This window comes from Carassius carassius, chromosome 41, assembly GCF_963082965.1.
Source record: "Carassius carassius chromosome 41, fCarCar2.1, whole genome shotgun sequence".
Taxonomy (NCBI): Eukaryota; Metazoa; Chordata; class Actinopteri; order Cypriniformes; family Cyprinidae; genus Carassius; species Carassius carassius.
Genome location: NC_081795.1, coordinates 19,317,569 through 19,461,747, shown reverse-complemented (window position 1 = coordinate 19,461,747; position 144,179 = coordinate 19,317,569). Strand labels below are relative to the sequence as shown.

The 144,179-nt window shown below is 37.7% G+C and overlaps 3 protein-coding genes across 4 annotated transcripts; 2 read left to right on the top strand and 1 right to left on the bottom strand.

Annotated features, from left to right (window-relative positions):
• The first annotated feature begins 25,736 nt into the window (after positions 1 to 25,736).
• On the top strand, positions 25,737 to 44,246 carry rab4b (RAB4B, member RAS oncogene family). The gene is made up of 8 exons (XM_059533450.1): positions 25,737 to 25,920; positions 34,185 to 34,265; positions 35,285 to 35,399; positions 35,490 to 35,552; positions 41,701 to 41,855; positions 42,204 to 42,299; positions 42,845 to 43,022; positions 43,735 to 44,246. Exons 1-7 carry the CDS (start codon positions 25,905 to 25,907, stop codon positions 42,958 to 42,960), a joined length of 642 nt encoding a protein of 213 aa, XP_059389433.1. The 5' UTR covers positions 25,737 to 25,904; the 3' UTR covers positions 42,961 to 43,022; positions 43,735 to 44,246.
• Positions 44,247 to 51,057: 6,811 nt separating this feature from the next.
• ap2s1 (adaptor related protein complex 2 subunit sigma 1) lies at positions 51,058 to 56,525 on the bottom strand. The gene is made up of 5 exons (XM_059533448.1): positions 56,364 to 56,525; positions 55,715 to 55,864; positions 55,362 to 55,475; positions 53,119 to 53,178; positions 51,058 to 51,579 (listed from the first exon to the last, which is right to left on the bottom strand). The coding sequence occupies exons 1-5, from the start codon at positions 56,364 to 56,366 to the stop codon at positions 51,478 to 51,480; spliced, it is 429 nt and encodes a 142-aa protein (XP_059389431.1). The 5' UTR covers positions 56,367 to 56,525; the 3' UTR covers positions 51,058 to 51,477.
• A 2,385-nt stretch (positions 56,526 to 58,910) lies between these two features.
• arhgap35a (Rho GTPase activating protein 35a) lies at positions 58,911 to 142,487 on the top strand. 2 transcript variants are annotated; one of them, XM_059533441.1, is made up of 7 exons: positions 58,911 to 59,761; positions 114,905 to 119,034; positions 121,335 to 121,479; positions 130,380 to 130,457; positions 137,015 to 137,146; positions 140,473 to 140,578; positions 140,669 to 142,487. In XM_059533441.1, the coding sequence occupies exons 2-7, from the start codon at positions 115,300 to 115,302 to the stop codon at positions 141,102 to 141,104; spliced, it is 4,632 nt and encodes a 1,543-aa protein (XP_059389424.1). In that variant the 5' UTR covers positions 58,911 to 59,761; positions 114,905 to 115,299; the 3' UTR covers positions 141,105 to 142,487. The 2 variants fall into 2 exon arrangements, with proteins under 2 accessions (XP_059389424.1, XP_059389425.1); XM_059533442.1 differs by having other exon boundaries at positions 58,912 to 59,761; positions 121,338 to 121,479.
• Positions 142,488 to 144,179: the final 1,692 nt, after the last annotated feature.

Genomic DNA, 144,179 nt, shown 5'->3' with positions numbered 1-144,179 from the left:
ACGTTTTACTCTTTCTGAGGTGTCTTTCTTGGACTGTTTAACAAGTTAATTCTGAAATTACTGACACTCTGTAAATTCTGTCGTGTTGCCTTTCTTAATTTGCAAATGCACATAATGAAAGCGTCCATTGAACTCAAGCTGGCAGAAACATAATTGAGACTTTATGTTTTGTAATGTAAGTTTAAATCGTGCAACTTGCAATTGCTTAGCTTTCTCATATCTGCAACTTTGTAACACACAGTGTTACTTCATATTTTGATTATATCTATTATTATTAATATTATTTTCATGTATTTATTTGTCCTTTTGGGAGTTTGGGAGGTGGTAGAAGTGATTTCATATGAAAAAGATCGGCATGAACATTATTCAAAAAATTTTTTTAGTTCCTTGCAAAAGTAAAAGCATAATTGTATATATATATATATATATATATATATATATATATATATATAGCTGTACAGTGCATTCAGCAGTACACTTTAGCAAAAATTAAAGACAATATAATTAATTAATTAATTGCATATAAAGATGCACTTAAGTCCTGAGTCAAAAAATAATGTAAAGCAAGGGGATCCAGAGAAGATACTTTCATTTTGTGTGAACTATTCCTTTAAATTGTAAGATTAGAAAGAAAGAAAAATAGCTAATGATAGATAATGACATTTAATGATGTTTAAAGTCTAATCCTAACCATATACCAAATGTATGTTTTTGCTTTCTCCTTAAAATACAAACTCAAGCACAGAATATATGATTATAAGTGCCACTTTGTTCTTGGATGTTCACATCAAAGACTGAACTTGAAGTCACAAGTAATGAGAAAAACACTTGCTGCCTAATGAGCTCATAGCAGACGGTATTGAAAACATACTTAAAAGGAAAAAGACCAAATCCTGACATCATGGATGTGTGAACAGAGGAGGAATATTCGCCCCTCATTCAGCTTGATAATTGAGCTCATTAGTGAAGAACTTCCTTATGCGAGCACGTCTGGTGACCTTGGCCTCTGAAATGTAGAACAGAGCCCTCTTATGAACAACCGGCCCCTCAGTCAGGAATCGTGCGCTAGTGTGCATCTCTACGTAAGTATGCACACGAGTGGGCTCACCGATACTCCACATGACGTCAAACAAAAACAATTGCTAAGTGGCCACCTCACCTCCCTCCGAAAAATGTCAAATCTCAGGTCATCATCAGGCCTGAGCGATTTGACACAAAAGCTGCCGTTTTTAAGATCTAAAGCATTTGAAGTTCAAGTACAGCAGGCATTAAGTCAAATGAAAATGGCGGTGTCCTGACAGCAGCTGCTGTTAAAAAGATTCAGGGTGGCCTGATTTCTCCTCCTGCTGCTGCTGAGATCTCCAGCTGTCTGTATCTGTCCCTTTGTTTTCTGTACAGATTACAGTAGATTACAATAGAGCTGCAACTTTTGCCCCTTATTTTTTTATTTGTTTTGCAGTATACATATATATATATATACTGTATATACAAAACAATTTAGCATACTTAAAAGTTTGTTTGTAAAAGTTTGGTTTCACATTTATTTTTACTGTTTCGATATAAAGTTTGACATGCTGAATAATCAAATCATATAACTTTTTGTGCATCATTGACAGTGCTAATGAAAACTATGTTGATAACTTATACAATCTAATCTGCTATTACTCTTTGTACATGCATAATACTGAGCTAACAAAAAGTTAGTTAGTCAATACCAGCCATTGGTATTGAGGGTGGAAGAGAGCGCTGTTCATTCACTCCCCCACACCTACAACGCCTGCTGGCACCGAGACTCGAACTGGCGACCTTCGGGTAACTAGTTCGGCTCTCTAACCATTAGGCCACAGCTGCCCCATTTAAACTGAACTGAGATGATGACATCACTGAATTCAATGATGAACTGCCTTTAACTATCATTTTACATTATTGACACACTGTTTTCCTAATGAATGTTGTTCAGTTGCTTTAACACAATCGGTTTTGTTTAAAGCGCTATATAAATAAAGGTTACTTGACTTGACATGACTTGATGTATTATATTTATGATCTACAGTTTTTTAGACGGATGCTTTTGTCCACTTACAAATTTGAAAATTGTCATGCAAGTTATCATAAAGAAGCCAATAATATCAAAAGTGCATACAATACAATACAATTGTAATTTCTTTTTTTTTCTTCTTTTTTTTACAAACATAGGGGTGAGTCAAATTTATCGGTTGAGGAATCTCCAAAATAAATATTCAAAATCTAGTTCAGCGTGAAAATGGAGGTGGATTATGCATGTCACAGCCTGACTGCACCAAATCTTAACCCTGTGTTATTTCAATATGGTTCCTGTTGCATAACAGATCATGAGCCTCTACCTGCACACATGATCTATGATAGAGTCAATATAATGTGCGTAAAAGCTTAAGCAAAGCATTCACATCTTATTCATTCTTGTGGTTGCTCCATCTGTGGCGATCTGGTTTTGTCTCCCGGGTCTAATTTTGGTAGAGATTTTGCCCAGTTACTGAGTACTTAAGCAGATGTCATGGACAACCTATATTTAAATATCTTTTCTTTCTTTTGAAATGGCTGTATCTATGTGCCAAAATAGCTTATCTTATAATAGAGGCACTTGTGAGACACCGCTGTACATTTTACAGCATATATTTAACAGTCTGTTGTTCTCCCTTCTGAAATAGCTCTGTTGTCAGTATACATTTATTCAATACTCAATGAGACATCTGATGCCATAGTCGTTAAGCAAAAAAACACTTTTTATGGTTAAAGACCAACATGAGCGCCTAAGCCAATATTAAATGTAATAAAATCAATGTAATCAATAGCTCTTTGTGGTGCATGTAATGCTTCCAAAATAATACTGTGAAAGTTTGTATGAGAACCAACTCATAATTTCAATTCTGATTAAACAAATGTAAAACATGCCATGACCTACTGCCAAATCGCTGGCTTCAGATCAGTTATACATGCAGTTATACAAGAGGTTTCAGGGATGTTATTTAGAAATAAAAAAAGTGACAGGGAGGATACAGAAACCTCTGTGACTGTGAATGAGGCCCATTGATGGAAGAGAAGAAAAAGGGTCTATGTTGGACAATGCAAATTTCTCTATGGCATGCTGAAAAATCTTCCACGTTATTTAAACACCTACACAGGCATACTAAAGACCTACATATACTTAATGAGGCCCAAGTATTTGGACATTTAAGCCACACTTTAATCAATCAGTGATGCGCGGGTCAATGTATAAACAACCCGCTACCCGACCAATGTTTTCAACTAATCCACCCGCAACTCGGACCGCAAAAAAAGAAAAAGATAAAAGTAGTAAATGCGTCGCCCCTTTATATTAATTTAATCAGGGGCGCAGATGGGATTTTTTTTACCTGGGGGGGACCAAGCTGCTCAGTAAAAAAAATTCAGTCCAGAAAAATCACCAGCTCAGTCATAGACAACAGTACAGTATCAAAAAATTTGAGTATCATAGAAAAGGTCTTGTAACTTAATTCAAAAAAGCAAACTTTCTTGTATTCTAGATTCATTGCACACAAACTGAAATATTTCAATATTTTTTTGTTTAAATTCTGATGGTTACGACTTACAGCTTAAGAAAATAAAAAAAATTCTGTATCTCAAAAATGTTAATATTCTATTTTGAGCTTGAATGGTTTGATTAATTTTGAGTATAAATACAGGGTACCTCCTGGGCTAGTTCAGAACATGCAACCACAATTATGGGAAAGACTACTGACTTGACAGTTGTCCAGAAGACAATCATCAACACCGTCCACAAGGAGGTTAAGCCACAGAAGGTCATTGCTGAAAGGGCTGGCTGTTCACAGAGTGCTGTATCAAAATATATTCATAGACAGTTGATTAAAAGGAAAAGGTGTGTTAGGAAAAGAGGCACAAGTAACAGGGATGACCACAGCCTTGAGAAGATTATCAGGAAAAGCCGATTCAAGAACTTGGAAGAGTATCACAAGGAGTGGACTGAAGCTAGGGTCAGCGCATCAAGAGTCACTACACTCAGATGTTTTCAGGAAAAGGGCTACAGCTGTCACATTCCTAGAACCATGCAACTCTTGAACCAGAAAAAACATCAGAAGCATTTCACCTGGGGTAAGGAGAAAATGAACTGGACAACTGTGGTTATACAAATGGTAATCAATACTCAAAAAAAATTTAGCATTTGCAGCTTGTTTTTGTATTTCGTTGTGTTGCGAGTATTTGCAGCACGTGTGCTGTCAAACTGATGAAGATGTCCAAGAGTAGGCGGTCCATTCGCTATTAAAAGTGCATCTTCTCTTTTTCGTGGCCACACTGTCTATGGCTGCTTAACCTGACCGTATAGCGCGTGCGCGCTCTTCAATTTGAGATTCTTGAGAAAGCGTTTGTGCACCAGTCAACAGTTTGATTGACGTACGAGTCAGCCTATCGACTAACGCTTTTATTGCTCTCCTCTGAACTATCGGACCTAGTTAACAGTACGCCTATGGACGTATCCGCGTATTTATTAGGCAGGGTCGAATGAAAAAGCGGGACAGCTCAATCTGAATGAGGCGGGACAAAGGGTAAAATTGCTGTACAACAATGCGGGACAGGTGGTCACTCTATTCGCGCCAGTTATTCAGCCAATAAAGTGTAGGCCTATGTATTTCTTAATTGTGTCTAGTACTATATAAATTACAAAAGTATTTCAAACGACCCGACCGACCGCGATAAAAAATATTTTTGACTCGTAACCGCAGGTAACCGCTCATTTCGGATCAACCCGCGCATAACTGAAATCTATAAATGTCATTACATTAGCAAAATATGAAAACAAGCCACAACAAGTCAATGGCTACCATCAACTGTTTGGTTACCAACACTCCCCTTAAAATATTTTATTTTGTGCTCAACAGAAGAAGTAAACTCATACAGGTTTGGAACTTGAGGGTGAGTAAATTATGACATAATTTTCATTTTTGGGTGACCTATCTCTATACGCAAGCTTTGGATGTGTCTGCGAGGGCACATAGCCTAATATAGCATGTGGAGCGCGCGAGTACCAAATGGCTTAAAATACTTAAAAGGTGTGCAAATTATAAATTTTTGTGACAATGCAACAATTACCCGATTAGTCAAGTCAAGTGACAGTTCTGTCAGCTGTCCCGATCGAAATGCGAGTGAGTCTTCGCAGCTTGCAGCGCTGATGTGAAGCGCGCTCCGAAAGAGTTTATATGTTTTCGAATGACTGATTGAATCTTGTTTGTGTGGATTTATTTTATTATTCAAACCTACAAGCTATGTTGAATAAATTCAGGGATTTACCTCATTATAAACTTGAAAGCTGCGAGAATTATTAAAACCACATAAATGTAGGACCTGAGTAAATATAAATGTAATTTTATTAATAAGATTCGGGAGGAGCGCGTCAGATACTTAGCCTAATCAACACAGGTGGACCATAATCAAGTAATCAATCCCATAGTATAAATATCGCTGACTTACCTCTATCCACTGACGGTTTATCAGCATCCCTCCTCCACCCCATCTCCTCACTTCAAGTTCACTTTATAAATAGACGGGGAAGGGGGGGGTACTCTAGGTTCGGGCCATTCCCGAGCTCGGAGCCCTTCCCCGGACAGCACGCCAAATACGCATTCCATACCTCAGCTAATTATATGTAAGCGTGAACTATTGAATTATTACACAGAGATTTGAAAAATAAAATTCCACAACTTTTTCAAAACGTTTTTAGGCCTGGAAATTGTTGTTTTAAAATCGTATGGCATTTTCATGACCTTACAGACCCTAAATGCAACTGATGCACGCTCTTAAAATCACTTAAACTGGTCCAGCAATGTGATTGCGCGAATGTTCCGTTACCTCTCCCTCCTGTAATCACATGCTGGATCCGTTACCCCGCTTTGTTCCGGGACCTCGCAATTTACAAATTAAGCACTGATAGTTAGCACTAAGCTTGTAAAACCAGTGCTAAAATGGATAGTTAACAAAACTCATTCGCCTAAAGAAATCAAAAAATTTATTTGTTGTCATTTTCTCACCCTCATGCCATTCCAAAACTACATGTATGAACACAAACAGAGATGTAGAATGTCCAAGGTGCTCTTTCCAGTGAAAGTATGAAGTGCCCAGATGCTGCCAAGTTCCTAAAATGACACAAAAACAGTATAAAAGTATAAAATTTGTAGTCAATGTTTCTTATACACTAAATATTTTGAAGCAATATAATGCATTTATGTGATGTATTTTAACATTTTAATTATTAAGGGTACATTTGTTTTTAGCTCCACTATGAGGCCAATTCTGTTAAAGTTAAATGTTAAGGTATTAGCTGCTGAAACTTGATTGGCTGCTGGCAGCAATACTTGTTGAATTGTACAATTGATATTCAAAGTGTATGTTAGGATTTTGGTGGAAGAGGTTTTAGTTGTCACAATCCCTACAGGCAAAATATGAATAAATATGGTATATGTCTATGGAAGGTCTATTTGTATTTGCTTTATTATTAATTGCCTTCATTTGTTCAATCAAAAATATTTCTGACAACATTTATTTTGTTACAAGTGTTTCCTGATTCAAAGTAGAAGAACAATTTACAAATGGATATGAAAATGCAGCTCTTAAATCTGTTAAGTTTCATTCTCACATTCCTCTTAGTCTTACTCTTCTTCTCTACTAATAGCTGAGACTGTTGCAGACAGGACAGCACTGTACAGAACGGAGCAGATGTTTCTTTATGACCTCTTGACTCATGGACCCCATCGGCAGCCAGCTGAGTAGTGATGTCATTCAGGGATCTAGGCCCTGTTGATGGAAACCTCCTTTTTCCTTGGACACTTTGCCGAGCTTGGGATTTGGGGGAAGGAAAGTCTTGAGCCACTAAAACAGATACATGCCATAAAGACAATCTTTCAGGCTTTGTGATAAAGATCTCTGTTCCAGAATCAGCACACGGAACTTTGAAGCACTAGCTGTGTGGAGAAAGGAAGGTGGAAGAGGGAAGCGAAAGGGCGGGATATAGAATTGGTTTTGACAAAGAGCTCTTCATCAGCTGATAGCCTTCACTTTGCCCCATCAAGCGGCCTATCAATCAGTTGGCTTCAAATAGCAACAGTACCATTTTTATGGCCTGTTGTGGGAGTGGAGGCCTTGGACTTCAACCACCTTGATTGCAGGAGGCTTTTGCAGTCCACTGCGGTTTGGTTTCCAGTGATAAGAGGTTGTGCATTATTCCAACTGCCGCAGTTTACAAAGAAGTTTCTATTTTTGTTCACATGTAATCGTGCTGTTCAAAGTTCTTTCATTATAACTATAAGGAACAAAGACTTTCAAGAGGAGTTCCACTGCAAAACACTTGCGTTATGAGTTGTGTAATTTTTGCACTCACTGTTCAATGCAGACAAATTCAGCTGAATGGGTGTGTTTCCAACACTCATCTCTTGGCCAATTTGTATGTATTTTACGAGGCTAATTTTTACAAACTTGTATGACCCTACTCATACGATTTAGTATGATTTCTGTGACAGTTCAGTTTAGGGGCGGGGTTAGGTGTGGTCCTTCGTACAGTATCCTTCGAATTTGCCACCTCGTAAAATGCATGCAATTTTTCACTAATCTTATGAATTCTTACAAGTGAGGTCATACGAATTTGTATGAATTAGCCACCTTGTCAAATATTTGCAAATTGTCGTGAGTTCGGTTTAGCATTTCCCAAAACTATGGTCTATGTTCACAAGTTCCATCATTACCAATAGAGTTCAATGGAACTTGTGACCATAACGATGCTTTTGGGAAATGCACACCAGGTCTTGATTTGTCCTCAGACTACCACATGCAAACCTCATAAACATAAGGGAGATGAGTGTGTGACCGAAAAGTGTAGTGGTGTAGTGTGTGTAAAAGGTGTAGTGGTGGGAAAAGAGGGGTGAGGTGCCACAAAACTGGTGTGAGTGTAAACATTGCACTTCAGCACTTGTTCTCTTGGTGGGAGACCAAGCTCTTTCCTTACTTCACAGCAGAGTTGTTACTATTATAAGTGGTGCATACTAAAGCAATCATCTCTGTTACTATTTCTCCTACAATTCAAATCTCAAAGTGTTCAACTTCAGCATGCAAAACTTGTACTATGGAAATTAATGATACCTCAAATTGAGTGACTTGTTGAGGAGATTTTTGACTGGTAGATAAAGTGTCCAGTAGACTTAGACTGAAAGAATGACCTGAGCCATATTTAGGAACAAGAATATCATAGAGACTTGAAGGTGGACTATTTTGAGGCCAGTAAGCAACCAACAAAAACCCAAAGGGCACCCTGCCAACCACATTTGCAAACAAAGAAGATAAAAGTATATCTCAAGAGTGATTTTTTTTACCTGTTTAAATATATATATATATATATATATATATATATATATATATATATATATATATATATATATATATAAATATATATATATATATATATATATATATATATATATATATATATATATATATATATATATATATGCCTATTACATGATCGACCAAAACAATATCCTTTTACCAATAGTAAGTTCTGATCTGAGGTCAGAGTTGTTTTTGGCAGATCACTGAAGCTCTCAGATTTCAGTAGGACATCTGCTGCCTCACACACCATTAGAGACCCCTAACCTCTTGTACAGTAAACCCTCCTGAACCCTAAGCCTCTAACCTTCTGAGATTATCTGAAGTTGCTCTTTGCGCCAGACTGGAACCAGTTTCACACTTTGTTTTAGTATACGTCCGATCACCCAGAGACATATTGAATATGATCTCTGACAACCATATACTTGATGGAGCATCATCAAGTGTTGACATTTCCCAACATCACAGCAGTAATGACTTTTTATGAACTACTTTACTTCTAAAATCGATACTATTAAAGATAAATTTGTAACCACTCAGATTGCTTAGTTGGGGACACTTCATCTACAGCGATATCGTTGACTTGATTGCAAATAAATTCAGACACTATTTAACTGAACAGAGATGACATCACTGAATTCAATGATGAACTGCCTTTAACTGTCACTGTCATGTTAAAGTGCACTAGCCAGATGAGATTTCAACTTTTGCCAGCTGAAATCATAACTTTGGTTTGAAGGGGACAAAATGCACAATATTCTGTTACCAGTTCTGATTTTAACACAAAACCACAGCATTCAGCGTAGTTTTGCAGCTATCAGAGCAGAAATAAAAAAAAGGCTGCTCTCCATATCCTTTTATGTTGTCTCCTTTCAAATTTTTATGTAAGTTGCACAAGCTTATTTTGCAATATTTGATCGAAAGATCAAAAAAGGCGCATACATACATGCAACCGCCCTTAGAAAGTCCCTTCAAAGAAATCAGGAAAGTGGCCAAAAGTGATGGATTAAAACAACAGTTGTGAACAGGAATGTTTCTCCATTGTTACTTGTGATCAAATCAACCAAAACGCATCTTAATACCATGTGTAAACAGGGACAAACAGTTGGGTTAAAAAAAAAAAAACATAATATGATGTGTAATATGAATGCATTGTTGTTTTGTATAAAATAATCTGCATGTAAACTCTGTGCAACTTATTGAGCAGATGTGCTAATATGTTTCACCTGGAGGATAATAACAATGGTGGAAAAATCCTAAAGCCTTATTTAAATATGGACCAAGCCATATCAAAAATATCATAGAGGTCTGATGGTTGGCTGTTATGACTTGAACCACCTAGCAATGACCTAGCAATGGTATTGTAACCACTCAGAACACTTTAGCAACTGCAAAGCAATGCCATAACAACCAGTCACAACACCTTATTGCACTGTCACTGGACAACGATGAAATACCCAAATCGTGTTTTAGTATGTAAAAAAAAAACTGCAGTAAAAGTGTCTTTCTACTACCCTGGGTAAGACAGAATCTCACGCTGGAGTTGTCTATAGACAGAAACCTTCCCCTTCTCACTTCACTCCCATGTCAATTAATCAACAGCTTTCCACTGTAGGCACATACACACGTATAGACACAAAAGCATATACAAACTCATTCCTGGGTTTCTATGAATGGTACACACTGAATCTGCTGTCTGTCCCTCTCTCTTTGAAGTGTGTGTTGAACTGAGCAGGTAAGTGGGGCTGGGTAACCTGATCTCCCCTCATCTCTCCCAGGGGCTTTTTTTACCGCACCCACACACGGCTTCCATTGTTCGACAGCATGAATATTTCCACATCCCACTGTTTCCTGGACCCCTCCGTTACCTGCCGGCACATTCCTGCATCCTGCCGTTAGCTTTCCCAGGCATCTCAGCATCTGATGAGATCACAAACATGGACTGCTTCTATTGTTTACATGCAGACAAATATCTAAACATGTTTGGGGAACTTTATGTTAGTAGGCCTCAATGTCATGACATTTTGTGAAAGATACATTACATCAGGATCATCCAAAGCAACTTTGCATGAAAAGTATAATTTGCAGTCTTGCATTTCCTGGGAATGAAACCCATGACTTAACAAACCCATGAGGTAGAGGATTGCTTATTATTGGACATGTCAAAATGGACATGTACCAGTGTCTAATCTCACAAAAACTTTGGAGTATAAACACCATGATACATAATATGATAATACCATGATATCTGATACCATAACTGTTCCATGGGACTGCCACATTGCTGAGTCTTAATGTCTCTGTTAAAGAGTTTAAGAGGGTGTAAATCTCCTTTTATAAACAGCAAAACCTACCATGGGAACTAATTTGTGCACCTGTAACTACATAACCCCAGAAGTTACAGCTCAGCTGAAGTGGAAGTTTCAGGTAATGGAAATTAAGTGGCAGAAATCATGGGCTGAAATCCGGCATTTTCATTAGGGCTCTTGTCAAGCTGTGAAAAACCCCTGTGAGCATTATATGGCAGGTGATAAAGAGAGATTTAGAGGTGGACAGCCAACATTTACACTTTATTCTTAATCCATGGAACTCATTCCAGAAATCATGCTACACTCAAAAATTCTTGATCTATTATTATAATAATGCATTTTTTATTTCATTTTGCAGTTATACCTTTTAAAAATCTACCGTTAACTATAGTAAAATAAAACTTAGATCACACAGTATAACCGGCATCAGGGTTGCCAGGTCCAAGTAAATTTCCGAGCCCAAAGTTGACTCAAAAAAGCACTGAAACGTACATTGGCCCACAAAGGGAATTAAAGTTTTAAATTATATTTGGTATGCATTATGAAAAGGAGTCCATTTTTTTTAAATGTCCACAAAAAAACATGGCAACCATGGTACATTATAAAAATACCCATAAAACGCAATCCGCAATGTAATATTTTTCAGATTGCTGACTGTACTTGACCGGAACAAAATGCATTCGCTCTATATGATTTCCAGTTCCAGTAGCGTTTACTTTCCACTGAATGAATTGTAGCTGGTGGTTGCTAAAGTTTGGGTTCACCCCACTCTGACACACCTAACCTGATCTACCCACAGCCATGTAAAAGGGCCCCTCTGTAAGGGAAGTAGGGACAGATGTCAGCATTTAGAGTCTGACTGCTCCTCCAACAGCATTTCATGAAGCTGGTGAGATCAATTACTCTGGAAAAGCCCTTGCTCACATCCACCGATCCCACAATACTGTCTACCCCCGAAATAGGTCTGTTCAGCCCTGCACTGCTGATAAAGTCCCTCCCTAATGCTGGAGGAGGGGTGAAGCTCCCCAGGGGCATCCCCTTATGCCAGGCAGGGTGGTCCTGTTTAGCCTAACCTCTTTGGGGCTCTAAGGTCAAAGGTTCTGGCAGCGCTGTGTGGGAAACGTGCAGCGATGGTGGTTGTAGGAGGGGAGCCGACCTCTCGACTTCCCCCATGCAACCCTTAGTATGTTGGACTGAATGATTGCTGGAGCTTTCAGCGAGGATAGACTGAGATATGCATCGGTTAGTGCTGTGGTTAGTGGTTTGGTGCCGGTCTAGCTGGTGTACCAGCATAGCAATACTATTCACCAGCAAAAAATAAGTTAGTAAAACTGGTAAACCGGCATTGCATTTTTAAGGAAGGTGGTTGATCATAGAAGGCCTGCTGGTTAAGCATTCTGTACTGTATATAACCTTGAATGAGCAGGTACCCCACATGGGTCACCTCAGACCAAAACTATATTTTCACCACTTTTCTTGTAGCTTAAAAAGTTGAGTTATGCATTATTGATGCCAATGTCATGGGTCTGATTCCCAGGGAATGCACTGATGTACACCTTGAATGCAATGTAAGTTACCTTGGACAATAGTGTCTACCAAATGCATAAACATGAACTACAAGTACCAATTAAAGTATCTGTATTTCACACATACACTAATGACCTATGAGTTAGGTCAACCATTATTTTTGACCTTATGCATCATTTATGACCTTATGTCATGCTCATTCATGGAGACTTTCATTTGAAAAATTGCAGTTATGGTTAACCTTGGGTTAAAGATTTTATTTTCACAGCACAGCACAAAACTCTTCTGGAACAGAGCAACTGGTTATTTAACTGGTGCTACCTAACTTTAGATATCTTTGACCACTATGCCACAACACTTAGAGATATTGACAGCTATGGGCAGGTCCTCTGATGTTTGGAAGGTGAGGTAGATTTCCCAAGGCATCTTTTGTCGCATGTACAGACAGCTTCCAATGGGGCCAAGGTTAAGTCCTGAACAATCAGAGGCACAATTTATGTGGACTTGTAGTTTCTGTAATGTACTATGGATTGATTCACATGTGTCTGTGAATCCACAAGATGCTGGCTGTCCTATTTGTCATTTTGTGATTCAAAGGAAGCTCATGCACATCCCTTTGTAGACTCAAGTGGATTACTACCCAGTAGTTCTGGAGTTCTCAACTCTGGCCCTCGAGGTCCACTTTCCTGTAGAGTTCAGCTCCAGCCATACTCAAACACACATGAACAAGCTTACCAAGTTCTTCAGGATCACTAAAAAGTTACAGGCAGGTGAGTTTGATCAAGGTTGGAGCTAAACTCTGTAGGAGAGTTGTTGAGAACCCTTGTAGTGGTGTATGTGGCATTATGTCACACAAGTTTTGACTTAAGTGTTGAAGGTGGCATTTGGGACAGGCCAAAAGATTACAGGTCTTTAATGGCCTATTAGGGACTCTTCTAATGCTGTAATGTCAGTCCAGTTTTTCAATGTTTCATTGTTTTACTGTTATCAAAGAATGCTGGGCAAGGGATTTTCCATTTTCCAAAGTTAGGACACAATGTGTATGTGCTTGTTGGCAACCACTCATGTTGTTTTGTTTGTGGGTTCGAGGAGCCAGATGAACAGGTGAGTAAGCTCTTTGTTCTTGAGTTGTTAAAAATTTCTACACATGTTGTAGTACTCCTCTTCTGCCTTGGGCAAGAAGTTTATGAACTGAAAATGAAGGCACAGCAGATGTTCCAGGCCTCCCTTGCTCTCCGTAGTTTGAGTTGGTCTGTTTACATCAAACAAATCCCTAAAATTAATTATTGACAGCTCTTGAGAATTTCAGAGCAGGTTTCAAAGAAGAAACATAACATTGACCATTGACAGAGCTTTGTAATTTTGGTAGATGGTTGTTGGTATACGTATATGATTCACATTTTTTTGCGTTTAAACCCTCCAGAATGTCTTGCCCCATGGGCCTCCGTTGTAAAATACATTACATTAAATGTGTTGTTTTGTATTTTGAATTTTCTTATGTGGTAGTTGACAGCATGACATAAGCTGTGGAGCTCTTAGCCTTGTGTCCAGCGCTGAAACGTTGTCTGATTACACTCTGGGCGACCTGATTTCAAGTCCTGGCTAGTGAGGCTTTTCAGATCATGTCCCCCTCTCTCACCCACTTAACATCCTGTCCTGTCCCAGTAAAATAATCTTAAAAAGATGGAAAAGTTAAATGATTTTAACCTCAGATTAAAGCATTAAACAAAAATATCAATTTTGTCACCAGTTTCTTGTATTGTCATAATGTACCAAATGCATCATTGTAGCATTGAGTAATTATAGAATAATTAAACAAACCTTTTTCAAATTGAGCACACATGGTGACATTAGAATTAGAGAAGAAAAAAGATTGTCTCATGTGAGTCTGAAAGGATTTGCTTCACTTCCAAATCACTTAAGACCGAAGACAAACAGATTATTGCAAAACACACACAGAGCAATAACAAAAGAGAGCCGATACATGGCACGTGATGACACAGGAAAACACTTTATTGCCTTGTTATCAAGGAACAAACTTCCATGACCTCCCACTTTGATCTCAATGATGGGGGAAAAAGCAGTTTGGCATAGGAGTGAGTTTCCCAGTGCTGATATTGAACAGATGAAGAAGGTATATTATGGAAAATGGAACATTGTGTACATGTTATCAATTGTTTAAACGGGTAAAGACAGTCATGAAGGATCGTTGAAATGAAGATGATTGCTGGGCTTATTTCTCACACGCGCGCGCACACACACACACACACACACACACACACACACATACACACACACGCGCGCACACACACACACACATACACACACACACACACACACACACACACACACACACACACACACACACACACGCGCACACACACACACACACATACACACACACACGCGCACACACACACACACACACACACACACAAAACCCCTTGAAAAATAATCTAGGTGTTGTACTTTGCAAAATATCAAAGTCACAATTTTTTTTACAGATTTTCTTAACGTATTTATTACATTAAAAGAGCTTCTATGGCCTGAGGGATAAGCACCAACTGAGATGTATGAATTTAGACATTCCACTGCTAAGACTCAATCTGCTGTGGTTCAGACATGCTGAGGAGGCAACATATATCACATGATGTCAAAATTAATGGGGGATCCTTTTAAGTGGGGAGGATACACATGATACACAACACAGAGCTAGTTGTGCTGAATACAACATGTTCAGTTCAGTTCTTGCAGACTGATCTGATGAGAAAACTTGTGGAGGAATTATTTGTCTCCCTAGCATTAGCCAAACTAATGTTAGCATCACCTAGCACATTTGCACCCTTAAATGGAAGTTGTTAGTATAATTGAAATCTAAATGCTGACCAAGTATATGGACATTTTGGGGATTCAACATGAATAGTTTGTTGTGAAAACCTCTCTATATCTTTTATTATTTTGTTAATAGCTTTGAACTTGGGTGTGAACTAAATCTTTTATATTCTGGTACTTATTTTTGGCCCCACATTTGCATACCTTTTTATCTAAACCATTTGTATTACATTTTATCAGCTCTTGCATTCCTTGGGAATCAAACCTTGACCATGACCTTGGTGTTGTTGCCATTCTCTACTGTTTGAACTACAGGAACACAGTAGGCATAGCCTAAATGGATTTTTCAGTTTATTGTTTGCAAGACCACAAGTCCAAAAGCTTAGCAAACTAATAGGACATCTGAATAGCATGCAATTTTAAGGTCTCCTCACAAATTATGTAACCTCTTAATATGAATAGTGATTGTATTAGCAAGCATCACTATTTACTGTTGACTATTTAATGGAGAAGAGCATAGAGCCATCTGTTGACACTCCAGATGGAGAGGTATATGTCAACAGGGGAGTAATGCATTACACATTTCTTTGCATTGTATTGTGCATGTGCCTCTAGGGTCACCATGAGGGTTCATCATGCTCTGCATGGGGTTATTAGTCTACTTTTTTCCAGCCATTGTGTCTGGTGTGAATGTGTTGCAGACAATAGGAGATACTATATCCAAGTGTGTGAAACAGTCAGGGAGTAACTGTGGTCGTAATCTGAGCTAGCATGTGTGCATCTTACAAATTCCGTTCATTTATTTTCCTGCTCTCCTCATTAGTCTGTGCTGACTCACTGTTCATTGAATATGTGTAATTACAGTGCCGCCTAATAGGCGACTGAGGCAGTTCCTTTTATTTGAACTGGCACTAATAGAGATGTAGCAGTGGGTCAGGTTTGCAGTTTAAAGGGTGTGGACATACACACCTAGCTTAGCCAAGGAGGGTCAGGCGGCAGCTAATCCAGCTTGTGCTCCTAATGATAGGCCTTTGATTTCCATTGTGTCCCCATCATCACCGAAGCCCTCAGGGAGGGAAAACAAATCTAATCCTAAAGCATTTAGCTTTATTAAATTAAGACTTTCAGGTTAATTTGTCAACTCAAAAGCACAGAGCCTCAAAACCAATTCATAGAGGGAAAAATTCAGCTTTTAATTGATTTTAAGATTACAGTGTTAAATGGAAATGTCAGGATTCAAGTTATGCTAATATTTGTTTGGGAGCCCTTGTGTCGCAAAGGGAAACTTTTTAGGGATAAACAGCCAATTGAGCATTTTTAAACAGTGTAATGTTCATGTGTCTAAGTAAACACAATACAAAATAAAAAAAAATTTCAAAGTAAATAATTTTCAGTTAACCTGACAAGCGAACTGATTCCAATCGAGTTAGCATGTTGCTAAGCTAACTAGCCTACGCAGTAACAATAAACATACATAACACGTGGCCCTTGGATAAAATAATCCATTCCTCTTCAGGAACTTGAGCTGAGTCTGAGGATGCTTTGGGAACGCCCTTCAGCGTGACCAGCTCTGAACCACATGTGTAATTAGTCCAGTGGATGGGCGAGACGTCATAGGCGGATGACGTCAGAGACCAGGAAGCTTAAAAGCACGTGCGGCGAGGCCGGCATTTAGCTTCTCTCATTCAGCAAGTGCTCTGTGTCAGTTGCTATCCATTTGTGAGTCTTATTTAGTGTTGTTTGTCCACTGATAAGCTCCGTTATGTCAAAACTTCAGTCAAGAGAAGTTTTTTGGGTAAGACCAGGCAGCGTTCAGGCTGTGTGTTTTTCCCTGTCCATGAAAGAAAAAGATATTGTGGTAGGGACACATGCAGCTTGTGTGTTGTCTGCTGTGCTTGCGGTTTTTGCTTTTGTATCCAGTGGAAGGAGTGTAGACGAGCAAGTCCCTATCTTCTTCCTCAACCACCAGATCCAGCTCACTTTTCCTTATCATAGGAAGCTCTTGAGGTTTGCTTTTGGGGGCAAAAGCCTACCAATACTGGTTCTTCCTCTGGCCTTGCACTCTCACCCCACACTTTCATGACTCAACTACATTGACGATTGGTTGATATTAGCTTTATCAGAGTAGATGGCGGTTCAGCATCGAGGTGTTGTTTTCACTTACACGAAAGACCTGGGTTTAAGACTTAATGCCAAGAAAAGTGTGCTTTCTCCAGTACAGGGAACCACTTATCTGGGCGTGGTGTGGGATTCGACCATGATGCAGGCACATATCACATATTCCCATTCAAGGGAACGAGACGCTGTGTCTCAGGGCCATACTTCAGCATCCCTGCCGGCGCTTGCTTCATTCCTGAGGCTAAATGTCGGCCTCGCCGCACATGCTTTTAAGCTTCCTGCTCACCCATCCATTGGACTAATTACACACGTAGTTGTCACGCTGAAGGGCATTCCCAAAGTGTTCTCCGACGCAGCATCTCATTCCTTCGAGGAACCATAGTTACATGCCTAACCTGAGATGCTTTTAATTAGACTGACATATTTTGTTTTTCAGAAATATTCAAATAAAGGACATTTGTAACTTTATGCTGTCTCAAGCCAAGTTGGGCATTCATTATTATGGCATGTCACGTTGAAAACATAACACAGAAGTAACCTTAACTAAAAATTTATTTTGTGAACAACCTAAATAATTAATTCATAATTCAAAATGATGAAATGTATTCATTTCTATGACTTATTTACATAGCACAAAACTATTAACTATTAACATCAACAACAAAACCATTGATCACAAATCACTGCAGACTTTCTGCTCATTGATCTCTATATTATATGACTATCTATATTGTAGCTCAATATTTCCACAGTGTTAGCATTAGCAATATCCCTATTCATTCACCATTCCTGTGCTCGTAATTTATAATGACTTTCACAATGAGACGTCCTATAGCATTATAATGCTCACTGTAATGTTTATCTGCCATCTTGGATTTTTAACAGCTTTTATTGTCACAATTTATTTTGGGACTGGCTGTCCAGCAACAGACACGTATGCGATTTGAAATGGCCAAAGGAAAGTATAGGAAGTATTACGAGTAACAAAGAGCAGAGGGGGTCAGTTAAAAAACGTTGGTACATGAAGAACTCACACAACTCTTATTTAGGCAAAATAATAGGGCCAGCACAATAACACATCCGCAGTTGCTATTTTGTCTAATAACAGCAACACCACTGAGGCATAAACACACCAGTTATTGCCCAAAGGAGAAAAAAAGGAGAAAAAGAAAGATTTGGAGAGTGAGACAGGGAGGAACCACCAGGTAGACAATGTTCACGTGTCTTTGAATGGATGATGGGATGGAAAGAATAAATGCCCAGTCAGAGGGGGTTGGAAGGGGAAGGGGGACTACAAACACCACTCAGATTAAGAATAAAGTGACTGTACTGCTGCAGGTGTGCTGCACCTGGTATTATGTCATCAGTATTGTGTAGACTCAGGCCTCAGGACCTGTGAAACCTATTTGTGACACAAACCTTTCTTTCATCAGCCAGAAACTAAAGGGACATTCAGGAAGAGGTCAATAGTAGATTGTTGCTGCATCATAAAGGTGTGTGCTCATACAATGTATTATGTAGTTGTCTTATACAGGAATATTATCATATATATATATATATATATATATATATTTTTTTTTTTTTTTTTTTTTTTTTTTTTTTATAAATATGGATACCACAAAGGAAACTTTTATTTTTGATTTATAAAAAAAAAAAACTATTTTTAATTAAAAATATTATTATTATTATTATCATCATTATTATTATTATTATTTTAAAGTATGAGAATGTTGAGAAATATCAGAGATATTACATCAGTTTTTTTTCCTTGCATGTTTTGTACCTTTTTAGTTTTATCATTTTATTTAATTTTTTAATTTTGTTTTATTTTTGTATTAATTTTTTTTGTGTGTGTGTGAGACTGGTGTTGTGCAAATAATAATTTAAAAAAATGTAAGGCGGTTGAGATATATAAAATTGTTATATGCATGTTTTTATGATAAGTTTTTTTTTTCAACGGTTTAGTAATTTTTACTTTGTTTTATTTTATTTTAAGTTTGACATTCTTTAGAACTACGGGAAATATCATTGTCTGGAAATGTTCTATCTTGTTTTATTTTGTCATATATTATTTTGATTTATGTTTAGAAATATCATAAATATGCTGCAAAAAAAATCTTTTTCTGTATAATTTGATCCTTTTATCACTTATGTTACATTCTTTACGTTATGTTTTGCTTTTTGTTCTTTGTGTGAAACTGGTGTTGCACATATCCTTACAAGTATAGTACAACCTGAAATTACCCACATGGTGGGAGACAACGGAGAAAAAGAAATAATAAAACAACATAGTATAAAAAATATATAAATCTTTATACTAAATAATGTGTCAGTTAATTGCAAAACCATTACTAAGAGAATTCATTTTCAAGTTAAAGAGAGAAAATATCATTTTGACAGAAGTCAAAAGAAGAGTCCCACCATGATAGAAGTACAAATGTGTGTGTCTGGTGTGTAAGTGTGTGGAAGTGCAGGTGTGTAATGTCTGTATGGATTAATGGACAGCATCATTCCTCACAGTCACTGACATCATCCTGACATCACTGAAGGCTATACTGTTTCCATTTGTCCTGATTCATGCTGGAACAAGCTGCAGTGGAGATCTGTGAGTGGTGTCTATGCTACTGAGTTTAAACCCAAGCATTAATGACCCAGGTGCATACTAACAAACATAAACTACATTACATCCAACCGTCCTTCCAGCAAGGATTAGCATCAACAAACGATGGTGGTCTAGAGAGGATTTTCAACTTTTCCTGTATTTTCTGTCAAAAACACCCCCTCTACTTCCCCAATTACTCTTTAGGGTACATGCAGTTTGCGGCGCAGCTGTCAGAGCGGTTGAGCAATGCGTTGAGAGATGTCTTACATTAGATTCCACATCACTGTCCACATGTGCCAGACAATAAATGTTAGAAATGAAAGAAATGGGCTATAAAGTGAACTCAGACATGAATGTTAAACCTGTTTGCTGTCAGCACTCTGTTTTGATAGATACTTTAATTTGGAGAACTTGCAACACGATCTCTTTCTCTCGCATGAATTCCAAACATTTCCCTGTGACATCACTCACAGATTCCTCGACATGTTGTGTCTAGTCGACTTTTTGTACCGCCAAAAGTTCATGTTGCAGAACTCTTGGCAATATTCATTGCTAATTTGCATTGTTTCCAGAGACTATGACAATTTCCACAATCTTGAAACCTTTCTTATGTGTTTTGGAAATGAATATGCTTGGGTATAAATCACTTGGCTTCCTTATAATTTGCAGTTGTTTTATGTTGTGCTCACGTTCTTCTGGGTATTGTTGACTCGTGGAGAGGGCTGGACTGATAAGAGAAATGCACTGTCATCAGTTTTATGGCCCTTCCTTTAGTCACTCTCTTCCTCTTCTTTTGTGTTCTCAAGCATCGGTTGTTTTCAGAGCCTTTTTTGGCACAAAACACAATGGAAGAAAAGGCATTTCTGTCATTTCCTTATTTTGGTCCAGGGTGTTTTAAAAATAAGTATTCTGTCATCTACTCCTCCTCATGTTTCTAAAAACAAAGTTTTATTTGGTTTGGAATATCACACACATCATTATTTTATTTTTATTTTATTTTTTTGACAGCAAATCATTTCAATTTGCAGTTCACTGTTTTCATTGTAATGAGAGTTGAGACCTAGAAAAGTGAATGCAAAGCTGCGAAGTTCAATGAAAACATGTAATGTGCAAATTAAGGTTGCACTGTTACTTTTAATTTGCATGTTTAATTTTTTTTTTTATTATTATAATTTACACTGCTGCTCAAAAATCAGAAGGATTTACTCAAATTAATAAAATGGTGCATTAGATTGATCAAAAGAGACATTTATAATGTTACTAAAGATTTCCATCTCAAATTATATTCTTTTAACGTTCTATTCAACAAAGAAAAATGTATCATTGTACACATTGAAAATAATAAGAAATGTTTCTTGATCAGAAAATCTGACTATATAGATCATGTGACACTGAAGACTGGAGTAATGATGCTGAAAATTAACATAGAAATCAGTTATTTTAAATGGTAATATTTCACAATATTACTGTTTTAACTGTAATTGTATAAATGCTGTTTTCTTTCCAACCCCAAACTTTCGAGCGGATTATTGAATACAGTATACAATACTTACTTTTAGCATTTTAAATTTTTAATTAATGGCCTATACCTGGCTATAACCCTTTCTGATTCTGAAAATAAATAAAAAAAAAATAAAAATAAAAATAAATAAATGATTCATAATTATTTTTTCCATTCAAATTCATCTGAAAAGCATGTAATAGCCTGTTGCCATGAGTTTGGCTGGTTGCAATGATGTTCCTGGATCAACTTCTTTTGATGATCCTTGATCAACATTATTGTCCAAAAATATAAATTTAGCCCAATCCCTACCCCTAAACCTAACCCTACCCATATTATATTTCTTAAATCAGTGGGAAATGGTAGCTGATTAACAAGACTGTAGAAGCACCTAACCCTGATTGTAAGCCTAAAACAGATATTTGCTGAAAAATTATCTCTCAATTCTGATTGGTTGATTTGAATGTTGTTCCAGGATCAACAAGGATGTTTATCCAGGAACATGTTGTACTTGGTGAAATAACACTCACCATAATAGCCTTGTTCTTCTCTATTTCAATCTCTTCACCTAATTATTGTATGTACACTTCTTCTCTTCACCTTGGCTCCTTTTACTTTTACTAACTCAGGAAATCCATGTGAAATAACTTGGCAACTTGGCGGCGTGTTTGCAAAGCACTAGAAAAAACAGTAACCAGCTATAGCCAAAACATCTCCCAGGATGTATCTTTATATCCGCTCTCCCACTCTTGCTTCCCAAGGCAGTGGAGCATGCTCGCAGCAGACAGATAGCAGAGAGAAGTGTGTGTGTGTGTGTGTGTGTGTTTGGGGCTCTAGAGGTTGCACTCCTTCCAGCCATTAGCTCAATGCTGCTCGCAGAAGGTCAGATAAAGATCAGAAGCTGGCAGGAGGTCAAAGTGCTCTTTCCAGGACAAGACTCGACTCGTCCCCCGGTCCTGACCGAGCATCCCAGCACCTCCAGGGCCCAGTTCACCCTTGTTGGCTTCTCAACACATAACCGTTTGTTCAGCCTGTTTCAGTTTGTTGAAGCTGGGACCCCTGAAGCTTGGCCGTTGGGCGTTTGGACATCTGGAGCAATCCATTCGAAACAAATTAGCTTCTTGTCAAAGTGAATCAGTGAGTAGTTAACAGATAACACTCCATTCTTAAACCCAAACAGGCACATTACCAAGGTTTAACTGACTTCCAGTGTCGGCCTGTCAGAGCAGACAAAGGAAACAGAGCGTCCTAAATATGTATTTAAATAAGGTCATAAATTTATACATACATGGCTCAAGTCGAAACTAAATAATTGCAACAACTAAAGCATGAAAATGAACTGTTTAATTAAATCTACCTTTTGCAAATTCATATAAATATGCATAGCATATGTGCCACCATCACCAAAGCTGCTTGTGATGAACTTTCATCACTTCATCATTTATTCATCTTCGGCTTATAATTAATAATACAAATCGGATTTTAGTATTACAGTATTTTGGTTATATATACATTATATAAATGAATACAGTATGCAAGTTTTAACATGTAATTTTAGGTTTAATCTGTAAGATTTGAATTAAGATTTTTTTTTTTACTAATATTTTTTATAGTGTTGATTTATAGTGTGCAACATTTTAGCACATTTTTGGGTAATTTCAGTTAAAACACTCCATAGACTCGATATTAAAAACTTGCAAAAGATTGTCTGATATGATTAACGTTCATTTTTCTGCTACTTCATTTTTAACACAACTATCCTACTGTTATATCATGTTTTTGTGTTATTTAAGCCCTAAGGCCTGAAAGGCCTTGATAAGACAAATGCCTTGAATAGATTTCAAATATACTACATTATCTATGTTCTTGTCCTTGTCCTTGAAATACAATAGATCAAATGTGTTCGTGCTATTTTTGCAAGAGAAAACAATTGAATGAAGTGCTTGCGTCAGTCTCCACTGTATTGAAATTGTCCCTTCAAATGCACGCTTGTCTCTAAGGACTGACAAGTCTCTGAAAACTACCCACAGAAGGGTTAAAAAACACACACACAATGCTTTAAGCTTGATTTATAAATGCATCTGCACTCCATGTTTATTTTAACCCTTCTCATTCTTCTATACTGAATAAAAAAGAGGATATTGAAGAGAATACTTTGCATTTCACTTCACTTCTCCCTCTCAAAACCTGCTTAGTTTAGTCTTATTTATTTGCTAGCCATATAGAGGGAGCTAGTACAGCAAAAGCACTCAGGAAAAAAAAGAGACCATGTTTCTCTACTATGCTATAGCGTAGTATGCAGAGACAGCTATGATTAAGCCATTTAGCTGGACTGGTAAACTCTGTGGAGCTTTCAATACAGGAGTTTGAGGTGGTTATGTTTGGCCGTCCAATGGCAGATGACGAAGTGTTCTCAAAACAGAGAGCTTTAATTAAGTGAGCCTTTAATATCTCCATCCAAACCTATCGTGCTCATGTAGAGAGAATTTGCTAAACAAAGAGTCCTTGTAACTTGACCCTAGAAGGTGACTCATTATTATGTGGGAAAGTTTTGTGTTTTCAGACCCTCATGTGTGCACTGCAGCACTGACTCATGTGTTTATCATTAAAGAGTTCACTAGTTCTGCAGTCATGTTATTTTTCCTGGGACACGTTCATTAAAAGGAGAAAGCAAGAGATTTATTTTATACAGGACTGAACTCTGCCCCCTAATGGCTGAGCCTTCACTAGACGTTGAACTGATTTGGCCACGCCCACAGAACTAAAGGGATACTCCACACCAAAATGCTAATTTTGTCATTAATCACTTACCCCCATGTCATTCCAAACCTGCTTTGTTCGTCTTCGGAACACAATTTAAGATACTTTGGATGAAAACCCGGGAGGCTTGTGAATGTCCCATTAACTGCAAAAGTAAATTACACTGTCAAAATACAGAAAAGTATTAAAGACATCGTCAGAATAGTCAGATTCTGTCATCAGTGGTTCATCACATGTTATGAAGCACGACAATACTTTTTAATTTAATTTAAATTTTGTGTGCAAATAAAACAAAAATAACGACTTTATTCAACAATTTGTCTCCTCTATGTCACTCCATTTTGGAGAATATGAGCCTTTATGAGCATATTTATGAGCCTTTATGAGCCAATATGAAAATATTTCTTTTCCCGAATACCAAAATACTTATAACAACCAACCTAATAAAAATTCTGAGAAAATTTAACTAGCTAACTAGCTTTATGCACGACTCTCTGAATATTTCACACAATTTGAAACATAATAAAAACAGCCTAGTGCGAAAACGGCAGCGCCTTCAGACCGTGAAGCATGGGGTATGAAGAAACACCCTCTTTTTCTGCCTCTTTCACTCAAAGTTTAGACCGTATCAAGAAAACATCCGTGCTCCATACGGCAGGTTCTCCCCACTCCCTTTAATCTCTGCATGGCAGAAAAAAAACTTTCAAAAAATGTGCTGGGAATCTGTCTTGGGAGAACAAAGGCAGGGAGGAAATGATGTAGATAGTGGCAGAGGGATCTGTATTTTATCACCTGTGAGCCATGGGCTTTGAAGATGTGTGCACTGGGCCCCTCAGAGTGTGCATGAAGGAATGTGTGGACAGAAGAGAATGAAGATGACAATATCTCACACTTCAAAAAGAATGGAATCAGCAGTGCTAAAGACTTGCAATTAACACTTACAAGCATATTCTTGGCTGATCAATGTCTTGTAAAATTAACGTATATGCATAAATTAAATGAATAATATTAATAATAACAATAATAATTTAATAAAGTGAATATTTTAAACTGTGATCACAATTCTTTTTCACCATTTCTAATCACATCTGAGCTTTTTTGCAGTTTCATTAAAAAGCCTGCTGAATATTTCTGCATGTATAAAAATATGCAGGATTTAGATGCATGGAGTTTGACTGCCACCGCGTGTTCAGACTGTAAACTATCGGGTATATAGGTTTCTAAATAGCCTACTAAGCAAGAATATGTCTAAATAAGTTGTGTAACGAATATAAGATATTTTATATATGCTAATGTATCTTTAAAAGACATTGACTGTTTTCAAAAACATTGTTTATGTTTAACATCTTTAGGTGAAGTACACGCGCGCGCGCGCGTGTGTGTGAAACATAAAAATATAAAAATATTGTTCATATAAAAATGAAGCCTATTTATGTCCAGAGTTTACGCGTAATATATTTTCATCTATTAGTTTTGATTATTAGTTTATTCGATTTCTATTAGTAAAAATTGGTTTTCATTATAAAATAATCGTGCTTGCTCACCTGAAAATGATTGTCAATTTCTCATTTCTAAAACAATTTTTTATTTCTTTACTTTGATCCTTTGAATCGTGACCGGTTTCGTAAAATTAACCCATGTGGCAGATTTGCGTCATGACATCAGTTCGGTGTTCGTTGTGCACGCGCAGGTTTACGTTGTAAAACAGGAAACTGTGAGAGGCATTAGCAGCATTTAGCCTGTTGGCTACCAGCACTGCACACAGAAGCGAAATCAGAGTAAAGCGTTTATCTGAAGAAGGGAATAAAGAGTATCGTCTGGCCGGTTGATTGGTTTCATCGGTGGAACCGTCATGTCAGAGACGTACGGTAAAGACAGCTCATTTGTGTTGAGTGCTGGCGCGTGCCGTATCAACAGCATCATCAGGCAGACGATTTCAGACTCCAAACCTTTATTTTTTACACGAATAGCCATTAGTACACAATATTGAAACAATATACCCTTAGAGCCACTACTGTAATTCTTGCCTGATTAGGCTGTGTTTAAATATGTATTTAGTTGGTTAATTTCAACACTCTCAGATGGGCCTGTCAGATCAGATGCCCGCTCGAGGTTTTTGCACAGGTGGTGATGATGATGATGATGATGATGATCTCTAAAATAATATAACATTACAATGTAAAATAATAAAGTGTACGTAAATATGTATGTGTTTACTAGACACGAGCTGATAAACTGATTTGATAATTGATAATAATTCCATAAACCAATATGTGCACGCTGTAAAACTCATTTCCTGTCTAACTTAGAACTGCTGTGCGGGTTTTGGGGGGGGGGGGGGGTTCTTGTAGCATACACAAATAGTGTCCTACTACCCGACAGGTAGGTGTCCCGAGGAATCTCACGTGTGTTTGACAGTTCTAGTCTCTGTAAACGGTTAACAGTAAAGGTGAGGGGCGTGGTCTGCTCTGTTTTAGCCAATCAAAAACGTTCTCTACCTGTTTCTCAATTTAAGGTGAATTCTAACTTTTTTTTTCAGAATTGCGAGTATATACGGTGTCTTTTGATTCTGACTTCATAACAACTGCAAGTTATAAACCCAGAAGAGATATAAACTTGCAATTTTCAAGAAAGTTGTTGAGTTGAAATCTCACAATTTTCAAGAAAGTTGTTGAGTTGAAATCTCACAATTCTGATTTCTTTTCTCAGAATTGTGAGATTTAAACTCAACAACTTTCTAAATCTAAAAGATCTAAAACGCATCTCCGAGAAATCAAGTCAGAACGGTATAAACTCATAATTCTTCTAAGACTTTTTTTCTCAAAGTTGCAAGTTTGTACACCAAAATCAAAAAAACAAAAAAAAAACCAAATCAGATTTGGGAGATGTGAACTTCGCTAATTATTTCTTTTTAGCAAAAAGTCGCAATTACCTTTTTATATAATATATATTCAGTGGCCGGAAAAATACTTCCATAGTCTGTCGACTTTTTCTGCAATATTAGGTAAAATTACTTACTTATTCACTAAATGGATTCATTTAAAGTACTGAGTTGACTGAAACAAGTCATATATATTCAAATATGTTTTGTCATAAATCTCTAAAGCACTTTGTTACAGATGACGACGATTCAGTTTGTTCATGAATAAGTTGTTTTGTTCGGAGGTCGGATGGATGGGTTTTTAAAGAGTGTGTCGTTGGGAGGATGATTCTGGTGAAAGTTTGCTAACATAACTTACGGCAACTTTAATAGAAACTGGACACCTGTGGTTTATGGATAGTTTGACTTTAAACATGTGACCTCCGTCATCAACATCACGCATCACTGCTCTCTGCGTGAACCGTGTCTAGCTCGGTTTCAGTTTTACACACTGAGAGAAAATCACTTCTTCACAAGCACCACTCGTCCTCGCTGTGGTGAGCTCCGATCATTTGAAAAGGAAATGTTCACAGGAAGAGGTACTGCATTGTTCTTCTCAGATGTTAGTGTAATTCCACTACTACAATTTATCACTGATATGAAAGATTTTATGAATGTTTTGCAGTGCAGTATATTATGCAATCAGAATAAAAGAGTCAACAGATAATCAAATTTGACTATTTACATTCCTAATATACTTAATATATTTTACTTTAAGAAGTCTCACATTTGGGGATGGAAACTTTTTGTAATAAATGTATTTAATACATTTTTGATTATCATTTACTTATTATTATTTTGCTTATGAATCTACTTCTATCCCTATAAAAACAGGAAAAACGTAATATAAATTTTCATTGCACCCCTAAAGTTTTAATGTTTTAATTATTATTATTATTATTATTATTATTCTGTGGCAAATAAAATAAGATATCTTGAGAAATGTCTCAGTATTTTTTGGCAATACGGTTAGATTGTTAGTTGATGGGCTCAAGTGTTTTTTATTTTTATTATTAGTGATTTTAGTCAATTTAATAATTCATTGGGTGTTCTTCAAAAGAAGATAAATGTTTGTCTTCATAATCACGGGGTAATATGTTCAGTCTCTAAAGCTTTGCTTTTAGGTTGACGTCACCAAGCCTGTCACAGAACAGCACTTTTCTTCATCCAACCAATTACTGATGGGTAAAAAAAAGGGCCGCCATTCATTTGTTTTCATTAAATAGTCTCACTCTCATTATACTAAAGGCAAATGGGTTTTGAAAGTGGTTTGATGTTGTCTTTTCAGAGCCCTAAAGTTTGAGTTTTAAATGGCATTGATACTGATGTATTTGTGCTGTTAAAATATTCATGTAGTTAATGTGGATAGTAGTTTCATGTTGCAGAATCCCGCCCCTCACTCTCATCTCTCCTTTCTCTCCTCCAACCCCCATCAATCCCCCGAGAAACTGAGTCGGTCTCATTGCACTTGGCCAACAAATCACCTTTCCATGCCAATATAGAAAGATCGACCATCTTGCCCTGGCACTGTAATTGCTCTTTTATGCTGTATTGATATCCTAGGCCAATCTCCAGGGACACACTAAACGACAATCCATCCCTCGTTCAGGACACAGCACACTGCGATCCCTACGAGAATGCTGATCGTCGTCTTAACATGACTTCATCGTAGCATTTGTCATGAGTGACATACAGTATGATTCATCTGTCCCACTAAAACAGATGACACTGAAATCATCTTTTATACTTTATTGAATATTGCTCCCCCCCCCCCCTAAATACTGCATATAATTTTTTTAGATAGCATCTGGCATGGTTTGTGTTACACAACAATAAACATGCCAAAAAGTGGGCCTGTAAAATCGATTAATCGCGATTAATCGCTTCCTAAACAAAAGTATGTTTACATAATATATGTGTGTACTGTGTATATTCATACATTACTATAAAAACACTTGCGTACATGTATAGATTTTAAAAATATATGTGGTATATGCACACGTAAATTATATAAACACAAACTTTTGTTTTGGAAGCGATTATTCGCTATTAATTTCACAGTCCTACCAAAAAGTAGTATTAAACTCACTAATTTGCATGTTTAATTGTTGTTAATTACAAAAAAAAAAATCTAAAATGACTAAATCAAAACAAAAACTCCTACAAATATGGGAAGCAGGTTAGCGCATGTTGCTATGACAAATTCATATTAAAGCAGTAGACATTGCTAACATTAATAGCACAGTGCCGTGCTTTACCCTTAAACACGCAGTGCATAAATTTATTTACATCACACCCTTTGCTTTGATAATCTCACTATAATCCATATCTCAATTCCAGTTTTATTTAGTTTTATAGACTAATTGTTGCAGTCCTATGGTGGATATGATATTTCATTATTTCAACATGGACTGTTATAGGAAGTGAAATTGAAAAGTCGTTTTTTTATCACATGATCTTTTGACTGATATTTCTGCTGAGTACGGACATTACTATTGTTTGGAAGTACTTTGGCCTGACTGTGTTACTCGTGGTGTTGTGCATCTAAACCAGCAGTTACATTAGTAAACTTAGGCCTGAAATTCAGTCCTTTTTAATATTTTGCAACACTTTTCAACACCCTTCTACTTCCCTTTAAAGTTATCATCATTATAGGGAACTGATGCATCTTGCACATGTCATATACAAGTAATTAAATCTGAAACATTAAATTGTGTACAAAAACTGATGTTTAAGGTGCTAGTATCTGTACAGACTGGCTGTAAACATTTAGCCACCAACTGCTTTTGCCTGAAGATGCTCGAGGTCATGTTGTCCACACACTCACACCAGAAATAGCACCCATTAGCTGACTGTCTGAGTCTGGACCACTTCATTTAATATGATTTATTATCCCTAAATGTCATGTTGGAGTGATTGCAGAAGTCATTTATCCATTGAAGCTCCCTACCGTTTTTACCTTCTTCCATTATGACTGAGTATTTATAATAGATCTGTCCTAAAACCTAGTCGTCTCTAAACTAAACTTTAAACCATTTGTTTTCTCTCTCTTTCAGTGTTTTTTCTACCATTGCATAAATTAAATAGTCAAAGGGTGCTTTTTACTATTTTGTCTTGCTTTAAAAAAAATACAAAATTAAAAACTACAATTTAAACATTTAACATTGAGTATTTTTTAAACATTCCACAAGCTAAAACGCCAACAATGTAACATAAAATAATTAAATGAAAATTAGTCATTAGCTGACTGCGGAGAGAATGTAACATACTCTGTACAACTTCTAAAAAAAAAAGGGCATTGAAAAGAGTGCAAAAAAGTGGATAAACCCACAAAATAAGTGTCCTAGACAAAAGCCCATTTCAAGGTGCTGAGGGTGTTGCAGCAGCCCCCGATGACAGCTGTTTCCACATTTGTTCATAAAACTACTCTAAAGATTATTTCATTGTATTTGATGTTGAATGTGGTTTGTGACTTCTGGATCACAGATGGAGTGGGTGTGCTGGGACTGGGAACAGGAAATCTCCCTTTCGCTGCTGCTGCCGTCACAATATCTTTTTCGTTCTCTCTGTGTCTTGATTAAACTTGTTGTGCTTTGCGTTTTTGCAGATGAACATTTTAGCAGAACAGTGTCTGCAAACAGCCATTTTTGCATCTTTCACAGACACTTTAAAATGTTTCCACACTGCCGACATGTTTTCTGCATTTAAACCCTACTTGAAACCCTCCTCTGTTCCAGCCGTTATGGCTGAGTGCATGTCATACCCACACATGCAAATGTTCTTACTCTGTCCTCTTCCAACACAAAGAGCTTTTGGGATGCTCTTGTCTCAAGCTGCGGCTTCTGAGCTATGACATCCTGCTTCATGTCATTGTGCCTTTAGTAAGGATGCATTTCACATGCATTTACTATTTTATTGACATGGTATTGCATTGATTAATGGCTTATAAAACTCTATAACATAATGTTGAAAGTGATGATGAGATTAGATATGGAGCATTAGTGCCGAGGAGAAGTGGTCAACCAGTAGTTTAGTGGTTATTTAACTTACATTACCATTTTATTAATGTTTTGACTGTGTTTTTGATCAAATAAATGCAGTCTTTTCCAGAAACTTCTGATATTCCTGCTGGATTCATCTTTGGCAGAATCAGGCCTACCACACAATAGAAAATATGAGCAATCTGCAGTTTCAATCAAAGTCAAAGTCACCTTTATTTATATAGCGCTTTAAACTAAATACATTGCGTCAAAGCAACTGAACAACATTCATTAGGAAAACAGTGTCAATAATGCAAAATGATAGTTAAAGGCAGTTCATCATTGGATTCAGTTATGTCATCTCTGTTCAGTTAAATAGTGTCTGTGCATTTATTTGCAATCAAGTCAATGATATCGCTGTAGATGAAGTTACCCCAACTAAGCAAGCCAGAGGCGACAGCGGCAAGGAACCGAAACTCCATCGGTGACAGAATGGAGAAAAAAACCTTGGGAGAAACCAGGCTCAGTTGGGGGGCCAGTTCTCCTCTGACCAGACGAAACCAGTAGTTCAATTCCAGGCTGCAGCAAAGTCAGATTGTGCAGAAGAATCATCTGTTTCCTGTGGTCTTGTCCTGGTGGTCCTCTGAGACAAGGTCTTTACAGGAGATCTGTATCTGGGGCTCTAGTTGTCCTGGTCTCCGCTGTCTTTCAGGGATGTAGAGGTCCTTTCTAGGTGCTGATCCAGCATCTGGTCTGGATACATACTGGATCCGGGTGACTGCAGTGACCCTCTGATCTGGATACAGACTGGATCTGGTGGCTACGGTGACCTCGGAACAAGAGAGAAACAGACTAATATTAGCGTAGATGCCATTCTTCTAATGATGTAGCAAGTACATAGGGTGTTATGTGCAGTGTTCCCGGTTCCGGTTTACCTAATTAATGCAGCCTAAAAATCCTTTAACGGATTTGGATATTAAAAGTATTTTAGTATGTTATGTGTATGCCAGGTTAAAGAGATGGGTCTTTAATCTAGATTTAAACTGCAAGAGTGTATCTGCTTCCCGAACAATGTTAGGTAGGTTATTCCAGAGCCAAATAGGAAAAGGATCTGCCGCCTGCAGTTGATTTGATATTCTAGGTATTATCAAATTGCCTGAGTTTTGAGAACGTAGCGGACGTAGAGGATTATAATGTAAAAGGAGCTCATTCAAATACTGAGGTGCTAAACCATTCAGGGCTTTATGAGTAATAAGCAATATTTTAAAATCTATACGATGCTTGATAGGGAGCCAGTGCAGTGTTGACAGGACCGGGCTAATATGGTCATACTTCCTGGTTCTAGTAAGAACTCTTGCTGCTGCATTCTGGACTAGCTGTAGTTTGTTTACTAAGCGTGCAGAACAACCACCCAATAAAGCATTACAATAATCTAACCTTGAGGTCATAAATGCATGGATTAACATTTCTGCATTTGACATTGAGAGCATAGGCCGTAATTTAGATATATTTTTGAGATGGAAAAATGCAGTTTTACAAATGTTAGAAACGTGGCTTTCTAAGGAAAGATTGCGATCAAATAGCACACCTAGGTTCCAAACTGATGACGAAGAATTGACAGAGCAACCATCAAGTCTTAGACAGTGTTCTAGGTTATTACAAGCAGAGTTTTTAGGTCCTATAATTAACACCTCTGTTTTTTTCAGAATTTAGCAGTAAGAAATTACTCGTCATCCAGTTTTTTATATCGACTATGCAATCCATTAGTTTTTCAAATTGGTGTGTTTCACCGGGCCGCGAAGAAATATAGAGCTGAGTATCATCAGCATAACAGTGAAAGCTAACACCATGTTTCCTGATGATATCTCCCAAGGGTAACATAATCATGCATGTTTAGTCGGTTACTTGGCAACTCTTCTTAGAAGAACATTGCATTTTAGTTTTCAATTTCAGATGGGTTTAATTGTTCAAAGAAATCACTCTTCAATCTGACGCTCATAAGAACGCAGATCTGTCATATAGATGGAATTTAAAGGTCACGTTTTTCGTGTTTTTTTTTTTGAAGCTTTGATTGTGTTTACAGTTTACTGTGCAATATAACATGTTGATGTTTCGCGTGTAAAAAGACACAGTATTTTTCACACAATTCACCTATCTGTATACCGCTGTTTTCACTGTCATAAAAACAGGCTGATGACTTCCTTGTTCTATAAAGTCCCTCCTTCAGAAATACGTAATGAGTTCTGATTGTGCCAGTGGTTACTGTGTTGTGATTCGACAGTAGCTGAGCGCACGCTGCCCTCCTGGAAACGCGATTGGGCTAGTTTTGAGAAGCAAGTGGGCAGGAGCCTGTGCTGGAGATGTACTTATAATCACAGGAGCGTTTTTACTGATGAGATGCGCATGAAAATCGCATTCGTTTTTTTGCACAGCCCTAACATCTAGTTAACAGAGCTAAACAGCGTTGCTCTTTGAGTAATAAGTTACAGAAACTGTTAAACGCACCAACTTAAATAATAAAATACACTTACCGGTTGTGGTCCATAAACAACGCCTTCTCCAGACAAAGAGGGAACTGCTCCATCTTTCAAGAATAATCTTTGTGGGAATCCGGCATTAAACTGGTTGAGATTGAGGAAGCTGTCCTCAGCAAAATGTGCTGCTCATAGTTTTACATGTGGATTATAATTTCCGGGAACCGAGTTAAAGATAAATTGTAACCATTGATCTCTAAGTACAGTGTCCCTGGGAAGCCCAAACAAAGATGATTGGACTCCGAGATGAAAATAACAGCGTTTCAACGACATGGCGACAAACACAAATGCAGCTCTTCCTCTTCTCTGTCAGAGCACAACAAGACCACGCCCCCTGTTTGTGAATTTATGTGGGCGGAGGTTAGTCAAAAAACTGTTTTAGTGACGTCATTACTGCAGGAACTAGAGGGATGTAGTCCACACGTGTCATTTTTTGTAGGGGAATTCTGTTAAATAAAATATCTCGCTTGACATTGAAACTTTGAGCTTTAGAATTTTACAGATATTATTTATACTCTAACAACAACATTACACACTAACTAAAGTTTAAAACATGGGATCACGAAGAACGGGACCTTTAAGTGTAATTAGGTGGCCAAGTGCTCTGAGCAACAACCAAGCAGCTGTTAAACATGTTCTCTGTGCAGTGCAACAGCGATATTGATTCTCTTTCTTTTTTCTCTCCCTCTTGGTTTTAGATTTCCTGTTTAAGTTCCTGGTGATTGGCAGCGCTGGGACTGGGAAATCATGCCTCCTTCATCAGTTCATAGAGAACAAGTGTAAGCCCATTTTCTTTTATTTATTTTCTTTATTATTGAAAAAGTTACAAAATAAAATATAAATATGAAAACTTTAATAAACTGATGTATATTTTAATAATGTTTTTAAAGAATTGCATGGGGAAAAAAAAGAGAAAAGAGAAACTGAACGTTTAAGTTAACTTTAACTGTCACCCTGTCCAGTATACGGGACGCCTACATTTACTTCACTATATTACAATTAAATCTAATCTTGACAAACTATATATCGACTCCCAAATATATATTTTATCAATGTTTTTTGTAAAAAATTATGTAGGAAAAGTAAAAGATTAATTTATGACAGGAGTGCACCCTCAAAAATCTATATTATAACAGGAGTTTTGACCTTCGTTTAAAAAAAGAATTTTTCGTTGTCTCTTTTTTTTGTCTGTCACATTTTTAGAAATCATCAAAAAATTATATCACTTCAAAACATAAAATCTCAAAATTCATCCTTTGAAACCTATTTTAAAATCAGACATTGCATTACCATGTAAATGGTACACCAAGGTCATGTTACAAAATGTTTTCATTCATGAATTTTAAAAATGTAAGTTTCAATCGTGCACTATAAAGTATATGTTCAAAAACGTGAGTGACAGTTAAGGGGTTAACTACTAAAACTAACTAATTTACTTTAAGAAAAAATATATATTTAATGTATTTAGGTTGATTTAGTGATGATGATGTTTTTTGATTTGAATAAAACCAATTAATTGTGATTGTTACCTTTTTGTTTCAGTATAAAACTGAACTTTAACTAAAGCTGAAATACAAATACAAATAAATTAAATCAAAACCATAATCTTTAAATGAACAAAAATTGATCATAAAGAGAAAATCACATTATAAAATGTTACTCAAAATAGAAAAATACATTCTAATTTATAATTTTATTTTTAAATAATAGAAAAACAACACATATGGCATCAAACTTTAATGAAATGGCCTCTTCTAACAGTTTGTCAGCTCTTCTAACCAGCCATTGTCTGTCACAGTCAAACAGGACTCCAACCACACCATCGGCGTTGAGTTTGGCTCCAGGGTTGTCAATGTTGCCGGCAAAACGGTCAAACTGCAGATCTGGGACACGGCTGGGCAGGAGCGCTTTAGGTACCTCTCTGTGATTGGCTCGTCAGGACATCCTCGCTGTTCTGTGCTGACTCTGATTGGTTGAGGTCATTCTCCGCTTGTGTCTTACAGGTCGGTGACCCGCAGTTACTATCGTGGAGCAGCAGGGGCTCTTCTCGTGTATGACATCACAAGGTAAGGCCACAGTTAAAAGATAAAGTTTGAAGTGGAATGAAAAAAATGATTCATTAAGCTGCAGGAAATGAACTAAAACAGAGGCACATAGAGAGAATGAGTGTGGCGTTGAATTGAATGAGCTGCAGGTTGGCATGCAGCTGTCTTGGTAATAGAGACGAAGACACTGGAGTAATAAAGACTGACAGCGCTGTAATAAAATGTCATCTTCTGGCGAGCGGCAGCCCTCGGTCCATTAGACGGGGTGTGAGACAGTGAGAGAGAAACCTGAACAGAGTGATGGATTGTGTGTGTTCGATGAGGATCGTCTTTCAGCACTGAACTGCTGCAGACCGTTTTCACTGCTTTACACTAAAACACATTTACCACGCTCCTTTTCGTCTGTTGCTGTGGCCACAGGCTGATGGTAACTCTGGAGACCACAGCGCACACACAGTAAGGAAACGCGAAGGACGGCATCTTGAGTCATGTATTGTAGCACTCGGAGGTCGTCACAGACATTGGCTTCTGAGAAGCTGTAGTAACAGTGAAGTATGTTAAGTGTTCGCTGTTATTCACTCACAAAGGCAGTTTCTCTGGGACTGATAATAAATGGTGGAAATCAGGGTAAATATATTGACTCAGAAAATTACACTTGGCCATTCTCTCAAAGTCAAGATATAACATAAAAAAGGTTAATTTCCTGGTATCACTCTGTACAGTTTATCTGTGTAGGGTAACCCTCTACATTGTGAGTAAATCACTTGCATATGCGACTGAATCTTTACTCTGGGTGACTAAATGATCCCTAATATTAGCCAGTGGGTTATAAATTCCAAGATTTTACTTGCCAGTGTGTGAGTTGGAGACTAATTATAAGTTTAGCTCAGAAATATTTTCACTCACCAAACTCTGACTGAGTGCTTCAGAGTTTCAAGCTCCATCAAGAGATATGTGCCTTTTTTTTTTTTTTTTTCTCAAATATTGTTCTCAAATCTGTCTAAATCTGTGTTAGTGAGCACTTCTCCTTTGCCGAGATAATCCATCCATCTCACATGTGTGGCATATCAAGATGCTGATTAGACAGCATGATTATTGCACAGGCGTGCCTTAGGCTGGCCACAATAAAAGGCCACTCTAAAATGTGCAGTTTTATCACACAGCACAATGCCACAGATGTCCCAAGTTTTGAGGGAGCATGCAGTTGACATGCTGACTGCAGGAATGTCCACCAGAGCTGTTGCCCGTTCATCGTTTCATTTCTCTACGTAAACCATCTCCAAAGGCTTTTCAGAGAATTTGGCAGTACATCAAACTGTAGAGGTCAGATGGCAGACAGCTTGTATGGCATCGTGTGGGTGAGAGATTTGCTGATGTCAATGTTGTGGATCGAGTGGCCCATGGTGGCGGTTTGGTTATGGTATGGGCAGGTGTTTCTTATGGACAACGAACACAGGTGCATTTTATTGATGGCCGTTTGAATGCACAGAGATACCGTGATGAGATCCTGAGAGCCATCATTGGGCCATTCATCCACAACCATCACCTCATGTTGCAGCATGATAATGCACGACCCCATGTTGCAAGGATCTGTACACTAGTGCTGCAACTAATGATTACTTTTTCTGTCGACTAATCTAACGATTATTTTTCGATTAGTCGACTACTCTAACGATTATTTTTATTACAATAAATAATTAATCTAATGTTCTTTTTTGATTAGCTATAATAAATCCTTTGGATAACTTTACAAAAAAATATAAGTACAACTTCTATTATAATATTTCAACCTTTATTCATTTTCAACCAATGTGATTGAAGTTTGTACAGTATATAAAAAAATAAAGAGGCAAAGAAAATTATTTTACTATGGTACATATGAGTTTACGATAGCGCTTCTAATTAAACCACAGTAGCCACAAATTTACAGTTGTCTGAGACGTCATGAATTGTTCTTTAGCATCACAAACCATAAAATGAAGTCAGGATTCTGCTATGGTTTAGCATGATTTCCAGAGATCTGGAGCTGATTCTGGGTAGCTCGGTGGTCTGTGACTGTTGTCTCGCGGCGCGCTGTCTTGTAAGGGGCCGTTCACATATTGCGTCTTTTGTGCGCTCAAGTTCGTTATTTCCAATGTAGGTGTGCGGTATGCGCGCTCATAATGGAAGCGACGCGCACGCGAAGACAGGCGCGTCCGAACGCATCGAGTTAAAAACATCTCAACTTTTCAGAATGCCGCAAGCGCACCGCGGGTCATGTGACAAGAACTAAACAATCAGTTTCATCCTTTCCCGTAACAACGTTGAAAGCTCAGCTAAGATGAGGGAACAGCTGATCGTAGCTGTATATGGATTGCCATTTTGAAATAAATGTAGTAGCAGAGCTACTGCAAGCGATTTTTAGTGCTGCAAATCCATTTATTCTTTGCTGCAATTTCCGCGTCTTCATGGAGAGAGCACGTCATGGTTGCTTAACAACCACAGACATCCCAGGGGTGCAACTGCCCGAGCGCTTTGGAAAGGAGAAAGTGGCACGACTAGCGTTTTACACGCGTTTTTAGGCGTGATATGTGAACGGCCCCTAACGGGTGTTCGAAACCCGCGCCAACACAGACTTACTTAATTTTTTATTTTATCCTTACTTCAGCCGCTACGGGTGATCATACCAATAACTTGTAATCTTTACAAGAATATCAGAATCATGCAATGAGCAAGTCTGCGTTTATTAGACACTTAATAATATTACATCAGTTTGTACTTTTAGAATCGCCTTTAGAAGTGCATAGCTATTTAGTAGTATAGTGTTTAGTAGTGTTGTACAACTAGGTTGTAGTGTAGAAAACAGAGTCTTTCAGCATTCTGCCCTGTAAGCCTGCTTCGTTTGTTTTCATAAATGGCTCCCACTTCACTGAAGACTCGTTCACTGGGCACCCGAAGACGGTGGGGGGCAAAGGAACTTTCTTGACAGACGAGCAAGAATGGGGAACCTTTTCTCATTTTGTTTCCCCCATTCAAGTGGCTTGCCCATCCTCCTATCAATCACTGATTCTGAAAGGTACTGCTGAAGCTCTCTTTCAAGGCTAGACCCACCAACTTCAGAACTAGTAGCACCAAGCAGAGTATCATACATCTCATCAATCAGTTTCTTCTGGGTTTCTTCTGTACGGGGCCTTTTTGAAACTGTGCTGGAATCATCTGACTGTGTTCCTTCAAGCCAAACTTTTGCATCCAACAGTGTGGTGTCAGATGAAAAGGCATGTGCCTTGTACCTTGAATCCAGAAGACAGGCAAGGACTGCACATTTCACCTCCTCCACTTTTGCAAACCGTGGGGTGAGACTCTACAGCATCTCCTGTCTCATTGTTTTAATCCCATGAGAGGAGGGACCTTGACTGCTAAGCAACATCTTCAGAACTTTGACAGATGGGATGATGCATGATGCTGAACTCTCATAGTGGCTCATCTCAAGAGTGACCTCCTCCACTGGAGAAAGTGTCTCAATAAGATTGCTGACAATACTCCACTGATCAGCACTCAGGCTAGTGAACCCATTATGCTCACTGGCATATATGTTCAGAGCTCTTCTCTGCTCTTGCATCCTGACCAGCATGTGCAGGGTGGAATTCCATCGGGTCGGGACAGCCTGAATGATGGCATGTGCAGGTAGCCCAAGATCCTGCTGGATCACTGCTAAACGCTGTTTATGATCCCATCATTGCTTTTGTGTTTAGAATTACTTGTCTGCGAATCCACTGATCATCAATGAAATGGCATGTGAAGCTCATTAGGGATTCAGTTGTACCGGACCAGCAGTCTGTAGTAAAAGTCAAGTTATAACCTGCGTTATCAGGCTTAAGCAGTGCTTTAACCTTCTCAACAATACTGTTGTGAATACTGGGGAACATCTCTGTGCGATAGAACTTCTCACTCTTCAGAGTATATCTTGGTTCTCCAGTTGCCATGAGTCTCTGGAAGCCTTTATTTTGAACCATGGTGAAAGGCTGATTGTCTGTAGCTATCATTTCTGTAGTCATCCTGTCCAGTGTTTTTGAGCGGACATCAGGCGTCTTCCACCATACACCATTGCATTTTCCATCTAGTGTTATTAATTATTATGTTTTGTCGGTCTAGATCATGAAATGCTTTGACAAAGTGCTGTAACTTATCTATGCATTTACACAAAACTATAAATTGGGCTACTCAACCGCGATCGCGCGTGGAGATAATAAATAATTTCCACAGAGCTGCATTTATTTAGATTTGTATTAACTAAATAATGGTTATGTAGTAAATCAAATGATTATATAATTTAGGGGGTTTAAACGAGATAATCTTGTCAAAAATTTCATGCAGTGGCCGTGCTTGAGGCTTCCTGATCATCAACCCATTCAGGTGCTGAGCAATATGAACAAGCTTTTTTTTCCGAGACTATATAAAGTTAAACAGCACTTGTCAGTTGGCATTTTATGATCTAGATTCAATCTAACGTTAGATCATGAAATGCCTACTGACAAAGTGCTGTTTGACTATAACTTAATCAACTGCGATCGCGCGTGGAGATAATAAATAATTAATTTCCACAAAGCGGTATATTTATATGTGTATTAGCGAAATAATTATGTAGTAAATGATAATATAATCTAGGGTGTTGAAACAAGATAATCTTGTCAAAAGTTTCATTCAGTGGCCGTGCTTAAGCCTCCTGATCATCCGTCAGTTGCTAAGCAATATGAATGAACTTTTTCTTCTAGACTAATGGTGAGCAAATACAACAGATAGAGAATTAAATTCAGCGCTTTTATTTTCAACATGCACTCATTCATGTCTGTTTTATTTAATTCATATAAAGTTACGTCTTTATTGGGGCAGGACATGACGAATTACACTGTGACTCAATGAGTTCATCTCAATTGTTTAGAAACAAGCTGCATAAATTAACTATATCAGGAATTTATGTCTCGGATCTCATTTGTGCATGTCTGTTATGTTAAATAAAGTTGATTAAAGCAAACCAAGTAGAACATATACTTTACCTGTGCACTGAGTTGTTGTTGACTGATCTCCTCAGACGCCCGGGCTGCAGTGGCGGAAATCTCAAAGCGGCCACAAGGTGGCGCCGTAAATCGGCGAATCCGATATTACAAAACCGATACCCGATTATGGAAAAATGCTTAAATATCGGTAAACAGATACAGGTTTTCAGTGAAAACATCCCAGTTCTTGCATGGCCAGCATAGGACATGTCACCCATTGAGCATGTTTGGGATGCTCTGGATCGGCGTATAAAAACAGCGTGTTCCAGTTCCTGCCAACATCCAGCAACTTCACACAGCCATTAAAGAGGAGTGGACCAACATTTCACAGGCCACAATCAACAACCTGATGTAAAGGAGATGTGTTGCACTGACTGTGGCAAATGGTCACACCAGATACTGACTGGCTTTCAGACCCCCCAACTCCCGAACCAATACAGTAAAACATGTTAAAGTGGCCTTTTATTGTAGCCAGCATAAGGCACATCTTTGAGGTGGATGGATTATCTCTGGCAAAGTGAATTATACAACTACTAAAAGCATATTTTGATCTTACCAGATACACATAGTACACTTAGTTAACAGTACATGTTATATATCAAATCTCAACTGATTGATTTGTGAGTGTCAAAAATGTGACCTAATGTGTTCGCAGAGCGATTATATTAAAAGTTGGATACATTATTCACAATACATTCACGCAACGTGATATACAATAGCTTTATAATATTTATATATACAACTTTACCAGTACACACAGATTATACTCGCATACAGCATTATTGTGACTTTATTTTATCGTAAAATATGTATTATTGGAAAGCTGTTTTTATAAAGTTGTATTATGTTTCTGCATACATACATTATAATTGCATAGGACAATATATACTGTGTAGCAAACCTCTGCTGCTTGATTTTATTATTATTTTTTTTTTTTTGCAAAATGTGAACTATATTATTGCATGGTTCTTATCTGCTAAATGCAACTATAAAGCATGAAGATATGAAGATAATTTTTAGCATTAACATCATGATTTTCCATAAAGCTGCTTTGAAACTTTGTTTTGTGAAAAAGAACAAAAAAAAAAACACATTATCCAAATGAATTTGACTTTGTCTTTATGTCTGTCCTCTAGTCGGGAGACCTACAATACTCTGACTAACTGGCTGACAGATGCACGGACACTGGCCAGCCCCAACATCGCCATCATCCTGTGCGGGAATAAGAGGGATCTGGATGCGGACCGTGAGGTCACCTTCCTAGAGGCGTCTCGCTTTGCCCAGGAGAACGGTTAGAGCTGCTCTCTACCCGTTTCTACCTAATAGTGTGACACAACATCAATTTTCTCTTGCTTCTGGCACCTGTTTGTCATATATCTAGCGATATCTTTTTTGTATTCATAAATCATAAGTGTCCAAACAGCTGTTGTTAGACCAGCAGGATTTTTATCAGCGGCTCATTTACGAGCACTTCTGTGTTGATCACAGGTGTGCTGTAGACATGGCTAAAGACCATAAGTTGGTTCCTGCTGCTGATGCTCTTCACACTAAAGCACCCTCATGTAACTGACACTTAGCGTTTGCAGCATCATCAGATGGTTGATTTTGATGTGTAAGCCTGACTCTGTCCTCCTCTCAGAGCTGATGTTTTTGGAGACGAGTGCTTTAACCGGGGAGAACGTAGAGGAAGCCTTTCTCAAATGTGCTCGTACCATCCTCAATAAGATTGAGTCGGGTAAGTGAAAACTGCACTGCCAAGACATTGCGGTGTAAATGTAGCAAATGTAGCCTAAATGCTTTTGTAAAGCTTCAGCCCAGCCATCATAATGAAGCAAATAAAGTTTAACACTGTAAAGCCTGAGTAATAGTAATAGTTTATTGAACCTTGAAAACAAAAATGCTTGCTTGTATTTTTTGTTGAGTATCATATTTGATACATTTGGTTTTTATGGCTCATATAGAAGAATATATGGCCAAAATCAATAAAGACTATATAAATAAAAAATACATATTAATATCAATTGTCACTCTTCATCTTGTCTTAGTAAGATGATGTTTAAATGCTTAGTTTTATGATCAAATCTAGTTTAAAGTAGGTTTTATTGGGGGGGGGGGGGCATTGCAATACAATGATGATTGAGAGATTAAGGAAATGTTCCCAAATAGCCTAATGTATCGTATTTGATATTCACGGTCTAAAAACCTTAGAAATGTGTTTATTGAGTATAATACAGTAGACTTTACAGAGTTGAGCAGTGTGTTCTCTGTGTGCTCCTGCAGGTGAGTTGGATCCGGAGCGGATGGGTTCTGGGATCCAGTACGGCGACGCGTCCCTGCGGCAGCTCAGACAGCCCCGGGGCTCTGCTGCACAGGTCAAGCAGCAGTGTAACTGTTAGGGGCCCGGACACCCTGACCGCTGCCCGACATCAGACCATACACACACAACCTCCCCCCTCGGGTCAGTTCAACACTTTCATATGACTGGGTTATACCAGGGTTACTTTCTATCAAAGACTAAAAGGAACATTCTGGGATTACAGCAAAGAACAACTAACATTCTCAGACATAAAATAAAAAAACTGTTACAGTATGTTCAATAAATAGTGCACTTTATTCTGATGTTTGATCAAGGGTGCCCAAACTTGGATCTAAACTCTGCAGGGCACCAGCCCTCCAGGACCGAGTTTGGTCACCCCTGCATTAGACGTTCTGCTGACTCTACATAACTTATTCGGCTAACTCAAGTCTATCCTAACGGTCTACCCTAATTAGTGTTAGGCGCATTACTTATAGTCAACATTTCTAAAGGGGACCATCAAAATCAAGTGTAACTTGAAAGTCTATGGCTCAATACATTACACCAGGATAAGTGTAAAAATACATACCGTTATCAAAGTATAATAACAAGATCTAAGCATTATATGTGTTCAAGTTCATTCTCTTTACAGTTAAAAGGATTATTATAAATAATTATATTGTGCTCACCGAGGCTACATTTATTTGATCATAACTACAGTAAAAACAGGAATATTGTGAAAAAGGGTACGATTTAAAATATGTGTTTACTATTTGAAGTGAAATGGTAATCATCTGTTCCTCACAGATGGAGCTTAAGATTTAGTTGGAATGAATAAAACCGTTTTTAAATGTTCTTTATCTTTTTCTTTCAGCTCCGGGTGTCTGTGGGTCTCTCCCGAAGAGGCACGGGATGTAGAGGTGAATCACGTCCCAACTGAGAGACTGTGCGTGTTTTTAACTTCTCCTGTGATTCTTACACATACGGTTCCTTCTTTTAAAGTAAATCTAGACTTACTAGACTGGGATAAAACCATTCAACCATTTAGCTCTTAAACTAAATCATTTTATACATTGTGACATATCAGAACTTTGTTGGTATTAAACTGAATGCCCCTTGATTATGTTTTGAAAAAAATATGACCAGACAGCCAAATTACAGCTATTAAAACCCCTTACACACTCAGAGATTTACCTTGTTGCATTGGTCATGCATTTAAAGAGCTTCTGAAAGCACAAAGGAGGTGAAGGGGAGAAAGACGCATCCGTTCAGATCTTGACATTCGGTCGGCGCTATCTGCTGCATATCAGATGTTTACCGCCATCTCAGTCTGGCTTGGGTTAGAGGTTATCGTCTAACTTAACCTCACCCGTCTTTCTGCACAGACCTCCAGAAAATCTATCTAGAAATATAAAATAACACATTTGTTTAGAGATTGGTGGTTTCAAAATGTATTTCACGAAATGCCCCAAAAATGTATGGATAAAAATAATAGATTGAATTGAAACGTTGAGTCTGAATGGGTGAATCTCCCAAAAACTTATGTTAAAGTCATATTTCAGCCTGAATTTAAAATAATTATACTTAACATGTTTCCAAAAGAAAATAAAGGTTACTTTAGGGCAATTAAGATTTTGGAAATTTTGACTTTGACAATTAAGCACATTTCCTCCCAAATCTTTATTTACTATAATGTCAAAAAATATCAAAAATAAATTGTGCTGATTTTAAAATATTTTATTCTTAGATTATAGAAATGCTAATGGGATTTTAAATGCATTAATTTTGGATAAAAAAAATGTCACAATGCATAAAATCAGTTTATGATAGCAAAATTTCATGATTTTTGGGGGTGAAACTGCCCCCAGACATTTCTTTTTCTTTCTTTTTTTGAGATTCAGCCCTGATTTTATTGTTGAAGTCACATACAAAGTGTACACAACAGGTTATATTGTATATGGAAGAATATTTCCGTGCAGCAACCAGCTCAGACCCATCATACTGCAACATGATTCATGGTACACTGTAGCTGTGGTGTTGTGGCGTACATACTGTGGGTTGATTTGTTCATTGTTTGCTCTGGTTACCCATGACAGGGAGATCTAGAGGTGATGAGTGGCACAGTGCCCCCTTCCTCAGTGACATCATCATTATGCACCACAGACAGACCTGTTTTGTTCTGTGTTTTAAATACTGTCTATGTGATGTGTTTGTTTTTCCCTCTGCAAGTGCACTTTTTTTGACTGTTTATATACTGTACCTATAGAATTGTAAAATGTATAATTTAACTATATTAAATGAGAGTATATAGTTTGAGGAGTGATCATTCCTTACTAAAGAACAACTGAGACTACATCGCCACATCTCTTCTAGTTCAAGCACATCCTTAATTGACTAACCACATGATTGATCTGCATCATTCAAGAGGCTGCCTCATGCTCTCATAATCCTCTGAGCTCTTAAAATGCACTTATACTGTTACATTTCCTTCCCCCTTTTTTTTTGCTCTACTGTGATCACTTTTACAAAATGTTGTGTCTAACTTATTTAAAGTGCCCCTATTATGGGTTATGAAAGGTTCATATTTTGGTTTTGGGAGTCACCAAACAACAGGTTGAGATGCTTGTAAGGTCAAAAAACACTTTCATTGTCTTATAATATGCATTTATTTTTACCTTTATTTGGTCAACGACTCCCAAACGATTCACTCAATGATTATTTTTTCCAAACCCCTCCTTTGTATGACGCTAATCTGCAGTGATTGGTCCGCATCATGCCTGATAAAGCAGTGTTTGTGAGCGCAGTGCTGCTTTGTGTACAGCATTACCGCTATTTTTTCCCCTCCAATAGAAGCAGCACCTAGTGGCAAAGAATGAATGTTTTCCCAAGTCTGCTTGCGCAACAATGGAGCGGGAAATATGCTAATGTTTCATGTTGACGTCAACATTAAGCGGCTTGGGATTCGTTTTAAAACGACTCTTTTCAGTGATTCAGAGTAGACTCTTTCTTTTGTTTTTTGTTTTACTTTGATTTTTTACTTTGTAGGATGTTTTCATTCGCTTAGAGCTGTGTTTACACACTGGATGAAAGGTCATTTTCAAAAATCAATAATGGGGGTACTTTAAACTATTTTTATCCAACAAAATTGACACTCAAAGGAATATTCCAGGGTAAGTAGATGTTGCAATATAAGATGTTGCCACTAAACTTGGAGCAAGCTAAATTTCTATTGATATTGTATCATTCGTAATATGGTATCACACTGTGCACAATCTGCAAAAACGTAATTTAAAATATACAACGAAAAAATATGCAATCTATTCCATTTTGCTCCAGTGCAGATTTAAAGTAGTTTTTTCTTATAATTCAGCTAAGAGGTCACAATCAAACTTGAATTCTGAATGCCGTGAAAATTCACGGTGATTAATAGTTTAAATGTAAAGTTACTCCAGATTTCTCCTGGCAGATTTCGCAACTGATTCCAGTTGTTTATGTGGATTTGTCACATTGACAAGCCGAAAGCTTCTTGGTTAAAAAGTGTTTTCTGTATGAGCTGTGCTTTCTACTTGCTAATGTGACCACATCTTCATTAATGGAAGTCAATGGAATGAAAAGTGTAGTCTGACCAATTACCTTAATAAATTACCTTTATTTCAATAGTAATTTGTGTGATTGAGTTTTTCCGAAAAAGGCGAAAAGTTTCCCCAAGCACATTTTGCTCATGTTCAAATTAGTTCCATGAAATTTGGCAAAAATCGGCCCATTTTCGACTTCCTGATTGTGACTGCACCTTTACAGTGTAACTCTGTGGGCCAAGTGTTGTTTGAGCCCATTGAGCTCAACGTCTTTGACCTAAAATAAAAAATAAATTTATGCATTTAGCAGACGCTTTTATCCAAAGCGACTTACAGTGCATTCAGGCTATCATTTTTTACATATCATGTGTTCCCGGGGAATCGAATCCCCAAACTTGATAGCGCAGTGCTCTACCAATTGAGCTACAGGAACACTAGACTTGTTCTCGAATATTCCTTATGGTACCGATATTATTGAGTTTGATGCTGTGCCTTGTATGGTCCCATTAAAAAATGGTACATGGTGTTAAGAAGGGCGATAACAAGTATCATTTCTTGGCAAAATTTTATTGAGCGAAATCCAGCCTTTTCAATAGAAATATGTGTGATTATGGAGTTAAAGTGAAAAAAAAAAGTGAAGTGACATTCAGCCAAGTATGGTGACCCATACTCAGAATTTGTGCTCTGCATTTAACCCATCCGAAATGCACACACACAGAGCAGTGAACACACACACACACACTGTGAGCACACACCCGGAGCAGTGGGCAGCCATTTATGCTGCGGCACCCGGGGAGCAGTTGGGGGTTTGATGCCTTGCTCAAGGGCACCTAAGTCGTGGTATTGAAGGTGGAGAGAGAACTGTACATGCCGGCCCGGGACTCGAACTCACAACCTTTCGATTGGGAGTCCGACTCTCTAACCATTAGGCCACGACTTCCCACTTTGTGGGGACTTTGTGTAAGGGCACAAAAAGTTCCTTCACAGATTTTGTGGTATTGACATCCATCAGTGTTTCTTTTTTGCCCACAAAATTTGGCTAATGTGACAGGCCTTTAGAACAGCTCCACTTCCTGAGCCAGATGAAATTCAGTGGCTGTTGTAGTGGAGTTTGGTAGCAGTTCATAACCAAATATCAATATGGAGTGTGTTTGAAGAGTAGTTCAAAAGTACTGCATAAAACCAGTTGTTGCTTAGTAAGCAGTGTGATTGGTTCATTCATAAATACTGTATATCTGAATCATCTATGCTGTAAATAAGATTGAATATGTTTATCGGAGTGTTTGGGGGAGGGGTGCTTGTTCATTTTAAAGATTAAGGTTATAATTAAAGTTTGCTTGTTTTTTATGTTATGAGAATGTCGTTTTTCCTAGTCTCTGTTTTTGTGTGTCACCTTTTTGTTCTTTAAAAAATTATTTAAATTAGAATCCAATTATCTCTAGGTGGCAGATGCATAAAACGCGACAGTTACAAGAAATTAAAATATCCCTAACCCTGTCTCATGAGAAAGTCTAGCTATTTTAAGATGTGGTGATATAATTTGATTTGGATGGAAACATGATTTCGGAATGAAAGAAAGCAAGCATGACGGTCATTAGGCCTTGTGCAAATTCTATCAAAACATAATATTTCATACAAATTAGCCACCAAAACATAACAGTTACTAATTGCTTTGTGAATGTTATACTGGTATAGAGCATTAAAGACTAGTTGAAGGTCTGGTCTACAATCTACTTAATCTGGTTTTGAGAAGATTTAAGATAAAAGCGTAAAATAAAATAAAAAATGGTAGTAATTCTTATTTTTGATTATTATTAAGTAATACAGCCTTAAATGTAATAAAGAAGTTTGTTTGTGAAATGTTTCTATATTTTAATAATACATTTTAGTTTTAAAATATTTCTGTCACTAGTTAAAAACTAATTATCGTAATCTTACATTTTTACATAATTATACCATTGCACATTTAAAATTCAGGTCTTCCATTTTAAAGAGCGAGTTTGATCATAACACTTTTTTTTTTTTTTTTGCAGTCAGTGTAGACACGACTTAAGGTGTACATTTTCCTACAATAAAAAGACCTATAGAATGTCTAATTGATGGTGTTAAATGTTAAAACTGTTTAATAAATCTTTAGTTTGTAATTGGCATTTTTTATAAATCTCACAAACTACCTGTATTTTATAGTGACATTTAAAAATTAATTTTATTGCTTTAACATTTTAGTGAATTAAACAGTTCAACAACAATGTAACCATTTAAAAACATTTATTTAAACTGTTGTGTTTTAATTATTAAATTGACAACTTGTTCCTTAATTAAATTTGCGTCGCTCCTGCTAAACGAGGTTGAGGTTATTAGAAAATGTTATTTTTTTAATTTATATATATTTTCCACACTGTGCACTTCTCCCATTCTTCACAATCTCCTCTTCTCACCTGCAGATGTCAGCGGGATTGATTGTATTTACTATCACAACAAATTAGAATATGGTGACATGCCAATCAGCTAATCAACTCAGAACACCTGAAAAGGTTTCCTGAGTCTTCAAAATGGTCTCTCAGTTTGGTTCACTAGGCTACACAATCATGGGGAAGACTGCTGATCTGACAGTTTTCCAGAAGACAATCATTGACACCCTTCATAAGGACGGTAAGCCACAAACATTCATTGCCAAAGAAGCTGGCTGTTCACAGAGTGCTGTATCTAATAGAAAGTTGAGTGGAAGGAAAAAGTGTGGAAGAAGATGATTCACAACCAACTGAGAAAACCACAGCCTTATGAGGATTGTCAAGCAAAATCGATTCAAGAATTTTGTTGAACTTCACAAGGAATGGACTGAGGCTTGAGTCAAGGCACACAGAAGTGTCAAGGAATTTGGCTACAGTTGTCGTATTCCTCGTTAAGCCACTTCTGAACCACAGACAAGATCAGAGGCATCTTACCTGGGCTAAGGAGAAGAAGAACTGGACGGTTACCCAGTTGTCCAAAGTCCTCTTTTCAGATGAGAGCAAGTTTTGTATTTAATTTGGATACGAAGGTCCTAGAGTCTGGAGGAACGGTGAAGCTCATAACCCAAGTTGCTTGAAGTCCAGTGTTAAGTTTGTGATGATGTGGGGTGCAATGTCATCTGCTGGTGTTGGTCCATTGTGTTTTTTGGAAACCAAAGTCACTGCAGCCGTTTACCAAGAAATTTTGGAGCACTTCATGCATCCTTCTGCTGACCAGCTTTATGAAGATGATGATTTCATTTTCCAGCAGGATTTGGCCATGACCCTGATGTTGGTGTGCTTGACTGGCCAGCAAACTCATCAGACCTGAACCCCAGAGAGAATCTATGGGGTATTGTCATGAGGAAGATGAGAAATAAGAGACCAAACAATGCAGATGAGCTGAAGGCCACTGTAAAAGAAACCTGGGCTTCCATACCACCTCAGCAGTGCCAAAAACTGATCACCTTCATGCCACGCTGAATTGAGCCAGTAATTAAAGCAAAAGGAGCCCCTACCAAGTATTGAGTACATGTACAGTAAATGAACACACTCTCCAGAAGGCCAACAATTCACTTTTTTTTTAGGTCTCATGAAGAATTGTTGTGAATTGGTGGGTTTTTGGTAAATGTGAGCCAAGTTTCACAATTTGAGTAGAATTACTGAAATAAACTTTTCCATGCCATTCTAATTTATTGAGAGGCACCTGTAATGGTAACTCGTCATTGTGCTGTTTGTATGTGCCTTAACTTAGTTTATTAAACTATCGGCACATATTAATGAATTTATTTAATGTGCGTTTTACATTCGCTCGTTCCCTTTATAATCAGAGGCTAAAATACATTACTGGTAACTAATTACTTCGTCAAATATTTGCATACTCGTCAGTCTCCGATAGATGGCAGTATAGCACATCAAAAAAATAATAATCTCAGAACACTCAATTGTTCTCAATTGCTCAACGCAATATGCTTATATGAAATACAGTTTTAATTTTCTTTATTTCACCTGTATGGATATATACACTGACAGCAACACACACGTGACAGTAACACAACTTACATCAACTTTTACTCCGGAATCTCTCAGGGACAAATAGGCAGATCTAGAATAATTTGGACTAAAGGCAGAATAGAAAATAAAAGACAATATAAAACATACACATACAAAATAAAGACTGATTCTCATAGCAACTCATGAATGAAACTGCAGTGGAGCGTTTCAAGGCTGAGCAGTTGCCATAGAGCTCTTGGCGCGAGGGAACCGCCGCCACAAAAGGGGAAATTAAAGGTAGACCATCTTTTGTCACCCCCCCCCCCCCATTCTTCCACTCAGCCTTGTTCTCTAAAACGCTCGCTAATCACTGGCTCGAGTTCTCCATAAAACCAACAGACTTGAAACAAGCAGAAACAGAGTGCTTAGATGCCTGGAATGACTGGTTAGTTCATAACATTTACTATAAAATAGATGCATAATGTACACAATACAAAACAATCTTCACAGGTTTTGACTGGATATAGTTAACATTTGATTTGAATGTTTCATTAAATTAGCTGGACATGTTTGGGGAGGATTTTGATAAAATCAAGTTATTTATATATATACATATATATATATATATATATATATATACACAGTAGTGCCGCCCATGGATTTTGAATTTACAGGACCGAAACTTCTGAGCCACGGCGGATTTTGGCCAAAGTGATGCTATTATCTGTGTTAGTGTTAATGAACGGACTTGGAAAGGTTGCTATTCCGAGACATTGAAGTCTAATGTACTATAAAATCGCTGAAGTATTCAATTCTGGCTATGCCAATGAATAAATAGGTCAATAACCGGGGAGGTTTAATAAACATAGCAATTTGAACAGAATAACAACATCCTTCAACGTGGACATGGAGTTTAAAGAAAGGGTGAAATGTTGGTGGATGTATTACAGCAAGACTTCCATTCACGCGAATAATATGGCTTGGCTGCAGCAGGGTGGGCGGAGCCTGTGGAGATGGGTGGAGCCTGCAGCATAGGTGGCTGATTGATTGACAGGCTCGTTATTCCAAAGACTGCAGCATGAGGAGCTGCTTGAGCACCTTCGTCTGGCTGGTCTCTCTGATCTCTCCTGCCAGAAACATCTCGTCCACCACTGTGTACACCTGAAACACACCCATGATCAAAACTGCCTCGTTACTGATACTCAAATATTCTTAGTAATATTTCAAGATAACCTCAGGACTGAATCATCTTAAGTTCACTTGATTATCCATATATATACATGAATATACATTAAAATGTATCATGCTTATTTGTAAATCTCTCAATTATTTTATTTAACTGTATTACAAGTTTTGCTCCCGCAATAAAAACAACGGAGCATTGATCAGAAACGAAATATTTCAATATCTTACTGTAATAAAATAGCAGTTATTTACTAGAAATGATATTTATGTGCATTTTATGCAAGTCGTCTTGTTATACCATTATAAAGATCTCGCTCATTTAAATGACAAGCAATAAGAATTTCATACTTTTTGGCCATATTAATATCCGCAACTGCACTAAACAGCATATTTCTCCTCAGTTTGGGCCTCTGAATAAAAACGTGCTTTTTATCCTACTCCGATATCAGCTTCATATTCTCCTTTAAGCCATAAAAGCCTGAGGTCTCAAAAATGTTTGACCATGTGTAAATCTTCAATAAATTGTTGTATTTCAAATGAGATCTTTCCGACTATTATTTCACATAGCAGGCTTTACAGGGTTAACAAAATTGAAATCGGATCAGCGTGTGGGCCAAACCGTTCATGCAGTAGGCGGAATCAGAAATACATCAGGTAATTAGCGGAGGAGAAATCAAATGCAATTAACTGTGGCAACTCTTTTTTCTATAATTGCTCATGGTTTTCCTTCAGCGGCAGACGGTGGATGTTCTTAATTGTATGACTGTTGTAATTATGTATAAAATACCTGTTGCCATGGAGCTGATTTGCTGCTGAATCAGAGCTAATTACATCTTTTTCTCTCACTAGTTTTGAGCCTTTTTTCTAAATGTTCCTTTTGCTGAAACACTCCACGGATAGATGCAACCTAGCATTTAACTAAACAATAAGGCCTCTTGATTGTTTAAGGTAAATCACGTCAGTTATTTTTGTATTTATTTTTTTGAAATGTGTATATCTCTCTCTCTCAAGGATGCATTAAATTGATCAAACGTAACAAAGAAATGTATAATGTTACAACAAAAATAAATGCTTTCAAACTTTAGATTCATCAAATAATCCTGAAAAAGTATCATGGTTTCCACAAAAATATTAAGCAGAACAACGGTTTTCAATATGGATAATAATTTTTTTTTTTTCTTGAGCAGCAAAAAAACATGTTAGAATGATTTCTGAAGGATCATGTGACACTGAAGACTGGAGGAATTATGCTGGAAATTCAGCTTTGATCAGAGGAATAAATTACATTTTAAAAAATATTGAAATAGAAACATGTATTTTAGATTACTATCATTTTCCACATTTCTTAGCTTTATTTTCAACCAAATAAAATGTAGATTTTGTGAGTATAAGCACCTTGAAAATCTTAAGAACATAAAAAAAAAAAAACTTTTAATACTAATAACTCTATATAGATAACAGATGCATATACACGTGCTTTTTTACAGAAATGTGTTGGGTTAGTTCTACACTTACTTTGTAGAAATTGAAGACCAGGTCTAATTCACACACATTGTGGAAATACTCATTCAAAACCTGTGAAAAAAAGAAAAATAAACACAGATCGCTTCCAATCGATTCATAGCAACATTTGCTCAGGATACACTTAACCACAACAGTCTATCGTTCACCTCAATAAGAAGCAGCACAATCAGGGACAGCTGTTAGCTGTTGACCATTTTAGGCTTGTGACCCAGGCCTTTGTTTGTTATTCAGCAGAGTGGGCTGCTTCGGGCTGGGGTGATGTGGGATATGACGGGGGGTTGTTTACAGTGAGGGTCAGAGGAAGTCCTCGGATCCATGTCACAATGTTCTTGAACTCCTGGCTGCTGGTTTCCCACATTCCAGTAGTCTCTCACCCACGTGGAAAATAACGCTAACAGAAGTGATGCTCCTTCGCTCCTTTACTTACCTGATGAGATGTCTCACTAAAGCTCATTTTATAATAATCTGTGTTAACTGGAAATGTTTAGGAGAAGACACTCATATTTATTAAGAACAATTTATTCATCGAGCATGTTTACATGACATTATTAATAAATCAGGTTATTTCCCTGTAGTGATTTCAAAACAATCATTTGCACATCTGACTACGAGTGTTGCATATGTTTTCACTGATGTTAAATAAGCTCATGCATTATCCTCTCATGGAGCGTTTTGACTGAACCAGCTCTACTTCTGCTGCATGAGATGAGAACACATTTTCATCATTTTTTGGGTTTGTGATATTTTTCCTTCTTTCTTCACTGCAAACACTCGCTCAGTCTGGATGCGCTGCACTTATGATCCCTTCCTGTCACATATCACACATGCGCACTTCAACAAGCCGACAGAAAGCAATTAAATAATGCCAGAGATTTTAATGCACTTCTTTAATTTAGTCATTTAGTTCCCTAAACCTGTGGCAGTGGTTCAGTTTTGTGCTTGCTCATTTGCCAAATATGTCTGATTTAAATATCAATAGCCAAAATGATCCAAGCTGGAAAATCTGATTCATTTCAAATGATTCGGGTCGCCGAAAAATGCTTTAAAATCTTTAAATGCTTTAAAATCTTCTTTTAAATAATATACACGTAAATATTGCTGAGTTTATGATGTACTGGGACACAAAAATAAAATGATTCTCACTTGATTCCATTTAGTAGAAATGAAAGCGTGGAAGACATACTTGATTGGTCTGAACATACTTTACTGCTTGCGTTAAACATTTTGAATTCGCTTGATAGCTGTGGCTGTTTGGTCAAAATAATGATTCTTCTGATTGGAGGTAAATTACCCTTAAAGCCATTTCAGAGCAAATACATACATCTCAAGATGCATCACCCAGACCTAATCGACAGCATTTCTTTTAATGACTAAGAGCTTGATTATGCTGATATTAGTGTTATTTGAAGAAGAACAAGCAGGCAATCACTTTTAAAAACCAACGCAGAGCACATTGATCATGCTGAACATTAAAAACCATCACTAAAGTGAATCTCCTGATATCTCAAAGCTAACAGCCTACACTTCCCTTAAGAGTCTGCATTTCTCATTTTGACTTACGCTTAATAAACGTGCATATAAAGAGAGGTTTTAAATTATGGATTTCGTGCATTCAACTGAGCAGCAAAACACATTAGATGTTATTTTTGTGGGAGCCAAATATATATATATATATATATATATATATATATATATATATATTCTTTTAAATATTATCAAATTTGGCTTTACATCTCTTGCTCACCAATGGATCCACTGCAGTGAATGGGTGCCGTCAGAATGAGAGTCCAAACAGCTGATAAAAACATCACAATAATCCACTCCAGTGCATCAGTTAATGTGTAGGTATTAAGTGCATGTTTATAATGAACAAATAAAACTTGAAATACGATTCCTCTATCCATTTCTCCAGTGAAAACATTCTCTCGTCATTGTTTACCACACCATAATGATGGATTTGTTTATTACAAAAACTCAGTTTTTTCTTCACAAGATGTTACTTGATGGACTGGAGTGGTTGTGGATTATTGTGATGTTTTTATCAACTGTTTGGACTCTCATTCTGACGGCACCCATTCACTGCAGAGGATCCATTGGTGAGCAAGTTATGCAATACCACATTACTCCAAATCTGTTCAGATGAAGAAACAAATCTCAAGGACCAAGGGTGAGTAGATTTTCAGCTAATTGTCATTTTTGGGTGAACTATTCCTTTAAGACAGCTCCTCAATTACCTCAACAAAGTTGTGAATGGCTTCCAGGTAAGCCAGGTTATTGTCCGTCACATCCACACAGATGCAGAAGTACAGGCCAGCGTATCGCCTGTAAATGATCTTGAAGTTTCTGAACTGAAGGGGAAAACGATGTATAATATGTAAGACCAGATAGAAACATCTTGATTTGTACATTTCCTAGAAGAGACCTTTAAAACATCACCTGACATCTATGATGACGTTTTTACCAATCCCATATAAATTATAATCATATTTCAGAAATGTAATACTTAGTACTTTTTTGATGCAAAGGATAATGCGGAGTAATCCTCTGAACCACAGCAAATATAACATGTTAAAACTAAGTGTTGTACCTCTACAAAGTTGGTGTGTTTGGCATCACGGACTGTCACTACGGCATGCACTTCTTCAATCAGCTTCTGCTTCTCATCATCATCAAACTGCATGTACCACTTGGCCAGCCGGGTCTTCCCTGCTCGGTTCTGGATGAGGATAAAGCGGATCTGCACAAGAACAACAGGATAAATGTTCAGAGCTAATTCTCACAAAATCATTTACTTACATGTCACATGCTTCTTTTATGAATAATGACAATGCGTTGAACAATTTTAATAGCTAACGATACATCAGTTGCCATTATGAATGTATTATGTACTGTATTGTTTATATATAAAGACATTATTGATATATAATAGAGAAATTAAACAGAGCTTGCATCAAATAACTAACGTTAGCCATGAGCATTTAGCTTCATTCATTCATTCAGCGTTATTTCCTGTTCTGAACCCGTAATAGAAACGATGAAAGGCTGGTTAATTTTTTCCTTCTGAATATTATAGTCAATACTGCATGTCTAAATAGATTGATTGATGACCTTGGTCGTGTTGTTAATTTATCGCCATGTATCACACTAACGTTAGCCTGTTAGCTGAAAAGAACACACATAGTCAAACTGATCTAAATAAGAGATCGTAACAAGCAAAAACAGGCATCTATACTTACCATTGTGCTCTCTATTTATCGTTCACGGTGGTCTGAGTTATTTCAATCAATGTTTTATTGATTTAATTACGAAATATAGCAGCCTCAGACTAGGTTTGGTTCTGCAGCCGCCCGATATCTTCACCGGACAGGATGTGAGCAGCAGAGGCCGTTGGTGCTAGGAATGATGGGTAATGTAGTTTTGTAAGCTAGCTGTTAACGTACTAGATATCAAGAGAATGTTCCGTTTCGTACTACAAGTACAATCTTACACCGGGGTTGAACGATAGCACATGACTAAAAGGTAAAATTTGACGATAATACGAACATAGATGTTTGATATGACTTTTGCTTGGGCTAGTAACTAAATTAACATATACTTATCGTAATAAAGTTCAAAGTTAATAGAAAACCTCAAAAAATAGACCCCAGGGGATTTCAACCTTCACAGAACCAGGGATACCCAACGGAAATACTAGCTTACAAAAAATGTATATATATAATTCTACCACATTTTGACATCTATCTATCTATCTATCTATCTATCTATCTATCTATCTATCTATCTATCTATCTATCTATCTATCTATACATACATCCACAAACACACACGCGCATATATATATATATATATATATATATATATAGACACACACAAGCACACAAACACGCATAACATTATTGTTAATACATTGTGGATAGAACTGTTTGCACTTTCGAAATTATACAAAAATGTATTAATTAAAATTATCAGACCATGTTAATAAGATATATATAATATAAATAATATACAATATAATATTATATTATTTTATATATATATATATATATATATATATATATATATATATATATATATATATATATATATATATATACATACACACACATACACACACACACACACACACATTTTATTAAATCTAGATTTAATTGTAATTAATTAATTTAATTAAAATGTATTAACAGTAATGCTATTTATGTTAGCTATTATTAGTTTGGTTTTTAACTTTTATATAAGATAGACATTACAAGGGATAATGCTTGAGTGTATCTTTGCTCATTTTAATTAATGTCTTTTTGTGAAGCTCATTCCGATGGCTTGACTATACACATCACAAACAATAGCATCTGGACTATGACCCCCGCAGAGTGAGTTCTGTCTGAATTCATGCATCACAGCCTTTTACGCATTTCTTGCCATATTTCTGCATACAACATATAAAACGGAGAACAAGATCTGTGTTACATCACCACACCTCTGTTCTACTTCAGCTTTTTTAAGGGTAGTACGTTTGTCTACTGCAGAACACTATCCAGATAACTTGGACAGGGTCTCTGCTCATAGTCAGAAGGGGGTTGGGGCTCTGATTGTTGAGATATTGCACAACTGTGAGAGCGAAGAATGTGGTGGCCCTTGGGACTTAGAAATATTTCAGCTGCAGTCTAGAGGTGGGAGCTGAGACCTTCGCAGTTTCTTCACTTCACCAAATGCAGTTTGTTGTGAAAGGCTGCTGTTTTTTCCATTTTCTTTTCTTTTCTTTTGAACTGTGTCTTGATACATATTATTATGATTAACTGCAAATAATTGGATTTAGCTTCTGTTTCTGTAGTATTAAAACCACACTGCATATTGTAGGCCTATTTATAGATAAAAACAGACATGTGAACATTTTAATTAAACTTTTACCCCAAGTCTCTCTGATTGGACTCACAATATGATAGTGAAATGGAAATAACTTTTTAAGAGCTATAAAGCTGACGGCAATTACGAGTATGTGTAAACAAATCCATATTTTTTTTAGAGTTTAAAACTGTTTTTTGTTTTTTTTAAAGCGGGAAATTGTAACAAGGCTGCACAACGTTTGCAGAATTCAGAATAACTTTGTGGAGAGTCATGGGAAATTAAATTATATCGTATTATTATGGGGTCAATCATTAAATCGAAAATGTCATAGAAAAGCGCTTGTCATTTTTAATATTCCAATAAATACCACAATTGGGGAAAGTTATATTCCACTTCCACTTATATTTAATATTCCACTTTCCACCATTGGGGTAAGTTGTCACAATGGAATCTGCCATTAAATAGCATATTATTATAGCATCCAATTTTAATTTAATTGTAATTTTATTTATATGTTGCTATTAAATGCGGATTAGATTTATAGTTTAGAATTATTTCTGTAATACGGTAGAATTAATTTTAAGCATAATTTCTATAATACATAGGCTATATACTATTAGTTTTGATCAAAATCATTAATCAGCCTTTATTTTTACATTTTCTGTTTTAATGTTATTTATTTATTATTTTTGTTATTATTGGTAGGTTTGGTATATATATATATATATATATATATATATATATATATATATATATATATATATATATATATATATATATATATATATATATATATATATATATATATATATATATATATATATATATATATATTATTATTATTTTTTTTTTCCAGATAGCAATTCTACTGCTTGAACCTAAACTCACTAAATGGACTTTTTACTCAAAGCCTGCTAAAATTGAGTCATTGTGGCATCTGTCCCATATCATCTCCTCTGTATATGAAGAGTTTTTGTTACTGTTACTGACGAGCATCTTATTTGTTTTTCTAAGACAACAACAACAATAACACAAACCCTGATTCCACCGGACTGACAGCACCTTTAGATACTTATCCTGGCGTTATAATACCTACTGCGTGTGTTTGAGCGCGCGCGCGCGCGCGCGTGTGTGTGTGTGTGGTGTAATCGTGTCCATGCGCGAGACTACAGAGGAGGGAGGAGAGAGACCGAGAACGGGAGAAGGGCCGCCATTATTGGGAAGCTGAAAAAAACACACACATTAACACACACATTCACACGCGCTCCGTCACTGAATCTCGCCTGTATGCTGGGAGAAGTCCTCTTTCTTCCCGCTGGAGACCTGCGCTGTTCCGCGCAGACCGCGTGCTGACGGCTGGGCGACTCGGGATGTTTTGGACACAACAAAGGAAATTATAAGTGCTCAAAAACAACGTGGTGAACCCAAGGGAAGACACAAGGATACAAAGCTGTTTTTCCCTCTCTCTCTGTTCTTCAACGCCCCCTCCTTTCCAACAAGAAACAGGGATCTGATATTCCAGGCTGGGTTTGCCTCGATGCTTTTTGTCTTTTGAGACGCGTTTGGGAAGAGAAGCACGAATCAGATTGTTGAAAACTTTCAGAATACAATCAGTCATTGAGAGAAGAGATTGCATCGCGTTCGGACAGCTGCGGAAGGGAAACGCCGAGGTTTATGGGACTACTGCTGGACTAGTATTATTGTTATTCCTCATCTTGATCAGTTTCTGAGCCGGTTACACTGCTGGAGCAGATACAGGAGTGAAAGAGAAGAGAGAGGGAGGCATGCTGTGGTATGTCTTTTTCTTTTCCTTCATATACATTTCTTAAATCCATGGGATCCTTTAAGCAAGCTTGAGCTATTTATTGAGCTACTTTGTCTGGAGGGGATTTGTGCATATAGATATAAATAGATACATTTAGCTAAAACGGGTTTGCATGTGATATTTTGTAATCTGTTTATTATTCCATCACCCAGATCAGGAGTTTGTTCATCTTTGCCTCTAAACATGTTCTCATATCTATGCTCAGATACCCAGCTTTACAGCTGTCAGGCTGTATGTGTGGTAAATCAAAGGTTACAGAGCAGTCTTTATGCTTTACATATTTCAATTTGATTTCTGGCAGCCTAAATTGGTTTGTGATAATCAAATCCAAAAATATAATTATTGCTAGGTTTTCCGTGAATCGAGATGGAAACGGGTGAACGAATGTCTGGCATCAGCCAAATAAAGCACTGACGCTTTGACTCCAATCTGATACGTGGACTATGTTTACATGCACAACAATATCCAGGGTTTGATCATATTCTGTTTATGTAAGGCTCATATAAACTTTAGCATGAATGCCGTAATTGGATTACACCCAAACTCTGGTTTGTTAAACCAAATTTTGCATTACTTATTCAGAAGTGTAGACATGAATCAGAAAATGTTGCATGTGTAAAAATGGTTATTATTAATCTTGAGCTTTTTTGGAACATTGCTTTTGACACAAAGTACTGTTGTTCTCTGATTTTAACTGGAGAACTGGTTTGAGGTCCATTCCTGACCTATTATTGCACGGTAGTTCAATATGGTTAATGGTAGCTGTTTATATATATTGAACTTTCATTAAAAAAAAAAAAACAGTTTGAATCTGTTTTATGTTCACTATGAATGTTTATACACAGTCATGCTCTGACGTTACAGCAGATTGAGTAAGATATAACCCACTCAGACCCCTGGGCTTTCAGACCCCAGATGTTACTGTGTGATGTAAAGGGAACTAGCAAACTCCATATTTTCAGGCCATTAATTGGCAAATGTTCAATGCTTGGAGATTATTGGCATGGCTGACAATAGAAGTAGTGGTCATTTTTTTATATTTAATTTATTTCTTGTAGTGAATCTGAGTTAGTATAGTCTTAGTATTTATAATACATCCTTTTTTAAATCTGTTAAGTGGGTACAGTTATTAGCCAGATGTCATAATTACTACACATCCTATTAATAAATAGTCTTTTAATTGACTTGGCTCATTGGCTGATATATTGAACTGTCAATGCTCATGATAATGCGCTTAAAATTCATTTTCAGATTGTTCTTTATCTGACTGGTGTGAATTACTGCCTAGACTTTATCTGGCACAGTTCATATTGATTTAAATATTAAAAATTGGTGGTTGTGTGCTTGAGGAGTGGTGTGTATTAGTGCTGCTGCCCAACTGTCATGTGTGTAGCTGAAACCTTTAAGTGATGTGTTGACTTCTTGCAATCAGGGGCATAGTTTTATAAACCCGCTTGACAACTTAATAGCGAACACTTGATGTAGTTTGGAAGATGCACAAGAATATCAGTGAGTGCCCAAGTCTGACGGTGTGGAATTTGTTGACGATGCTTGGTTGAGTAAAAATGAGTGGGTATTCCTCAGATAAAGTCATGCAGATGAAAGTTCATCAAATCAGGAATGAACGATAAGGGCTGGAATGTCTGTCCAGTCAAACTCTGGGGCCTTTTCCCACCGGAGTATTGGCAGAAGGACTGATTTCACGTCTTATTTGGCACTTTTACAGGACATTTAAAGAATGATTAAAATTAAAATGCTGTCACCGTTTTCTCACCCTCATGTCATTCCATTCCTGACTTTATTCCTTCTGCGTGAAACTCATAAGATGATATTTCAACACAATCCAACTGCCATTCATATAGCTATTTTATGCTTTGGTGATTTAGTGGCAAATTTGTGTGAATTCGTACAATCTAATTTTTGCATTTCTTCTGTTGGTGTCCCGTTGTATAAATCATACATCTTGTACAAATTCATACGAAATCAACATCACCAAACAGTTCACCAAATGGTTAGCGTACGTTTTCTTGTGAATTTGGGTTGGATAGTTTGAAATGAAAGCCAGTGGGGTCCAGTGTTGTTTGTTTGGACCGTATTATTTTTTAAAATAGCATATTTTTGTGTTCTGGGGAAGAAAGTAAGTCATAGAGGTTTGGATCGACAAGAAAGTGAGTTAATGACAGAATATATTTGCACCAGATGAATTGCACAAATGAGACATTCTGTTCATTTACCATATTGTCTGTGAATAAATATCACTCACGAGGGCTCTCTGCCTCTAAAATATTCTTCAGAAGTGGCAATTGATTCTCTTTTAGAGGCTTGCAGGAAGTACATTCCTCTAAAACATTGCAACTGTGTACTTGGATGGCATGTGCTTGTATTCCTGTACATGCTTTATAAAGCTCATACTTGTTATACTGCTTTCCTATTATAGACTCTAAATTGTTCAAGCGGAGCATGTCTTCTTTGCTATGATCTTTAATTTCTGAATGCAGACCCCATGACCCCTCCGAGCCCCTTAGCTGAAATGTGAAGAATGCAGGAGGATTCAGTGTAATCAAACTCTTGAAGCGCTTCTGCCGTGTTTCTCCTCTTGTTGCATGTGCTCGGAGTAAAGGTTAATAGTTGAAGTTGTTGATGGTTTCACGGTGAATATTTTTAAGAAGCTAGATCTCCAAAAAATGATAATTTTGTCATTTACTCACCCTCATGTCGTTCCAAACCTGTATGGTTACATACTTTCATTGTATGGTAAAGAGCAGCCTGGACATTCTGCAATATAGCTGCTTTTGTGCTGCACACAAGAATGTTTGCAACAACATGAGAGCGTATGAATGAATGAAGACCAAATTGTTATTTTTGGGTGAGTTTGGAATTCAGTGCAGAAATTGATTTGTTGTTTCTTGTCTCGGTAACTTTGAACAGGTAGACAGAACTCGGAGAGAGATGTGATTGCAAACTGTTGTAGGAGCGGCTTTCCTTTCCAGAAATTCACAAACATTTTGAGCCGGCCGATGGAAACTCTTGATAAACGGCATGGGCTTATGAGACTTTAATCTCTCATTCCTCAGCCCCGCTCACCTTATCTCACATATATATTTCAGCTGACGTGAGCAGTCACCATCTATGCAGTCCATCTAGGCACCGCATGTGCTATTTGGAGCCGCAGCGGTAGATTAAGAGTGATATTTACTCATTTGTACCTGACATTAGTATTAATAGGGACATTTGCTGGACTCTAAATGCTTTCCACCATTGCTAATATATGTGATTTGCACAAACAGAAGCATCTGTGATGCATCTAAGCCCTTTTGCTGTGTCTTCAGTGCTAGCCAATGTTCATCTGCCAAATGTCTGGCCCATAAGACCTGTCCACTTGGCAAACTTTGCAGATAGGCTGATTGCTAATTTAAACCTTCTCATTTATTTTCCCAGCTCCATTTTCTCCTTGAGTTTAGCATGACACACACGACTAAATAATTAGTTGTGCTTGCTAAGGCAAGCGTCACTATCACTATTACTCATACTCGTAGGGTTGGGATTTAAACAAACCTTTAGCCTTAGCAACCACCCTGAAACAGTGTTCGCTGTATAGCATTACTGCAAATAGCAAAGCTATGTTTCTCTGTAGTAGCATTGCTAGTTTTAAAATGATGCCGATTTTTAGTAGCAAACCTATTTTAGTAATTATGTATGAATTTAGTGCGATAGTTTTCACTTTATCAAGCAATATTTACAAAATCAAATCGGTGCTCTGTTTATAATTGGATCAGCGATGTCCAATTTAAGATAACTAGCTACTTTCTTTAAGTTAAGCTTTCTTTTAGCTTAGCTTATAGCTTATTTTTTCTTGTCGAACACTTTCTTAAAACATCCCGATAACTTGTTAACAACCATGCTGAACACTTTAGTGACTGCATAACAAACCCTTTTCCACCAAAATGAAACAGAGTATAATTGAGCTCAGTATGCTGTTCATAGTTTAGTTTTTTGGCAGTGCGCCGACTCGATATTTCAGCTGAACAAATTTTATATATATATTTTTTTTACATATTCTAGAAATGTTACATAATTGCTACTTCAGTCATTTTTGGTCACATGTTTACTTGTAGCTTATCTATATTGTGTGCACAGAAAAGACACTGACAATGATTTTACTTGAATTTACTGATTTATATCCTGGATACTTGGATGTCAAGGCTTTGAGAGTCCCGTTCTATGGTCTGTTTAGATGGATAAAAAAAAATAAAAATAAGAAACTAATATAGTCTTGTGCGCGGTGTCATTAACATTTCACCAGGTTCAAATAATATCTCAAGCTTGATTTAATTGTAACACATTAACCTCAAAACCAAAACCAAATTTGTATGGTATAGCGATATGAAAGCACCCAAACTACTATCAAACACTACAGCGCAGCTCTATTCTTCGCGAAAGATGGATATAAAGGCACACAGGAAACCAAAAACCTTGAAAAATGATAATACGACCTGCAAAATGCTGGCAAAATCACAGAGATGTCGATTCATCACAGGACCTCGGTGTTTGACGAAGTATGGTAGATTATTTGCGTATTTTTACTTTACAAATTTCAGACATGGACGATTCGCACGGGATTAAGATCACAGACAACCTCCGCAATTAATACAAATGACTGGAGGTCAACAGGTAATACTACTCCCGTGCGAATAGGGCTAAAGTCGAAATTTTTCGGTCAACGATTTGGCTCCCTGAACCCGAAAATTACATTTTGTTTGCTTTTTTGGCCAAATCCTTTGGGTTGCTGAAGTTTGACTACATGGCAGACACTGTAGCAGCAGTGAGGTTTCACGGTCAAGTGCTGCTTTGTAAGGTAAAAATTAGGGATGTGCACGGATAGTCGAACATTCGAATATTCGTTCTGCTCTAATTATTCGATAAATAAAAATGATATTCGAATTTCGCAAAAAAAAAAAAAAAAAAAAGTTCACAATAAAACCTAATTTGGTCACTTTCTGTGATTCTCCACGGCATATTTGAAGGTGTATGCAAGCAAAAAATAATTAATTAATGATTAAGGGGCCATTCACATATCGCGCCTAATAAGGCGTGGAAAAGGCTATGCACGCCGCTTTCTCCTTCTTTCCAAAGCGCTCGGGCAGAAGCGCTCCTGAGGCGACGCGTTCTCTCCATGAAGACGCGAAAATTTTAGCAAAGGATAAATGGATTTGCAGCACAAAAAAAAATCGCTTTCAGTAGCTCTGCTACTAAATTTATTTCAAAATGGCAATCCATATACAGCTATGATCAGCAGTTCCTACATCTTGGCTGAGCTTTCAACGTTGTTACGGGAAAGGATGAAGCTGTATGTTTAGTTCTTGTCACATGACCTGCGGTGCGATTGCGGCATTCAGAAAGTTGAGATATTTTTAACTCGATGCTGTGCGGACGTGCCTGGTAAAAACGGGACCGCGTCGCACCGCGTGCGCATCGCGACCGCGTCGCTTCCATTTTGAGCGCGCATACTGCGCGCCTACATTGGAAATAACGAACTTGAGCATGCAGAAGACGCGATATGTGAACGCCCCCTAAAAGAACTGCGGTCTTCTACAGTACTTCACATATGCCGTTGAGAATCACAGAAAGTGATCCAAGAACATTGTTGCGGCATCTCTCAAGCAACGAATAAACACCGCTAACTTAGAGAATGCAGTGAAAACTCCTCTTCTAGCGTCTGCCCTAGACCCTCGGAACAAACATCTCCGGTTTCTCGATGAAAACATGAGAAGTAAGAAAAAAAAAGAACATTTTCCTTGATGCGAGTGGTGCGGATGCAGTCGCCACGATGAAGAAGATGCAATGCCCACTCGTCGGAAAAGGCTAAGCCAGTTCTCCAGCGATGATTACAGAGAGTCCAGCCGAGACGAGTGGGAACAGTTCTTGCTGGAGCCATGTATTCAGATGAGGATCCCATTCAGTGGTGAAACGAAAACACGAAGCGCTTCACAAAACTTATTCGCTTAGCACACCGTTATTTGTGAGTCCCGCCAACGTCTGTGCCGTCAGAGCGCGTTTTCTCCGTGGCCGGCCTTATTGTTAACAGACTAAGGAGCCGACTTTCCCCCAATCATGTTTACATGCCCGTGTTTCTTAACAAGAACATTTGAAACAATAGAAAAAAAGCAAAAAAGATTTGCTGACAGTTTAAAAGTTAAGTGTAAGCTACATTCTGTACAATAGCCTAATTGCTGCAGGCTGCTTTACGTTTTTTCTTTGTTCACTTTTTTTTTTTTTTTTTTTAATCTGTACTTTTGTTTGTTTGCACGCATTGTTAAAGGTTTTCAGCTACAAAACACGATGTGTAATGTTCAAGCTTATTGTAAGCTTGTTCAAAATGATGAAAACAAATGTTGCTGAAAAATAACGTCTGACTCATTAAACTTAATTTAAATAAACGAATATTTGAATATTCGTTTTTTGTGAGCTCAAATATTCGAATGTGATATTTGTGGAAAACGCCCATCCCTAGTAAAAATGTAGTCATAATACCGTTGATGTCCTTGCGTTAATTTACACCTTAGATTGTTTATTGTAACCTGTATTTGGTTCAAACGTTTGCTCTCTTACAGAGGAATCTGAGCCTTTTTTTTTAGGCGTGTATAGAAAACAAGCAGATGGCTCAGATGTGGTCTCTACAAGCATTGACTAGATCCGGCAATGTGACACAGTCTTACTTTCCACAGGATTGTTATGTTTCTCAGAGTGACTTAAAAAGTCATATTAATGCTGGCAGGAATTGTTTTGAGGCGATTTGCTGCAAGAGTGAAACCCTGAATGCTTTTTGAGTAGGCCTTTGTTTGATGTGGAAAAAGTGAACATGAATTGAGAATTGGGTTGTGTTTGATAAAGTAAAGAGCTAATTATAGCTGCTTTAGCAAGCATGCGTTCCCTAGATTACAACACTTCTGCTTTGAATTGCTGCCTTGTTTGAGGCTGGATTACATGGAAAGGAAACTGGCATTTTCTAATGAGTATCCGAATTTCCATGAGGAAATCTGCTCCTAACACTCCCCCACTTTGTTATTTTTCTTGACACGAGGCAAACGATAGTGGGCAACAACAAAAGAGTCTCAACGGGGTAAGAAATGCTGGAGGAAACATGGTAACAAATTGCCCAGAAACCCCCAGTAGAGTCTAGATGTGTTGGAATCGATAAGAAAATGACTCAAATTAGAAGTTTCTATTTCATTCAAGAGAAATTAACACATTGTGGGTTTTGAGAGGGGGTGGGAAAGCTCACTTCTACAGAGGGCAACTATAACTTTCGTCATAGTTTCAAATCGCCTGCTATAGCACTTTGCAACAATGGCCTATCACATTGTTTTAAAGAATGGTGTCCTTGGCGATAGGGCTGGGCGATATATCGAATATTAGCGATAATATCGGAATAATTTTGACGACGATGTACAATTTGAATATATCAGGAATATCGAATATTTCAAATTCAAGCATACTTTCCCAAAAGAACGCGCCGAATGTCCAAAAAAGGAAACTGTAACTGCTGACTGCTCTACGCCCCTCTACTACGAGAGCTGTAATGATAGCGGTTGCCAGATAATAAGAGTTTAAATCTCAGAATCAGAGCTCCACTGTTACAAGGATACATTTTCTGCCCGGTGTTTGCTTATTTTAAGCAATCTGGCTACCATGCGCACGTGCTCACTCCTCATTGCGGAAGAGCCGCTGACGATAATCTGAAAACACTAACAAGCTGGAATTAAGCGATCTAATGAAAGCGTCGTTCAGCCGGTCTGTGTTCTGTCATGAGATCTCAACTGTATTTTTTGCCTTTGTGATCGCAAAATAAATGCACTTACTCGACCGCTGATGTTTGAATAGAGAAACATAGGCTATGGCCATTTGGAATTACTATTGGGGAAATCACTGATATGTTTACCAGTTTCCATAATATAGACAGAGAAAATGCAAAAGTCTTTGGTATTCATTTATATATATTTATATATAAGAAATAGCTATGTGCTTCAGCAACTAGCTCCCCATCTAAGAGGGTTTTTAGTGTCAGTAGGAACATAGTTTCATGCCACAGAGCTTCTCTTAAAACCGCAGACAGTTGACAGACTTGTGTTCTTAGCTTAAAAACTTGTTAAAATAATTAAAATAAAATACTTATCCCAGTTGCATAGTTTAAATTGTGAATTGCATGCACTAAAAAGTTGACAGAATGCACTTTCTGTAACTGTTACTTAGTTTGCACTGCTTCAGTTACATATAGGCCTACATGTATTCATTTTATAAAAAGCAGTAAGTGATCTCTTGGTCTAGATTTTTTAACTGCTTAAATTAGCTGTTTAATCTAAATGTTTTTTTGTTTTTTTTTAATGGGCAAAAGAAAACCATGTTTTATTTTTTATTATTTAAATGCAAATGCAAACATATCGAATATCGTAAAAAAATTCACAATATCGAGATATCATTTTTTTTTGTATATCGCCCAGCCCTACTTGGCGATGAAGTTCCTGGATGTTCTTAGGGTGTGACCTTTGCTATCTGTTGTTCTTCTGTAGTTTCCATAGGCTTTTTACTATTTTTTTATAAAATGGCGAATAAAGAATGCACAGTTTTTTTAAATGCTTTTATTCAATTTATGAAAGTGCTGTAATATATTCAATCATATTTTGTACAAGCAACTAGCTAGTTTTATTGTAAATAATTGTTTTATATATATATATATCTCATCACATTTCTAAAATTGGTGGCATCCATGTATGTTCAGCTCATAAATATAATATGATTTTCCATATTCAAATAAATATATAAATACAATAAATATTTCCAACATGACTTGAATATACCTATGAATGTAAACTGGACGTATTACATTTGTCATGTTGTCATTTGTCATGTGACCTGCTAGTATCACTTACATCACTGCCATTCACAAGAACTCCTCTACTGTGGTTTCCTGGGATAGTTCAGAATCTCAACAGAAATAGCAGGTCATTCAGAAACTTTTCATCTGCTGTTTAATGAATACTGTGAATTTGGATATACTACTCTTTTGTCGTACTGTGTATCTTTTTTTTTTTTTTGTCTACTATCTAGTAGGGAAGTAATTTTGGATGCAGCCCAAGTGTACAAAAGCTCTTATGAAATGGTTTGGTAGTGTTATATATTCATAAAGCAGCCCCCCAGCCCTTTCCCTGGTGCCTGTTCCCAGAAACTGCATTGGCTTGCGCAGATCAGCAATGTTCATTCTGTCAATAATCATTCTCTCTGCGGTCTCCAGCCACTCCTGTGGCCTTGAGTGCAGCTCTCGGTGACTCAGCATTTTACCTTCAGATGAGAGCATCTGGGAAACAAGAGAGACAGGCAGAAACCGAGCAAAGATGGCCCACAGGAAGAACTTTCTGTAACCTTCAGGAATTTCGCCTCCCACAGACATGGCGGACTCCCGCCAAACTGAAGCTATTTCTCCTTGCGTCTGTATTTCTGGGCTTTGGGTATGTGTTTGGTTCACACCAAGGCAGAGAAATACGAGTGGATCGTCGCCACGGCCTCCTCCCTCTCGCCACAGTTCTTTGCTTTATGACATGTTTTGTTGTCTCCAGTGTTTGCTGTTGGTATTATAAGGAAGAAAACACTCGGCATGTGATTTCCAAAAAAGTCTTGTGTTGGTCTCCCTTCTTTGTTTGACTTTTCAGCCTCCGTTTCCTCTGGAGTTGCTCTTGCGGTTTTTGTCGCTATGTTGCGATTGTTGGGATTCCCCTCTTTCCTTCAGCCATGCTCCGTTTCCTGCAGGATGTCTACCAGAGATGCCCCTGGTTGGGGGAAGTGAAAAAACAAGGAGAGGAGTGCTAGTAGACCGCTGTAAGAAAGGGTTTAGCTGGATGTTAGCCCTCTCTGTGGGGGATGAACATTATTACATACCTCCTTTCCTTCGGCTATAATTTGCTGACGGTCAACAGATCAAAAGGTGTGCTTCGTTTGGCATCCATTTTCTGGGGCAGTGACTTGCTCTTCTTTGTCAGATCTGTTTATTTATTCAAAAATATAGTAAAAATGCTATTCACGTTATTGTTTAAATACACTTGTATAATGAGCATGTCTTTAGTTTCTGTATTATATAATCGCATATGTCAGGGTGGTGCAACCGATATACTGAAGAAAAAATATTATTTAAAGAATATCATTCTTAAAGAAAACCTGAGGTGCTTTAAGTAGACTTAATATTTGTTTATTAATTAGAAAAACCTTTACTTGGGAAATCAGGGTCATTTGGTCACGTGGTCCAACCAACATCCAGAAAAACGCAGAACCTAAAAGACCCACATGACTGTGTTGAGGTCAGTAATGCTCTAGAAATACATTAAATGACACGTTAAATTAATCAAATGTGACATTCTATAATGTTACAAAAAAATTCAGTTTTCATAAAAATGTTAAGGCACGCAAATGTTTTCAACATTGATAATTTTATTGATGGTTTTATTAATAGTTTCACTACATAACATTAAATTGAAACCTTTTTTTAAAATGGAATTAACATTTTTTTAAACTTCAAAACTTTTCAAAGAGTACATATTTTAAGAACTAGAAAAGTAAAAATTTGAAAGACTTTCGCTTTTCCTTCATCGTGTTCTCTGTAGTGCGTCATTGATGTGTGCAAGTAGTGCTCCAAAGAGCACAAGCAGGCGCTCGTAAGTGAACCTTCCTGATCATGACTTCATCAGATAAAAAGAAATTACATTTACCATTTAGAAACTCTTTTTATAGCCTCAACTGTGACTTGTGTTTCTACCTGCCAGGAAGGAGGGAGTCATTGCAGTGTAACATATAATTAGATATGGCAGGTTTAATCACGAGAAGATGAGTGGTCAAGAGAAAAGGGGGTCTGAAGATGCCCAAATGTGTGAAGGATTGACGGCATGATGCTATCGTGAGTTCTTGCATTGGCCCTAATCTCACTTCTCATCTCTTTACGTCTTTACTTAAACTCCAACAGGCCGGAAGGCCAGCACCTTGTCAGAAGCTGTCAGATGAGGCTGTCTGCTCGACTCGCAGAATAACTTTGTTACCATTGCATTGGCCTTTAACACTGCCCAGTGCATACTGAGCGAATTCAGTCACCACAAGGGTGGAGAGACGCTATTGGCCGTCTTGAAATGACCTCGGAGGCAGACAGTGTTCGAGTAAAGTTAGGGCTGGAAAGAGAAGAGGCAGTCTGAGTGATACGCACAACTGTTACACAGGTCTATAAGCCGCCTTGCGTTTCGCTCAGATTTTCTGTTGTTTGGCAAATGTTTGTGGTTGGTATCCATTAATTTCAATGGGAATACATGCATAAGGGCAAAAGATTTCCCCACACAATTAATTAAGTTGATTGTGTGAATTTTCAAGGTTGATCAACAGAAAACTACTTAAACTACATTTAAAAGTGACTGCTCTGTGAGCTGTGCTTTGTACATTGCTTCACTATTGAAATTGGAATATGGACCATTTTTGCCTTCAGTATGTCACCAAGATTTTTCTAATGCAACCACGTTTACTAAAATTTCAATATAACTACATAAACTACATATTAGTGATGCATAGGGCTGGGACAACGCGTCGAGGTCATCGATGACGTCGACGCAAAAAATACGTCGACGCAAAATGTGCGCATCAATTCGTCGACCTGTTTTTATTTCTCTATGTGCGCTGAATATACGTGATGGCCGGATCAACATTCTGTCCAACGTTAAATAACCAATCCAGGGGTTTTTCTGCATTGATCTTTTTTTTTGGCGGCTGTCAAAGCCTTATTTGATCGGTGAGTGACAGTGACAGGGCGCGTACGAGAGAGAGCCCCGGCTGCGCGCGCACTCACAGTCTTCAAACAACACGAGCGCTTCTTGCTCTCTCCCTCCCTTGTGCATATTAACCAAAATCATTAGACACGATAGAAAAAGGGCGGAACGCCAAAGTTTCACGTGGAGCATTCGGAGATTTTTTTTCTCCATGACAGGCTGCTGGCTCCCACTGTTAATTTTTTATTTTTTTTTGTAAAAGCACTCTCTGTAGCTTAAAGCCCTCAAGTTTACATTTACATACTGTATTCTTTCAATTGCTCTAAACAAGTATTTTGGGTGACCTTTTTTATTGAATACTAGACATCAAGTTGTTGTTATTTTCATCTGAAAGAATAACTTTTTTTCAGTAAGCTAGGCCCTATGTGTTCAGTAAGCTTGTTTCAGTAAGCTATGTGTTTTCAAGGTTTCAAGGTTTTATTGAATGCTATCTCTATACAAGTGTAAAGTAATGCATTCTTAGTCAGTCTTTTATTTTGTAATTTTAAGAGCAATAAACATATATTGCAATGTTAAGGAATTTATGTTTTTTTCATTCAGATATGTAAATCAACATGTATAAATTGTTAGTAGTCAATTAATGGGGAGATAATCGAAATCAAATCGGTCTGAAACATTAATCGTTAGATTAATCGATGCATCGAAAAAATAATCGCTAGATTAATCGTTTAAAAAATAATCGTTTATCCCAGCCCTAGTGATGCACCGAAATGAAAATTCTGCGCCGAAACCGAAAATTTAGGATGCACTTGGCCGAAAACTGAAACTGAAGCCGAAAATGGCTTCTTTTAAAAACGTATATATATATATATATTGCTTGATTTAATGGTTCTGAATTGAAAAATCACAATATAATAATCAAACTTTTATTAACAGTTACATAACAAAACATAAAATATTTTTTACAATAAATATAAATAATAATTATTCTTCAAGTTTTATGTTCCATCAAATAAAATAGTTTTTAAAAAATTGTGCAAAAAAATCCACAATTTTAGAGATTTTTGCAGAACAAATGTTACATATTGCAACTTTGGTGTCCTCTCGTATAGGGCTGTCACTTTTGTGAAAAAAAAATCCTGTTCGATTTTTGAGACATAGGCAAAGTGTTCATTGAATCGTTAGTAAATTGCCTATATTTGGCGTTGATCCGTTTTTCAACGCCAAATATAGGCAAATCCACCGACAACTAAACAGGCATTAGGGCGAACGTAAAGAGGGCGCTTGAGACGCGCACAAGTCAGCAATGTGGACTGCCATAACATCAATGAAAAACATTACTGAAGGCTACATTGATATTATGCACTAATAGGCTCTGTGTGTGTGTGTGTGTGTGTGTGTCAGAACCTGCAGTTGCTGTGTGACGCGCGTTCGCTGCGAGCGTATAGTGACGAGCTGGATGCGCTCCGAGAGAAGGCCGTTAAAATCGATTCCCTGTTTTCGTTTTCGAAACTTGTGTTGGTTGGTCCGATCGATTGTGCAGCTTTTGTGACAAGCTTTTTTTGATTGTGCCAGCCCTTTGACATGCTTAATCTTTGATAGGCAGACGCGTGATAACAGCTCGACCGTGAGTGAAACCTAAGCGCTTGTGCACGGATGGGAGGGGCGGGTGACATTCATTTTCGGTTTACGTTTTCGGCTGTTTTTTTTATTTTGGCCCGAAACCGATAATGCCATTTCGGCTGAAAATTTTTGGCGGCCGAAATTTCGGTGCACCCCTACTACATATCAGTCAACTAGTCACACTGTACAAACTAGTCTTAAAGTATTAAGGAGGCCCTGTTCATTTTGGTAAGGGATGGGTCCCAATAGTGGACTAGACAGCTGAATAGTTTCATTTTATTATTGTTATTTAGTTCTTTATTGTTTTTTTTTAGTTTGATATCTTTATCAGTGACACTTTAATTAGCAGGCTAATGATCTGATGTGCTTTAGCTGTTAGATTGCACCATAAAGTCATTATTATTATTTTTATAAACCACTGGACAACTTTGGCATTTAAGCGTAGTGTTATTTGTATACTAATAGTATTTTTTTATAACAATTCATAATAAATTTTTATATATTCAGTTTTCTTTTTTAGTTATATTTTGTTTTGTGCTTTTATTGTTCTTTTTTTAATGTTTTATTTACCTTTCATTGATTTTTATTTTAGTTTAATCTTAATTTATTTTGGTTAGTTGCAAAGGCAACATTTCAAATTATTTTTTAAATCTTTATTTATTTTTATTTCAGTTTTATTTCAATGAAGGAAATGTATTTTTGTTTTAGTTAGCAGGAAGTTTTGTAAGTTTAAGTTAATCTAACATTTCATGTTGTATTTTATCTTAATTTCAGTGAACAAATAATTCTTTATTCGTTTTAGTTAACAATAACTGCACTGGTGTCCAGTGACAAGTAGCCTTTCAGTAACTGATGTATATTTAGAAAAGTAAATATCTAAATACCTTTTACTGTCTGCAATAAAATATCAAGATCCTTACAAACAAGCAAAGACAGATGAAAATTTAAACTAACCAGGTAATTTATTAGTTCACCCAAAAATACTATTTATTTTCTTATGTACTTCACCAAATCCAAAATGTTATTTCTTTTTACAATATAACTCAAAGACTACTTGTATATTAATATATGAATATGTCAAACTGAATGAACTAATCAAGGCTAGGTCAAGGCAGGTAGAAGAAACATGAGGATATCTAAACAGAAACATAACATAAATGTGACAGAAGCATAGTGAATCCTTTTCTTTTAGACACACTTGGCATGATGACAGTGTAAAAAAGAGTTGCTAACGTATTGGTCATTCTTGTTCGAGGTTTGTCTTGCCGAACACATCTTACATCATGCGATAGGAGAGCCATCTGGAAATGGTTTTTATCTGGCCAGCTCTTCCTTATCTGGTGACAGTGCCAGCAGTTCGCTCATGAGCAAGTGCTGCATTGCTTAAAGGTGCTGGGCCTGGTGTTATCGAGCGCCCCTGCAACGGCTTGTTATCTTGGTCACACTTCGCTAATGATGCCCGTGCTATCACCAGCAAGCTGGAAAGGAGCTATAAAACGAGCAGCGTCATGACTGGGAAGATGGATGAGATTCATATGAGACAGCACGTCAAGTGCTTCTCAGGCTGGCGGAAAAGGGCTTTCACTTTATTTCAGCACTTCCATATGGCTTCTCACAAGAGGGAATAGATTTGTGTTTATTAAGCTCTACTTCCAGTTGCTAAATGTTTATCTGTGCAGTCTGGCTAGAAATTGAAACCTCCAGAGCTGTCGAATTTTCCCATATTTTTTTTTAAATGCTGTACAGCAAAAGGATGATTTGTTGTCTTTTTGGGGTCTGCTCTGATATTTTGATCTCTTGGTCCAAGTGTTGCATTTAAAAGTGTTTGTAGTCGGCCTCTGTGTCAAGCAGATGGCTTGTCTGGAGCCAAGGCGACGTACAGGAACGTCACGACCTTTAGGGACTTCTAGACCTCGAAGAACGATTACTTCAAATTTCAAGAGCACTCTCAACCTCACTCCCACTGTAATAATAGTTATTAACTTTAACACGTGTGACGGCAGAGTTATTGCACCTTTTGTGGATCTAAATGTTACTTCAATCAACTTTTAGGGCCTTGCTTGTTGGTTTATGTTGGACTGTTCAGGAGGGAAATGAGTGTCTATAAACCAAAATATTTGGCCTTAAATAACAACCGGTTGTGTTGAAAACCAGTAAGCGATTCCATGACATGACAAATCCTAATCTATTAATTCATTCAAAAATAGACATCATCTATGATCAGGTCTTCTAATTTAAATTTCATTTTTTGGGTATTGAGTCAAAAATATAAGGGTGATACCTCCTTGAAATAGTGACATTTTTGTAAAGAACACTTTATTTACGTTTTCCTTGTACTCGACACTCATTACCTCCAGAACTCAAAACATGGTCGGGGTTATGCTGTTGTCAAGAGATGCTATCTAAGAATGAAGAATGATATTTGTGGTTTTGATGAAACAACATGGTGAATTTCAGAGGAATGTAGGGACCTCGTCAGGTAAAAGCGCATTAGCGGAGGAATGCAGTTGGTTTGGTACGGCCCAGCTCTTGTTGTTTTTCTATGCTGCATATTACAAGTACTAAAATAAGAGGGGTGTGCAGAAGAGCGACGGGTCTCTGTGCCGCCCACTTTGTCTGTTGGCATAACCGATTCAGAGTGGATGAGTCACCATGCGAAGACGTGTTGTCAACATGCATTTCTCCTCATAACGTCTGTGACGAGCCTCCGTGTAAGCCAGATGAACAAGGATGTTTGAAAGAATGCAAAAAAACACTGTAATCTCGCATTTCCTGTGGTGTCCCATGGAGCAGGCTTTGTTCAAATTTACCCAAGCAAATCCAAAACCCCCTTCTCTCTCTCTCTCCATAGGGTCAGGGGTGAGAGGAACCCTGATCTGGCCCTTGGCAAGTGAGAGATTGATGGGAGAAACAAGTCTGCGTTCGGTTTAGTGCAGTCCAGGAGGAAACCGCCCCTGGTGGGTTGTGTTTTATTATTATTATTTTTTTATTTATTATATTGCTGCTTAAAGACAGTTTTGCTTTTGGATCTGGGTTCTGGGGTAGTTGTTTGTTAACCATTCCCTATGCTGTGGGCAAAGCTTACAAAAACGTACCTTTGGCTTTGCTGCGATGCCTTGACCTTTGGAATGTGGACTGCAGCCGTCACGCCAGTTTTTCTGATGTCATGCCGCTGTTCCTCCGGCTGTGCAGCTGCTTTACACCCCACTCTGTCAATTATTACTGGTGTTTGCTAAGACAGGCATCACCAGTTTTATTGCAGATATGTTTTCCTAACGTTAAGTGTCAGACTTTTCAGCGTGTACCTTGTCCCTCACTGTTTGAGCTACAGACATAAACGATACCTTAAATCATGTGATGTGAGGCATGCTATTATTTTTCTCAGTGGCAAAATGTATGATGTATGCCTGTCCATTACTTTATCAGTATATCATATAGACTTGGGTCTGGCTCTTTTGACTACTATTTATATGCTATTATTGTTAATAACTCTACAAATAGCATATTAACAACATGTACTTACTGTTGGTTTGTAGTTAGTTGCTTGTAATTGTACATACTTTACAGTTACTATTATATTTATATAATATTTATATTTATACTATTATTAAATTTAACATGTTACAAGGACACTGTTAAAGTTTTTCCAATTGTTTTAATTTCTGTTGTACTGTTTTCATGTTCTGAATGTTTTTTTTTGTTTTTTGTTTTTAATCCAGTTTAGGTTTTTATCCAGCAGTGTTACTGCTAGCTAGCTACTTACTGACATAACTAACTAGTTAAGCTTGTAAGTACTTGTAAGTAGAAATAGTTAAACTAAAAGCTAACCTGTGGTTTGATGTGTTAAATATACATTTTTACATTACAATATTATACATTACATTTTTTATAGATAATAAATAGATATATAAATAATAAATGGTTATTTGGAAACATAAATCTAATACAAAAATATGTAACAAACTGCTGGTTATGATACTGTGAAATTAAATGTTTGTTTGATTCAGACAGAATCACTAACAGTTGTCAAGTCAAGTCAGCGTAATTGTATAGCGCTTTATACAATACAGATTGTGTCAAAGCAGCTTTACAGTGGAAAGCAGGAGAATAGTTTGTCAATAATGCAAAAAGATTATAATACAATAATGCAATATCAAAGATTTATTTTCAGCTAAAGTCAGTCTAGGATGGCTTGAGCATGAGTAAATCATAGCTAATTTTTATTTTTGGATGAACTATCCCTTTAATCAATAAACTTTTATACTGAAAAGCTAAAAAACAAGCAGAGCTAACACCTTGCTTTATGAAAAATGTAGTTCAACTACTAGCTTCACTGTTTGTAGTGAGTGATATAACTGCTTAACACTGTGAACAAGCAGGTAGCACTGTACCAACATATGCCGCGTTTCCACCGAAATTACCCAGAACATTTGTACCAGGAACTTTTTTCCCTCCAGACCTGTTACTGGTGTCGTCTGGTGACGTAGGTCTGCCTGCGTTTCTCAATACAAGCATGCAAATTTTGCACTAGCATCCTCGGTAGTTCGGCCTTGAGTGTGATCTCCTGCGGATGGGACGACACAAGTCCAGTAATTCTGCAAACAGCAGCGTCTTGAATCTCTTGATAACATCAGTCAGCTTGACTTGGCAACTGCAATTTTCCCATCTGTATATTTACAATACGACGAAACATGATATCAAATACCACTGCCTACTTTCATTTTCATTTAAACCTATTAATAGCTGCAGAAATGTAGTTCAGGGAAATGTGTATATATATGTGTATATATACAGCCTAATGAAATGAAATATTATATCAATTGCCTCTTTTTATTTTCATTTTAACATATAGATAAATTGAATACAGACCAAAGATTACATGTTAGTTTTTCCCCAAAAAATTATATTTTATGTTTAAACACTAAAGAGACAGCAGAGCCAGCGGCACTGATCAGAAGTCTACAGTAAACATGATCACTGAACTCTCGCTGATCGCGTGTAGCTGACCGTCTCTGAGATCGGCGAAACACATTTTTAAATAGGCACTGTCTTTATAAATAAACCGCAGATTTGAGTTTTAAACAACTACATTCTCACCTGAAATACTTTTAAAATTACATTTCATGACACAATAACAGTAATATTTTGAAAATGATCCGAATAAGTGGTGGTTGAACTCAACCAATGCTGCGTGAACTCAACCAATCAGGATGTTTAGTTTCCAAGTCCTGCCCCCGAAAGTTCCGGAACTTTAAAAAAGTACTACCTCACCAGCAGGGACTTTCTGAGGGGCATTTTTTTTCCCGGAACTTTATTTAGTTCCTGGTTCCTGCGGTGGAAACACACCAAGTACCAGGCCAAAATCCCTAGTTCCTGGGTAGAGTTCCTGCAGTGGAAACGCGGCTATAGTGACATGCTAGCAATCACATAAAACTAGCATCAGAAAATGTCAAAATCAAGTTTCTCTTATTGGCAAATATCTGGGGCCTGGTTTCTGGTCGTTTTTGTTTGAAACAACATGTCCAGATCTGTTTGTCAATGAGCGACTCTGACTCATTAAGAATTTGACATTGACTGGGGTAGTGTTGTCAAAAGACCCGGTACTTTGGTACCAAGTCGGTACTAAAAAAATGTAAATGTGACGGTACCAGGTTTCTTTCAGTACCGGTGGTACCGAGGTCCCGTTCAAATCCGGTTCTTGACGCATACAGCGCTATGATTTCCGCAAAGCAGAAAACGAGGACGGAATCTCAAAATCCAGTCATGAAAATTAAACTATGAAAATATGGACAGTCACGGAATTTGTCAGAGTTAGCATAAATTAATCAAATCATATCTCCATATGGACCAATATCGGTAAATGTTAAGCCGCAAAAGTTGTTTGAAATATGAATCCTGCATGTTCTGTGCATCTCTGTGTGAATTAATGAATGGCAGAGACGTGCGGGTTTGTTTACTACATAGACTGAAGCGCGTGATGCTTGCATTAATTTCAGCATCTGAGCTTCAGAGTTCTCTCTCCATCAAGCGATCTGAACTTTTCGATTCATGTCAATGGACGCACAGCGCACCTGTATTTGAAGCTCTGTAAACTCTTTGTGAAGGCGCACGACTCACCGTCGCTTTACTGATAGCGCGGTTTCTCACACATGCAAAGAAAGAGAGAGCGAGAGAGTCTTACCACGCTGAATCGACACGCTATATGTAAACTATTCTTTGTTGTCTTCTCCTGTCAAAATAATGGAGTTCATTTAGAATTATTAATATTTTTCGAACAAGAAGAAGATATGCCAGTTTTTCCAGTAGTGGGCGGAGCTAATGCGCAAATGGCAATTTCATTGGCTGGCGCTGATCTCTTACCGTCCCTGTTTTGATTTCAGCAAATCAGTTTGACCGAACGCATACAACTTGATTAATATTCATGAACCCAGCAGCTCATCAATTCATAGTGCTTTGTATATACATTAGTATGATAGTAGAATTAGTAGTAGTATTATCTTTTAATAATAATTAATATGATATATTACTATTTTTTTTACAGAAACCCTCAATGACCAAAAATATCTTAAGCATCACCACCAGTCTTAAGTTCAGTTAAAATTACAAATATGCATTCATTAAAAGTTAATTTTTACATAAAGGCATTGTGCTACTAAATATTACTATTATTTAGTAAAATGTATGTGATACTGCTACTACTGTTGAAAACATTTATAAAACTTTATTTTTTAAAGAAATAAATCACAAAATATTTCTTCCATGTTTTAATTTTAATAGCAAATCCCCTTTATTTACCAAAAATAAAATGTGTTTAAATTTCATGAATTAAAAGACAAATTAAATTTGGGTGAAACTGGTTTACTGTTTTTCATAATTATATAACTTGTAGAAAAACTTTAAACACAATTGTAAATAAGTATAAAGAATGGCATTGGTTTTATTTTTAGTGATAAAAAGTTTTTTAATTTTAATTAATAAATTTTAATTAGCATATTTTTGTGTTTTGCTTTGGTCCCGAAATTGGTACCGAGAACCGTGGATTTTCACTGGTATCGGTACCGAATACTGAAATTTTGGTACCGTGACAACACTAGACTGGGGGAAGAAAAAAAAAGATGCAGCGAGACCGAAATCCTGCATGCAGAGAGGATTGCAGAGACGTTTTGATGGGCATTATGGGTACTTGACTACCTGCAGGGAGGAACTAACCAACGAACGAAACCCGGGATCAAAAGAGGAAGAGATGCGAGCGATTACAGACAGCAGATCTTCAGATCTCACACTCAACAGTCTGCCACTTTCCTGAAGGGAAGTGCAAGAATAATGGTGTTCGGTATAATCCCATAGTTTTTTTTCCCTCTTTCTCTCTTGAGTTTGATTAGAAGCGGTAGCCTAGAGTCAGCACAGAGAGACGGCCTGTGATTGGCTGTGTTAAAGCAAGGCTCTGGCTGATGCTTCTAATCTCACACAGATCTGGATTGATGGGCTTCGGGAGAATCGGTTTGGTAAATTACTGTTGCAGGGCAGGACAAATCCCCTCTTATCCGATGTTCTTTCTCTCCTGTTTGGTTCTCGTGTGTCATCAGTGCTTTGCAGGTGTGCTGGTTGTGAATAGGTTGACTGTAGGCCCAGCGGAGTTTGTGATGGTCTCGCTTGGCGCTGCGAGCTGTGTCTTCATTGGAATGGAGCAGGTTGATGAACTGTGCTCAGCGTCTGTCCGCTGATCTGACAAATTGGCATTTGCCCTGATGCATGAATGTGCAAATTATTTCAGATCCTGTTCACTTTATCTTCTCTCTCTCTCTTCCTCCCTTCCTCAGCCTCTTCCTGTTCGTGCATCATCTCAAACCCTCGAAATGCTCGAAATGTCAGGGTGATATGACTGTCCTGATAGCATACAGAAAAAAAACTTAATGTGGCAAAATCTTTTATTATTGTTTCTTATAAGAAGAATTAAATTATTAATAATTTTTTTTATAATGGATATTTTTTTTTTCTCTTAAAGTCATATGCTGCGTTTCCACCGCAGGAACTTTACCCAGGAACTAGGGATTTTGGCCTGGTACTTGGTGTATTTAGTTCCTGGTTCTTGCAGTGGAAACAAAGTTCTGTGTAAAATAATGCCCCTCAGAAAGTCCCTGCTGGCGAGGTGGTACTTTTTCAAAGTTCCGGGAACTTTCGGGGGCGGGACTTGGGCGCTAAACATCCTGATTGGTTGAGTTCAACCACCATTTATTCGGATCATTTTCAAAATATTACTGTTGTTGTGTCATGAAATGTAATTTTAAAAGTATTTCAGGCGAGAATGTAGTTGTTTAAAACTCAAATCTGCAGTTTATTTATAAAGACAGCGCCTATTTAAAAATGTGTTTCGCCGATCTCAGAGATGGTCAGCTACACGGGATCAGTGAGAGTTCAGTGATCATCTATCCGCCGAGAAGCAGCCTCACCTCGGCTAGACCTTCTGGTATGTGCCGCTGGCTCTAATGTCTCTTTAGTGGTTAAACATAACATATAATTCGTTTTGGGTAAATCTAACAGGTTATCTTTGGTCTGTATTCAATTTATCTATATGTTTAAAATGAAAATAAAAAAGGCAAATTTATATAATATTTTGTTTCATTGTAATGGCTGTATATATACACATATCCCTGAATTAAGTACATTTCTTCAGCTGTTATTATGTTTAAATGAAAACGAAAGGAGGCAGTGGTATTTAATATCCTATTTTGTTTTATTGTAAATATACAGAGAGGAAAATATTAGTAGCCAAGGTCAGCTGTTTGCAGATTTACCAGATTTACCGGATTTGTGTCGTCGCGGACATCACACTCCCGAGTCGAATGCACAAAGTCTGAACTACCGAGGATGCACGTCCAAAATCAGCGTACTTTGTATTGAGAAACGCGCGCAGACCTACATCACCAGTCTATTTGCCTAATCTTCTCGGTACTTTAGACCGCGGTGGAAACGCTACAAGCAACAGGTCTGGGGGGGAAAATAGTTCCTGGTGAAAAAAGTTCCTGGTACAAATGTTCCGGGTAATTTCGGTGGAAACGCGGCAATAGAGAGGATCCCTGAAGAACGCCCTGCTGTCACTCATATGATTTGACCTTTTTGTGACATGTTTAGTTCAAATGATATTTACTCCATGATTTTTCTGGAATAATAATTAATGCAATTCATAAAAAAACTACTTTTTACTTTCAATTTATTTAAAAATAAATAAAAAAATGATGGCAGAAACTTTACTGTAATTCTTATTGTAAAAATATGTGCATAATGTTTCAGGTATTACAGGATGGCATATTGATTTTATTTTCTTTAGATTTTTTTAAATCCTACCAAAATCAGATTTTTTAACTTTAAAATGCAGCAATTACCACTATAATAATGCAGTTGACCACATGATGCCACATGATGATGAATCATATATAGACTTGTAACACACTAACACTAAAATAATGCAATGTACATGAATTAAATAACATAAATCATAATACAAGAACCCTAATATACTAGATTGATGATACACAATTAAAAGAAACTAAATTATCTAATGTACTTTTTAATGTACTTTACATCATTTGGTAAATAATAGTTTTTCTTGCGAAAAACCCTACATTTGACAGTATTTTATGGTAAAGTATAAGTATTAAGTCATGTTTTGTCCTCTGCTAGTATGCTGTGTTCAATGTGTACAGAAAATGTTAATGGCTACACCATTATTAAATGTAAACTCTTCCTGAAACTTGCATCAAAGTCTTTAAAAACCTTGAACACAACAACATTTTTCAAACTTGGCACATGTTTTGAAGTATATTTATCCTTTACTTTATTGTGGGCAATCCTGCATGTCACTGACCGGAGGACGTAGTTTCGTTTTAGCTCACACTGTAGCTCTCTATCTGAATAAATAGCTTACAGTGATCACTATAATAGGGGAAAAAATACAGAGAGAATACTGATAGTGAAGGAAGCTTTATTCTCATTCTTGTGGATGAACCGGACAGACCGGTTCACAGGAAGCAGCTACTCCTGGTTTCAGCAGGGCTGAGTGATGTCAACAGGTATCGTCCTACTTGAAACACTATGGCTTTTGCATTTGGGGGGATCTGCGTGCCTCACCTCGCCTTGCTCTGCCTCAGAGTGAGGAATCTCTCTTAGCATTGCAAACAGAGTCCAAACCGATGACAGAGCGCTGTCAAAGTGGAGGCATAAAACTGCCGTGATTATGCGTCTGGGTTAAACTACGACAACTGGCGCAAGAGACACCCCCGCGCTTTCCCGCCATCGCAAGGTGCACCTTTTACTGCCTCCTATTTAACTGATCTAATTACAGACCAGCTCTGCCTCAGTGTCTCTTGAATTCACCTGTTGTTGTGTTAGCGTTACAGCTCGGTGACGTCTTTGGTATGTTAACTTCATTCAGTACAGAACTCAGATGGCTGTGCATCTCACATACTCTAGACCTTGGTCTTGTTATTTCCATCATTCAGAAAATGCAGACGTAATTGCAGAATCTAATCATAAAAAGTTAAGGTGTAACATTTTTCGTATGTTTCAATTTTCAACATTTTTAAATCATATAACAAAAAACAAACAAAAACATTCCATAGGGCACTGTTATTATTTTAAGTTAAGTCAAATTCATTCATTAAAATAAGTTTATGAATATTCTATTGCTTCAGCATTTTCTTTTTCTTGTATTATTTTATTATTAATATTAATTAAACCATTAAAAGGGAGCTGAGAATCATTCAAATAAAAAATAAATAAAACAAATTTGGAAAAAAATAAATTGCTTAGACGTCCTTTTTGATAATTACATTTTAATTAAACCATTAAAATGGAATCCAAATTGATTTTCTGGGAAAAATCGAATTAGGGAAACCAAATATATATTTATTTTAAGTATTGAATTAAATTGCTTAGACATTTTTTGGATGATTTATAATTTAATTCAACCATTAAAACAGAATCCATAACAACTAAAATGGGAAAATATTAAATAAAAAAAAATATTAAAATATAATTCAGAAAAAAAACGTATATATTTATATATTATATAAATATATACTTATATAAAACTTATATGTTTTATAATATATTTATTTTATGTAAAATTGTAATAAAATCAATCAATTAGACTTCTTTTTGATAATTAAAATTTGATTCGACCATAAAAACAATAATAAAAAAAAATGTAATGAAAAAACAAAACATGGATTTGGGGAAAAATTTAGTCTGAATTTGGGGGAAAAAAAACAAAACAAAACGGATTTCATAGATCCCTATAGTTTCTCAGCCAAGTGGTTTGATTTCCTTGTTCTCTTTCTTTCTTAACAGACTATATCATAGCATACAAGACCACCTCTGGCATACAGTGCGGCTCACATCTCCGCCTCGGAGGCACAAGCGTTCAGCCAAGTTACAGCGTCCATTCCAGCTGGTCGTGTGTGTCGAGCTAATCTTTGGGCAACAAAAGACGCGGAGAGGAGGAATTTGTGTCATGCATGTTAAGGAAAGAAAAGATGACGGCAGTGAAATCTTTTTAGCGTGTGACAGATAAGGCTCTTCCTTTCAGTGTAGTGGTGTTTAAGCCACGTTAAGCTGATTAATTAGTCCTAATCTATGGGCCCCAGACTGAGGCGTAGCTAATAAAGTTAAGTGCCCAAATCGCAGACGATGGAGACGATGGGCAGCCCTGAGTATGTCTCTCTGATAGAGGATGGATCAGATGTGCAGAACGAATGGAGGATGTGGGTGAAGTGCAGAAAATTAGGAGGTTTTCTAGCTTTGTGTTTTAGAGAGGAGTGTAGGAGGTCTGTGATTTCTCCTTGTTTTAGTATGCATTAGAGGATCGCTAGTTTTGGCAGTGCGGGACTGGATGGCAGCTTCTTCTGCAGCACTGTGCAGCCGGTGGGCTTGCATGCATATTAAAAATGATTGTGTGAAAAGACAGATTTTAACCCTTGCAATGCACCTCATTGCTATTTACTGGCCATGATTTTGCTTTTACATTGCTATTTGGAAAATCAGCTAATGTCATCTATTGAAAGAGTTCAAGGATCAAGATAGTGTTCGTTCTGTCACACACTCATGAGGCAGTTCAGATCACCAGATTTACGTAAAAAAGATTTACGTAAAAAAAAATAATAATAACAAATTAATAACAAAATAGATCTAAAGAATTATTATTTTTAAATAACTTTCCTTCTCCACTTAGGTATCTTAATGAAACAAAGATGTAAATTAATTTGTAAAAAAAAAAAAAAACTAAACATTAAATGATAATAACATCATCATCATTAATAATAATAATAATAATAATGTTATTTAATGGATATATACATATATACATACATACATATATATATATATATATATATATATATATATATATATATATATATATATATATATATATATATATATATATATATATATATATATATATATATATATATTAGGGGTGTAACGGTACGCAAAAATCACGGATTGGTACGTACATCGGTTTTAAAGTCACGGCTCGGTTCATTTTCGGTACAGTAAGGGAAAGAAATGCAAACATTAAACTGCAGGTTGTTTATTACTATAAACCTTTTTTTAACAATTTGTTTACATTTTTTTTCAATACTGTTTAATAAAATATATATAAAATAAAAAAAGAATAAGAAATAAAGTTCTCCACTAAATAAAATACTCTTCGTCTCAAACCAATATCATATAATAAAATATAATGACAAATATAAATAAATAACTATGATTACAGTGCAGCATTGCCAATCCCAGCTTGTAGGCCTGCTCATATTTAAAAAAAAAATATATATAACTTTTCCAAAGTGTAAAGTGCAGCATCGACAGTTTCAGTTTTTAGACCTGCTCAGATTTCGTTATTGTGTTGGACCAATCTGAATTAAGAGCAAAGGTCTGTTTAAATGCCGACGGGAGCTGCGTTTGAATTACAATCGTTTTTTTGCCTAGTTGTAGTGATGTTCACACTCGCGTGATGCCTTTTGAAAACCTAAGGCCGGTGAGTGACACACTGGCATATTGCACCTGTCAAACATAGTCTATTTTGCCGTCAATACTGTTGACGGTGTCCTTTATCAGTAGGCTTTATATTTATGCTCAACATGAAGTATAGACATTGTTGTCGTGAAGACAAGATCCTGGTCTGTCGGCGGCCGCCCTCCATGTCACCTACAGCAGCAGCAGCGCTAGCGCCGCGTCAGGCACGATTCTGGTGTGTAAAGACACAGAAAACGCGAAGCAGCAGAAACGCCCATATATATATATATATATATATATATATATATATATATATATATATATATATATATATATATATATATATATATATATATATAAGAATTACTAACAATGAAATTGCATATTTGTTTTTAGTTTTAGATTTATTATTATCAAAAATATGTATTTTCCCCAGCCTGAAACATATTGTTTTTAGTTTTAGATTTATTATTATCAAAAACATTTACTTTTTCCCAGCCTGAAAGTTTTTCTCTGCAACAAATATTTTGTAAGCTCTTCAAAAGCTTAATCTTTTTTTCTGAATAACTGTTAATAAACAATTGCTGAATTACAGTTTGTATCTGTTAATCAGCTGAACCCGGTCGAAGCACTTTTAAGTTGTTGATGACAGCGAATAGATGTTTTTCTCTCGACCCCTGCATGAACCGCAGCACGTATCTCTTTCACCAGATTCCCTTCTTGGTTTCCTATTGTGCTTTCCTTTCCTAGTTTGCCTGTTCGTACTCTCCCCCTCTTGTCGCTCTCTCTATTTTTCTCTTTCGCTGACACACTATTGCTCCAGTTAGCTGCAGTTGACCCATCCCCCCTGAATTTTACCCACATTCCTCAGTTCCTGCAGCCTGAAGCATCCCAGTGCCCTTGTATGTGCATAACCTGTATGTGCTGACTCATGGAGCTCTGTGGTGTGTGGATATGTGTAGATGTTCCACCCTTGTCACCCCGAGCTTGTTATTGTGCTTCTGGAATGCTCACTCTTATGGTAATGGCATTCAGCAGGCCTATCAAATACTGTGATAGAAAGTGTTACAGTGTTAATCCAGATTCTTCATTGACTCACGCCGTTCCAAACACCCGTATTTAGATGTGCTTGCTATAAAGTTACTGCTATTGCTCATACTGGGGGATTTTGATATGACGACCATGCTTTTGATTTCTTAAAAAAAAAATAATAATAATAATAATAAAATTCATTTTGATGGCATAAAATAAAAATGTCAGGGAGATACAACTTTACTGATATCATAATGAAGTGAGGAAAAAAAGCATAATTAAGAAGTTTGCCACAATCTTTTTGTATTACTTCCTCGAAGAAAAAAATATATTTACAATACTACTTATTAATATTTGGAATACTTTTTCTGTTGAATCAAAGGCATGTGGTGCAACCAACATGCTGCAAAAATAAACAAAAAAAATAATAAATAAAAAGGAGGATCATCTGATGGAGTCTCATAAAATATACTACTTTAACTTTCCCAAAAGCTTAGTGATATTCATGAATAATTCTTTATTCATGCTTTTTGTTCATGAATAATTCACTTTTATTAAATCATTTATTTACCTGAAACTCACATGTATTCAAGGAGTGAGGAAAATATGACTTTTTACTTTGTTACACTGCATGAATTTTTCATTCTTAAATAAAGTCATTAAATTTAAACTTTATTTTGAAACTTAAAGGGATAGATTACCTTTAAAATGTTTTTTTAATGCATTCATGTTTTAGTTATATGAACAAAAATTATTCATATATATATATAAAAATATTTTTTGGTTACACCACTTTACACCAATTTTTAATTATCTATGTTTATGAATACGTATACGTGTAAGTAAAAAATAATAGTATTAAGGTTTGAAATCACTTTCTTAGTAGATTTTTCCAATATTTCTTTTCTTATTTATCAATGAACCATATAACTTTTCTTTCTGATTGGTCTTGTGTTTTTTGGCATGACAGCTGATAAAATCGTGATGTGTAACCCTGCACATCATTTATAAATTATCTCGCAAATCCTCTGTTATCAAGTTCATCTCGCTCAAGTTTCACATTAATTAAATTAGTAGAAGCTAAATTAGTAGCCGCTAACTAACAAAGTAATGGTCTGCACAAGCAGCGATGCACAAAGTTCATGTGCAACCCTGGGTGGTTCAGTGAGGCTGGCATTGTACTGCCTTTTAATAGATAGGCCTCTGTAGGTTAGATGATGCCTTAATTCAGAACATTAAGTTCACTGCAGTCGCCTGTTTGCTTGTTACATCAGGGTCTCGCTTGGATAAAGTGTTTGATAAAGGTAAAATGATTTCTTAATGTTAATGGTTCCTCTCTCTCCCACAACTTCCATCCTTTTCCCAAAACCACAAATAACCAGCTTTGCTCTTTTTAACTGTCTGTCTACTTTGTCGCACTCTTTCTCACCTGAAGCTTTTGGTTGCAAGCTTTCCTGTCTCTCCAACCCGTTTCCTCTCTACAAAGTTTCTTTGTTCCTGTCCAACTACAGGGAGTCTGGAAGTGTGATAGCTGGGTGGAAGTTGTTGATTAGACTCCAGAGTGCTCAGGGCTGTTTTGTTTGGCCGCTGAATGGACCGCGAGCTGGGGAAGAGTCACGGTTCAAAGAGAGCTTGGAGAAAGTGACCTCTTGTCTCATAGAGTCAGAGGAATGAGCTGAATTTCCAAACTCAGGAACCGTATCAAGAAACACAGCATTGGTGTTTTAGGATAAAAAGGAAAAGTGAGTCAGCAAGTATGTTTCTAGAAAGGATAATTTCTTGTGTTTAATCAATAAACAGATGTGCGTGTCTCATGAAGATTTCCTCAGACAGTCATAATACATGCTGGAGGAGTCGTATACCGTATGTGATATTAATTGATATTAAACTTATTTTTCTATTGTGATTAGAGTCCAGTCGTCTCTTGGCTCTGCTCATGACCCTGACCGCCCTGTTTATTCAGAATTACAGCATGTTTGCTTGCCACGTTGACCGTCTGCTCAGGTTAATATGTATTAGCTGGATTAGTTAATATGTATTAGCTGGATCTACCTTCATGTGTGTGTGGCCTTGACCAATATTATCAAATTCTCAGAGCAAATTGCAACACTGGATCTCCGATTCTAGTGCACTTTCATCTCATGCTAACACAGCTGGACCGCGACCGGGAATATAACGTACATTTTCACATAAGTAGGGGGTGGTTCAGTGGTTCATGTAGGTTGTCTACAAACAGGAAGGTTGGTAGTTCGATCCCCGGCTCCACCTGACCAAGTGTCGAGGTGTCCTTGAGCAAGACACCTAACCCCAGCTGCTCCCGGCGAGCTGGATGGCGCCTTGAATGGCAGACACCGCAGTCGGTGTGTGAATGAGTGTATGAATGGGTGAATGTGAGGCAAATTGTAAAGCGCTTTGGATGGCCATGTGGTCTGTTGAAAGCGCTATATAAATGCAGTCCATTTACCAAGAAGAGTGTGAATTGAAAAGAACAGCATGTCTAGAGACACATCTTTTAAAAGTCAAACTTCTCACCTTATGTTGACGTAAGAGTGGTCGTGGCCATTTGTAAATTGAATGTCCATTGGCATTCACTTCCAATTTTGTTTAATGTACAAAAACAGTTTGTTACACTACTTTATATTGCAGACTTTAATTTACAATCATATAACTTTAAAGTTCCCCATTATAGTTTTTTAGAAAATTACCCTACATGCAGTGTGTAATGTAGTTGTATGTCAATGTAAACAATCAAAAATAAACTTATTGTCTCTCATAAGAAAGTGTCGACTCTGAACCGCTGAAACGAGACATTTTAAATTTGAATCACATTCCACAAAATTAATACGTCACAAATTCTTGCATTTGCATAATGCCGTGAAAAAAAAACGCTGTAGCTTATTCGTGTAGATAACGTAACGTCGAGAAGATGCTGTGCTGTCAAAATTAGTGTCTTAATGCATTCAATTAATTTTTAACGCGTTGTAAATATTTAACTCAATTAGCACGGGGCGGAGCTTGGGTTGGCCAATTTAATTGCACGCACAAATGCAGTGGCAGCGCTGTATATGAGATTGTTGCAATATTAAAAAAAATGTAAACTTGAATTTTAGGTGAGATTGTGATTAATTTCAGAAAAAGTGTGCGATTAATTTTCTTTAATCAATTGACAGCACTACCAAATAAATTAACATTGCCATATCCATCACCATGCTAAAATCTTCAGAGAGCTGTCATGATAGAAATATCCTAATCATAAACGCACTGATTTGAGTGTGTGTGTGTATGTATGTATGTATATATATATATATATATATATATATATATATATATATATATATATATATTAGGGCTGCACGATTAATTGCATGCGATTGTCATGCATGTCTTGTCAGTAAAGCAGGTTCTGTAATTAGCAGTTAATGTCCATCACCTGCTTTCAAATGGAGCTGCACTTACTACACAGAGCCGTAGTTCGCTGAAAAGCTACGCAATATCGCGTTCATAATCGCAGATTAATCTTTCTTTAACCATTCTATCTGATTATTAGACATACTTCTATTCGTATTAGACAGGACTGTTAACAACGACAGTAAACAAGAGAGAGAGTGTGAGCACTATGTGTGCTCAGGCGCTGCCTTTCTCAGCGCTGTCAAAATAAAAGTCCCACCTCGACCACATAGGACAAGCAGAAAAACTTATCAGCCGATGCTGATATTTGAAAAATGCCAAATAGCGGGCTATATATCAGTCGACCACTCGTCAATAGTACCGATGTCTGTACCAGTTGGTACTAAAATTTTTAAAATGTGACAATACCACCATTATGAGTGCTGCTGTGTGGATTCTCAAACATCTCTGATTGGCCATTGTGTTCTCGTGCTCAACAGATGCCTGTGATTGGCTACAGTGAGCATCGTTCAACCGAGCGCTTACACAGATACACACGGGAGTGTTTGAAAGCCACGTCTATCAGCTGATCCCTAAAATATCTGCGTTCCCTCACACAGACTTATTTAAAGATCACTACAAATCCTGCTAGCTCTGCTAAACTGTACTTACCTTGTCTAGATTGTTTTTGCCCCACAGAACCTTCCCTGAACCTAGCCAAGATCAGCGTGGCCTCTCAGTCAGTATCCTCCTCTATCCTCCCTGGCTCTGAGGCTCAGAACGGAGCTGTTTCTGAGAACATTGCGATGAATTGCTGTTTTGTCCCTTCTGCTCTCAATAACTGTTGGCGCTAGCAGCAGACTTGGCTGGAGAAATTGTACCCTATTTTGATTATGGATGACTGTAAATGTCAGGAATAATGCATTAGTAGGGTTCCTTAAGGATCCCTTGAACTCTCTTGATGTGTGCAGAAACCAAAAGTGTGGCTGTTTTTTTTTTTTAATGGCTAATAGGTTTTATTTTTGTTGTGCACAATCCTTTACCCGTCAAGACCTGTCCCCCTTGGACCAAACGATTCCTTTGTTTGAGATCCATTTTATGCGTTTTTAATGTGAACATTGTATAACTAAAGCTAAAATGTTCAAATAAAGCATTTCCCTTTCTTTGTATTTTGCCTGCTAGCTTAGCATAGCATTAAGTGGTTCAGTAAAGCTCTTTTTATTAGTTAGAACAAGGTTTTTTTTTAAATTGCATATAAAAAATTCCATTGCATTACCAAAACTGATATGGTCAAATGCATGTTTCCCTTTTCTTTGTGTTCTCAGTCAGCCTTCAGCTAACAGTCTAAGAGCTTAGTCTACTAGCTTAACATAGCATTAAATGTCTGTTTCCTTTGGTTAGCTAGAAAATGACACATTACGTATCACATTATATTGATAAAGCTAAATGGACTTAAATAATTCAGTTTGTGTTTAATTAGCCTTTGGTAAGCAAGCTTATGGTCAGTTTAATGGTCAGTTTAAAGCCTGATGTTTTAGCTTGGTGTTAGATGCTATAGAAAAGCTAGTTTGATTAGCTAGAAAATTACACATCACTTTATAGTACCAAAGCTAAATGGTCAATTGAAATATTTTCACTTTGTGTTTTAAGCTGGTCTTCGAGTAACAAGCTAACAGCCAAGTCTATTGGTGTTAAGAAATGTTATTTTCATTAGCTTGAACAATGTTTTATTTTTCACATTAAATTACATTACCAATGCAAAAACCATGAAACAATTCACTTTTATGTTGTCAGTAAGCCTTCATCTTACAAGTAAACAGTTCTGCCTTCTAGCTTAGCATAGCGGTAACAGCTTAAAGGAAAGTGCTTTTGATTTGCTAGAGCAAGGTATCACTATCAATAGTGTGAGATGGGGAGATATGATCTTTGATTATGCATAATTTGGTACTTGCTAGTCAGTTGGAGGTGGAATTTTCTGGAGGAACTTTTTTCACTCTAGAGAGCATTTGATTGGACAAGAATCTGTCCAGTGCAGGATGAGTCATGAATATTTTTGGTCTGTTTTTCTAAAGAGAAAGGCAGTAAACTTCTGCGTCTAACTGTATGCTAATTGCTAAATGCAAATCTTGTTAGCTTTTACATATATACTTACATATAGATGATTGCATAGCTATCAGACAAGGACTGAAAGACCGAAATCCAAAATTTTTAAATGCAAGTTATGCACAATTGAGACAAGAGCTGCTGCACATCAAGAAATGTTTGCTTTGCATTCGCTTTGGTCAGTTAGCCACAGCTTTGATATTTTTGCCGCTTAGCTTTTGTTCACGGCAGTCCCAGTCACTTTGTGCATTCTAGGTCCAAACACACACACAGACCCTTCCAATCATTGCCTACAGCAAAGTGTTCTCTGCTAGGGCTGAAACACAACTCTCTTCTCTCATTCTTTCTCTGTCACTCACATATATATAGTTGAAAGAAAGAAGCCCTTATCTTCCTCACCAGAGACTGTTAGTTCATGTGCCTGCATGCAAATGAATAAAAATTCAATGTCCGCTCACTTCCTCACGCGCACACACACTTAGCCTGATAGAAAAGCAATAATGTGTGTGAGGAGGGAGGTGCTGTCAGGCAGACATGCCATGGCTGATAAATGCCGCGGCTGTGTTGTCACTGCAGTCAGGTTTGAGTTCTTTTGTGCTCTGCGTGTAGCGCCTGCACCTCACATAATGTAGCAGCCAGACTCCCAGAACTCCATGTGGGTGTGTGTTTGTGTTTTCCTCGGCATGTCTTTGTTTATGCCTGGGCAAGACCGTTTAGATAAAGCAATCATTCCGCCCGTCCTCTGCTAACGCCTGTAGCCACGTTCATTCGATCTGATAAGACGTAATGTTCATTTCCCTGTGAAATTTTTTCCTTCCTCCACTTCCCTTGCTTTTCTTTCTTCACACAACATTGACATGCGAGGGACAAGATCAGCTCAGAGTATCTCCATTCTGTTATCTTATGATTACAGTACTTCTGACACAGACTAAACTTGTACTGTAGAGCCATTTAGAAGGGTTTCACTCTCTAAAACTTTGTCTTGTTAATTAAAAAAGTTCTAAAGTTTTTTTTGTTTGTTTGTTTCTTTGTTTGAGAATAAAAAAAATAATAATAATAATACACAGCAAACGTTCAAAGTTCTAAAGCCAAATATATATATAGTCACGGGAGGAGCACAAGACAGACACAGTGGGCGTGGCGTCAGGCCTCGGAGAGGCTTTTAACAGAAATCAAATGAAACAAGGGATAAAAGGTGGCCAAAGGGGAAGAGTGTCCAAAGCAACAGGGAATCTGGTGTCCTCGTCGTGCTTCGGGGTTCGTGTGGGTCGGGCAGTGTTCGTGGAGGAAGGGTCCAGGTAAGGGGCGGAGTCCGGCGGGCGCACGCGCTCCCCTCCTCGGTCCGGGGCGCAAGGGGCGGCGGCTTCCTCTAGCGGCCGCATCTCTCTCGTTGGCCGCGGCGCTGGTAGGGGATGGACGGCCCGGCATTCTGGCCCGTCGGCCGTGCAAACAGGTGCGGTTCCAATCCGGATCGCGGGTCCGGCAGCTCACATCTCCAGTGGCGCGGGAGTCCCTCACCGCACCCTTCCTGGACCCACGAGGACACCAGTGTGCATGCACGGGGAAGAGACCGGTCTCCTTCGAGGAGAGACGCGTTAGGCTTTTAAACAGCGGCGGTGATGAGGCTCCATTTCCTTCAGGTGTGCCCCATCACACGCCGCCAGCCCTGACTCTTCCAGCGCCCCTCCTCTCTCACACCCACTCCAGTCGGGAGCCTGTTGAAGGGCGGCGGTTTAGGACGGGGTGCCGGTGACAATTAGGGAGGAGGCAGCTGACTCGTCACAATATATATATATATATATATATATATATATATATATATATATATATATATATATATATATATATATATATATATAATGTGTATATATATATATATATATATATATATATATATATATATATATATATATATATATATATATAATGTATGTGTATATGTATATATATATATATAATGTATGTGTATATGTGTATATATATATATATATATTTATATATATATATTTGTATGTGTGTGTGTGTGTGTGTGTGTATTAAGCCATTAATTTCAATTAACGAGAAGTGTGTAGTGCCGGTGACCGGTACTTCCAGTTCGAGAACGCCATTATCGCTGACGCCGTCTTGTGTTTAGTGGTTATCAGAGCGTGCAGTGAGACAGCGTGAGTAGGGCACCGCCCACCCAGCCAATCATCATCGGATTTGCAACGGTTTTAGGCAGCTGATGTGTAGCCACTAGCCAAAACATGACACCTCGCGCTTAATTCAACCAGATTGTAGTAACGCTACACTTTACATTCTCAGTAAAGATAACGTAATTAAAAGAAAAGTAATTAATTAGATTACTCCGTTACTGAAAATTTAACTCCGTTAGTAACGCTGTTATACTTAAAACGCCGTTACTCCCAACACTACCCACAACTAATTCACTCAGGAAAGATTTAACCCAAGATTTCAGCAGATCAGTCAGCTGTGTTGTCACCTTAATACTGTAATTGATACAGTGCCCCAAAAAAATCTATATTGGTCGGACTTGTTTAAATCTGTAGTTTAAGATTGATGCATGCCACAATGGCCATGATGGCGAAATAAGAGCAGGTATGTACACGTACATTTTGAGTTTGAGCGGTTGAACAGGATCAGCTGTATGAAATTGGAGAGGCCTCTGAGGTATTCCTTACATCTCTCAGAAACACAGCAATGCTTGTGCTTTAGCCACACAAAAAGATAGCCTGAGCCTCTGTCCTCACCGCATCCTCTAGTTCAGCTTCACTAAACCACAAGCACTGCTGAACACTAATAATGATAAATGATTGGCGGACGTTTAAGAGGACTATTTCGGCGGGTGCTGTTGTCTGTCTCACACAATTAGCTGAGTAATAGGGTGTGTTCTTAGGGCATGATAGGGTCACCTGAGTCAGTCTAGCTTGCATAGCAACAGCACAGTCTGAATTTACTGATTACTAATGACAAATAACTGGCCTCCTTTAAAGAAACAAACAAACATACCAGTTCTTGTTTCTTTAGAGATGTTCTTGGTAATGGACCAATGAATTGTGAGTCATGGCAATGACTCTGGACTGCCGTCATCTCACTCCGTGCTGCCTACTAAAGTGTCACTACATATTTTCAAAACTGTTTAATTAGTTATTATTAGTACTATATTAGATATTTTAAAATACAATTTGTTAAACAATATACATAGCACACAAATCTTGTGTTGTTTGCTTATTTTAATCAATAATTTTGAGTATTATATATGAGTTATGCTTATATTTATAATCACTTCTTTTGAATCATCCATCCTCTTTTTTTCATAATTCATAATAGGGTATAGAATATGTGCTATACTATTTTGTATGAATATAGCCAAGTTATCTTAAAAGGTAGCATATAAAGGTTGCATCACAGCGACGTAAAAAGTCGTAAGGGAACACTCCACTTTTTTTTGAAAACTCCCCTAGAGTTAAATAGTTGAGTTTTACCGTTTTTGAATCCGTTCAGCGGATCTCCGGGTCTGACGGTAGCACTTTCAGCTTAGCTTAGCATAGATCGTTGAATCTGATTAGACCATTAGCATCACGCTCAAAAATGACCAAATAGTTTCTGTATTTTTCCTATTTAAAACTTGACGCTTTTTTTACATCGTGTACGAAGACCGACGGAAAATAAAATTTTTGATTTTCTAGGCCCATATGGGTAGGAACTATACTCTCATTCCGGCGCAATAATCACACAGTGCCTGAAAATAGTCACTCAAATCCAAAAACCTTTAAAAAAAACTGTTTAACTCTAGGGGAGTTGGAAAATTAGCTTATATTCAAAAAAAGTGGAGTATTCCTTTAACCACTAAGCAGAAATCTAAATGACATACCTGTGTAAAACTGTATGTCCTTGTACCCAACGTTACAGTAAACTAAAGTTGAAGGAAAACCCAGTGGTCACCTCTCCTTCCTCTTTTTACTATAGCTTCATGTCATGAGTCAATGCTAGTCTTTTCAGGCCACCAGAGGTTTTTTAAGTGAAGTGATGTTGAATAGAGTAATAACAGTTTGCCTGACAAGCAAAAAGAAGCTAATTAGAGTATGTGGAGGAGTAGAATTGTTAATCAAGATCCGCTGCTTTATTCGTAGAGTGTTTGAGTGGATAAATTGGACAAGCTCATAGGGATATCAAGTGCAGCCTATTTAGTGGTGCTTTCTAAATGCAGACATCATTTCCTCAAAGCCCTTAATCTTCAGCATTAAACTTCAGAGTTTAACACAACCCACACAGTTTGCTCTATGGACATGAGTGTTACAGTGAATAGTCCAGCTTGTGTAGAAGAGGTGTGATGTAATTTTTATAAGCTATCAGATGATAAAAACAGGCGTAAAACCCATATACTTTTATTGAACGAAGGAACCGTATCCTATCTAGGGTTCAGAATAATAACTATTAAAACATGGTACATACTTTACCAACTGCATAGCAGCAACCTGAATATGTTGTGTAACAGCAAATTTATATATAATTTCCTATAGTTGTTTGTTGGAATAATTGAATTAAATGCACAAAATATTGTTTGAAAGTTATTTTAAAACAAGTTTCACCTTGAAATTGCTCGGAAATTTCAGTAAGAAAAAAAAAACAGTAAAAGAAATGCCGTGACAATCTGATCTAGAAAGACCAAAATAGTATTATTTTGTACAATTTTGTAATTTTAGAAATTCATGTTGTCATTTAAAGCATAAAAAATGAGTGTGGTTCTTTCTCACTAATCATCATTAGGCTTTTTTCCTCATACATATTTTAAGGGTCTAAGAAAACGCCATTCATACCCTTCTTGTTGCAGTCATTGTTTTTTTCATTCATTGTTGCTTATTGATGCTGAAACCTTGAGCTTCAAGTATTTGCCTGACTCAAGCCTGTGATTTTTGTGTATTTGAGGCAATACAGGCCTAGCAGTGCTCCAGGATCGAACCTCTGAGATCAGACTCAGCGTGTACTGAACTGAATTTATTAAGGCCTTTGTTGTTTTAAAAGATTAGATTCTGAGAAATCCCTCTCTGTGCAAGCTTATATTTTGTCCATTTCCTTTAACCTTCACATTATTGTCGTGCCGTTCCTCTAAAGTTCTTCATTTGTGCTGCTGGATGCAGTAATGGATGAAAGTGCACTTAGGGCTCAGCTGCTTTCTGCCATAGCGTTTGCTCACAAAGTGCAGTCAGGGCACTGGGTTATCTGACCTAATTCGTTTATTCCTTTCTCTCCGGCCCTTAGTTTTCCCTTGCCTAAGAGTAGATTTTTATCAAAGTCTACTCCATTCCTCTCTTGTGTACTTGGCATTATGAATTAACCCTGCTGAAGGACGTTTGATCAGCATCCCTGCCGGAGTCTCATGGAGTCTTATGGAGCTTGACCATAATTTACGCTGTCTTGCAGAGAAATCTAGGACCTGTCAAGTCGCCCTTCCCTCAAAGCTTGTGTTAAATGCTTATATAACACTCAAATATATCTCCACAATGAAAAAACTCATAATCGGTCAATAGATCACATGTGGTTGGTAATCAATGGATGTCAGGCGGGCTGAGGGAGAGGAAGACGAGCCAGTGCAGGTTAACAAATGAAACCAGACTGATGGATAGAGATGAGGATTATATGGCAATGTTCAATAACAATGCTGGGCTGAATGACACAAACTAATCTGTTAATGAATATACTTCAACAAATTATTAAATTAGTTTAGTGCTTGAAGTTTGAAGGCCGTGCCAGTCGTGAGGTTGTGAAAACGCAGGTTGGTTGGGGGGGAGATGAAAGCGGAAGAGATCAGGAGAATGCTAAAGCAGAATGAAACAGAAGGGCTGCTAAAAACACTGTGTTTAACACAAGCTAAATGTTTTAATTCGCCTTTTTTGAACACATACGTATGCATGGATGTTTGACTTTTTCTTGTGAAACATTTCTGGCAGACGCTTCTGAGGTCCCTTCACAATCTGGCCAGCGGAGCCCGCGCTAACACTTTCAGTCTCCGTTGCCCTTCAAGCTGCTGTTTATTCTTCTGCTCGGCCGCACTGTTGGCGGAGGGTACCACTGCGCTGTGAATGTGTCTTTCATGCTGTTTGGGAACATTGGATACATGTGGCTGTTTTGGATGGTGATAGTCCACTACCTTCAAAAGTTTTTTTTTTTTTTTTTGAATTTCACACAAGCTCATTTGAGCTTCCTTAAGAACCAGTCAGGTATTATTTGTGTGCTTAATAGAACTAACCCTATAACAGCTCAGTGTAGATTTTCAGTGGAAAAAGGTTTAAAGTTTGGTCTATTTTATGCATTTAGCAGACTCTTATTCCATTTGTCCAGTCTATTCAAGTTGTTTTATGCTACTTTTACATCCTAAACAATCATTTCCGTAGTTATAGTTAATAGTTCATTCTATAGTTCTGTTATCCTTTACGCAAAGATGATGGATTTCAGAGGAACTGCCACTGAGATTTCTGGGAATGCTAACGAATAGCATAGCAGGTGTTCTTGCATCCTTGGTTTGGTGCATTTAGTGGAACAGAAATTACACACTGCCACTTTGAATGTGTTGGTGTAATAGCCGACTGGTTCCTCTGGTATAAGTGAGAGGCCCTGTGCATCAGTGGCAGTGTTGACGGCTGCTGGTCTGCTGTTCTGAGGAGTCAGTGCAGGCTAGATGAGGCTAATGGCATTCCCCATCTGAATGCCCATTTAAAATGGAAGAGCAAGCACAAAACCCTCCAACCTCTGGCTGCCTCAGGGCTTTTTTCACAACTGCCAAAGCCAGAGGCGAGTCTGATTGAGCAAGAAAAACACACATACTCTCTCTTTCGTTTATGTGACCTCTCTCTTTTTTTTTGGTTTTCTTGAGTATCTGGTTGACAAAACAGAAAATTATGATAACCCTAACTAAGAAAGACCATCTGTGTTGGTCACCCCTTTGCAGCAATTAGAATGAATGCAGACCAGAGCTTTCTAACTTCAGAAAGAATGCAAAACAGCAACTTTAAAATCTGCTCAACTCAATAGGTCTTTCTGATTAATAGACTGAATTTTAAATCTTTATTCACTGATAATTGTCTTCTCCAATGAATTGAACAAGTCTGTGAGTTGAACACTCTTACTTAAATGCATTTCAAACTGGTTTTATTAACCAAATTAACTAATTAATGTGTACAATCTTACTCGTCAGAATGATTTGATCATGAGTTGCATATCAATATTTCTGTTATGAACTCCATCTAGGGCGGATATTAGAATCTTTAGTGCATGACATTGAAGTCCGCCTGAATGAAAATTCATCCTATCTAATTTTTAAATGCATTATTGATTTTATTTTTAATTAATCATTTGTGTTTTTTAGCCTCCTTTATATATAATTACTTGAGCTTTTTTTATTAGACTTCTCAAGGACCAATGCAGTGCAACACCCGCTGTGGCATCAAACAGCTTGAAAGATCAAAGACAATTTTTAAAATAACTCCCAACTTAATTCGTCTGAAAGAATGAAGTCATATACACCTAGGATGACTGCAGGGTGAGTAATTTATGGCTTAATTTTCATTTTTTGGATGAACTAACCCTTTAAGTCAGGAAACGGACAAGAGAACGTGAAAAAAAATCTTAAAGTCTTAATTCATGGTCCTGGTTTTTTCAAACTAATATGATAATTCATAGTGACAGTATCAACTGTCATCGAAAGGCTTTTGATCCAGTCACTGTCACCAGATATGCTCAGGTTTGTTGTCTATGCATGAACCAAATGCCTTTAAAAAAAAGATATATGTGTCTATATTGGAATTGCTTTATTAAATAATTTTAATAATAAATTGTGATAAGAATACCACTACCCAGACAACACAATTAGGCTATTACTTTGGTCACTGTCATTATGATTACAGGCTTCATTCATGGCTATCCTGAGAGTAGAAGAGAGGCTTTACACTGGATAATCTAATCTAATCATTAATACATATTATATTCTTTATATTATAAGCTGTGTATGAGAATCATGCCTGTTATTAAATACAGTAGTAAATCCCAAACCCTGACTGTGTGAATGTAGCCATTGAAATGTAGGATTTTACACTTGAAGCTCTCACACAGCGATCTTGTCATTTTTTTTAATTGTTGTCAAAATCCTCAAGTGCAAGAAATTATTTCTTGCCTGCATCAAAGAAGAAAGTGTTTTAATGTTATAGACTCATTTGACGAGACCAAACTGGTTAATGAGTGTGTGCGTTTGTGTATCAGAGACTTTAACACTCTCTATCATTGCAAGCGCAGATGGTACATTATAAGTGTAGCGTATGTGTGGAAGAACCATCTGTTTGAAACAGAGTAACCCTTCTGTGCTGGTGTCCCATAGGATATGGTGTTGACATACAGCACATGCTTGCTTAACTCACATACTATATATCATTACACATAAACCAACAGGGTTCCTAAAAATATGGAAAACATGATTGGAACATTGATATAGAGTTTCAAGGCCTCCAAAAGTCTTGAAATGGATTACTTATCACGAAATAGCTAAACTATAACAAAACTTGCAGTTTGCAAAGTTCTTTTGAATCGGCTCTTTTCAGTTCACAAATCGTCTGAATGATTCATTAACAAATCACTCTCTATTGGAATGATTCCTAAAAACCTTACCCAGTGTTAATAAATAACTAGAAAGGTCATGGACAAATCATGAAAATGCATTAGTCGAAAACGATGGTAACTCTGATCCATGCTCCTACAATACGAATTCAGGTTCAACAGAGATTGTATATAGTCTTTAGATTTTTAACAAAGCTAGTTTCCCTCAAGCAAAGGGTCTGTTTTTGGTTCATGGTTTGAAATTGACCTAGGGACTATCAAGTCTTGGACGACCCTCTTTGTACCTCTAGTCCCCAACACCTGTGTCTTAGTACAATTAACCATCCAATTAGTCTGCAAATCTCTGCTGTTGTGGAATAGATTGGCAGCTGGGAAGGGAGTGTTTGGTCCTGAAGGAAGGAGGCATTGTGTAATTATAATTGCCTCTTTGTATGGTAGAGCTGTGTACATTTGCACCTGACAGGTTATGCGAGGGTGTTGAGGGTCTGTCTGTATACATTTTATGGTTTGATTGTATAGTTTGATTACACATTTTATGGTTTGATTGTATACAGTTTGATTACACATTTTATGGTTTGATTGTATACAGTTTGATTACAGTATTATTAGACTGTGGTATTAAATTTACACCCTATAAGCTATCTTCCTCAACTGTTTGTTGACCGTAGTCCAGGGATATCCAATGCTGCTGGATCACCTTCCTACACACTGGCAACCTGCTTCAACACAAAGCTTCAACTTTCTAGTAATCCTGAAGACCTTGATTAGCTGATTCAGGTATGTTTGATAAAGGCTGAATATTCTGCAGATTGATCATTCCTGGACTTAAGGATGAATTCACACTGCCAGCAGTGACAAAACGGTCCGGAGGTTTTTCTTTTTAATTTGAGAGCTGGCGATTTGAGGTAGCACTAGCTGTTTGCTAACGTATACATACTTGCGTAATTTACAAAATGTAGACATAAATTACATGTTTAGTAGATATTAAAGGGGTCATGAACTGAGAAATCTAAATTCTCTTAATCTTTTGACATATAAGAGGTCATTGTACTTTAAAAACATCTTTTAAGTTTCAGAACTAAAAACTTTCATTAGTCTAAAATCAGTTTCTGTTGAAGCCAATCTGCCAATCTGTGTAATGTGCCACTTTATGGCACAGTAGTGTGGCTTAACCCCGCCTCTGCAGATGAAGATCAAAGCCTGTTTCTACATAACTGCCTACTGTATTTAGCCCCTTCCACTGATTTGTGCATGTAGTTTAAATAACGAGGCAAACGCAGGTCTATGCAAAAACCAAATGATAAAGACGGATCCGAAGACAAGATGCTGTGAAGTGCCAAGTTGTGGAAAAACTGAGTCTTTGTGTTGCCGTCCTTCTGATCCTAACATTTGGAAAGAGTGGGTGACCTTTTTTTATTTTTTTTTATGTAGTTCCAGTTGTTATTTTGTTAACTTCATTTTACAGTGGATTCATTTACAAACAAATTACAATTTGACACAGAATGTTCAGAAAAATTGAAGCAAAAAGACGATGCTATGCCGACTATATTGGATCTGACAGCAATGTCACACCACACAAAGTGTCAATAACTGTTTTTATTACGTGGTCACAATTTCTTTGTCTGTTTGTTTGCAGATTGTTTGATATGTACTGAGTATTTACAACCCGAATTCCGGAAAAGTTGGGACGTTTTTTAAATTTTAATAAAATGAAAACTAAAGGAATTTCAAATCACATGAGCCAATATTTTATTCACAATAGAACATAGATAACGTAGCAAATGTTTAAACGGAGAAATTTTACACTTTTATCCACTTAATTATCTCATTTAAAATTTAATGCCTGCTACAGGTCTCAAAAAAGTTGGCACGGGGGCAACAAATGGCTAAAAAAGCAAGCAGTTTTGAAAAGATTCAGCTGGGAGAACATCTAGTGATTAATTAAGTTAATTGATATCAGGTCTGTAACATGATTAGCTATAAAAGCTTTGTCTTAGAGAAGCAGAGTCTCTCAGAAGTAAAGATGGGCAGAGGCTCTCCAATCTGTGAAAGACTGCGTAAAAAAATTGTGGAAAAAATTAAAAACGATGTTCCTCAACGTCAAATTGCAAAGGCTTTGCAAATCTCATCATCTACAGTGCATAACATCATCAAACGATTCAGAGAAACTGGAGAAATCTCTGTGCGTAAGGGACAAGGCCGGAGACCTTTATTGGATGCCCGTGGTCTTCGGGCTCTCAGACGACACTGCATCACTCATTGGCATGATTGTGTCAATGACATTACTAAATGGGCCCAGGAATACTTTCAGAAACCACTGTCGGTAAACACAATCCGCCGTGCCATCAGCAGATGCCAACTAAAGCTCTATCATGCAAAAAGGAAGCCATATGTGAACATGGTCCAGAAGCGCCGTCGTGTCCTGTGGGCCAAGGCTCATTTAAAATGGACTATTTCAAAGTGGAATAGTGTTTTATGGTCAGACGAGTCCAAATTTGACATTCTTGTTGGAAATCACGGACGCCGTGTCCTCCGGGCTAAAGAGGAGGGAGACCTTCCAGCATGTTATCAGCGTTCAGTTCAAAAGCCAGCATCTCTGATGGTATGGGGGTGCATAAGTGCATACGGTATGGGCAGCTTGCATGTTTTGGAAGGCTCTGTGAATGCTGAAAGGTATATAAAGGTTTTAGAGCAACATATGCTTCCCTCCAAACAACGTCTATTTCAGGGAAGGCCTTGTTTATTTCAGCAGGACAATGCAAAACCACATACTGCAGCTATAACAACAGCATGGCTTCGTCGTAGAAGAGTCCGGGTGCTAACCTGGCCTGCCTGCAGTCCAGATCTTTCACCTATAGAGAACATTTGGCGCATCATTAAACGAAAAATACGTCAAAGACGACCACGAACTCTTCAGCAGCTGGAAATCTATATAAGGCAAGAATGGGACCAAATTCCAACAGCAAAACTCCAGCAACTCATAGCCTCAATGCCCAGACGTCTTCAAACTGTTTTGAAAAGAAAAGGAGATGCTACACCATGGTAAACATGCCCCGTCCCAACTATTTTGAGACCTGTAGCAGAAATCAAAATTGAAATGAGCTCATTTTGTGCATAAAATTGTAAACTTTCTCAGTTTAAACATTTGCTATGTTATCTATGTTCTATTGTGAATAAAATATTGGCTCATGTGATTTGAAAGTCTTTTAGTTTTCATTTTATTAAAATTTTAAAAACGTCCCAACTTTTCCGGAATTCGGGTTGTATGTGTTTTTAACCTAAATCACAGCAGCGTCCTTCTATGAAAGATGTAGGCTGTCAAGCATACACAACTGCTAGCCAATCATAGCAGCGGGCCTTTTCTTCCGAGTCTACAATCGTATTCTCACACCTATTTAAACAGAGAATTTCAATGAGGGGGATCAAAACAAGACAGAAAGTAGCCTATTATTTCAAAATTATGATATTTTTTTTATGTAAAAATCTTGATAACATTTTAAGTGGACTTCAGAGAACAGTACAAAATAACAAAAAAGGCAGTTCATGACCGCTTTAACTTGCAATCTGATGACATTCAGTGTAGGTGAAGATGATGATGAAGCTTTTGTGTACCATTGCCTGATAAAGTTGGATATATCAGTTGAGTAGCAACCAACAGTACAATCACTTGGCTGTGAAGAGCGCTTAAACTCTGCCAGTGTTGCAATGGATTTTAAATATCCAATTTCAAATTGGTGCATTTTAAGGTCATAAACCCAGTTATAGCCAGAAGATACTTTGTTCAGAAATCCATTCCCGCTAGATTTCAAACATACGCATACCTTCAAACCAGAGCAAAAAAAATAAAAAATAATATGCATCTCTATTTGTCAACCACAATGTCAGTTGTATTTGCATGTATGCCTCCTTATCCAACAAATTTAGACAAAGGTTTCTTGTTCCTGTCAATGCTCTCAAGTGAGGGAAGCCACAGAAATATAGTCAGCACAAGAGAACCAGTCCCCAAACACACTGTCCATCTTAAATACCTGCTAAAGCTGTGATCTTGCCAGAGTTTTTTGGCCTTTTGTCAACTGTCCCAGGGTAGGAAGAGTAGGCATATGTTGAGAAGAGTAACTCATGAAGAGTAGAGTCAAATGAAGGTCATCTATCTTTGCGAAGGCTGTGCGGTAGGTTGAATTGTGAAGTTTGGTGTGGGCCGCTGTGTTGGTGTGTGGCTGAAGAGAGGGAGCCCCCTATCGCTGTCAAACCTTCCACCATTCCTGCTGGTGTGAGGAATTAATAGCTGTCATCATGCACGGCTCCCTGATGAGAAATGTTTAGAGTCTTTAACGTGAGAGAGTCATGGTGTTAGAGATTAGTTACAAGAGCAAACCTCAACTTACCTCTCGTCGCTCTACACTTTTTCCTCTAAATGGATAATACTTTCTGTTTTGTTGTTTTCGTTTTCTCTACAGCCTGCCCTTTCTGACCCACACCCTCTCTTTTCCTTCTCCATACTTACTAAACAAGACCTCTGTTCCAAGTTTCAGGCTGAGAAAAGTGTGTGCATATGTGTCGAGAGCGAGAGAGGAAGCCATCCTGCAGATTGGTCTTGATCACAATCTGGCTTCAATGAGAAAACCCCTGCTCGACTTGCCATTACAAGCTTCTAGCACAGGGAAGCAAAACTTTGCAACAAAAGGTTGTTTTTAAAATGATGCAGAGGAGGATGATTTTTGCAGTGGTTAAACAAGTCAATAATGGATTTTGACAGCAAAATCGGGCAACATTAAGAACTAGGTCAGGGGCTTTATGGTCGCAATGCTTTCTTTTTTTGTGTGTATGCATGTGTGTGGTTAACTGCATTTTATCATGCCTGAAGATGCCTGAAGAGCTAGCCATCCTGGAAATATGAAGATTCAGAGAGTGCTGTGTTAATCCAGCATAATCTGGTGTGCTTTGCATGCAAACCATTGCTGGCCTTGGTGAGATTACAATTATGATGTATGAGCTTTGAGTCATGGGTTTGTCTGCATTTATGTTTCTACAGTAGTGGTCAAGTCAAACGCTTTAAACAAAATACATTGCGTCAAAGCAACTGAACAACATTCATTAGGAAAACAGTGCAAAATGATCATGCAAAATGATAGTTAAAGGCAGTTCATCATTGAATTCAGTGATGTCATCTCTGTTCAGTTAAATAGTGTCTGTGCATTTATTTGCAATCAAGTCAATGATATCGCTGTAGATGAAGTTACCCCAACTAAGCAAGCTAGAGGCGACAGCGGTAAGGAACCGAAACTCCATCGGTGACAGAATGGAGAAAAAAACCTTGGGAGAAACCAGGCTCAGTTGGGGGGGCCAGTTCTCCTTTGACCAGACGAAACCAGTAGTTCAATTCCAGGCTGCAGCAATTCAGATTGTGCAGAAGAATCATCTGTTTCCTGTGGTCTTGTCCTGGTGGTCCTCTGAGACAAGGTCTTTACAGGAGATCTGTATCTGGGGCTCTAGTTGTCCTGGTCTCTGCTGTCTTTCAGGGATGTAGAGGTCCTTTCTAGGTGCTGATCCACCATCTCGTCTGGATACGTACTGGATCCGGGTGACTGCAGTGACCCTCTGATCTGGACACAGACTGGATCTGGTGGCTACGGTGACCTCGGAATAAGAGAGAAACAGACAAATATTAGCGTGGATGCCATTCTTCTAATGATGTAGCAAGTACATAGGGTGTTATGTGCAGTGTTCCTGGTTCCGGTTTACCTAATTAATGCAGCCTAAAAATCCTTTAACGGATTTGGATATTAAAAGCATATTAGTATGTAAGCCAGGTTAAAGAGATGGGTCTTTAATCTAGATTTAAACTGCAAGAGTGTGTCTGCCTCCCGAACAATGTTAGGTAGGTTATTCCAGAGTTTAGGCGTCAAATAGGAAAAGGATCTGCCGCCCGCAGTTGATTTTGATATTTTAGGTATTATCAAATTGCCTGAGTTTTGAGAACGTAGCGGACGTAGAGGATTATAATGTAAAAGGAGCTCATTCAAATACTGAGGTACTAAAACATTCAGGACTTTATAAGTAATAAGCAATATTTTAAATTCTATACGATGTTTAATAGGGAGCCAGTGCAGTGTTGACAGGACCGGGCTAATACTTCCTGGTTCTAGTAAGAACTCTTGCTGCTGCATTTTGGACTAGCTGTAGTTGTTTACTAAGCATGCAGAACAACCACCCAATAAAGCATTACAATAATCTAACCTTGAGGTCATAAATGCATGGATTAACATTTCTGCATTTGACATTGAGAGCATAGGCCGTAATTTAAATATATTTTTGAGATGGAAAAATGCAGTTTTACAAATGCTAGAAACGTGGCTTTCTAAGGAAAGATTGCGATCAAATAGCACACCTAGGTTCCTAACTGATGACGAAGAATTGACAGAGCAACCATCAAGTCTTAGACCGTGTTCTAGGTTATTACAAGCAGAGTTTTTAGGTCCTTTAATTAACACCTCTGTTTTTTTCAGAATTTAGCAGTAAGAAATTACTCGTCATCCAGTTTTTTATATCGACTATGCATTCCATTAGTTTTTCAAATTGGTTTGTTTCACCGGGCCGTAAAGAAATATAGAACTGAGTATCATCAGCATAACAGTTAAAGCTAACACCATGTTTCCTGATGATATCTCCCAAGGGTAACATATAAAGCGTGAAGAGTAGCGGCCCTAGTACTGAGCCTTGAGGTACTCCATACTGCACTTTTGACCGATATGATACATCTGCATTCACTGCTACGAACTGATGGCGGTCATATAAGTACGATTTAAACCATGCTAATGCACTTTCACTGATGCCAACAAAGTGTTCAAGTCTATGCAAAAGAATGTGGTCAATTGTGTCAAACGCAGCACTAAGATCCAATAAAACTAACAGAGAAATACACCCACGATCAGATGATAAGAGCAGATCATTTCAACATGACATGACAAGTACAGTACAGACTTCATTTCCAACCATCCTCCAACACACTTGGCTGTCCTTTTAATTTAATCCTGAAGACCTGGATTAGTTGGTTCAGGTGTGTTTTGGTTGGGGTTGTAGCTAAACATTCTAGGATTGTAGCTCTTCAGGAGCAGTAATTGACACCCCTGGTTTAGACTTTCCTACAGTGGTCAAATATTAAATTGTCCGGTGAGTGTATTGGTATAATTAATGCACTGTGGATGCATGTGGTTGAAGCTGGTACATTTATTTTTGAGGGGAATAATATGTATGATATGTCTTTGTTTTCTGACATCACGGTCGGTGTGCATTATGCCTATTGGATCACCCATTTTATAGCAGGAGAACAACACATTTACTTTAGCCTCTCAGTTCTGGATATGGATAATTTGATCTGCTGGCCATTCTAGCTGAATATTTTATACATCTTCATTCCCATTTGTTCATCTTCCCATCCCTGTATGACTCTCTCTTGCTCTCTCCACTGCAGCATTAGACTCTCTCCCTAAGCAGGAAGTGTTGTCCATGCAAAAGCTCTGTTCCTCATTGCCCCAGGCAGTGTTCTAATGGACTCCAGGTCTCGAGAGAGACTGAGAGAGGGATTAGGGGTGGGGGAAATGGATGAGTAGACTACTCTTATGACCGCATTAGTGCTGATTCAGTTGGAGGAACGGGCTTGCAAGTAGCATCAGTCAAACTAAACTGTGTTTGCACTACTCCTGTCTTGCTTTGTCATCATCGCCATCTCTGTCAGCTATAATTCTTTTATGAAACGTAGCATTGACGAGGACAGGCCAGAAATGTAAAGGGCCTATGCACCATCCCTGTGGGACATTATATAAATGGCCTCTCATTTCCTATGCTACATGGACTTTGGCTCCAGTAAAGATAACACTCTATAGTGGAATTCTTTCTATAGATAAATGCTGATGGCTGGACAAATATCTCTCCTCATTATTTTAGTGTTGTGGCACGACATTAGGAATAATTTGTGCACCAGTACATTAGGGCTGTGACAGTTGTGTACTGCCACAGCAAGCATAATATGAAGTTTTGTATAAAAGTGTAATTACAGTAATAGTTGCAAATTGTTTTATTTAAACTGTAAGTCTATGGTAATTCACTAATTACCTCAAACTCCATACACAGTGTTTCCTTTAGATTGGCAGGTTTGAGCGCAGGAAAATACTCTTTATGCATTCAGCAAATTAATTTTGTGTTGGGCAATGGACCTTGTTGGGAAACCAAATACTACATCCCCGATCTGGAGCCATCTCCATTTATGTCACCCATCTGCATTTGCACTAGTTCCCGTGATTGCAAACGCCTGGCTGGTCAGGTTTGGTGAAGCTTTCTCAAAACTGGCCAAATACAAACGAGACAGCGATTAAATGAAAGATGTTAACAAGAAATATGCCAACGATTGCGTTTTCAAAAAGAGCGTGCAGATGAGGAGTTAATGAGCTTGCTTGGCGGCGGAATAGTGAACAATGTCTTCACCGGATGCAACACTGCCGCGTTGCAACAGGTTTAGTCTGTCTAGTATCTACACAGGACATTTGAATTCTGTGTCAGTTCCTCAAAGACCGGACGAGGCAGTTTACTGTTGGGGATTTATCATGTTGTATCATGCTGCATACAGTGTAGCATCACTCATTATGAGTATTTTGTCGCACTGCTCCGCTCGCTACCATTTGACAGGGTGTATTTAACTTTCTTATTTAGGCTACTTTCTTTTTTAACAGTATTATTTCTTTGATATTTTAGTGTTTTGCAGGCTGCGTTCACTGATGGAAGTGCTCAAATAAACATGGACTGACGAGTTAAATTGGGTGTGTTAGATGATTTCAAAAGACGTATATAAATATATATATAATATATATATATATATATAATATATACAAAATATATATCATGCATATGTACAGTTTAAGTCAGCTTTAATCACCTTTTTGGTAACTTCATGACTTCACTAACCACGACACTTCATGCACAGTTTATTTTGCGGTGTAATATGAACCATTTCTGTGCTCACTTAACTCGCACCTGGCGATAAGTGAAGTATAGTGCATTTCTGAAACGTCTCCTGTTTTCAGTCGCTCTGCGACTGAATAAATTAACTTCTTGTCAAGAGGAAAAAGTGACAGAAGCAGCAGTTGTGAGTAGCCCACACTGAACTGAAACTGAAAAAAATTATCGTCTTCGTTAATGAGCTAATTTTGACACTACTAATATATTAATATATATATATATATATATATATATATATATATATATATATATATATATATACACACACACCACCACTGTGGTAGTAAAAATCAGCCACTGTTACAGCCCTACAGGACATTGTCACATGATAATACTCTCTCAACAATAACAGTGTTTTTGGTACCCAAACAATACACATCTGTTATTTACTGATGTTCAGCGACGTTTTCAATCTTCGCTTCTTTTGAAGAGAATATAAAAGACTGATTGATCTGCGAGAGTGTGTGTAAGTGGATGTTTAAAGCTTGTCAGCCCAGATTGTGTGTGAATATCTGTTTAGACAGTCTTCTTCACAGTAGTTTGACAGGAAACAAATTATAGTTTTCATTTCTGTTGGTATTAATTATAATCTTTGAAACTGCTTTTGTCTGTTGCATTTTGCTCTTAAGACTCTTTCAGAGGGGGCTTTATTGTTCTCTAGTTTGATTGTCTCGGCTATGGAGTTGTTCATTACTGGAGGCTGGAGATCATCTTGTATATGATGTCTTAAAGTAAGCGTGTCAACTTTTTTAATTCTCAATTAGATATTCAGTGTGTAGCATGAGAGATGTTTCCAACAAATCTCTTATTTTTCGTTGTCTTTCTAGTCTTGGTCACAGATCAGTTCAGTTCAGGTCAGGTCAGGGGCACTTATTAGCACTCAAAACAGTGAGTCCTTCTGAGATATAGCCATGTCCTTTGAGGAAAAAAAATGCAAAGCTTAACACTGCACATCACTCAGACTTTAGTGTATGGATTTCTTTCCTCTGATCAGCTTGGCCTCTGCCATTTTAATAGTATTCTTAGCCTGTGTGCAGGTCAGGTCCAAGGACGATGGAATTTGACCAGTTTTTAAAGAGTAGCCTAAAACTCAAAATGCTTGTAGAGTTTAAACCTTGACAGTCCCTTAGAAGACTAAACTGCCCTTTAATGAAGCTTTGGAATGCTCTGTTCCCTTATGATTGGCCCCTCTCACTGAGTTAAGTGCAACCCACTGTTACAAGCAAGTGCAAACTTCACACCCTTTCGGCCATTACTTGCTCTTTTTGGTTTAGCTGGCGTCCATTTCTCAGATTGTCTTTCTTACACCCACCAGCTTCCTCTTGTTATGTAGGCATGTGAGCCATGTATGAGGGCAAGTCCAGGCATATCTTCATCTATTAGTGACTGTCCTGACACGATGGGTTGGATAAAGTTCTCAAGTCTGCAGGCTACATGCAAGCTTAGCTTTGGCTTGATGGACTGTATCACGTCTTAACATGGATGTGTGTGTGTATCTCACCTCTGATTGGTGGATGCTGGAACATCTCCTTTAGCCATGTGTTAGGTTGCCATACCTAGTGTTCCCATTTATTTTGCAGATGTGCAAGAGATTGTAAGTTGTCTCATTTTATATTTTTAGTTTCAGCCCCCTCATCTACTATGCACCCTTAATGCACACTTATTTTTGAATTCATGCAAATACAGACTTTATAGCAGACAAATGAGTATCGGAAGGTTAAGTTGGCATTTGAGATGGGGCCTTGTCTTACCTAAACATGCAAGAAGCCATTAGTGTAATCCTGTTTTTATTTCCTTGATGGACAAATGCAACTTGCATGTGAACATTTTCACGTTGTTTACCAGAAAATAGTTTAATTTCTATTTTAAATTATGGTTATTGTCAAATTTAAAACCTAGAGCAGTTGTTGGACAAGAAGTGTTTAGAATTCCAGAAAGACACAAACAGTTATTTGTGGCTTGAACATCTACTTGTGGTGCTTAAGTTTTTATTAGTTGATTTTGTATCAACTATACTAGCCATCTGTTCGCATGTTTGTGATATCTATCATTTGTTTGTTGCTGCATTGGCTCATCAGGGGAAAAATCAAAGGCTGATTTGGCTCTCATCTTTAGCTGTTGTAAGTTTAATTTCGTTCAAGGAACATGGAAAGACAAAGCATTACAGGGAATTACACAGCTGGGACAGATCAAGCAGATGTGGAGTTTCAGAGAGCCAGGTCATGAAGAGCAAAAGAATAATGAGCACTTCCTTAATTAGACTATGACTTTCACAATTGGTCATGAACCAGCAAGCATGGCATCAATTGTCATGTTGGTGACCCAACAAAATAGACACACTGATTTTATTTTATTTATTTTATTTGGTCCCAGAAGCTGGAGTCACCACCTGGTTGTGTGTGATCTTTAGCCAGGCAGGTGTCATGGTTATTTGTTAATGATTTATTTTTCCTTGAGGGCTCTAAAGTGTTTCTCTGCTAAAATTAATTTTCAAGCCACAAAATGCATTCTCACATCTTTTCTTTCTTATTGTAACATCTTGGAATTTAATATGGAAGGCATTATCATGGGTGGCACTTAGTTGTACAGTAACCAGTTCTTGAACATAATTACATAATTACCTACCCTCTATCAGTATGAATGATATAATTACTCCCTCATAGCTTACTAACTGATAACCACATCTGATGGGCTTAAATATGTCCTCATGATTCTAACAGGCAACAAGAGAAAAAATATAGTTCATTTGATGTGTGAATGCAATGAAAATGTATCCAGGTTACATTTCATGTATGATTTTGAGAGGTTCTTGAACAGTTTAAGTGTAATATTTAACATATAAAATGGAGATGATGTTTCCGAGTTATGTTAGGGGAGCTGGTCAATGGTTAAACAAACATAACACTGCCTCACCCACAGCATTGCATTGCTCATTGGCTCTCCACTTCAACTGTAATGGGTGGGGGGGGGGGGGGTAGTAGAATAACAAATTTATTCTTGACATTTCAGGCTTTTTCTCTAGGTTAGCCAACATACCTCACTTTTGTGTTTGCTATATTGCAAGTATCCAGTGATTGCTGGCTAATCATTAAGTAACAATCTGTTTTTAACAGTTATACATGCATGATTCCATTGTTCTTATCACTGATCCAATATTGGCTGGCATGCAAGGCTCAAACTTTGATACCTTTTTCCACTCAGATATTAAGTGTCATAAATTTAAATTAAATGTTAAAACTCTTACATATTTTGTGTTTTCGAGAATGTTGGCTGAACATAGAATTTATTTCACAAAGCAAAATTGCCACAGCAGAATCATTACATTTGGCCCGCACAGTGACATCTGCAACTGCAATCATGTGTCACTTGTGAATGCTAGATGTATTGCCTTGAGAGCTGTTGTCAGCACATATACCTGGTCTTGCCTCCAAGGTGTTGCTGTTGGTCTGGCAGACAGAGGACTGTAGCTTCTGTAGTGCATTTCCTTGACTCCTTGGCATAGGCCCAAATCATTATTTCTGTTTAGATGACTCCCACTATGACAATCTGGGTTTGTCCCAACTTAAGTGCCTGTATATATAAACTAAAAAAATAGCCTATAAAATAAAAATGTATAAATAATGATTGTAATGTATTAAAACAGTAGCAGAATAGCAATAGCAAAATAGATATCGAAAGGTTAAGGATACTCTTTACACTTTTTTCTGTATTCTGTAATTATAGCTACATCTTTTTTGGCTTGTCTCTGCATTTGGGAGGCTATTGGGACTCAGGATTTCAAGAACAGTGTAAGGGCTCCTGTGAGCTCTTGTCATATATTGCCTAGAGGGTTATGTTATTTTTGTAGATTTCCAAAGGTCTTGAATTAATTTGTTTTGGTATCCACATGCTATCACCACTCAATTTAATCATGCATTTCCTGTTTTAAATCCGTTGTTAAATTTGATTCACTCTATCACTCTGTTGTTAATTTATTTTTTTTTATATTTATTTATAGCAAAAACCTTTTGAAAATGATTTTGAGACTGTGGAAAGCAGCCAATATGCATTGCTTCCTATTAAGGGCCATTTTGGGTTTCCCTCGTTGCCTAATTAAAACTGTTATCTCTGAAGCACTTTTCACAGCTTTCATCTGTGTGTATATGTTTGTCTGTGTTTGGGGATTAGAATGTGATGCCTTGTAGGGTTGAATAATTGTAAAATTTTCTCTTTGGTATTATACCAGTTTTGTATACCTTGGTATTGATACCAAGGTTATGCATAAACAACCCTGGGCAACTGTTTAAATGAATCAGGGACTGGCGGTGGTGCCAACATAATCGAATTCCTTGTGACTTTGCACTTGCATAGCCAATACTGTACTGCAATAAAATTTAACAGCAAATATAAAGTCATTCATCTTGATGTGAAAGCGTATATCTTTATAGTCATATTTGATCAAATTTGACCAAAATTATTTGTCCTCTAAGTAGTCCTAGATGTTTAATATGTGTCTTTTTGTAGTTAATTTTTCTAATTATAATGTCTGTTTTATTTCTTGCAGGGTGAGATCCAGGTTGGGTGAACCTGAAATCTACAGTATTTCTGTGTCAGAGTGCCCCTGAAGAGAGGAGATGGGCTGGAATACTAATACCTGCAGCATACCTGCCTAAGTCCACAAGGACTCTTCTCCCCCACCCTCAAACCCATTCCCTTCTTCCCCTTCTAAACCTCGTACCTTCAAATTCGTGAATAGCCAAATTGCTGCAGATTTAAAATTTGATCATTAAAGGCATTGGAGATACTGGACCTGCATGGAAAAAAAATACCTAAAGTAACTTTCAGGATCTTTAGAAATAAATTATTTGTCAAGCCTGAAAGCATTTGAATGGAACATCAACTCAGCAGCTTTCAGTCTAGAGCTTCTGGGAATGGCAAAATGAGTGCTGTCATACAGTGATGATGGCAAAAAAACAAGATGCTCGGGCACCAACCTACAACCTTGTTGTGGTAGGTTTGTCCGGGACTGAAAAGGAAAAGGGGCAATGTGGGGTAGGCAAGTCCTGCCTTTGTAATCGCTTTGTTCGCCCCAGTGCTGATGATTTTTATTTGGACCACACATCTGTTTTAAGCACAAGTGACTTTGGTGGTAGAGTGGTAAACAATGACCACTTCCTGTTTTGGGGTGAGGCGGTACGAATGTTGGAAGAGGGTTCTGAGTCCCGAATGCATGTGGTGGAACAGACAGAGTTTATTGATGACCAAACGTTTCAGCCACATCGAAGTACTGCCTTACAGCCCTATATCAAGCGGGCAGCTTCCACCAAACTGGCCTCTGCTGAGAAGCTTATGTATTTCTGCACAGATCAACTAGGACTAGAGCAAGACTTCGAGCAGAAGCAGATCCCTGAAGGCAAGCTTTTAGTGGATGGATTTTTACTCTGTGTAGATGTGAGCAGGGGAATGAACCGAAATTTTGATGACCAGATGAAGTTTGTCACCAATCTCTATAATCAGCTAGCTAAGACCAAGAAGCCAGTTGTAGTTGTGTTGACCAAGTGTGATGAAGGAGTTGAGAGGTACATTAAAGACTCTCACACCTTTGCCTTGGCCAAGAAGAATCTGCAGGTTGTTGAAACCTCAGCACGCTCTAACGTTAATGTTGACCTTGCCTTTCTTACCTTGGTGCAATTGATAGATAAGAGCAGAGGGAAGCCCAAGATCATTCCATATTTTGAAGCCCTCAAGCAGCAGAGTCAACAGATAGCATCTGCTAAGGATCGGTATGAGTGGCTGGTAAATCGCATTGTGAAGAACCATAATGAAACATGGCCCAACATCAACCGCAGAATGCAGACATCCCCTGAATACAAAGAGTATGTCTTCCTTGAGGGTACTTCCAAGGCCAAAAAACTATTCCAACAACATGTGCACAGGCTCAAGCAAGAGCATATAGAAAAACGTCGTAAAATCTATCTCAGCACACTCCCACAGGCTCTCAATTTTTTGGTTCCAGACCTGGATGAGATTGATCACCTGAGCTGGTCAGGAGTACAGAAAGTTATTGAGACTAAGCGGGAATTCTCCCACTGGTTTGTTGTGCTGGACGACACACCTTGGGAAACTACACCACACATTGACAACATGGAGGATGAACGCATTCCACAGGACCTTTTGGAAACCCCTGCAGCAGAGCAAATATATGAGTTTCACTTAGAACACCTGCGCAATGAGCGAAAGCGGGCAGAAATGCGATTGGAATTCAAAGAGAAACTTGCAACTTCGCCATTTGTTACACCTGGCAAACCCTGGGAGGAAGCGCGTAGCTTCATCATGAATGAGGAGTTTTATCAGTGGCTAGAGGAGTCTGAGTGCCTTGATATCTATAATAAATACCAGAAGATTATTATTGACCAAGCCAAAGAGGACTTCCAAGAACTTTTACTGGAGTACTCAGAGTTGTTCTATGAGCTTGAAGTTGATGCTAAGCCCAGTAAAGAAAAAATGGGTGCCATCCAAGAGGTTCTTGGAGAGGAGCAGAGGTTTAAGGCCCTCCAAAAGCTTCAAGCTGAGAGGGATGCCCTAGTGCTCAAGCATATCCATTTTGTCTACCACCCTACTAAGGAAACCTGTCCATGCAGTCCTCATTGTGTGGATGGCAAAATTGAGCAAATCTTAGCCCTTCGTTTTCCCACTCGATATTCCTTTGATGGGAGCTCAAAATCACAGTTTGGTGAGGGAAAGGTAGATAGAATTAATCTTGTGATCCTTGGCAAAGATGGACTTGCAAGGGAATTAGCTAATGAGATCAGAGCACTGTGCACCAATGATGAACGGTACGTGCTAGATGGAAGGACTTATGAACTGGCTCTTCGACCAATAGAGGGAAATGTACGCCTTCCAGTGAACTCCTTTCAGACACCCACTTTTGCCCCACACGGTTGCCTCTGCCTCTACAACTCAAAGGAATCCTTATCCTATGTTGCTGATAGTATTGAGAAATTACGAGAATCAACCATAGGTCGAAGGGATACTCATCTAGTTCAGCTTCCCTTGTCTCTTCTGTTGGTCACCAAAAGAGGTGTTGGTTCAATTTCTGACATTGGAGGAGAAACAGCACAAAGCCTGATCCAACAAGGTCAACAAGTGGCTGGCAAATTTCAGTGCAGTTATTTAGAGCCTGCTTCTCCAGGTGTGGGCTATGGTCGCAATATAAATGAAAAACATTTAAACCAGATACTCAAAGGTCTTTTAGACACACGAAGACCCTCAGTTAGTCTTGGCAGTACCTCCCCACCTCTGCTACCTGCACTTGCAAGTTTCAGAGACTCCCAGCAGAGCACAGAGGGTGACTTACAAATCATAATGTGTCTGATGTGTGGGGATACATATGATGTTGACCAGCTTCTTTCACCATTCTTGCTGCCCCAGCACTGTCGGCCCTCTTCCAGTCTATCCAATGGAACATCAGTTTTCTTGGATTTATCTATTGGTTGCCAAAGGCAAAGCATTGATCTGTCTGTTCTGTCCTACCACTCATCTTTTTCCTTACGTAAAAGCAGATTAGTGCATGGTTACATAGCAGTGTACTCAGCCAAACGGAAGGCTTCCATGGAAACCCTTTGTGCCTTCCTTTGTGAAATCCAGGACATAATTCCAGTGCAGTTGCTTGCTGTTGCAGAGACTCAATCAGAACTTTCAGACTCTGAGCCAGTCCGAGAGCAGCTTGCCCAAGGGGAGGAACTGGCCCATGAAATTGATGCCCGTTTCAGCTCTGTAATCTGTGGACCTGGTGGGGTGGTGGGAGGCTTGCATCGGATAGACCACTTCCAGCCATTCTTCAAGGAGGTAGTGGAGAAGAAAACCATTGTAGAGGCAACGTATATGTATGACAATGTTGCAGACAATGTCACCAATGAGAATGTTTCTTCACCTCGATGTGGCTCCCCAAGCATCACATTGCTGGACTCGGAGGACGACATCGAGCCCTCCCCACCTTATCCCACCCTGAGAGAAGATGGCACTTTGGCCCATGGTTTCAAGCACCCAGATATGGAGGGTGATGCCTTCTCACTCAACTCTGACATCACCACTTTTGAAAACAAGCTGAACAAAGTCCCACCTCAAGCTCGACCAAAGCTCAATGTCACCTTCGACATTCCCAAACCCTCACACATCAGTTCATACATTGACCTGGGCCCACACGGACCTAACAGGCGCTCATTACCATCAGTCACCTGGCCACCAGCAACTGAAGGTGGTTATGATCCATCTGACTATGCTGAGCCCATGGATGCTGTTGCAAAGCCCCGTCCCACAGAGGAGGAAAATATCTATTCTGTACCACATGACAGCACACAGGGCAAGATCATTACTATTCGCAATGCAAACAAAAGTCATCCTAATGGTGCAGGAAATGGATCAGACAGTGAGGCTGAAAGCAGTTCATTAGAACATAGACGGAAACTCTCTGCTCTTGGAGTTAAACCTGGACTGTATCGTGATCGCTCCAAACGCCTTGGAAAGTTTAGCAGCTTCCGCACAAGCTTCATTGGCAGTGATGATGAGCTTGGAGGTCTTCCCAAGATGAAAGAAGATGAGCTTGGTGCGCAGAAAGGGGACAGTTCCTTGAATGAAGAAGGCGAGGACCCAAAGAAGAGGAATATCTTGAGAAGTCTGCGAAGAAATACCAAGGTAAATTTTGTGGAATTATTTTGTTAAATATATTCATTATACTTCAGAGGACATTTATACAGGCTAACTTTCTTTAAGGTGGCCATAATTGTTTTCATTTTTATTCATATATGACTCTGAAATAATAGACTAAACTTGTGTAAGTGTTTGTTTTAAATGTATTTATATTCACATCTGTGTTGTGTCAGTGTTGTCCCAGTGTTATGATAGGCCTTGCGCTGTGCATGTTCAAGAGCTTCAAGTGCATCTTTATACATTAAGTATTTTAAATATATTAAAATAAAATATAATATACATTATAATGAAAATGTGTCTTCTGTCTAACAAATGCACAGGAATGGTGGTATGCCTTGTGTCATTTCTTGCACTTAGCTTCATCCAGGATTAGGGAAAGTATTTGACCCATGTATGGAGTCAATTTAACGCCGTATATATACGCAAAAAATGTATGTTTTGCAAAAGAAAATAAAGTTTTGCAGATGAAAATTAAAGTATTGAGGAAAATAAATTTGCTTTTTGTAAACAAAAATTAAGAATTGCAAAATATAAATGAAACCGTGCAAAAGCAATGATTTTGCAATACATATTTTCCATGGTCATATCTATTAATTTATTTGCAACGCTGCTTTTATTTTGCATGTCAGTCTAGTTTGAGCTTGCGATATAATTTTTCCTTTGCGCTTCACTTTTCCGAACGTCTCTCTTTGTGGCACTGTTTTGACTTGGGGGCGGAGTCAAGGGACGGGGGCATGTACAACATGCTTCCCTGGAAGTGACGTCATCGGCCCGAGATGCAGCTCACTGATCCAGGTCCTGTCATGATGAGCAGAGACTTTCTAGTGGATCGTTTATTTTTATTCAATAGCATTAAAACATTCATGTTTTCGTTTCATTTTCTTTATTAACAAATGTATGTGTATTAGCAGCATTTGCTCAAGTTAAAGAAGTTGTTAACATGAACATCTGCTGTTTATTTCTCTCGATGTGCACACTTTTATAGCATTAAAATGTGTATTGTTTCAATTGGTTAACTGCAAGTGTTTGTTTAAAATCTCTTAACTTTTTACTCAATTAGTCTGTGAAATTTTTTATTTTTTCATTTTTAGTTTAGTAACTTTTAACTTCTGCTTTAAAAGTGTATATATATATATATATATATATATATATATATATATATATATATTTAGATTACAATGTTATAATGTAATGTAATTTTAACCCTTTATTGCGCACATAGGCTACAGTATACCACAAATCAGCCAAAAAATACAGATATATTAATTTTTGCTCATATTGCCCAGCCCTACTGGAGTTTTAATTAAAGTTTACTGTAAAGTTTTTTTGTATTTTTTAAATAGCATAAATAAATAAATAAATAGCAAAAATGTATTAAACCGTTACGGTAAACAATAAAAAAAACTGTAAAAAGTAAACCTGTAAACTGTTTACCCCCACTTCAACACCTATAACCCCCCACCCCTCCCCATGCATGACAATCTGCCACACTGATGGTACTCCAAAAAAAATTCTAAGGTTGGCAGGTCTGGTGTAGTAACCGTTATAAGCATGATTTAGCTGTTTTTCTTTGTGTGCCTTGGTCTGGGTTGCTGTGTATCCTGTATTGGTTGGTGAACACATTACTTTTTGCATAACATTGCATTCCCAGTAATACTCCCTGTGAAATGTAATTAGAGCACAGATTCTTTACCGAGAACTTGGAGGGAAGGGAGGGTGGTAATTATGTAAACGTCTATTGAGAGGAGCCAGTAGAAATAAAAGGAGTAGAGCAGTGGGAAATGTAAGGAGAAGAAGAGAGAGAGATAGAAAAAAAGAGGAAATGTGGCATTTTCCTGAATGTGTAAAAAGCAGAGCTTTGGCCTGCAGATGTACCAGGAAGCTGGGTCGTCTTTTAGCTACAGAGCAGACAGACTCTGGCTTAATAAGCGTTATAGCTTTTTCTCATTTGACAGTACTGCAGACACACTAGCCAATGAGCCGTGATGCCCTGCTGCAGAGCATTATTGGAAAGCAGCAGTGTGTCCTTCTGCAGAACTCTAAACTTAAAAGTCTAACACAATATACTACAGTATAAGCTGTCAAATTGCTGGAATAACATGAATGATTCACATTTAACTATATTCCACTGACATTTGACAGCACTGACAAGATATTAAAATACATTTAATCTCAACATTATAATTATGTTTTTTCAAAACCTGTTGATATATTTTTGGATGTATTTAAATCAAGTTTAGCTATTGTAATTGTACCAACAAATAAAGTGTTTGTCTCCTATCTAGCAGAAACGTCCAAAGGCTCGTCATTCATCATCGTCCAAACCTCTTGAGAGTAACTACTTTGGCGTTCCCTTGGCCAACGTTGTCACGCCAGAGCGGCCCGTTCCATTGTTCATCGAAAAGTGTATCCGATACATTGAGGCTACAGGTAAGCAAGCACAAAATTCTGACATTTATATTTTTACTTCAGAATGATGTACTGAACTTAGCTAAATGCTAACGCTTGCATACAAAATCAAACAGTATGTGACGAGAAGTCTTTTTATGAAATGACAGTGTTTTCCAAAGCTGGTGAACTGTCTTCAAACTCAAAAGAATGTAGAGTACATACATGTTGTGTACAGTATATGGTGGATAGATGAGATTAATTTAGATGGATACAGTTCAATATTAAAATATTTGCTACCTGTAAACCTCTACCTGTTGGCTAGTAGTAATGGTAACAGCTTGTCCTTGTTGGTGCACCCACCTCACATGGTAGTTGATCCTGGTTTGAATCCTGCAGTTGATTCAGGTCACGGTTCTGGTCCTACTAGCACAGTTGAAGTGGTGCCATGAACCCGGATACGAGGGTTAGTGTAATAGAGATCAGCTAGTAAGACCTGTGCAGCTAAACCTCATTAATCTCCTCTGGTCTCAAGAAGTGCACTAGCGCCTGCAGTACGAATCCTGCCCCGAACCAGTTACATTGGTGCCATGACCCTAAACTCCTTCACTCATCTGCCCTTAAACGAGTAGTTCACCCCAAAATGAAAATGTGCTGAAAATTTACTAACCCTCAGGCCATCCAAAATGTAGACAAGTTTGTTTTTGCAAATTTGGAGAAATATAACGTTACATCACTTGCTCACAAATGGATCCTCTGCAGTGAATGGGAGTCCGAAGTCCAAACAGCTGATAAAAACATCCCAATATTACACACCACTCCAGTCCATTAATTTATGTCTTGTGAATTGAAAAGCTGCGTGTTTATGACAAATTCATCATTAATATATTTTTCACAGATCCATTCACAATAAGAGTCCTCTATCCATATTATTGCTTTACCAAGTTAAATCTGAATGAGTAGAAAAATATGCAAAGATCAAGGACAATTTACAAGCGAAAACATTCCAATACAGTTCTAAACAAATGTGTTGGTGGATTTGGATATGAAAGGACAACAGGGAATGGACTTTTCTGTTTACCGGAAGAATTCTCTGTTTGGACTCTCATTCTGACGGCACCCATTCACTGCAGAAGATTTTTGGTGGGCAAGTGATGTAATGCCAAATTTCTCAAAGGCTGTTCTGCTGAAGAAACAAATGCATCTACATCTTGGATGGCTTGAAGGTGAGTAAACTGTAAGCAGATTCTCATTTTTGGGTAAACTGTTCCTTAAGAGGCATGCCAGCAACTGACACTTGAGGTTGAAGTGGTTTGCTTATTGTATCTGATTTAAGTTAGTCTGAAAACTCACAAAAACCAGCAAACCAAACCAGCTAGCTACCTTAGGCTGGTTTAAGATGATTTTGTCAACAGGGTATATACTGTACGTAACCTATAAAATCATCATTTATTTTAAACATTTCAAAACTATCCCACAGAGCGCAGCATGCAAATAAGAGCCCCTCATTTTTAGAAGTATGATGATGCAATGCATGTTTGCACTTGTTAAGTGTGTATCTGCGCAGCTGTGGATTTGATTTGACTCTGTAGCATTAGCGCCATTAGCTTCCAGGGATTAAAACTCATCAACTGAGAGCAAGTGCATTTGCGCCGGCTGGGGTTTTCTGTAATGCTGAGTTTTGGAGGACACACCAGTATTCCCTCTGGGATGCATTTGTCCATCTGTAGTTCAGATGCAGTCAAGCTTGCACAACCTACTGTGTAATGAGCCTCTGTTAGTCAAATGCTGGCGTGTTCACGGATGCAGATGTAGCATAATTATGTAGCTTTGTGCGTTTCTGGATTATCACTGGATTATCAAGTGATTTGACCGAATCCTCACAACTGGAATTATGATTACACACATACAAGTATAAAAGAACGCAGGAAAATGTTACAATATATAGACAAAGAATCAACTGCATGTGTTTATGTATTACATACTTGAAGTTAATTAATTTCAAATTCCTGCAGAGAGTATTCAACCACACCCTTAGGATTATGTGTGTGAACCACTAGGGGACAGAGCTGAGTCAATGCTGGTGTCATTAATAGTTTTCTTATTCAGCTCCTCATCTTTGTCCCTCATTTCCATTTTCTCTTTACCCCGCCATTCTCCTGCTTTTTTCATGTTTCGTTGAGTATGTGTGTAAACTGCCAAGCCCCTTGCGATTATTTTCTGCCTGAAACTCCCTCATTGAGATCAATATCACATAGCATAAATGGTGAACAATCTTTCGGGCTCAGCTCTTTTTTTGTGCTTTGTGGGTGGAACTGGATTCTACAACAGCTTACAGCATGATGTGCTGATAGCACCCTCAGCGTGAACACTGGAGAATACTCGCTTGCTTGCTCGCTCACTCAAAGTGCCTTACCCATCAAAATAATACAACCTTATCAGAATTACACCAAATTGCTTTTACAAAGGCTTTTGTAGAAAAATGGCAGTTTGACAAGGAAGTCCTGCTTACAGCTATGTTTAAGATGTGCTTAGTCATGGCAGCTTAGTATTTATAGCAACCCTTTGTACCTCACTACCCCATAAAAGGTACATTTACCTCTAGCTGTATAAATTAGGTATTGGTCAGTGTGCTCATATGGAAACCAACTAGTGGGTTTATGAGGTCAGCTATTTAGCCTTTTATTTATTTATTTTATTTTTTATAGCTCTTTTATAAATGAAAGCAAAATCACATAAGTCAAATATTAACTAAGCAAGTGGCGAAGCCTAATTGTACAAGGTTTACTTAAGACCAACTAGTTGTACAAACCAATTTTGACTAACCGACTTTTTTCAAGTACTCATTCAAACGTTTGGGGTCAGTTTGCTTTTTTTAATGTTTTTGAAAGAAGTGTCTTATGCTCAGCAAGGCTGCATTTAGTTTTGGTTACAAATACAGTTGAAACAATAATATTGTGAATTATTACAATTTGAAATAACTTTTATATTTTTATATATAAAAATATCAAACAGTTAAATATATTTAACGATGTAATTTATTCCTATGATGGCAAAGTTGAATGATCAGAGTCTTCAGTGTCAATGTTTCAATGTGAGCAGCAAAGAAGCAATTCCTTTTATTGTCCATGTTTGAAATTTGAAGCCAGAATCAGTTTGAAATACTGTAGAACCTTTTTTTGTCAACATTATAAATGTGACCCTGGACCACAAAACCAGTATTAAGTCGCTGGGGTATATTTTTAGCAATAGCCAAAAAAAAAAAAAAAAAAAGTCAAAATTATTGATTTTTCTTTTATGCAAAAAATCATTAGGTTAATAAGTAAAGATCATGTTTCATGAAGATATTTTGTAAATTTCCTACCATAAATATATCAAAACTTAACTTTTGATTAGTAATATGCATTGCTAAGAATTATTTTGGACAAATTTAAAAGAGTTTTTTGTAATATTAAAAAATTTTGCACCCTCAGATTCCAGATTTTCAAATAGTTGTATCTCAGCCAAATATTGTCCTATGATAGCTTTCAGGTAGGGCTGTGCAAAAAATTGAATGTTATTTTCATGCGCATTTTGTCAATAAAGGCGATCCTGTGATTAGTAGTACTGTACAGACCAAAAGTTTGGACACACTTTCTCATTCAAAGAGTTTTCTTTATTTTCATGACAATGAAAATTGTAGTTTCACACTGAAGGCATCAAAACTATGAATTAACACGTGAAATTATACATGGAATTATATACATAACAAAAAAGTGTGAAACAACTGAAAATATGTCATATTCTAGGTTCTTCAAAGTAGCCACCTTTTGCTTTGATTACTGCTTTGCACGCTCTTGGCATTCTCTTGATGAGCTTCAAGAGGTAGTCACCTGAAATGGTCTTCCAACAGTCTTGAAGGAGTTCCCCGAGAGATGCTTAGCACTTGTTGGCCCTTTTGCCTTCTGTCTGCGGTCCAGCTCACCCCTAAACCATCTCGATTGGGTTCAGGTCCGGTGACTGTGGAGGCCAGGTCATCTGGCGCAGCACCCCATCACTCTCCTTCTTGGTCAAATAACCATTGATGCCTTCAGTGTGACTCTACAATTTTCATAGTCATCAAAATAAAGAAAACTCTTTGAATGAGAAGGTGTGTCCAAACTTTTGGTCTGTACTGTATATCTCCAGCACGTGTGTTCAGATCAGGGTTGACAGGTTTTCACAACAAAGCCTGCCAAGTTGCTTCTCAAAACTAGTCCAAAACTAGCCCAATGGCTTTTCCAGGGGGTTCGCCGATAACAAAATGCGCCCCGGGGATAAAATACATGTTTTTTGGCAGGGTTGCCTTGGTAAAATTCGCATTTTAGGGGCTAAATATCATGCTTTTGGGATTGGGGTCGCTTCAGCCATGACTTGGCAACACAGGTTCAGGTGGAGCTGCATTTACTACACAAAGCCATAGTTCACTGACAAGCTACACAAAATGATCTTGCGATTTTGAAATTAATTTTATGTAGATTGTGTAGAACTACGGCTCTGTGTAGGAAATGCCAACCAGTGTTGCCAAGTCTGCGGTTGTTTTTTCATGTCCTCAGGTCAAAGCGACCCCAATCCCAATAATGTGATATTTAGGAGGAAGGAAACCCCACAAAAAACATGTATTTTATCGCCGGGAACGAAACACAATTGGGATAGTTTTGAGAAGCGATTGGGCAGGTTTTGTTTTGAAAACCTGGCAACTCTGATCTGAACGCATGTGCTGGAGATATACTACTAATCACAGGAGTGTCTTTACTGACGAGAGGCGCATGAAAATCGCATTTGGTTTTTTGCACAGCCCTACTTTTAGGTGATGTATAAATCTCAATTTCACAAAATTTACACTTAAGACTGGTTTTATGGTACAGGGTCACAAATGTCTTTACTGTTACTTCCATTCAATTGAATGTGTCTGTGCTAAATAGAAAATGTATTGGCCCAAAACCTTTGAACAATAGAATGTGCATGCCTAGTCTAAAGCACTTAAAATTCATAGGCATTGTTCATCCAAAAACCATCCAACAATTCTTCATTTTCCCATATATTTCCTTATGTACTAGTATGAAACTTTTGTGGTATTTTGTGAACGTTTCGGGCCCAATTCATTGTTGAGTGACCATCACTTTAATCAAAATTAATTTCTGTTGCTGCTGGGTGAAAAAAAAGTAGAAAAAACAGTTTATGAGCAAACTAGTCAAGTTCTGTTTATTTATATATTTCTGTAGAAGGGTTTATATCAATTTCTTCTATTTCTTTGGTTTTGATGGGGCAGAAATGAAAACACATGCACCGATTCTTACATCCCTTCCGTTATACCCTCTGTACCAAAAATACATGCATTCCCCTATTGTTCCTCTCATTTCCTGTAAATTCTTCTGGGTAAACCTGTCTCTCATTTAATTTCTCTTTCCTTTCTATGCCTTCTCTGTCATATCTGTCAGTCTTTTTTCACTGGGATGGTATGATAAAAAGAGTGTTGGGTGTTTTAGGGCAATTGGGGTCACCATCTCCACATTATTCACTACTTCTCATACTGACAATCACCTGAGCAGTGGCAGGACTTCTTCCAGAATCAGTACAGTGGGAACAGAAAATACAGTATATAGTCTCAGCTAGGCCTGTCATGATAACAAATTTTGCTGGATGATAAATTCCAAGAAATTATCGCGATAAATGATATTATTGTAGTTCTAAGACCGGTTTCAACTAATATAATGATAATGGCATAATAACGCAGGTACACCTTTTCAAAGATCAATAAACTTTTATTTTATTTTATGGCAGAATCGGAGCAAGAAATACCAACATGTTGATTTTGTGTGGCTTAAAATGAATTAATTTTGTATGTTATATTATGTGTATATGCCGGTTAGGGATGCTCATATTGACCGTTTAACCGTTAACCGAAAGTAAACATTTTGACCGATGAAGGAGCTCGATGAAGGGGCCGTTCACATATCACGTCTTTTTTTGTGCTCAAGTTCTTTAGTTCAAATGCGGTATGCTCGCTCATAATGGAAGCGTTATGTCGTTCCACACCGCATCTTGTTAAAAACATCTCAGCTTTTCAGAATGAGGCAAGCGCACCAGGTCATGTGAAAAGAACCGACTCAATCAGCTTCCTTCAGGGTGAAATTAACCGTTGTTTTTGAAAAACGGGGTGCACCAAAACACTGCAGAATTTTTAAGTAAATATATCTTTTAAGTAAATAAATCGTGTAGCAGAGTTACAGCAAGGGTTTTTCGGTGGTGGAAATCCATGACTGAAATGTCCTTTATGTAACGGATATCGCAGCCGATGGATGCTTCGCAACGACAGATGGCTCAGGAGCGTAACTGCCCGAATGCTTTGGAAAGAAGGAGAAGCCTGCGTGCGCATGTGTGTGTGTGTTAACTCACTGGGCGCGTAGACACACGCAACCACATGCCTACAGACATATTTAGCTGAGCAAGTCAAATGAAGCGAGCGAAAAGTAGGCCCATTTCGACAGAAAGGGCAACGAAGTTACTTGCAAAATATGCTACGGGGTATTAAAATAAAGTAGTAGTGCAAGTACAATGCTGTATCACTTGCGACGCAAACATCCACAAGCAAATGAAAGGCGCTTCCCAAAGCTGGTCACTCTAGTAAGACGTTATCTCTTTATTCCCGGGACATCTGTGCCATCAAAGAGGGTTTTTTCTACCGTGGGCTGTCCACAGGCTGCGCTCCAGACTAACCCCACATCATGACATGTTATATTTTTTAATAAAAATGTAAAAAAAATTGCGGCCAAAAATATCATTTTTTTTAATCTTGCGATTAGTTGATTTATCGACTATCGCGACATGCCTATTCCCAGCCCACAGGTCACTAACTGTAACCTGTCACTCAGACCCTATTTTTTTTTTTATAAATCAGATTTTGAAATAGCTCTAGTTATAGAGACAAGGACGCAGGGAACATGACAGCCGTTGGAGTAGGAGAAATGCTGAATTGGCTGATACTGGCCCAAGAGGATATGCTGAAGATGATGGCAGGAAGCGGCAGGGGTTTGTTTGGACATGTTGCAGGGTTAGCTGTGCTTTAGGAGGGCTTTAAGCAAAAAGGTCATGGTGAGTTTCAGTGAGAGAAGCCCATGAGGCTCGAAGTGCTCTGTTTAGTTTTTTTAATGTCTTAACATGACATTATCTTGACGTTGCTAATGGATTTGACGTTCAGTATGAAGGCCAAAAGATTGAGAGTGATTGACATGAGAAATTAATTATATAATGAACTGGAAATATGGCGCTTCCTTGTATTGTCCTTGACCGTCCTTCAGAGGATGTTTCTCTTTCTCTCTGATGCATTCCTGTGGCCTCTGTTATGCTTGAACTTTTTCTTTAGAAGTCTTTAGTTTGTGGTTCAATTTGGTTTAAGCTATGGATGGATAGTCCTGAATCCTTTTAAACATTTTGTCAGTGGGAAAGCTCATCTGAATTAAGTTCATTTAAAGTTCATCAAGGTTCATTTGAATGACTTGCTTGCAAAATGGGCATCAAAACTATTCTGAAGTACAGAGCAGGCCAGTGTGTTCCTGTAATTATAGTGTATAGTGTATTTATGTAATTTACTTTAGTAGTTTACTTATTTGCTTTTGTTGTTAGTTTGTTGTCACGCGCATTTTGTCAGTAAAACCGGTTCCCTGATTAGCGGTAAATCACCATCACCTGCTTTCAAATGGAGCGCCATTTAATAGACAGAGCCATAGATCACTGACAAGCTACGCAATATTGTGTTCATTATCGCAGATGAATCCCCTTGATAATGAACGTGATATTGCGTAGCTTGTCAGTGATCTACGGCTCTGTCTATTAAATGCCGCTCCATTTGAAAGCAGGTTAGGGCTGTCACTTTTGTGAAAAAAATATTTTTCGATTTTTAAGAAATAAGTGTTCATTGAATCGATTGTAAAATCGATTTTCCATGTCTAAAAAAAAAAGACGTTTCCTTTTTCAACGTCAAATAACGGGCGAACGTAAACTCAGCACTGGAAACGCAATTCAGCAATATTTCTTATTTATTGGCATGAAGTATCGTGCAAAATAACAAACCGCAACAGGAGTGCAACATTCTCGAAAAAAATATATGCAGAGGGGACGGCTGCCATAACAAAAGAAAAACATCACTGCAGGCTTCAACCCGGCTACCTTTATCATTTAGGCAATTCAAAAATCTCCAAGATTATTTTAAATAATGATTCAATCCATTTCAAACAACTGTTCAAAAAATGGACTTGAGAACAGGCCATGTGTGTTTTTTTATTGAACGTAACCGACACTTAGGCTAGGCGGCACTAGGCAGGCATAATGAAATGCGCAAAAAAAAAAAATTTATTCAGTATATGTCCAGCTGTTGAGAAGACGCACTCCGACCGCGCTAATGTCCTCATGTACAGCACTCATGTACAGCAGCGCAAGGTGGGGGGATTACTGCCAATTTTCCACCACAAAAGCCGATCGCTTTTTCGAGGTGAGGCAATCAATGCGGTCTGCCTCGGCAACATGCCGACTCGTTTTCAAGAGTGTCTCTCTGCTTCTCGATCTGTCTTCCTCTTTATCAATGTACTTGTTTTCTCTCTGCTTGTGTGAGATGGGCCAAGGCCAGCCGTTCTCTGACTCTTGTATCCGTCTGCTTCTGCAGGGCACAAGACGCACACTGCTGTCTTCCTGTGGCAGCGCTCATTCTTCATATATGACTGAGAAGTCAAACAGTGAAGATCTGAGTGAAGATCGGAAGATCGGAGTGTGGTCGCACGATTAGCAACCTCAGATATAAATTAAATATGTGTAATGCGTTGTACATTCTGAGCTGAAGATAACACCATTGTTGGCTCTTATCAAGCTCTAAAACTGTAAAATGAATATTGCAAAACTCATTAATTAATGTCAACTCTCTCTCACAGGGTTGAGCACAGAAGGGATCTACAGGGTGTGTGGAAATAAGGCCGAGATGGAAAGCATGCAGCGGCAGTTTGACCAGGGTGAGTCACATGACCTGTCTGCCTTTCGATTGCTTTTTCTTTCTTATCTCTCTCTTTTCAGTTTCTGTTTAGTGCGCTTCATTGGCATAACAAATACATAGAAATAGAGCAAATGTAGTGCAGCTAAGTAAGATGCACGGATATTCAATTTAAAAAGGAACAGGGAAGTAGAACTTAAGTTGAAATACTGTAGCAAGGAGGGAAATTAGACGATTGGGAATGATTTATTCAGGTAGACACAAATGAAGCATTTAAATGCTAATCGGCCTCAGCAAAAAAAATCATATTGTCTTGCATCTTGCAGTGTGAATTTTAATGTTATGAGAAGTCTATACTATATACACCTAAAACAAAATCATATTATCTTTGTTAAATGCACACAAAAACAAACAGACTTGCATACAAGATTCTTGTATTGAATCGCACAAAAATGTTGTCTGTTTGAATCAGTCTAAGCTCTGAGGCCAAAGCTACCATGGCAGTTTTGAAATGAGTATGAATTATGTGATGATGATCATGATATTGAATGAAAAATGAAATATTGATGTTGTGTTGACACTGCACATAATACACAGTAATATTGTAAATAATCCAGTGGCAGTAACTGTTGTTTAAGCTGTCTTGTTGACACTCCGACGTAATAGGTTGTAACTTAGTATAGTAAAACTGTTTGACATCCATCAGAAAATGGAAAAATAAAGACTCAGTGTGTAGCTAGTACTGCTGCACTAAATCATGTCAGACTAAATGACAGACAAAAATGAGACACTCTACCTTCACCCAAAAAAGTTTATTCGCCAATGTTACAGTAGCTATGCTGATCGACAGTTCTTTTCAAAAACTACACTTATTGTATAGTTATTGTTATAAACTCTCATTCTGTTTCCCTACACTTGTGTTTAAATGTGACAGCATTTCTATGGATATCATGAAAATATTGTGAGTAATGAGAATTGTTTAGTGAAAATCTGATATCATGATAACAGCCCTAGTATGAATCTGTAAAAAATGATTTAAATATGTTTCCCTGTCTCATTCTCGCTTTACACTATACTAATCTATTAAAGGCAAGAATAATCCAAAATATATTTTTAGAACTGTATGAATCTAAAAGTAAAGGCTAGATGCTGACGTTTCTGATATCAAAATGAAAATGTAGTGGTGTAGTCTCAGTACTAGCATAATGTCTTAGTCAAGTATGTACTTTTGCTGTCGCCACAGAAAGTAGACACTTTTAGACTATTATACTTACTGTATATGCATTTGATTAGACTTCAGAAGTCAGGTAGGTATTTTGTTTTATTCTTGTCAAATTTGTGGTGTTGATGTATACTTTTGTCATAAAACATTATGGCAAATATTTTATGTATTAAGTTTAAAAGTTTACTACACATAAGAAAATCCCTGCGTATGAATATGCATCTTCCCTGCTATATAGTAGGGGGAAAATAGTGTGTAAAATTAGTAAGAATTCATAGAGTAGTGTTTATAAAACTGTAGACGAAAAGGACTCGATATTAGTAGTAGTCAATAATCCGAAGTGTGTCATGTGGCCATTGGCGCAGGAAAATAGTGGATTAATAGTGGATTACATGAAGATGGCAAAATAGCGGATGTAGTACTGTACATCCAGATTTGAATTACACCACACATTCATACTAAATAGAACAGACTTTTTAAAAGTTGTGAAGCTTGTTTCTTATCAAACGTAGTACGTACTAGACAGTATGTGATATCAGACACAAATAATAACTGTTGTTATATGAAGTCCTGCAATATCTTTTGTAGAGTTTCAGATAAGACTTATGTTCACTACAAAAGTGCACTTACAAAGCTGCTATCTTGTCAAGAAAAAATGATGTCAAAAAAGCCAAGGAGGTCTATAATATCTGGAGGAAACTGTCTGGAAGTGTTTCCGTTCGTCTTGGTGACAGTTGTTTAGTTGCTCTCTTTGCTCATGGGCACTGAATTCCACATAAAACTCTTATTTGAGTTTTATAACACGACCAATTGTGTAATACTAGATGTGATCGTTACTTTGATGTATAACATGAATGATAATATCATAAAATGTGTCAGATGAAAAGGGGTTTTCAAGCATCAAACAATAAAAGTTTAATATAGCTTTCAGTTTTTTCCCCGTACATTTAAAATGTCTTTTTTTTTTTTTGAGCAAAAAATTGACACTCATACATTTTTACAATGTTACAGGCATATTTACTTAAATAATTATTAGATGCCATTAAAGGTAAGGTAGGCAACTTCACAGAGGCTAGCAATAGCAAGCTAGCATTGAAAGCATAAGATTTCACCCTTCCTGCAAATCACTCTCCAAAGCCACGCCTCCTCCAAAACACATGAACACACACAGCAGACCAGAGGCAAACCAGCTATAAGTCGCAGGACCAGCCAAACTATGAAAAAAAGTTCGACTTATAGTCCGGAAAATACGTAAAGGTCATAAGTATATTGTTTTCATTTTTACGTAAATATTTCTCTTATGCTGAATGACAGTGATAAATTATTTCTCCCACATTTTGTAACTTGCATTTAATATGCTTTCATTGTATATAAATCACCTTTATAAATTTTATTTGATGAGGAGGTCTTGTCATTGACCCATGTACGGTTCATTTCCCTGTACTTTGAAGAAATCATTATGATACCATGATACGGTTTCAAAAGTACCACTTAAAAAAGCTTGTGAAGCTAAGAACATTACTAAAGTATAACAAGAGCAATGACTCCCACCACCTGCCTTCTCTCTCTCACTGCTTTTCTGGCCTGCTCTTACATTACCCTGCTTTTCTAGCAGCTTATCTAAAGACATCTCATGGATATCACAGTACATACAGAACTCTGTTACTCATATTTGCCTTGGGGAAAAGTTTGAGTCGGCCAGTCACAGCAGACCCAGCTGATATCAGAAATAGGTGCTATTCCTCGGTGTGTGGATCACATTTCCGTCAATGAGCACATTGTAGAGCAGATGAGCTCAATTAACTGGGACTGATCCACAGCTATTACTCCAGCCCACTGTGGGCCATTATGAAGCATAATGTCAGAGTGCATAGATTATGCTTGTATTATGTGCATACTTGAGAAGACGCAGCCCAGTGTCTGTTTTCGATTGCTTATTTTTAAAGGTGGTATGACATGTATATATAGTTCAGACTAGTATATGTCTATTTGTGTGTATAGGCATTTGTTTATATATGTATATGTGAATAATATAATAGGGCAAAATATAATATTCTATGATTTAAAAGTTTTATATTAGATTTTAATATCATTTATATACATGTTATACATATTGTATAAGAATAGCTAATAAGATATATTGTTTAATATATTGTTTAAACTTCTTATTCTTAAAAATAAATTAAATATTTATTTAGACATGGACGAAACTCATGGCCCCAAATCTCTTTTTGTTTTTATTAGGCTCTTTAAAGAAACTGCTGTGCACTGTGTGTGTGTGTGTGTACCCACTTATACCATATTTTGGGGACAAATTTGTACCCAAAATTGAGCAAAACCTGCAGAATTGCAAAAAAAAAAACACCTTAATTTGGGCACATCCTCATTTGTAAAACTGGTCTAAAAATCAAGTGAACAAAGTTTTTTTTGAAATTGTAAAAATGCAGAAAGTTTTCTGTGAGGGGTATGGCTAATTAAATGTGTGTGTGCACGTGTCCGTCACTGTAGGCTGTCCTGTTTGTGTGTTTGCGTCGGAAGAGAAGGTCAGTTAATTACCAGCAGATTGGTTTGGGTAATGAACCACGAGCGAGCACGCTCCACTGATCTGGTCGGGCCCGGTTTGGACAGGCATGAGCTAATAGAAGGCGAAGGCTCATGTCTGATCGATCAAAACCCCGCACAGCCAGGTGACGATACAATTACGGAGGAAATTACTGTGCAGGTATGTGCTCAGAAGCATCCCGGCCAGCTCCAGCGAAATGTCAGATGACTCACAATCAGGTGCTACACAGCCTTTATCGATCTCTGATCAAATAGATTCAGGACGGTTAGAGTAAGTAACTGATCTGGGGTCAACTGGATTTAACATGCTGGACTGAACGATAATAATTGTAATACAAACATGGAGTACTTGTCTGTGTTTGTAGCTTTAGCTCAATCATATTTGCTGACCGAAGATCAAAACTGTTTTGTGTTTTTATTCGGCGTAGTTTGAATACATTCTCCAATTAGATAGACATTTGACAGTGTGATTAGAGAAGCATCCAGACAGCAAGAGTTGACCGGTTTGATTATAAGAGGCTTGTGCATTCAGAAGGACTTCTTTTGTGTGAACAAAGAAGATACATTTTGGAAAAAGTCTGCTGTCAGTGATGTTCACATAATCCTGTGTCTGATTATAAGAAACCGATCATTCATTATTAATTCCGATCAAGTACCTCCTAGAAAAATGTGTCTATTAGTCTTCCCATTCATCTCGATGCCAGTTCCTTGGTACAAAATGTATTTCAGGATCAGAGTGACTCAAACTTTCAGTGCAGGTCACGGTGTTTCTTTAGTTATTGCCACTTTTGGCCTTGTGTAAGTTTTCTCAATCTTATTACTTTAATTTGTAATTTGTTTTCTGTTAGTGATAACATACAAATGAATGTATTGTTCAATAGCATTTTGTGATGCAAATGTTCAGTATCCGTGTGGTAGCTGTTTTAATGCCTGATCCAAAGTTACTGTGAACTTGATACTACTACTAATAACAACAATAGAACAAATTACATAATTGTTGTTATTAAATAAAATATCTGGACATTTAACACTTATTTAATAACATTTCAGATTGATCTGAATAAACGGTATGTGTAACTTTGGTGTATAAGACAGCAGGCTAACAGGGTAGCTATATTTTGTGCGAACGATTTATAACTCATAATGTGATTTTGTAGAAATTGTAATTGGATGCTAAAAAAAGAGTACCCATTAAAATGTCTTTACATGAAGGACCTGATCATGGAAAAATGCACAGTACAAGTGCAGTGTTGAGCTTCTTAAGTCTGTACAGTAAGGAGCGTTTTGATTTGTGGATTAAAAGCTCACCACGATTGGCTGAATGGAAAATCTTCCAAAAAAAAGATATTTATGAACCTTAACCTGTCGGGAAGGTCTCAAAATAGCACGCACAAATTCAAAGACGATTAGTAAACGCAGATTCAACGATCCGTAAATACATGTAACATCATTCATAAATGTTTGATGGAAATTAATTCAAGAACTTGATATATAAATTTTTTATGTGAACATTTTAAGTTTAAGATGCATTTGGGGAAGTATTTATGCTTGTGTTTTTATGAATTGTGTTTTGAATTTACGAATCAGATTTTGTAATTGTAAACTGTGCCGTGCATTTAAGAATTTTGTTTTGTAAATTTATTATTTTTGAGGCTGATCTGGCTCCATAGCAATAACTAATTTTATCCCTTAAAGGCACAATATGTAAGATTTTTCATTAAAGTATCAAAAAACCACTAGAACAGTGTTATATAGTTTGCAGACTTGTGTTCTTATATTATCCCAAATGTTTCGAAGAATGTTTAAATCCAGAGAAAGAAGCAATTTTAAGGTGTGGAGGTGGTCGACTGTGGCATGGCATTGGCTCCGCTGCTTTCGAAGTGTCGTGCTCGTTCAGCGGCCTCGTTACGCTTCGATGGCTTTCAGCCTCATCCTGCTTTATTCTGCTACATTAATAAATCATTAGCTCATCCATGAACATTATTTCTGAACGAGTCACGTTGGATTGCATCGGCTGTGGGGATGATCACAACTCCCATGATTCAACACTTAGTCACAGCGTCATCAAACTACACCTTTGTTTCTTTTTGTTTTGAATACGTGCCGTCTAGCGGCGAAAATCTAAATGTTCTGTCTTTAATACTCATCTTTGATTATAAAAATGCACCCTTACCTCATTTAGTATACGCAGGCTATTACTATGAAAATTAGTCTCCGCCTCCACCCAATCACACCAGCTTGGACCACCTGCTCCACTTTCATTCAGTTAACTGAAGTACTAAATGCTACACAATGGCAAGTGGCAGTATTGGATTAATTCAACCATATATGTTTGACCCAGAAACTGATTCCACAGAAGAAAATAAAGCGTGAATTATACAGGGTCTGTATAGAGATGTATCAGATGCATTTTATGTATCACTCTGTACAGCATCAGACATGAAACAGTAATTGACATCATTAGCCTTTGTTAACAGCTAATAATGTCTTTCTGAAAATTAACATCCTCAGGTAAACACTTTGCTAATGATATATAGCGCAGGTTGACGGGATTGGCCATTGGTTTGACGGTAGGAAATTGGCGGTTCCAAGCACATTTTTTTGAATTGATACACTGTCCGTTTAAGGAGAAAATGCTCAGCAATAATGCATACTGAATTATTTTATTGATTTTTTTACTTTTTAGACTGTAATTTAACAACTTTAATTTGTGAATCGCTTGAGAAGCTGCAGTCGTTCACAAACTTCCATTTGAAAGTCTAATCGAATTCTCTCTCTCTTTCTGTACATTATAGACCCTAACATTGACCTGATCGAGAAGGACATGTCTGTGAACACGGTGGCTGGAGCGATGAAGAGCTTCTTCTCAGAGCTGCCGGATCCTCTGGTACCCTACAACATGCAGACGGAGCTGGTGGAGGCCTTCAGTAAGTATCAACACGACAGTGAGCAGACGAATGGACCTATCTAGGCTCTCACAATCAATAAAAACAAGGACAGATGTTTTCCACGGCCAGATGTTTACTGTGCTTGGTTGTAGTCCTCTGAGGTTAGTGTGCTCTGGAGATCTCCTCTGCTGGACATCCTGTGTGCGGAGAGATCTTGTTGGAGGCAGACAATGAAAAACAAGGGAGAAGCCAGCGAGTAGAAATGGATTGGGTTTCCGCAGTGCGTTTTCCTGTTGCGGTATTATAGACTTCACTCCCCATTCTTCAATACACTCACTCTCTCTCAGTGTGAAGTTCAGCATTGTCTACGCTAGGCATCCCTCCAAGCCAGCAACACACAAGCAATGAGACTTAAGCCTAAGATTGCCGTTAGTCCTTCACTCCAGACTGTTTCTCAATAAACAAGCCCTTTCAAGTCATGCCATGCTCAGCAGAAAATAAAGTGTAACACCCAAACCTGCACTGGTAAAGCACCAAAGAGCAGATTTGATTGGTTCAATTTGTCAAATTTTGGCATACAAGAAAATATTGGTATATAAATTTGTTATACAAGACAAAAGATCTCAGTAGTAAGTCACCTGCATATTTTTTTAAGTGAATTTAATCTGCTAGATACAAACAAAATCAGATACTAATTCAAGCTGATAATAGTTTCTCAAACCCAAAATAGTTTTTTATGTTTTCTGATGATAATGTGAGGGGATCTTGCCTGTGCCCGTCTTGACAACATAATGCTATGGGCATCGCCGTTCAGTTGCTAACATGTTCTGAGCGGTGTTTGATGTGCAGGAAGTTAAGATTAAAGGAATAGTTCACCTAGAAATTAAACTTGTCATTATTTACTCACCCTCATGTCATTGCAAACGTGTCTGAGTTTGTTCCTTTTGTGAAACACAAAAGATGATATTTTGAAAGAAAAAACTGGTTTGGTTACCAACGTCATTCACACTGTCTTCTTTCATGTTCTGCAGAAGAAATGGAACGGCATGAGGGCAAGTAAATGATACTATGACTTTAATGCTTAGGGTTGCCCTAAATATAATCAATAATAATAGTGATGCTTGTCTTGGCAAAGCCACTTATTAATAGTTCAAGTCACAGCTACACTTATAACCAAACGCTACTCAATACAAGAACATTACAAAAGCCTGTTGAGAGTAAGAAGGAAGGCATAATAGAGGGAGAGGACAGACGGCAGGTCACCTGACTGCCGTGTCACTCTCTGCAGGTGGTGGGCGGGGCTTTGCTCCGGTCCGTCTGTCATCGGCTTGTTCTGTTTTAGTCTCTGGAAACACAGTGAGCACCTGCTCTGCTTTAAGACCTTCTGAATATTCCTTCTATTAGATGTCTCAACGGGATATTTAGATTAATGCATTTTCTGATTGGCGGTTGGTAGTTTATTCGGATTCATTAGATGATATTTGCAATATTCAGTCTCGAAGTCAACAATGTCTGGCTATTACTACTGCTAATACTTGAGGTCACTGTTTCATTCAAGTAAGTAATTTTGAAAATTAAGCCTAAGATATACTTTAGTTTTGACCTGAATACTTAGTGTTTCTGTGGCAGAGTGGTAGAGCATTGCGTTAGCAGCGCAAAACATTGTGGGTTCAATTCCCAGGGAACACATACTGGTAAAAAAAATCAAAATTATAGCCTGAATGCACTGTAAGTCGCTTTAGATAAAAGCATCTGCTAAATGCATAAATGTAGATATGCGAACAGCAGAGCCTTTCAAAAAACCAAAAGGTATTTGTATGCACCGAGTATGTGCATTCCTGTTTGCGGACGGTTTGTGTGTACTAAGCACATGTGTGAGATGCGTGTGCTGAATATGCAGTTATTAAAATCGTGCCTATGTAGTATTGATGATGAAATGTACATCACATGTGCTTACTAATACCCAAGCATTCACATAAAAACATATAGCTTTAAACTTAGGCCCAAAGAATCTTTCAGTTTTGATGTAAACATGCCAAGTAAACACTGTTTGAACACAGGTGCTCAACATTTGTGCACTAAAGTTTCATCCTTGTCTAGTGTCTGCGCTATTTCTCTCTTAGAGTTATAACTGATAAAAACATGTTGTATTCTGGAACTTGCTGGTGGTAACTCTGCATCTGGGGCCACAATGCTTAATGCTGATGTCAGTGTGTGTGTGTGTGTGTGTGTGTGTAACGCTGACATCAGAGTGTGTGTGAGACTAGGGAGGAACACATCTGCCGTAGAGGTCACATGTTCTGACACAGGGCTCACAGCGTTAAGGGCTGATGTAAGCCGTTCTGACTCACCGCAACCATCAAGCTCGCTGCACCCAGGGTGTGTGTATGTGTGTGTCTCTGTGTGACTGCAGTGCACACACTACACATTTATTTTTGTACATGAACTGTTTGTTTGTGTGAGACACCGTGCTTCATTGAACAATCCCTCTGTCACTCCAGATGAGACTGATGGGACGTTTTGTATGCTTGCACACACACACACACCCTTTTCACTGTTACTCCTCCTTGCAGTCACCTATCTATCTATCTATCTATCTATCTATCTATCTATCTATCTATCTATCTATCTATCTATCTATCTATCTATCTATCTATCTATCTATCTATCTATCTTTCATTGGTTAAAGGTTCTACTATATATAATAAAATGCTAAATATAAGAGAATAGGTAACAATTGCAGAATAAGTTTTAATTAAGCGTCACTTGACATGGACTAGCTAGTTTGCTAGTATTTACATTTTTGGTACATTTTTTCCCTCTTATATTATTTGCAACATTCAACCCTGTTGTTGGGACTTTGATAACGGAGTTGAAGGTTAAGCTTGACAAATGCAATGTATGTGTGTAGAAAATGCAATGTGATTGTTTTCTTGTATTTCCACCATGCTGCAGAGATTTGTACTTCCAAAATGTTACAACTTGATGAAACTTAACGAGTGCATCATTATGGTAACAGGGTTGAACACATTGTATATGTGGGAGACAGCTTAATATTACGTTTATGGTTCATACAGTTGATAATAATTCAAAACATGTATATCTACTTTCTCTAAATAACATGGGGTTTGTACCGAAACGAATAGGCCACAATGTTTGAGATGTCCCATTAAGAGAGACCTTGACATTACAGAAACACATTGATTGGTCTTGAAGGGTCTTCAAGCGGTTGTCAAGACGGACTCCTGTGTGTCTTGTCGCTCTCTATCTGTTTGTGTGTTCTGGGACAAGTGAACGCCTGTGAAGCATAAGGAAAAATAAATGTGTTTGGGTCTCATTCTGTGCTCCCTCTCGGCCCCCTGCAGAAATCAGTGATCGAGAGCAGCGTCTCCACACCATGAAGGACGTGCTCCGCAGGTTCCCTCGAGAAAACTGCGAGGTCTTCAAATACGTCATCACTCACCTGAACAAGTGAGAATCCCAGCCATCCCTTGGGCAACACACAACCAAACTCACTCACTCAAATGTTTTCCATTCTCACTGTTTCTCTCTTTCTATCAGGGTGAGTCAAAACAGCCGCCTGAACCTGATGACCAGCGAGAACTTGTCCATCTGTTTCTGGCCGACACTAATGCGGCCCGATTTCACCACCATGGACGCGCTGACGGCCACACGCACCTACCAGACAATCATCGAGACCTTTATCCACCAGTGTGCTTTCTTCTTCTACAATCAGCCTTTGGCCGACACACCCAGCGGCCTGCCTGGACAACCCACCTCGCCCACCACCTCCTTGTCTTCTGCCTCCCCTATACCAGGCTCCGCCTACTCCGCCTGTTACACCCCATTACAACCTGTAGCCCCGCCCTTCAGCCCAGCCCAACAATCCCCACCCCATTCTCCACCCCCAACCCCTCAATCCCCAATCCAGAGCCTGCTGCCTTCGCTCCACCCCCATCACACACCTACGGAGCAACACACACTTTGGGAGCACTGAAAGAGATTAAATAAATGGAAGAAACTTCCGAGAAGATTGCACGGCCGTGCCTGACTTATCACAAGCAAAAGCAGTAGAGGAGCGAGAACGAAAGAGGTCAAGAGTACATGAGCTACGTCAGCTACACTTCATTGCCCACGTTCTGCATCATGCTACACCATAAATTCTCCATAAAAATCTCACACATAGATAACTGCTGGGGAAGTGTGGTAACCCCAAACATAGATCTCTAATGGGTCCATGTGATGTAGATGTTGCACTCTTCTCTTGCTGGTTAAGCATTAACTTCGTCAGTTGGCGACCAATGGGTGTTGGGGTATATATGAACAAATGGGCTGAACCCCACCACATATTAGAAATAAAGTTAAGCGGGCCAAGAGGGTGGCCTTTATATTCACCAGATATTGGTTGCAACTTCCGACCGCAGTTATTCTCATATTAGAAAAAAAGAAATGCTTTTTCCCAATGCAGCACCACGACCGTATTCGTACACCTTATTTAATCTTATTAACTTGTGACAGCCTTTTAAAGAAAGACAAAAATCAAAAGACAAAACTAGAGTCTCTGGAATGCTTTTGCACAGCATTCTGGGATCTGAAATCTTTTCCTCACCTTTCTCCCCTGTCACATGAGCCTCCCGAACATGCTGGTAGACTAACGCTTCTTTTATTCCAGAATGTCCTCACAACCAGACAACCCTCAGTTTCCTGCTCCGCGAGGATCTTCGACTTTGTTCAGTGTCTGTTCATTTGGGAGCTTTATTATTGTTCTTTTTACATGTTTGCAGGAAGTCCCTAACTTCTGGCTCATGCTTGATCTGTGGACTGCTTTTGCGCACATGGTCGGTGAACCAATGAGTAATGGGTTCTAAGGGATGGGTAAAGGTTGTGGTCCACCTGCGTTTGAAGGAGAGGTATGCACTAAATCAAGAGTTACCTCACAGTTCCAGAAGGTAAAGGAAGTCTGCACTAAAGAAGACACTGTGTCTACATGTACTTATTCAGATGGCATTGAATCACTGAGCTGTGGAAGCCTAGAGGAGGATGAGAGTGAAGATAGAGGCATAGCTGAATGAAATAATGGCATTAAGAAAAGTCTTCAATGTGTTTGAAAACAGCATCACGTGGTGTGTTATCAGAGTGAGAATATGAGCTGGCAGTTAGTGGCTTTTTATCAAGACTGAGTAAATATCTGCACTTCATAGTTGACCTCAGAAAGAGGACATTGTTTATAAAATGCCAGAAGCTTCTTTAAAGAAAGATTAGGGCAAGGAAATCTGGGCACGGAAAGGGGAAAGCTAAAGTGTCCTTTTTGTGGGCTCTTGGAGCACCCAGTGGACAAAGTAGGTATTGCCTGATTGAAATAAATCAATCTAATGCTACATTTTTTTATTTGTTAGGTTTTTTTTTCTTCTAGAAAATGCTGGATACATTCACAATCGCCTAAATCACTTTGTAGCAAAATAGGGTTGAACCAGAAATCCGCTGCAATTCAGCATTCAAATATATATACTAATATTCCCCAGCACTTATGCTTTGTAAGTTTACTTACTCCTGATTAGATAACAGATCATTTTCTTTGACTTTTGTGTATTTGAACTCAAAAGAGTCTCTATTTTCTTTTTTGAGCCGTGGTTTTCAAGCAGGGAGGCGTTGTTAAACTGTGAAACAATCATGTTTATGGAAATAAATGAATGTATGCCACAGTAGATTTCACATCATTTTTGTGCATATCTCTCCCAGTAATATATATTAACCAGTAAGTGAACCACACCTGCCCTGTCCCATTATAACATGCTAATCAACATCTACTCTGACTTCTGACTGGCTGTGATGAGCACCTCCTTACTCATTTTTGCTTAAACACTACATCTTTTGCCCTCAGAGAGCAGAGTAATGGTATATTTTGGGAAATCGGGAGTTGTGTGGCCTATATGCCCCTGGTACTTTGTGTATGAATTCTGCATTCGCTGTGTATTTTCAATGTATTCTTTCAGAGCCACTTGTCCTTCGCAGAAAAAAAAAAACTGCAACAAAACAAAAGTAATTAAAAAGGGCAGGGGAGGACGAAGATAAAGCGACATTAAAAATGTGACATTGGTTCAGCAATTCTATTTGGCTGCATCACTTTATTTTTTGTTTCATTTTCTTTTTCAACAATGATGACAGATTGTCTGTTAAGTTAAAGAAGAAAGGAGTAAAACTATATTCAGAATGGTTGTTTATTTGTACGTTAGGAGGTCTGACACATTGCCCTGTAGTCAATGGTGATAGAAAAGGTGTTATGTTTTTATGTTTTATTTTAATAATTAAAAATGAGACCAAGCATTTTTAACAGGTATTTTTTTTTTCTTTTTTTTTTTTTTTGTGAATGGTGTAAAGCCCACCATGATGTAGTGCATGATTCAAGTCCAGGTCAGGGAGAGGGGTCTGCCGCTCTCAGTATATATATAAAAAAAAGAACAAATAAATACTAGTATGAGTACAGAAATAAATGAAGTTACATCAACAAAAATACATGTCATTACAAGTTGGTAATTAATCTCAATGGGAATGGTGTATAAACAGTAAGGCCTTCTGTGACCTGTATCATAGTTAATAAATCAATCTTGTAAAATCGGTCTCATGTCCTTATTTTATAGTTGCAGGATGTGCATTAATTCCATTAGATTTGTGCTTTTGCTATTTACTTGTTAAACTATTTGATAACACAATAGGCACTTTTAACAAATCAGGACCATATAGGGTCTGAGGTGCTTAGAGAAGATAAAAATTTTTTCCTTTTAAATAAAAACTAGTCAGTGAAATTCATGTTTAAAAATATCTTAAATAAATGAATTGGAATATCACTTAAACAGGATAGTCAAAATTAACCGGCCACATCATTTTATGGAGGACAGAAATATTTGGTGTTTAAATCTAGCTACTTTTCATAGGATACTTTTAAGCTAGATACTAGTTTATCTCTAGGCGATAAGGCCTCACAAAAAAAAAAAAAACATTTTTACCTCAAATACTATAAGTATAAAATATGAAAACCGCACTGTATTCGTGGAATATTTGTATGTTAAAAGTT

Bases quoted from the DNA above. Each gene is read 5' to 3' on its own strand.
- rab4b (XM_059533450.1), top strand. The intron at 34,266-35,284 runs GTAAGCCCATTT...TGTCTGTCACAG, and splicing joins TCAGTTCATAGAGAACAAGT to TCAAACAGGACTCCAACCAC. The intron at 35,400-35,489 runs GTACCTCTCTGT...TGTGTCTTACAG, and splicing joins GCTGGGCAGGAGCGCTTTAG to GTCGGTGACCCGCAGTTACT.
- ap2s1 (XM_059533448.1), bottom strand. The intron at 53,179-55,361 runs GTAATTGAGGAG...TTTTTTTCACAG, and splicing joins CCATTCACAACTTTGTTGAG to GTTTTGAATGAGTATTTCCA. The intron at 51,580-53,118 runs GTAAGTGTAGAA...GGTGTGTTTCAG, and splicing joins TGGTCTTCAATTTCTACAAA to GTGTACACAGTGGTGGACGA.
- arhgap35a (XM_059533441.1), top strand. From the start codon at position 115,300: ATGATGGCAAAAAAACAAGATGCTCGGGCACCAACCTACAACCTTGTT. The intron at 119,035-121,334 runs GTAAATTTTGTG...TCTCCTATCTAG, and splicing joins GTCTGCGAAGAAATACCAAG to CAGAAACGTCCAAAGGCTCG. The intron at 137,147-140,472 runs GTAAGTATCAAC...GGCCCCCTGCAG, and splicing joins GGAGCTGGTGGAGGCCTTCA to AAATCAGTGATCGAGAGCAG.